General features: G+C 42.9%; 7 protein-coding genes across 13 annotated transcripts; 4 read left to right on the top strand and 3 right to left on the bottom strand.

The window, feature by feature from the left end:
• The first annotated feature begins 18,417 nt into the window (after positions 1-18,417).
• Positions 18,418-20,845, top strand: trh (thyrotropin-releasing hormone). The gene is made up of 3 exons (XM_010895261.3): positions 18,418-18,539; positions 18,766-18,968; positions 19,550-20,845. The coding sequence occupies exons 2-3, from the start codon at positions 18,776-18,778 to the stop codon at positions 20,134-20,136; spliced, it is 780 nt and encodes a 259-aa protein (XP_010893563.2). The 5' UTR covers positions 18,418-18,539; positions 18,766-18,775; the 3' UTR covers positions 20,137-20,845.
• A 7,293-nt stretch (positions 20,846-28,138) lies between these two features.
• LOC105024944 (rabenosyn-5) lies at positions 28,139-37,181 on the top strand. Of its 3 annotated transcripts, none has more exons than XM_010895257.4 (13): positions 28,139-28,232; positions 29,272-29,555; positions 30,129-30,263; positions 30,488-30,588; positions 30,767-30,812; positions 30,929-31,090; positions 31,259-31,515; positions 31,599-31,669; positions 32,430-32,516; positions 32,598-32,700; positions 33,321-33,425; positions 33,574-33,846; positions 34,240-37,181. In XM_010895257.4, the coding sequence occupies exons 2-13, from the start codon at positions 29,393-29,395 to the stop codon at positions 35,056-35,058; spliced, it is 2,322 nt and encodes a 773-aa protein (XP_010893559.2). In that variant the 5' UTR covers positions 28,139-28,232; positions 29,272-29,392; the 3' UTR covers positions 35,059-37,181. The 3 variants fall into 3 exon arrangements, with proteins under 3 accessions (XP_010893559.2, XP_010893557.2, XP_010893560.2); XM_010895255.3 differs by lacking the exon at positions 28,139-28,232 and adding an exon at positions 28,254-28,422; XM_010895258.3 differs by lacking the exon at positions 28,139-28,232 and adding an exon at positions 28,450-28,724.
• A 136-nt stretch (positions 37,182-37,317) lies between these two features.
• Positions 37,318-39,760, bottom strand: mrps25 (mitochondrial ribosomal protein S25). The gene is made up of 4 exons (XM_010895260.3): positions 39,546-39,760; positions 39,122-39,228; positions 38,186-38,273; positions 37,318-37,599 (listed from the first exon to the last, which is right to left on the bottom strand). The coding sequence occupies exons 1-4, from the start codon at positions 39,677-39,679 to the stop codon at positions 37,410-37,412; spliced, it is 519 nt and encodes a 172-aa protein (XP_010893562.1). The 5' UTR covers positions 39,680-39,760; the 3' UTR covers positions 37,318-37,409.
• An 8,526-nt stretch (positions 39,761-48,286) lies between these two features.
• nr2c2 (nuclear receptor subfamily 2, group C, member 2) lies at positions 48,287-76,847 on the top strand. Of its 3 annotated transcripts, none has more exons than XM_010895252.3 (15): positions 48,287-48,455; positions 50,171-50,344; positions 52,771-52,869; positions 53,124-53,324; positions 53,531-53,636; positions 53,720-53,899; positions 54,478-54,625; positions 54,782-54,872; positions 54,985-55,130; positions 55,628-55,805; positions 55,904-56,025; positions 72,960-73,099; positions 73,254-73,391; positions 73,679-73,784; positions 73,952-76,847. In XM_010895252.3, the coding sequence occupies exons 2-15, from the start codon at positions 50,285-50,287 to the stop codon at positions 74,124-74,126; spliced, it is 1,890 nt and encodes a 629-aa protein (XP_010893554.2). In that variant the 5' UTR covers positions 48,287-48,455; positions 50,171-50,284; the 3' UTR covers positions 74,127-76,847. The 3 variants fall into 3 exon arrangements, with proteins under 3 accessions (XP_010893554.2, XP_010893555.2, XP_010893556.2); XM_010895253.3 differs by having other exon boundaries at positions 73,688-73,784; XM_010895254.3 differs by lacking the exon at positions 48,287-48,455 and having other exon boundaries at positions 50,273-50,349.
• LOC109616451 lies at positions 61,678-64,178 on the bottom strand. Its single transcript, XM_020052103.2, has 2 exons — positions 63,105-64,178; positions 61,678-62,018 (listed from the first exon to the last, which is right to left on the bottom strand). Exons 1-2 carry the CDS (start codon positions 63,751-63,753, stop codon positions 61,756-61,758), a joined length of 912 nt encoding a protein of 303 aa, XP_019907662.1. The 5' UTR covers positions 63,754-64,178; the 3' UTR covers positions 61,678-61,755.
• Positions 76,848-91,568: 14,721 nt separating the features above from the next.
• Positions 91,569-95,407, top strand: b3galt4 (UDP-Gal:betaGlcNAc beta 1,3-galactosyltransferase, polypeptide 4). Of its 3 annotated transcripts, none has more exons than XM_010895249.4 (2): positions 91,569-91,746; positions 92,410-95,407. In XM_010895249.4, the coding sequence occupies exon 2, from the start codon at positions 92,655-92,657 to the stop codon at positions 93,759-93,761; it is 1,107 nt and encodes a 368-aa protein (XP_010893551.1). In that variant the 5' UTR covers positions 91,569-91,746; positions 92,410-92,654; the 3' UTR covers positions 93,762-95,407. The 3 variants fall into 3 exon arrangements, with proteins under 3 accessions (XP_010893551.1, XP_010893552.1, XP_010893553.1); XM_010895250.4 differs by having other exon boundaries at positions 91,569-91,733; XM_010895251.4 differs by lacking the exon at positions 91,569-91,746 and adding an exon at positions 91,753-92,037.
• Positions 95,408-98,579: 3,172 nt separating this feature from the next.
• On the bottom strand, positions 98,580-105,349 carry wdr46 (WD repeat domain 46). Its single transcript, XM_010895248.4, has 14 exons — positions 105,264-105,349; positions 104,602-104,760; positions 104,412-104,492; positions 104,173-104,285; positions 103,991-104,078; positions 102,530-102,591; positions 102,259-102,363; positions 102,018-102,168; positions 101,665-101,900; positions 101,314-101,467; positions 99,704-99,851; positions 99,383-99,573; positions 99,168-99,281; positions 98,580-99,056 (listed from the first exon to the last, which is right to left on the bottom strand). The coding sequence occupies exons 1-14, from the start codon at positions 105,318-105,320 to the stop codon at positions 98,937-98,939; spliced, it is 1,779 nt and encodes a 592-aa protein (XP_010893550.1). The 5' UTR covers positions 105,321-105,349; the 3' UTR covers positions 98,580-98,936.
• Between the last annotated feature and the right edge of the window lie 5,211 nt (positions 105,350-110,560).

The following is a 110,560-nucleotide window of genomic DNA, read 5'->3' on the forward strand; positions in this document are numbered from 1 at the left end:
ACATTCAAAGCAAATCTGGAAGAAGGTTCTTCAGATGCACCAATCAGAGTAAGATATGAGAACATTTCCAAGGCATTGAATATGTCCCGGAGCAGAGGGCACTAGACAGGGACACCACCAAGAGGCCTATGGCAACACTAAAGGAATGATAGTCTCCCATGGCTGAGTTGGCAGATACTGTGCATTCTGCAACAATAGCACGGGTGCTTCAAAGGAAAGTGTGGCAAAGGAAAGCCACCGTTAAAAAATAATTCACGTAAAATCTTGGTTAGAGTTTCCCAGAAGGAATGTGTTAGACTCTGAGATCAATTGTAAGATTATTCTATGGTCTGATGAGTCCAAAATAGAGCTTTTTGTCTCAACGCTAAGTGCTATGTTCGGCTCATGTCTAACACCAAGCATCATCCTGAGAACACCATCATTACCATGAAGCATGGTGGTGGAAGCGTCATGCTATGGGGAGGTTCCTCTTGAATCAAGGCCTGGATAACCTGTGAAGATAAATGGCAAAATGGATGAAGCAATGTACAGAGAAATCCTGGAAGAAAACCAACTGTCTGAAAGAGACCTGGGACTTAAGAGAAGATTCATAATCCAGCAGGAAATTGACCCCAACCATACAGCCAAAGCCACACCGAAGTTGCTTAAAAATAATGCCCTGGAGTGTCTTAGTCAAAGCCCGGGCCTCAATCAAATTGAGAATGTGTGGAAAGAGTTAAACTGCTGTTCACCTAACGTCCCCATCAAACTTGATAGAGCTTTGATGGGGACGTTTTGCAAAGACGTTTTGCAAAGAATGGGCAAACATACATTATTTTCTGTTTCATATTTGTAATTAGTTTAGAACAATTTGTAGACTTTATTTTTCACTTTTTTGTGTTGATCAGAGGCAAAACCCCCTAATTAAATTAGTCTTGACTTTGTGTTGTTAACAAAACATACTGTGGAGAAATCCAAGGGGGGTGAATACTTTGAGAGCCATTGTAGATAGTAATTGATGTAGACTGGAAGTAGTGGGAGAGGTTAAACATGTATGTGGAAGTTATTTGCATTGTAATATCTGGAAATTACCCTAATATATCTCCAGTATACTGGAATCATAGTGCTTTACAACATTTATGTACCATTTGGGGTGCAAAGAAAAGTGCATCATAAAATTTAGAATTTCTATTGGTCAGCAGAAAGTTGGAAAATCTATACCCTCTCTTTTCCATTGGCATAAAATGAACAATGACGGACGAGGGCAACCTAAATTTCCTGGGGAAATGCTACCCAAACATTTTACCCAGAAATTATATCCAGAGAAAAACAAGCAAAGTTGCATCTTTCTTTTTTAAATATCGTTTTTACAGCTTTTGTAAGGTGGTTGATCAAAAGTGAAAGTGGATGTAGCAATAGTGAAAGTGGATGTAGCAATAAGGGAAGAGCTAACTTAAATGCAAACTACTGTTGCTGTAATTTTCTAACTTCCACAAGGTTGGAGCAGGTAGGGTATCTTAAAAACACTTAACGTATCATGCCAAACAACTTATCCGCTATGCCATTTCATGCATGTATTATAAATGGCAAAAGCAGTTTTAAAATCTTTGAATTTGACTATTAACATTTATAGTTAGCCAGCTGTAATTATTTGGAAGTAAGCATGATGAATATCTATGAACAACAGATCAGATTTCTGAGTTCCCCGGTCCAGTAATCTAAACAACCTATAGTATGTGTATCATCTCCATGAAAGAAAGCATGGAGGCAGAACTTAACCAAAATCATCCCTATGAAAAATGTATTTGCTTTGTTGATACCTTTCAGATAGACCAAAAAAGTCTGCTATAATTCACTGCATGGTCAAATTGGCAGGCTTTATGTAAAGTATAAAAATCAAATGAAGTTGATTCTGGATGCTTATGTCATGTTTTAGCTTTCTCATTTCAATGCACTTCTATTAATCTGTTCAGTATTTGGGCTGAGCATTCGAAGTGTTTTCAGGGGCATGTACTGTATTTTAAGTGAGCGCTGGTTCCGATGCTGAGCCTCTTTGAGGATGGTGAGTCACGGGTACTGTCAGTTTCTTGGTTTCTCACTCCGTGGCCAGGAGGCAGGCGTCTCGTTGGCACAAGGCCTGTCCGTGTCAGGGACATCTGACAAGGGTCTGACAGGAAACAAGGGACACCGGAGCAGTGGACACTACCTCCCTCCCTCCCCAGCCACACATGGAATGTAGATAACCCAGGCAGGGAGTGGGTGGATGTGGCTCTCTCTTGAGTGGTTGCTAAAGTTAATTTAGCTTGTTGCTGTTCAATATAATGTCAAGGTCTACAGTACCGGCTACATTAATAGTGTGTCCACTTCACTTGATGCATACCTTTGCCTCTATGTTTTTACATACTATTTCTTTGACAAAACGATGAGGTCATTTACACTCTGACCCCTACACAAAACAATTGAAACCAAAATCAGCCATAGGGCCAAAAGACTCAAGAAAACTAACCTCTAGTGTTCTGTTAAGTCATGGTAATTCCCTCAGCGTTTCGGTTAGAACCAATGGAGCCAAACGTCACAACATTGAACGCCATCACACAACCAAGTGGCCTTTTAGAAAACTGGTTACTGAACTTCTCAGTCCAATGGGCCATGAACAAGGGCTGCTGTCTGAGTTTGACAGGTGACCGGCGGTCAGTCCCGCTTGGGACGCATGGGCAACACACTGGCAATTATGCGTGGAGCTCCATTTCTGACTGGAGGCTCTGGCCCTGAACACAAAGACCATTATCTCTCAGCTCCCTTTCCATACTCAGTACCTTCACCTACCCCATTAGACAGGCAAACTTTACAGAACACCATGACTCACACACAAACCTGATCACAAAAGAGATTAACCCGGAGAAAGGAGAGAGAGAGACAGAGAAGTCGGTGTGAAGAAATGACTCTGCAGGTGGAGTGAGAGTGAAATGTGAACAGTTTGGCCTTCCAGAACCTTCTCTCAATCCATTACACTGATCGGGTTTCCATTGTTTCTTGCATATTGGTCAACATTCTTAATAGGCTGTTCTGAAGGTCAAACTGTGGAGAGATGTAAGTAGGGACAACACAGATGATGGAGAAAGAAAGATGTTCAAGGGCCTCCATCAAGAAGAGCGCAGTCCTAAAGTGACATTTGAACTTTCTGGATTAGGGAATAAACTGTAGAAGGCCAAGACAGAAGTAATATGTCACTCTTGTTTAAATAAGTGTTGCCTTTTAGTAATTCAATAATTTTTCACCACTGAATTGATATGACTTTTGAGTGAATTACTGAAGAGAACATCATTTACTAGCATGTACATAATTAAAAAGCGGAAATTGCTGTTTGCGTGTGTTTGTGTGTATATATGTGTGTGTCTGTGTGTGTGTACGAGTCTTGCTTAGTTGACTTTATGTACAATTAAAAAGCTATAGATGAGGCTGCAATCTCTATCATATTATCCATCTCTGGTAGCCATTATACTGAAATCAACTTATATTCTCTCGGGCTCGACCCAGTCCAAACCACAACAAAAGGCTTGGTTACGCAGCGATGCTGTGATTCGGTTAGGCACACAACCACATTTGAAACCATCTGTCACACTCTTTTGTTTCTCCACTCCGTCTCCCCCCACAACCTTGCCATTGTAAGCCCCCAGAGGTCTCAGTTTCAGGGAACGGCATGCAATATAAAGGCCCTGGATGAATAGGTGACTCCGCCAAAACAATCTCAACAAGAGAGTAATTTAGTCTGAATTGAAATCACTAAGGAATTTGCAGAGGTATTCACTGGGGATTCACACATTAAAGCAGATGTTCAGCTCAGAATTGTGAACATCACATCCTCGAAGGCAACAATGACGACAGTCCGTCACATTAAAGAAGTGTTGTATTTTGTGTAAAGTGTTGAATTTAGCATAAAGTGTTGCGACAATGCTTTGAGATAATGTCTTTGAAATCAACTACCTACACACATGACCCCACAATGACAAAGTGAAGAACAGTTTTTTGAAATGTGTGCCAATTTACTAAAAAGAAAAAACTGAAATACGTAAGTATTCCGATTCTTTGCCATGACACTCCAAACTGAACTCAGATGCATCATCTGTCCTTTGATCATCCTTGAGATGTCTCTAGAACCAGGAGTGGCAATTTCAACTGAATGGGCATCAAAAGGCACACATCTGTCTATATGAGGTCCCACACTTTACAGTGCATGTCAGAATAAAACAAAGTCTTGAAGGCCAAAGAAATCTCAATAGACCTCAGAGGTAGAATTGTGTTGAGACATAGAACTGTTGAAGGTTATATAAAAAAACGCTGTAACATTGAAAGTTCCCAGGAACACAGTTGACCCATGGAGAAATGCAAGTTGAGGGGGTATTGTCATGGTGATACAGGAAAGGGCCTTCCCCAAACAAAGTTTGAAGCACAGAATCTTCTAGAATACTGTAATTGTATGCCGTAGCGTTAAGATTTCCCTTCACTGGAACTTAGGAGACTAACCCGAACCATGAAAAACTGTTGCACACCTTTATTGCTCCACAGTTGGTGTTATGCATCTGGGCAGGCAGTGTTGGCATCCGGTCATCCGTGTGACCAGATGGTGATGTACGTAGGAAAGGTGGCATCCTATGACAGTGCCACTTTGAAAGTCACTAAGGTCTTCAGTACGAGCCATTCTATTTCCAATGTTGGTCTATGAGGTTGAATGACGCTGTGCTTGATTTTATTCACCTGTCAGCAACGTATGTGGCTAAAATAGCCTAATCTGAAGGGGTGACCACATACTTCTGGCCATGTAACAGCAGACTTCCAATTTGGCTATAACCTTTGTGCCAACCAGAGAACTCAAAAAACAGCCAGAAACATGTGAACATAGATTATTCTCACTACTAAACGAGGGACCTGGTGTATTGTAATGCGACCATACAATTATATATTTAAGAATACCAAATAGCATTATACTATACATCACATGAACAGAATTCGGCAGCCAAGTCAGATGGGATGTAACTGATTGCTTCTAATACTGTGTCATTTGTCAGATCCAGTTGAAATCTTGTTCTGATTATCAGTTGATCTGGGACATTTATTCTAGTTAGAATAACTCTAGTTTTCCAATTTCACAATTTTGTTTGGATTTTAATCAACACCTTATGTGTATGTGTTAATTGTGAGGAGTGATTGAAGTGAGTACATGTAAAAGTACATATCTCGAGTTGACCACAAAATATTTTCCAGTACTAACAGAGTATTATACTTCGCTTTCCTTAATCCTAAAGAGATCTTTATTTCTTAGTAGTCGTCAAGTCAAAGTCAACTGATGTTTAGCTGAACATATCTCCACGTTGCTCCCAAGGCCAGAGTCCAATGCAAAATCCCACGGTTACTAACTTTTTTTGTCTGATCTTTTAAACCATTGTAAGCAGTATATCTTCTACACAGAAAAATCCGACTAGACAAAACAGTGTCCCTCCATGTAAACTATGACTGTGTTGTCATCCCAAGAGACAAACACACTGCTGCCAATTATGACAGACTTAGAATGGTTTCAATACATTACAACAGGTTTTTACTGAATGCAGCCTTCCCTGAAACAATAGTGGCGCCCTGGGACACGGCTTCATCTGAATATAATGAGAACAACTTTGTTAGTAGTGATAAAGTACAGACAACAGTGACTTGAGCCATTCACCACAGACTCACCATGATGACCAAGAACAAGTCACAGATCAGCCTAACTGTCTCTTCCTAAGTATAGAATGAGCCATGGACAAAAACATTTTGACTGTCTTTCCTACCCTGGAGCTGGTTATAAAGGACAACAGGGATTCTGCTTGGCATTTCATTTAAAACCTTTACTAACAAAACACACACTTTTTTGTGGGTTTGGTAACAATTCAGGGATTGGTAATGTGCATTCCCATTCAGAGTGTGTCATTTGAAACACGACTGGTTTTAAGACATCTTCCCGCTGATATTCATTTTCAGCTGTTACGATTTAATTCACCTGAGTTCCTCTGATGTTTACGGTTCTGAAGCAAGCCCAAACACGCACGCACACACACACACGCACACACAAACGGACTGCACCTGGTAACTGACTGTTTCTCTCACTACGAAGCTCAATGAGCCATTATGTGTTTTCTTCCCCCACCAGTGTCTGACATAAAGCAGGCTCACATCTTCCGGCGCAGTGTGGGGTTGAAGGAGTGCTTCCCTAGAAGGAGCTTGGAGCTCAGGCTGGTGTCCAGCTCATCAGTAGTTCTGTATCTCCCATCGATCACTGGGCCAGGCATAACTAGCCGCTCGTACTCCGGCCCACAAAGACACAATCAGAGAACGCTTAGCATAGCTCCCCTCGGACCGGCTTTTGATTGAGTAAACAACTAAAAGAGTTGCAGATAAAGGTGTGTGTGTGTGTGTGCACATAGACGTGTGCATGTCTGTGTTTCCGTGTGTGCATGTGCATGCGACGGAGAGGGAAGAGGGAATGTTTTTTTTAACGGTCAATTCATAAATCAATTCTAATGATGTTGGGGGTCCCTGCGGAGATTGGAGGGAAGGAGATGGTCAAACCTGAAAACAAAGACATTCATTTCAAAAGAGGAGATTTGAGGGAAGGAGGTGGTCAAAGCTGAAAACAAAGACATTCATTTCAAAAGAGGAGATTTGAGGGAAGGAGGTGGTCAAAGCTGAAAACAAAGACATTCATTTCAAAAGAGGAGATTGGAGGGAAGGAGGTGGTCAAACCTGAAAACAAAGACATTCATTTCAAAAGAGGAGACACCTGTAGTAGAAGACATACTGTAAGACCACAGGCTCCAAACCCTTTAGGCTAGCTCTACAACATGGCCTGGGCCTGGCCTCCTCAGTCACCTCTGCACAATGAAAGCCTGACTGAAGTCATCCTCGAATGTGAGGGACCACCAACGACGGCAATCTCCGTTTCCCATTACAGTAGTGTTGATCGGAAAATGAGAACTGAGAAAGACGAGACAAGAAGGGCACCATGCTCAGCTGTGAAACAAGATCTGGAAAGAGATGGAAACCCAGGCCGTGGTAGGTTTCTTCCAAAATGTGTCAGAGGGAGATGGGACATCAACACACCTGTATAACTTATTGTTTGCATGTGTATGTGGCCTGGAGGTGAGATATCTCCAGTATTTTAGCCCTCCCCAATAATCGACCTCTGCCGCCTGGTCATGACAGCGTGAAGAGAGAAAGGCTGGGGGCGAGTGTCTGTCATAGTGGGAACCCCTCAGGATTAAACCAAGGAGGAGATTGAATGGTCTTAACTGGGAGCCTCCGAATCCATCACACTCCTTACATTCCCGCTCACACACAAGGGCACAAACTCAGCCCAGACACACGTTGTCTTTCTGTGGAATCAATGCCTCCTCCCATTTTCCTGATTTTCACTAAGCCATGAATGACTACCAAATTCAAAACATTTAATCCTTTTGATTAGAAAAACTCACCTTTATAAGAAAGTGTTGGATTCATTGGAGTTTCATTACAGGGAAGTGGGAGAGATATTCCTGGAAATACTTTGAGTTAAAAAGATAAAAATACTAAATTCTACAAATAAGAATTTTTTCTTTGAGTTGATGTATGATGGTTCAATTGAATTCAATCTAAAATGTTTTCTATGGGCCAAGAGAAAATGTATTCTATTTGATTTCAGTTTTCTAACAGGCCTTAATCTAACTTTTGCCTCCACTAGCTACAGACGGAAGTCTTACAAATGAATGATATCACAATGCCAACTGACTAAAATGAGAAGATCTTGCTGACAGCACGCATTGTGCAAACAACAATTACCACCCCCCCCCACCCCCCAATTTAATCTAATGTGAAAGTCAGTCACAAAGTCCCAAAAATGCCCAGGCCTAAAATGAGCTTTGACTCACCTAGAGACAGGTACATTGACAGTAGTTTGGGGACCTATATCCTGAAGCTGAGACCGAGGAGGGAGTGGCACTGGGGATTCTGGGGAGACAGGTAGGGCTGAAGGGTTTGGAATGGTACCATGGGACCCCGGGGGTGCAGCGTGAACCGTCAGAGAGCTGGAACCTGGCTAGCCCAAGCCACTGACTGACCTGAACTGGCCTTGGCCAGAATGACTGGGGTTTGTTATCACGGTGGGACTTTTGGACCCTGACCCAGTCTGAAATGGATTTCCGGAGGCGCATCGCATCTGAGCCAGCTAGTGTCTAAACCCCAGGTTCAGTTTTCTTCAGCAGACGGCGCAGTGGAGCAGTAATGCGTCAGGAACTGGAGGTAGTATGACATCATACCCAGAGAGGATGCCACCTGGGAAGAAGAGGTGGACTCTGGGATGCGATGGATTGCCTCAGTGTTGGAAAGCAGCTGAGAAATGACATAAGAAAACACTTTTCTTCACTGAGGGGGATGTCATGTTTTGCCAGTGTGGCAAACACACTTTGAAGGCAACAATGTCATCAAGCTAGCACCCCGGGGGGCAGAGCTAAATCCCTGCCATGCACTTGTAGCGGAAAACCCCTTAGTGGGCAATGATAGCCGTGAGGTAATGGCGGCTGTGGTGTAGTGGCACCCATAGATATCCCCAGACGGATAAGGCACTGAGCTTCTCCATCGTGATATCGAATATTGTCCTATATGATGGCCAGGTACACAGGCCACCATTTTTCTTTTTTTACCAGCACCAGGTTTGAGATACAAATTGAGGTGATGATGGACTCAATGAGGCCCCCCCTCCAGCTGGCGCCGTAGCTCAGCATCGACTCCTGCGTGCAGGGCTGGCGGGACGTGGCGCAGGGGTTGAATGACAGGAGTCACAGAGGGTTCAGCTAGTGGATGGTGTGTAAGGGTGAGGCAGGCCGATCTGTTGAACCGTGCAGGGTGCTGTTACTGCCAGGAGGTGGCGACGGTGAGGATCTCTGAGCCCTGGGGTCTAACAGGGAAATGTAGTGGAGGCAGTGGAGGTAGCACCCATTGGCTGGTGGGAGAGTAATGTATCATATGTTTTAACAGGAAGAGACACAGGGAACGGACACAGAGGGTTTTATTTATAAAAACAGAACTGCTAGGGGAGGAGTTGAGGGAGAGATCAAAACGAATAATCAAACACCCTTTTTAAGAGAGGCAGCATAACTTCTGGGATGGCCTTCTGATTGGCCTCCTTGTGGGAGGAATGATTGTCGGTTGTCGTAGCTTTGGGGGTTGCTCCGGCACCCTTCATCTCCTGGCCATCTTATTCTTCCGCTATCTTGTTCATGTCTTGCCTGGTCCATCTTGTTTTTAGGCCTCCAAAACAAGAAGCTCCCTAGGAGCCCTTAAATGCCTCCCCTGACAAGGTCCCAAGGGGAGGCAGGTGTGTAAATGCAGGTTTGGCCCAGCTGCTAGCTTCTGGAATCTCGGAAGAATCAATGGAAGATTTTTTCTATTGATTTTTAACAACCTATGGCTGAAGTTTTCAGACATTTGCAAATGCTCTTTAAAGGCAACTCAATCATGCATTCAAATTTCTCCCACTGCATATTTTAAATCCAGGCAGAATAAACATCTACCATCGAAAAAGGGGGTGAAATTGTCCTTTAAGAAGACTCAGTGGCAATAGGTGCCGTCAACAATGGTCAAGTTAGACAGCTGACCATGCCACTCTGAAGGCTCTAAAGGACCTCTCTAGCAGTATGGAAACAAGGGAGGTCATCTCCATGACAACTGACAGGTCAAAGGGTCACAAGGTCTTGGCTGACGGACCTTTCCCTTTAGCCAAAACGATGCAATGCACTCCAGTTGGGAGTTGAAAGATCAAGGAACAGCATAATCATATTCAGACAATGTTCACTAGTGATGCTGGGAGACAACTGCTATATCCAGTGACGTCATGGCTTTGCATGCACGTACGTGTGTGGCTGCTAAACCACCTTTGTGCCCAAAAAATTGCAATTCTGATTAATTCTTAGAATTTCAGGACTCAAAAGAATCCTGTTACTAAGAAGCTATAATATTTTCCATGGTATTCAGTTGGTACAGAACCCCCAAAATGCTATTACTTTTCCCAAAACTGAAGCAGCTACCTAAAATTTCAGAAATACATAACTCGAACATCTACATTTAACTGAGGCATTGATAAGGAAAGATCACCTCAATCTTCCTCTATTAAGCAGGGTCTCTGACATTACCTGACAGAGCGAGGGAGAAAAGTGAGAGGGAGAATTGTATAGAGAGAGGGAAGATGATGATGTGGTAGCACAGCACTAATCACTGTCTCCCTCTGAAAACATACAGCCATCCCTCAGCTTATTGAGAGATAATGGCATTCTCAGAGTTGCACCATGCAGCAAAAGATGGCAAATGAAATCTGAAGATAAATAATGCAAACTTTGTTTTCACTCGCTCTTTCTGTGTGTTGGGATTCCAGCATACTCTTGGCTGCAAGGAATGATGGAGAGATATTCACTATGATAGAGGCAGCACAGCCACAACCGAGTAAAGCATGAAACACATTTTAAAGATACTTCACAAATAGTACTGTTGGGACATATGGAGAGATTTGGCCAGTCAATCGACAGCATATTAATACTCTGAGCATAAATAATTAGAATCTGATTCTATTCAACTGTATAGATCCATACTGGGTGCCATGCATATTATACAATAAATGTCATAGCACAGATATCTGATAGCCGGGGAACGGAAGAGGGCGGCAAGCAGAGACAGAAGGGAGGGGCTGAGGAAAGCAAAGGGTGGGAATCAGGAGCTAGAGTAGGAGTGGAGTTGCTAAGGGAAAGGTAACATGGCGGTCAAACAGATCTAAATGAAATGTAAAAGAAAGTGAAATAAATGAAGAGAACACCAAAGTAGGATGTTTACATCAACAACAATTTGCCTGGGGACATCATGCAGCATGATCGCACCTACACGCCCAGTTGCTGTTACGGCGTGCACATTAGGCGCGCACACATACACACACACCCACAAACACTGCAGGCTTAAGGATAAGTTGTTAAACCTCCTCCGTGTGACTCTTAGCAGTGGGGCCCCCCAAGGGTGTGTTTTCAACCCTCTGCTTTACTCCCTGTTCACCAATGAATGCATGGCACAGCACGACATCAACCGCATCATCAAGTTTGATGCGGGCAGTGAAGATGGCCCAGCACGTCACTTGGGGCTTTGCCCCCCCCCCCAATCCAGGACATCCTTCCGGAACGATGAATGACAAAAGTCTGCAGCATTACCAAAGTGTGTTCACACACTGTTCAGTAACTTACTTTATGTTCTATCCCATGTTCTGGTCTTGGTGACAGATGGCTATCCCATCCCACATGCATTCCAGTCTGTAACTTTTTTCTATTCCGGACCTCATTGCCACAGAAAGAATTTTTTTTGTACATATTGACAGTAAATATTAAAACATCTTTATTTTTACTACTTTTTTAACATGTTTATATCATAGTACCAGTATTTGTTACTAACCTACTTGCTTGGTAGCACAGAAATGTGCCAGAGAAGCCAGGCCCTACAAATCCTCTGAGAGATTTACCATCTCAGGGCTTCTCCACATGATTAGTGTGAGATATGTCCCTGAGTATAATTATCTGGGCATCTGGATGGAAAATAGGCTTACCTACAAAAAAACTGATGGGTTGGATAATTCTTGAATTATAATAGGCATCCGGTACCAGTCCAGATCATGCCTTTCATAAAAAAATCATGGATCAATGCACTGCACCCTTTTTGTTTATAAAGCACTCTTACACAAACACCCGCCTTACCTTACCCTGTTGACACACAGAAATTGGGGTTACCTCGGACCCTCAGGAATGACTAAAATAGGAACCAGTTACAGTGGGGCAAAGAAGTATTGTCAGCCACCAATTGTGCAAGTTCTCCCACTTAAAAAGATGAGAGAGGCCTGTAATTTTCATCATAGGTACACTTCAACTATGAGAGACAAAATGAGAAAGAAAATCCAGAAAATCACATTGTAGGATTTTATATGAATTTATTGGTAGAATATGGTGGAAAATAAGTATTTGGTCAATAACAAAAGTTAATCTCAATACTTTGTTATATACCCTTTGTTGGCAATGACAGAGGTCAAACGTTTTCTGTAAGTCTTCACAAGGTTTTCACACACTGTTGCTGGTATTTTGGCCCATTCCTCCATGCAGATCTCCTCTAGAGCAGTGATGTTTTGGGGCTGTCGCTGGGCAACATGGACTTTCAACTCCCTCCAAAGATTTCCTATGGGGTTGAGATCTGGTGACTGGCTAGGCCACTCCAGGACCTTGAAATGCTTCTTACGAAGCCACTCCTTCGTTGCCCGGGCGGTGTGTTTGGGATCATTGTCATGCTGAAAGACCCAGCAACGTTTCATCTTCAATGCCCTTGCTGATGGATGGAGGTTTTCACTCAAAATCTTTTGGTCCCAGCTCTCTGCAGGTCATTCACTAGGTCCCCCCATGTGGTTCTGGGATTTTTGCTCACCGTTCTTGTGATCATTTTGACCCCACGGGGTTAGATCTTGCGTGGAGCCCTGGATCGAGGGAGATTATCAGTGGTCTTGTATGACTTCCATTTTCTTATAATTGCTCCCGCAGTTGATTTCTTCACACCAAGCTGTTTCCCTATTGGAGATTCAGTCTTCCCAGCCTGGTGCAAGTCTACAATTTTTTTTCTGGTGTCCTTTGACAGCTCTTTGGTCTTGGCCATAGTGGAGTTTGGAGTGTGACTGATTGAGGTTGTGGACAGGTGTCTTTTATACTGATAACAAGTTCAAACAGGTTCTATTAATACAGGTAACAAGTGGAGGACAAAGGAGCCTCTTAAAGAAGAAGTTACAGGTCTGTGAGAGCCAGAAATCTTGCTTGTTTGTAGGTGACCAAATACTTACCGAGGAATTTACCAATAAATTCATAAGAAATCCTACAATTTGATTTTCTGGAATTTTTTTCCTTATTTTGTCTCTCATAGTTGAAGTGTACCTATGATGAACATTCTCATCTTTTTAAGTGGGAGAACTTACACAATTGGTGGCTGACTAAATACGTTTTTGCCCCACTGTAAATGTGTAGAGACCTGCCTTTACTTCTTCTGTGCCTTCCATGTGGAAAAATCTGAAGAACTGGTTCCTGTAGAACATTTTATGTAGTTATCGTAGAACCATTTTATTTCCTAATTTCTCATGATCGCATTGCGCAGGACTGTTTTGTGCGTGTGTGAATGTGCGGGTTTAGGGTTGTCGTTTGATTTTTCGAACGTAGGTAATGACTGCCTTTTGTGTTTTTGATTAAGCAGGCCTCATCTGCATAAGTGACCTTGGTATACTGTGACTTCCTGTGTAAAAAAAAATACTTAAAAATGTATAAGACTCATTGAATTCTATGCATCTTTTGGGTACATGTTGTCTCAAGTCCCCGTGGCATTGAGTAAGAGTGAGCTGCAACTGACGGACGAATCTACAGGCTGCATAGAAAAGTGTGGGGGAGTCAATGAGACTGGAGATGTGCTGACTGTAACTCACTCAGGCTTCACTAGGCACGACATGCACCCGAGAGAACACTACTTCAATGAACTAGTCTCTAATTGCATTTGCTTTTAAAACACAGCTCCATATTACGTGTCCAAAATCACATTGCATTAAACAGGTAACAAGAAAACATGCGGAAGAGTGAGTATATCCATCAAATCCCAAAGCCCAGCTTAATGTAAAACACAAAACATGTAGTTAAAACAACTTTAGCCCAGTGCGATAATAGCCCTTGGTTTTAACCAATAATGGTCATCATTCCTATAAACCGTCAGATTACAGTGAGTGTGCAGTGGGTGTCCAGGGTTGACTATGGAGCAACAGTCAACCAGAACCAGGAAAATAGTGAAGAACGGAACCTTCCAGACCTCCTGTAACCTCAGTGTCATGCGGCGCCGTCACGACCGGTCGGATCCGTGACCAGAGCCTGTACCCGTCACTCACAGTGACCTCCGTTGGGGCAGCACCGGTGACGGCCAGGGGGGGAGGTGGGTGTCACCATGTCACTCCATCCACACGCCAGTGATTTCATCACTTTGTTTACTTCCTCTCCATTTGAAACCGCCGGCTTCCATCCCGCCGGTCTCTCAGTGGCGGCTGGTACACCTAACAGGGAAGGAGTCTTTGGTCCCAGTCAGCTGTCTGGCCAGGTGTCTATTTCTATTACTCACACTACTGACAGTTAGATTTGACTTATTTTGTGACCCCACACTCTTCTCATGCTTTCTTTCTCTCTCGTGGTTGGGTGACCTTTGACTCACACCCACCTAAGTCAGATGTCCAGAACTTAGGGGATACTTGCCGACTCATTTTGGGTGACTCACCTATGGTTTGATGTGTGTTTCTCCCAACATAGGATTAATTTCCACTGAACTTCTCCTGAGAGCACAGCCATTCTATTTCTGTTTTTGGTTCTCAATGGAGGAAATCTCAGGAAAAAAGCTGAGAATCCACACATTACTGAAGCTGTGATCAGTCCGGGGACTGTAGAATTCAGCCTGGGGGGTTTAAAAAGTTTATAAGAAAGGTTATGGTGTCAAGAATAGTGCAGAATTGATAGCCGACACACAAAACACATTTTTGATTGAATGTGTTCAACTGTGGAATGCTTCAGATCTGAAAGAGGAAGCCATAAACTTATAAAATCCTCACGACTAAATAAAGAAAATAAAGGACAGTTAACAATGGATGTGGTGTAGGAGGGTGAGGATTATTACAGGGGGTATATTTAAGATGTCTCTTATTGTTCACTTTTAACTCCAGCCCACTTTGTATAGGGTCTTATTGACGAGAGGTTAAAGAAAGCCCTTGTCTTAATTACAGTGTAGGTCCTGTAAGTGTCACTCAAAGGAACTCGAGCACAACGACATAATCCAAAAAGTATGTTTCATTTAATTTAGACCTTCCCAACAGTATAATGAGGGAATGTGACATCTGTCTGTGAGAACTTGAGTATTTCTCTTAGCTGAATGCATCGATTGATACACAGGCCTATCCACATCACAGGAAAATAAATCAAACTCAATGGAAAATCTTTACGGGCCAGTTTTCATGGACACATATTAAGCCAAGTCCTGGATTAAAACATTCAGTAAGATAATGGTGAATGCCTTCAATATCTATGTTGGAACATGTTTTCTCCCAGTGGTGCCCTCTAAGCATCTCTATGAGTCTTTATGGCTGGAAATCTCAATGATGCTTAACGTTTGTAGTCCAGGCTTAACGTGTGTCTGCGAAACCACCCCTAGGTACCTCAGGAAGTACAACTACTAATCAATCATAGGGATGCTTAGAGGACCCCACTGGGAGAAACATGTTCTAACATGGATTTTGCCATTGAAGGCATCCGTCATTATGCTACCCCGCAGGTCTTTAAGTTCAGACAACTCACAGGTTGAGATATCTGAACACATACATGGAGAGGAACACATCCTCTCCATGTATGTTGCTAATTAGATGCTTCCTTCATTTTCTTTTCTCTCCACAGGTTTCAAATGTTTGAAGCCTTGCACACAACGAATCAAACCACAACATGCCACTTTCACCGTCAAGCAGGCTTAGTGAGCATCAGCCTCACGCAGGCTAGAAAAAATACCAACTCTGCTGAGTGCAGGGCGCATAATTAATTGGACCGCATTCAGCGTCTTTACATGCTATAATTACAGTTTGGGCAGCACGGAGACAACTGCAGCTGTGAAAGCCTCACGGGTCAGACATGCGCTGGTGTTAATTGTGCTTCTGTCTCTAGCCTGGTTCCTCTGCTGACGAGTACTGTACTGTTCCGTGTGGTGGAATTCCTCAGAACCGGACACCTGCTAAATTATTGTTCTCTGAGCGAAGACTGGAGTTATAAAACTCTGGTCCTTCAACTGCCACTGGTGTTTTACAGAAGGACCTTCATTTGGCAGAATGTCCTTGGTTTGCTTTTATATTGGGTGAAGTCTTATATGAGGTTTTGATGTCTGGGTGGAAATCAGCAATATCTAGTTCTGTGCATTCCTTTCTTCTATTTTCAACCCTCCCGGCCAAACCTTTTTTTCGACCCGTTTGTTTTTATTTCCGAAAACTTAGGTGGGCAGGTCTTTGAAAGTGGGCCAACGAAATACACAAGGATGAAGAAAATAAGGGTATGAAATAATGGTCTCAAGCAGGATGAAGAAAATAAACTTCCTGATTTAAATTAGAGGACTTACGTTTTATTTCAATGGAAAGAAAACATATGGAGTGCTCCTTTAACTGGATCATTTTAGTCTGTGACCCTCCTGCAGAACTAGGCTTCAACTAATCAGAGGCCAGAACACACTTAATTTGTTCCACTGCTTAAGTTTCAGTTCCACCCTTGGAATTTTAAAACAAAAGATATTGTGGATCTCTTGAAAAATAAACCTGAAATGTGTAGCCTGCACTTATTACAGCCCAAGCACTGCTTTGCTGTAGTTTATCACACTATAAATGTTACATTTATTAGTGGACACTCTTATCCTGAGTGACTAACAGTTAGGATAGCTGTCTGGATGGAAATGTAGGTCTGTCTGACCAGTGGATCAAAAGGGAGTGTGTCTGAATATCTGCTGAACATTATCAACACCATCATGGAAAAAGGTCAAATAAGATACAGATCACCACACTATCTCTCATCAAACAGGAGAGCAGTGGAATCTTATTTTATCTAGCTGTCAAAACATACATGATACCGTGCGTCTCAAAGGTCCAGTAAGAAACCACTCATTTGGTATTTAACTATGGGGATGATTAGGCTCAGCCGTCTTAAGTACTGGACGTGACTGCACATTTTAAACAGGTCATTATGGCATACACCCTCCATCATCTCTCTGTGACTGACTGTACAGGAGTGTCATCTCAAAAGAATTTCAAACGTCCTGGTGGAGTTGCTTCACAAATGATGAGAATATTGTTGCCGTTCCTCAGAGATTCCACCAGGCATATGCAGGGAAGCCCGTAATGGGCCGTCTGAGTCCCTATTGGTCTGGGTAATATTGACCCTGACAGCCATCTGCCTGCCACCTGCGACCACTATAGCCTTCTGGGCTAACAATTACATTTCTTTTTGCTAGCATTCTGTTCTTTAATTCACTTTTCCACTTATTGATTCTCACTGAACCTTAAGTGTCTTACCGTAGTCTATATTTAAGCAGTTAGGCAGGGTGTTATATTGTCAATACACTATGCTAAGGACACTGCGGAGTGCCTGGATACAGCCTTTGTACAGTTGACTCAAGAAGCATTAACACCCATCCTGAAATAGAGCAAGAGACACAAAAATAAACAACACAAACAAGGAGTAATTACAACAAAATGTTCTCAAATACTGATCTGGGTAGATTGAATCCTGAATAATCCTGAAAGCCATGGTATATGTAGGCAATAAGGCACAGGGGGGTGTGGTATATGACCAATATACCATGGCTAAGAGCTGTTCTTAGGCATGAAGCATTATGGATTGCCCGGACACAGCACTTAGCCGTGGTATATCGGCAATATATCGGCAACATATTGCAAACCCCTGATGTCTTACTGCTCTTTTAAACTAGTTACAAATACAATTAGATCAGTAAAAAGTGATAGGATGTCATATCCCTATGGCCTGATATACAATGGTTATTAGCCAATAAGCATTCAGGATTCAAACCACCAGGTTTATAAGAGATTGTATACAACTATGAAAAAACAATACTTGTAATTGTTTTGCTGATGTTGTTAACCGGTTTATAATATCAATGAGAAGCTTCAGGAGTTAGCTGTATGTGTTATAACTAGAGGCACTTTGCATTGCATCAAGAACAGCCATTAGCTATGGTATATCGGCCATACACCACAACCCTGCATTGCTTAAATGTACCAGGCGTTCAGCCATTCAGCTTTCAAGGCTAAAGCCATGCACCTGGTTTAATGGTATTTAAATGGGGAAAGAATTGCTATGGAGATGTCCCACAACATATCTCCAGAAATGATGCAACCGTGAAGGACTATGATTGGTTGACATTTAGTTTAATCTTAACAAACGACTTTGGAAATTGAAATAGCCCCAGTGGCAAAATAAGTGAATGAATTTAAATCGGCGTTCTGCCAAATTACGCACCACCACACTCAAATATGATTAGAACATTTATGAATGAATTCCCTCTCGAAGTCATCATAATCAAGTGTCATTTCATCCCCTTAGATTCGGCCGCGGGCCCAGATGGAGCCCAAGAGAAGAACCAGACAGTGTCCTCTAGAGTTTAGAATCGACTTTAATCCAATTGCGCACGAATTTGTGACATCAATGGAGACCAGGAATCCTATGAAATTACAGCGTGGTTGTTGTGACGGGGGTAACCGCTGACTATAAATGGCTGGACGCGTTGTATCTGCACATACCTCTAAACTTGGCATCGACGTCACTAACCGTGACCAACCGCTGTGAGAGGCTAAGAACCATTATTCTACCTTGCTTGCTGCAATTTAATAATACAAGGTTTTGCGAGATAATACAATAGCCAGAACACTTACTAAGGTAAGTTTGGATCACTTCACGTTTTACGATAGATAATATTTTTTTGAAATTGAGTTTCCGCTTTTGCAAATATTTTTTCAGTTTTACGCAACAACAGTGGAACGTAGTAGGCCTATATGTGCGTAAAACAACGAAAGAAAACAATGAAAATCTCTGCATGCATTTTATAAGTAGAACATCTTAATGTCAACTACGTTTGATATATTTTCTTGTTTTCAATGAATAGCAAAGTTACCATGAAGTCCGCCTGCCTTATCATTCTGGCATCTTTTGCGGTCTGCAACCTAACCTTGGCACGAGCACAGGGCATTCCCCCCGAAGAAGATACTGGAGACCAGCAGACTATAGACGATATCATCTTACAGCGAGCTGAGAGCCTGCTACTCCGCTCTATCCTCAAGAAGATAGAGGATGAAGATGGCGCGAACGGTGCGTAATGGTTGCTTTTGGGTGAACGTTTTGTTTTAAGCAATCTGGCCGTTTTGAAAAGAAAGTTATAAGGTTTTACATTGAATTGCTAACCACACTACTAAACACAAATGAGCACATGAATTGAACGTGTGCCTTTGTTTGCCTATTTTACAAACTAAATTGCACAAAGACAAATAATTTTAAAAAGACTGCATGATTTCTAGAAAAAAATAGTCCAGAATTTCTACATAATTTCATTAATGTTTTTGGAAGACAAACGTAATTAAAAAATACATTTATTAATTTGTTAAAATTATAATTTGGGTATGGCATTCAGAAAAGCGCGCGTAAAACGCATCCAGTATTCTCCAGCGCATTCAGTATTTTCCAGGAGTTAATCCTGGCACCAAAGCACATCATTCCTGTAACGTTGGAGGAGAGCGGAGTATGTCTTTCAAATACTACATTTCTACGTTTAAATTACACGACATTAAAAAGGTTGTCTGTTCAATAATACATAAATGCCATGCATAACTAGTGGCGGGTGGATTTACCTTTTTTCCTGTGCCTAAAATAATCATGATTTTCTTTTTGTACAGATGGACAGTTCTCTCAGTCTGTCTGGATGGTGAAACGGCAGCACCCCGGTAAGAGGTACCAGGATGAGCTGGAGAAAAGACAGCACCCCGGTAAACGAGAGGAGGATGAGGACGAAGACTATACGGAGGTCCAGAAACGACAGCACCCGGGAAAACGCGAGGACGAAATTGACTCTTTTGTGGAGCTCCAGAGAAGGCAGCATCCAGGCAAGCGCTCAATCTTGGAGCAGATTACAGAAAACCCCGCATTTCTAAGTGAACTCTCCAAACGTCAGCACCCAGGCAAGCGCAACGCAATCATGTACAGCAAGCGCCAGCATCCCGGCAGGCGTGATGTGGACGACGAGTCAGACCCAGTGGACCTCCAAGAGTTGGAGAAGCGCCAGCACCCTGGCAAACGCTACTGGGATAACATGAGCCAGGATTTCAGCGCCAACAGTCCTTGTGATGTGATGGACCCAGGCTGCAGTAAGGCCAACCTGTTGCTTGAGCTATTGGACAACGTGACCAAGAGTCGTGCAGAGGAGAAGAGACAGCACCCGGGTAAAAGGTCCACACCGGATGAGGATTTGACTGATCAAGAGTGACGAGTGGGGCTGGTGCGTGTGTGGTTAACTGTGATGTAAAAAATAACGTGTATAAATTGATATAATTAATATTTGTTTATTAACAAATTGCCTCTGGTATCCTGTAGTTTTGGCAAGCTGTTTTCATGAATGGTATCCAGAAAACGTCCACAGCCCTTGAGTGTGAGAAAGGTGCTACACCAATTAAAATAATAATAGGCACAACAATTATTTATTATAAAGTATCTAGCCAAAAACGTTCAAATTATATAGGGTATTATTATTAGAAACACGCACACGTTCTCAGAATCATTAAAGTTGGTTGTTGGACCAATATTTTTGTCATGAGACGCCCAGAAATGTATTCCTTTGCCAGATTAAGCCTATTGGGAGGAAAATAAAGCGAAGCATCTCGGGGAAATTGTTTGGCTTTGAGAGGACACTTGTAAAATTCTCGAATATAATGAGTTATATCGACAAAATGTATTAGACATAGAGCCAAACTGGCCTGTATTTTTTTTTTATTATTATTTAAGGTCCACATGTACAATACAAGGAAACATTCCCTGGAAAAAAATAGTGGGTCACTGGATTATTTTTCTAATTCAATATTCCTGCATGATATAAAAACGGATTAATTGTTGTACATCTTCTTTTACTTTTGCCTTAAAGCTTATTATGTATCTACAATTCTGTTATACAATAAAAATGCATCGGTAAGGATCACTGATATTTGGTCTACCACTGAATGCTTTTCCGCTTGAAATTCAGATTTATTCTGTTGGCTTCCATCCTTAGTAGTCCACAAACACTGAATGGGTTAATAACATGTTTTTACCGGCTCAATGGCGTTTAGTTTTAGCGAGCCTTAAGAGATGAACACGAATGTGTTAGCACTGACACCGCAATTACTGCAGCATAGCTCTTGCCACGCTAATTAATGCAAGTCATTTGGCTTCATAAGAGGCAGTCTGCATGTCAACTTACTCCCTCCTATTTAATTGGCCTCTTTCTGTCAATATAGTATATTGACAGACTAGCGGTGCATGTGAGTTTTGTCAAGCACATAGCTGCAAGATTATCATAATGTCTATTTACTGAAACAACGGGAGTATTGCTCAACAGACACGAGACCGCTTATGCTGACAGACAACTTCCACTCAGAAGATTCAGATCAGGAACCCAGGTCGATTGGTTGCAAGATTGCCCAAGAGCTAGCTGTTTCAAGTCACATAGACTTTAAACTGACAGCCTGTCAGTTTGAACTGTCAGGCAGAATTTCTGAATGAAAGCACTTTAGGCACAAAAACTTTGTGTCAGATGATATAAAACGTCAAAAGGAGGAAATCTCATATAGTCAGAGGTCATTCAGCAAGCAACAGGCTTCATTAATGAGAGAATGGAGAGAGAGAGAAAAGGCGAGGTGGGAGATGTTGGTGATGTGAAAATGCGTTGCATTGTAAACTGTCTTTTTCCTTAAACATTGCATATTATCTCTGGTTTCCTTCCTCATCATACCTCTATTGTCCCTGAAATGCCAACCCATCTGGAAACATGGTCAGTTTGTGTGTGTGAGACAGGGACGGTGTTTTAATTTTCAGGGCAATCATTCCTTTCCATTCAAACGACAGCAAATGTAGTCTCTGATGTAGCAACATTTTTGTGTGAACAATTTAATTGGTTAAATAAAGTCGCTAACTCAATTATAAAAAAAATTAAAGTCCACACTAGTAAATACGAAATCACTTGCAGGACGAAAAAACTGCGGAGTGAACCGTGTTGTAAGGAACAGAAGGGTGGACTGAATTCATGTTTGTTGGTCTGTGTGTGTGTGTGTGTGTGTACTTTGAGTGCACGAGTGTGAGTGAGAAAGAGTGTGTCCCTGGTTTGGATAGTGTGCATGATGGTGTGGATAGTGTGCTGCTCCAATTTGTTGTTTTCAAAACCCTTGATTGAAACAGTGGCTAAATAATAAATACCTAGAGCACACTCTCTCTTTCCGTCCATGTCAATCCGTCCATTAGCCAGCGCTTTAGAACACATTACAGTCATAGCATTAGCTTGAATACACTACTAGACAATGCCCATAAAGAAACAATGACACACATCACACGAGTCATCAAGAAGATATGCCCATTCAAAATCAAATCAAATGGCTACCCGGGTAAAACATTAAATAAATGTTTGAAAATTGTCATAATGTGACATGTCCATGAAAGTTGTTTCGGACGAAAATGTAAGTAACAGAATACAATGTTTCATTGAATCTATGAGCCAAATAGAATCTACATTTCTCTGCAGTTGTACTGTCAGGTACAGTGGAGAGAACAAGTATTTGATACACTGCCGATTTTGCAGGTTTTCCCTCTTACAAAGCATGTAGAAGTCTGTAATTTTTCATAGGTACTCTTCAACTGTGAGTGACGGAATCTAAAACAAAAATCCAGAAAATCACATTGTATGATTTTTAAGTAAATAATTTGCATTTTATTGCATGACATATGTTTTTGATACATCAGAAAAGCAGAACTTAATATTTGGTACAGAAACCTACACTCACCTAAAGGATTATTAAGAAGACCTGTTCAATTTCTCATTAATGCAATTATCTAATCAACCAATCACATGGCAGTTGCTTCAATGCATTTAGGTGTGTGGTCCTGGTCAAGACAATCTCCTGAACTCCAAACTGAATGTCAGAATGGGAAAGAAAGGTGATTTAAGTAATTTTGATCGTGGGTCGGTCTGAGTATTTCACAATCTGCTCAGTTACTGGGATTTTCACCCACAACCATTTCTAGGGTTTACAAAGAATGGTGTGAAAAGGGAAAAACATCCAGTATGCGGCAGTCCTGTGGGCAAAAATGCCTTGTTGATGCTAGAGGTCAGAGGAGAATGGGCCGACTGATTCAAGCTGATAGAAGAGCAACTTTGAATGAAATAACCACTCGTTACAACCAAGGTATGCAGCAAAGCATTTGTGAAGCCACAACACGCACAACCTTGAGGCGGATGGGCTACAACAGCAGAAGACCCCACCGGGTACCACTCATCTCCACTACAAATAGGAAAAAGAGGCTACAATTTGCACGAGCTCACCAAAATTGGACAGTTGAAGACTGGAAGAATGTTGCCTGCTCTGATGAGTCTCGATTTCTGTTGAGACATTCAGATGGTAGAGTCAGAATTTGGCGTAAACAGAATGAGAACATGGATCCATCATGCCTTGTTACCACTGTGCAGGCTGGTGGTGGTGGTGTAATGGTGTGGGGGATGATTTCTTGGCACACTTTAGGCCCCAATTTCAAATTGGTTCCTTGAACATGACAATGAGTTCACTGGACTGAAATGGCCCCCACAGTCACCAGATCTCAACCCAATAGAGCATCTTTGGGATGTGGTGGAACGGGAGCTTTGTGCCCTGGATGTGCATCCCACAAATCTCCATCAACTGCAAGATGCTCTCCTATCAATATGGGCCAACATTTCTAAAGAATGCTTTCAGCACCTTGTTGAATCAATGCCATGTAGAATTAAGGCAGTTCTGAAGGCGAAAGGGGGTCAAACAGAATATTAGTATGGTGTTCCTAATAATCATTTAGGTGAGTTTATTTTGTCAATTACAGAGATCATACGTTTCCTGTAGTTCTTGACCAGGTTTACACACACTGCAGCAGGGATTTTGGACCACTCCTCCATACAGACCTTCTCCAGATCCTTCCGGTTTCGGGGCTGTCGCTGGGCAATTCAGACTTTCAGCTCCCTCCAAAGATTTTCTATTGGGTTCAGGTCTGGAGACTGGCTAGGCCACTCCAGGACCTTGAGATGCTTCTTACGGAGCCACTCCTTAGTTGCCCTGGCTGTGTGTTTTGGGTCGTTGTCATGCTGGAAGACCTAGCCACGACCCATCTTCAATGCTCTTACTGAGGGAAGGAGGTTGTTGGCCAAGATCTCGCGATACGTGGCCCCATCCATCCTCCCCTCAATACGGTGCAGTAGTCCTGTCCCCTTTGCAGAAATGCATCCCCAAAGAATGTTTCCACCTCCATGCTTCACAGTTGGGATGGTGTTCTTGGGGTTGGTTTGGTTGGAGTCTGTTTGATTGAGTGTGTGGACAGGTGTCTTTTATACAGGTAATGAGTTTAAACAGGTGCAGTTAATACAGGTAATGAGTGGAGAACAGGAGGGCTTCTTAAAGAAAAACTAACAGGTCTGTGAGAACCGGAATTCTTACTGGTTGATAGGTGATCAAATACTTATGTCATGCAATAAAATGCAAATTAATTATTTAAAAATCATACAATGTGATTTTCTGGATTTTTGTTTTAAATTCCATCTCTCACAGTTTAAGTGTACCTATGATAAAAATCATACAGATCTCTACATGCTTTGTAAGTAGGAAAAGCTGCAAAATTGGCAGTGTATCAAATACGTGTTCTCCCCATTGTATACATTTAGTATGAGTTTTAGAAGAAAGTTCTTTGTTTTGTCATTTTGAGCCTGTAATCCAACACACAATTGCTGATGCTTCAGATACTCAACTAAAGAAGGCCAGTTTAATTGCTTCTTTAATCAGCACAACAGTTTTCAGCTGTGCTAACGTAATTGCAAAATAGATTTTCTAATGACCAATTACACTTTTAAAATGATGAACTTGGATTAGCAAAACACAACGTGCCATTGGAACACAGGACTGATGGTTGCTGATAATGGACCTTGGTATGCCTATGTAGATATTCCATAAAAAAGACCCATCATCAGATCTTATGCTGGTGCAGTGGGCCCTGGATTCCTCCTGGTGCAGGACAATTCCCAGCCTCACGTGGCCAGAGTGTGTAGCCAATTTCTGGATGACGAAGGCATTGATGCCATTGAGTGGCCATCACATTCCCCAAATCTGAATCCAATTGAGAACCTTTAGGATGTTATGTATCTGTGCATCCAACGCTGACAAGTAGCACCACAGGCTGTCCAGGAGCTCACTGATGCCCTGATCCATGTCTGGGAGGAGATCCCCCAGGACACCATTCGCCGTCTCATCAGGAGCATGCCCAGATGTTGTGGTGAATGCACACAGGTACTTGGGGACCATACACACTACTGAGACACATTATGAGTAGCCGTGATAAAATTCACACAAGTTGGAACAGCCTGTGATTGCAATTGTTTACTTAGATTTTCGGTGTGAATTTGAATCCAGTGCTCAATCAGTTGGTGATTATGGTTTCCATTGACCGTTCTTATGTCATTTTGTTCTCAACTAATGACACAACTAATTACAATGTACAGTAAAGATTTTGATCTTCAGTATATTTAACCCACCTGTTATCCTCAAATTTACTAACATCTGTTATCCTTGGGTTCAATTTGACCCCAGGATTTGAAACCTCCATAAAATGTTGGTAATTATAAAACTTTTACCAAATGTTGATAGCCTAAACTGGAAACTAGAAAATGTTGACAGCCTAAACTGGAAAAAATGCCCCCCATACATCCATAATACCCATACATCCAGAATACCCATACATCCAGAATACCCATACATCCGTGACTATTGAAACATATTAAAATCACTATAAAATAGCCCTGATTCGACTTAAATCTAAAATAAATATGTTTTTGTGTTTTAAGGTCTTAATACAGCTTAATTTACAACATTTGGAAAGAAAAACAATTTCTGTTATAAAGAATAGTAAGATGTATTAGGTTCAGGGTAAATTCAACCATAGAAGAACAACAACACAATTTCAAACTCTTCAAAGGATTTTATTTGTAAACAAAACATTACCAGAACATCAGTAAGGAACACAACAGTTCTTTATATGCAAAAACCACCAATAAATTATTATAATTTAATTATTCATTTTTAGATTATTCTATTTCTATGCTACTGTAAATGCTTTGTATGTGAATAATAAATGATGCAGTCAACAACATTTTACAGAATATGAACAGCATTGACAGAATACGAACAGAATATGAACAGATTACTATTTTTCCTACATTACATTCAACCACAAGTTACATTTGGTCTGTACTACTGTGCACATGATGTGCAGAGAGTGTATGTGCTCCTTGCAGACGTATTTCCTGCATTTCATACACATGTTGCTGATCTTGGAGTAATTTTTGTTGGGACAGACCTGACATCTACCACGTTTTCTGCCTGCAGTTTGAACTACTGGAGGGGTTGGGGTGTGTGTCTCCATTTGGATGTCCTTCACCACAGTTGCAGCAGCTGCTGATGCTCTTGGAAGACACCTTCTTCTTTCAATATGTGGTTTCACCAGCGCATAACCCAGCTCCTGCAGGAAAAGCCTCCTTCGATTCAGTTTTCCACTGTTCCAGTCCCCAAGGAACACCGATGAGTACAAAATGCATACAGGACATTGAAAATATATCATCATGTTAATTTTATGTTTACCCAGTTGTCCCCATTAAATTAGGAAAAGTAATTCAATTTGAAGCAAAATAAATTATGTCAAGCACTTTTTTAGAGATGTTAAACATAGAATGTGGTCAAATTGACCCCAAGGATAACAGGAGGGTTAATCGAGACCCAAAGTGTGATTTAAGTGTTCCCTTAATATTTTGGAGCAGTTTATATAAAAAACAGAAAATAACAAATTGCATGTCTTGCAAAGTGTGTCTTACATGTTCAGATTTTACATTTGTCTGTAACTGTCAGTAAACTTTGTGAATATATTTAAAAGTCTGTCTCTCTATCTAATCTACTGTTAGCCGCACCATTTTAGAAAGCAAAAGTAAAAACGTAGCATGTAAAAAAACTGAGTGACTGAAAACACGGTACCTGATCCATGCTCTCATCATCACTAATATCAATCACATCTGTCTCACTGGACGGCTGGATATGTTTGTGTTCCGGAGATGCTGGAAACACCATGTCTGGCACCAACAACGGTACCACGGTCAAAGTCACTTAGATCACATGTCTTCCCCATACATACTCAGAGTATGCTGGATGTGGGTCAAACTTTTGAGTATGCAGGGCCCTGTTAAAGGTTCTACATCTCTCTTATTGCACTACTGGCAGTGTCATTTACTTCAAGTGGTTGTGGGCCTACTGCAACTTTTTATAGGTTAGTGCACACTAATGGCTAACTAATGGATTTGATTTAAACAGTTTTTCTCCCTCCCTGCCTACCGTGTCCCTCCCTCACCCACTCTGTCTCTATAACCTCTCTCCCTCTTTCTGACTCCCTCCTTCTCTCTCTCTCCTTCTCCCTGTCTATTTTGGATCCTATATAGTGAAGTATGATCTGAAAGATGTGAGGAAACACTAGAAGTTGAACATGATGAACATCCTTTACTATTGTTCAGACATGCCCTGTTTATCTGTGAACTGTGCAGCCACTCCTTACCCCAGGTCCTTGCAAGTGCAAAGCTTAAAAAAGCCCTGGTCTGTGATAGGGTCAGACAGATAGGATTGAAGCACACTGAATCTGACACTTCTGGATGTCTTATTAGCCATATTCACCCCATGATGCATGTTGGTGACTGGTAACTGCTGACAGTAAGAAGGCAAGTAAGTTATCAAGTTACACAATGGATGATTTTATTGTATTGACCTAAACCCGAACACATACGATCTTGTCATGAGGTCTCCGTCAGTGATCAATCAGGGCTACTCCGATTAGCTACATTGGTGTCAGAATTGAGATGGTGGCTGTGAGGAAATCAGCAAGGTGGTTACATGAGGGACTTGATATAAAGTAGCGTGAAAGGGGATATAGTACCAACCCTAACATAACCCTTAGCTACCTTGACCTAACGACTAAGTCAAGTTTGAGTTCCAGGGCTATGACCTAAATTCAGCAAAATATTATTTTGTAGTTGCCCAGGCTTTATCCAGTGTTGTACTCTACCATGGGTGAGGAGTTGATGTTCGCCACATCCTGAAGTCTCGGCTGACGTCGTCGTAGATCTTCTCCAGCATGGATATTCTCACTTCTGTATTCAATTTTTTCCAGTCCATCATGAATATCACTGTGATGTTCAGTGTGTTTATGTGTGTCCGCCCAAGAACATATTTCTTCTCAAAGAAATACATTTACCTATTTCTGTTCTAAGACTGGACAGACAGGAACAAGTAAGAGGTCAGTGTGCCTTTTGATAGTCCCATTCACTTGCTTTTTGTCCGTTCTATTCTCCCGTCTCGGCTGTATGCTAATCATATGACTATGCAGGCTCTCTTACATTTCAATTGTTGAATGTAGCAGCTGATACAAAGAGCTGTCAACATTTTAATACATAAACTAGACGGTTATCAAGTGTACACTTCGACCTGTAAGTACATATTTAGTTACAAGTTGCCTTGGATTGTGTGTCATGGCAAAGGGTCTGTGCTTACACAGTATTGCACTACTGCCGAAACGTTAGCACTTTACTAGCTGCTGCTAGCAAACTAGCTATAGTAGCTGACGTTAGATATTTACTTAGCATTTAGCTTACGTTAGCCTTTTCTATCTGGTTTGCTTCATTGTGCGTGTGAATAGTTTAATAGTTAACTGGTTATCTTGCTGGGTATCTAGCTAGCTACCTGGACTGGCTTGATCGGCTGATGTCCATATTGACTGTACATATGCCAGGTAATGTGCCCCTAAACAGATCGTTTAACGACGTTACAATCTGACAAGGTTTGACAGATGACCACCACATTAATAATAGCTAATAATAAAATATATTGTAAAGTCGTTTTTGAGTTACTTGGCCAGCAACGTAAAAGCCATAACTAAATCGTGGTTAGCTGAATATACTCAACCAGTTTTCATTTGATCATACGTTGGGATTTGTAAACACAGACGACTGTTCTCGTTGTTAGCCAGTTCGCTAACCTGTTCATTCATATACGGTTCACATGAGTACTTAGCTAGTTAGCAAATGTTCAGTAAGTGTATTAGTTTGTTTTCCCCTCCAGAACAGGGAGTGGAATGTTAGCTTAAGATTCTGCTGATACCCAGGCTAGCCATAAACTGCCATTTTTGTGATCTCTAACTAGTCTCTGTTGCGGGACGTTTCAGCGTTGTCATTCAGCAGGCCATAAAATAGTCCGAATTGCATAGCTATACGTTATTGTCAGTCCCCTTAACCACTCATCCACTTGAAGCTGTTAGTCTCTGCCCATCTGCCTTTCAGGCCCTGTTCTGGCATAATGGAGCAGATGAAGGGTAGGCGCCACATTTGGTTGGGTGTGGCATGAGACAGACACATACCAGGGTGTCTCTTCTACCATCCTGCATCCCCAAACAGCATACCCATGGCCTCCAGCTACCCACCCCCCTTTGAGGGCACTGGAGAGGTGAAGGAGGGTTTCCTATGCCCACTGTGCCTGAAGGACCTACAGTCGTTTTACCAGCTCCAGGAACACTATGAGGAGGAGCACTCAGGGGATGACCGACACGTCAGGGGACAGCTCAAGAGTAAGGCTTATATCTGGTCTCCATCATATGTTCCACCAAGCTAAATCTATACAGTGTGGAGGAGTAAATACAGTTCAAAAGAAATAATAAAAAATTGTAGTAGTTGGTTTGGACGCCATCCTGCCTTGGGAACAGCGCAGCGTGAAAGTCACTGTCTCGCAGTACAGATGCATTATTGTGGCCAGGAGTTTCAGGACTACAATGCTGTGCAGAATGGCTCCACATTGGTTGGGGTTGGCATCGGATGAGAGTTGCCTTGCCTCGCCTCGTGGAGCACATAGCGTCTCCTTGTAGTGGATTGCGCGCCTGTGAGCTCAATCATGGTTGTTAGCTGGTAAATGCATTCTCCTTCAAGCGTGTAATGCTACTTCCAGGTTTAGCAGTGTGATATAAATTAGAATGGCTTGGTGAGATGTGATTCAAAAGACATATTTGTACATGTTTGTCCAGTAAGTGATGAAATTAGGCAAGGCTGTAAGCGTGAGTTGGACTTAACTAAAACTGGAAGAACAAAAACAACACAAAACAGTTTTAGAAGGAATACTGCTAAATAATCATCCATGTTGGTTGCAGATCTGGTACAGAAGGCCAAGAAAGCCAAAGACAAGTTGCTGAAGAGGGATGGTGAGGACAAACCAGACACGGGCAGCTATGAGTCCTTCTATTATGGAGGAGTGGACCCTTACATGTGGGAGCCTCAGGAACTGGGTGAGTCTGGGGGGGGGGGGGGGGGGGGGCTGAAAACACGGAACAGGAAATGGGTTAGGGACCTTGCATCTGTTATACATGTAAGACATCACAGAAGGTATTTACTAAATGCTAATAGTAATCCTAACTGAATAGTAAGTGATTGTACTGGTCTAGTTTAAGACTGCCTTTCATTCAGTATTCAGAACGTCTTACAGATCGTCTATCCCGCCTCTCCTGTATAGGGGCGACCAGGAGCCACTTAGACCTGTTCAAGAAGCACCGGGCCGCCAGGATCGACCACTACGTCATCGAGATCAACAAGCTGATAATCAGGCTGGAGAAGGTGAGGACTCTCTCGCAAAGCCCCAACATGTCACCAACTCACCGCTGGTTCATTAATGTGCCTCTGACGCATGAAATGGCAGACTGTTAGAGATCCTCTTCAGTTTTCAGCATGTTATGATTCTGTGGTTGCACCACCCTCGCTAGCAACTCACCTTATATCCTGTGTCCTGTTTCAGCTGACATCGTTTGACAGGATGAACATCGATGCAGGGAAGATTAGAGGTCAGTTAAGCTGGGGGTTTTCTTACGGTGTGCTTTGGTGTTCAAGCATTACATTACACCACACACAGCCTGTGCCAATGTGAATCATGAAATGCCTATTCACCCTCTCTTCCCAGCAATTGAGAAGTCTGTTGTTTCCTGGGTGAACGACTCGGACGTTCCCTTTTGTCCCGACTGCGGGAACAAGTTCAACCTCCGGAACAGGCGCCACCACTGTCGGCTGTGCGGCTCCATCATGTGTAGGAAGTGCATGGAGTTCGTGCCCCTGGCTCTGGCCTGTGAGTAGGATCCCACGCGCACGCACAAACTAATACACAGAAACCCAATGCATTACGAGCACACCACACAACGCGCGTTTGACATTCAATGGGGCGACGTTACGCAGAACCCCATCACTCCCCGGCGTCGCGACCGTGAACCCTCAACCCTGCTCTCGTCTCTCCTAGACAAGCTGACCAGCGGGACGCGGGAGGCCCTCAGCGTCCCAGGCAGCCCGGGCCAGTCCCGGTCCCCACCGGCGGGGGGTGGCGGGATGGGCTCGCGGCGGGGAAGCCTCAGCAGCCTGAGCAGCGTCACCTCCATGCTGGAGGAGAAGGACGACGAGAGGATCCGCTGCTGCCGCCACTGCATGGACACCCTGACGAAGAGACAGGAGAAGCTGGAGGAGAAGGACCACGTGCCGGACATCGTCAAGCTTTACGAGGTAACGCGCCTCCGCCCGTTGGTTTTCCCCCTGACGGGAGCCTGCTGTCACTCACCCTCCATCCCCCCCTGTCTTCCCGTCAGAGGCTGAGGCTGTGCATGGACAAGGTGGACGAGAGGGCTCCGGAGTACATACGAATGGCGGAGTCCCTCAAGTAAGACACAAGTTCAGAGGTTCAAGTGACACTGTGTTGCCTGCGGTGCTTTTGACTGGTGTTATGTCACAATCTGATTTTGCCAGCCTGATAATGGGGTTTCCCTGGCCACAGAAATTTGATTTAAAATGTCCTCCTATTCATCATCTTTGCAATTAGTTTCGGTGATGAATAGAAAGCTGGACATGGTCACGAAGCTGAAAAAATACATTCAGGTGAATGACCCTTTTTCCTTCAACCATTCTGGAGATTTGCTTTGTAGGGTAATAAATCTGTGTTAAAATGTGTAGCGCATAATGGGCCTGTATAAGACTGAATAATAGGTTGGATGTTTCTACAGAAGACTAATATTTAATTGTCATTGTAAAATGGATGATTACATTAGACATTGATTTAATTTACAACAGTACTAACTAACATTGGCGAAGAAGACAGAGTCTTTGAGGAGGAAGGCAGTAGGTTACCTCTCTGGGGCTGGACAGGAACAAAAGAGAGGGAACTATGGATTATTTTTATAACCTCTGATAACATGTAATGCTATCTTCCAATCAGATCTCAGACCTACAGGATGTTATCGCAATAGCACTTCTGCCTCATAGAGATGTGAATGGAGAGATGTGAATGGGGTTGATAAGAATTCACAACAAAATACTTGAACGCAGTGTTCAGAGAAAACTCTAACCTTTTTTTCTTCATTATGTTTGACACTCGTGCTGTATTTCTGGTTATGTCCCTAATGTTCAAACTGTCATTACCACAGCGCGGGAGAGACCACTTACAACCTGGACACTGCAGGTGGACTGAGAATGGAAGTCCAGAAGTACTACGAACTGATCGATGCACTAAGGTACGCTCTTAATGCATTTGCTGGTCGTTTTAAAGTGTCTGCTAAATGGCCATGTTACACCAGTCTATGTATTCACACCAGTAAGAGGATCTTAACGCTGGGAGCAAAAGAAGAGCCGCCACCACATCCTAAGAGTCTCCAACTACAGCGAATGGTCAGATACACAGCCACACTGTTCGTCCAGGTGAGACAAGCTACATGACTCCTGAAAACACACAAACTAAAGACCAAATGATGTCTGTCACCAGAGAAATATAAGCAAAAAAGCTATCTATACAGACAGTTGACAAATTAAAGGAAAAATCTGAAGAAATGAGTGAAGAAACATAACCTGTAGATGCTTCCATACAGGTGCACTGCATGATGTAATTAAGCAGCTATTGTCATATCGTGCTCTATGGCGTGTATAAAAATGCTGAGCAGAGCCAGTTGACCTTGATTTTAGATGAAGATGGCAAAAGGAAAATATCTAAATTACTTTAGAAAGAGGGTTCATTATTGGGGCAGGGATGGCAGGAGCTTCAGTCACAAAGACTGCTCAACTGGCTAATGTTTCAAAAGTTTCAAGGTAGAAAGGAAAAACAGAAGAGCAACTCCTTCCCAGGGGACTGGGAATGTCGATGCAGGATGTTATCAGATTGCATCAGCAAGAACAGTGAGTTTCTTGCTGACTTTAATACACAGAGATGGATATTATAGTAGGTTTGCAGTGCATAAACCCCTCATTACAAAGGTTTTTCCTTTCATTTGTGATCCGTCTGTATATAAAACCTCTGTATCCTTCTCTGTCCATCCATCCTGCAGGAGAAGCTCCTGGGCCTGATGTCCCTACCGACGAAGGACAAGTATGAACAGCTGAAGGAGAAGAGGAGACAAGAGCAGGAGAAGAGGGTGGCCCAGGAGAGACTGGTGAGTCCTTTGGTTTCAATCGAAGACCCAACCTTAATTCTCCACAGAGGATCTGCTAAGCTTACCATACCAGAAAAAGCAACCGCTTTTACCAGCATTAAAAAGCAAAGTTACCTCTTAAAAGCGTGCCTCCCCGTTATCCTGCCAGGCTGCCCAGGAGGCTCAGAAGCGGAGGCAGGATTCGGAGAAAAAACGCCCAGCCGCAAACACCAACGGGGAGACTCCCCTGGCTCCCAGGCCCCCCCGCATGACCAAGGCCGGGGGCTGGCTACCATCCGCCGACACCCTCCACACACGCGGGGAGCTTGAGGACCCCCTGCTGCAGCAGATTGACAACATCCAGTCGTTCCTGCGGCAGGCCAAGGCAGCCCGGAGGCATGACGAAGTGGCCATGTTGGAGGAGAATCTCAGACAGCTGCAAGTGAGGACTCTACATTATAACACACGTATCACAGCGGCCATTATGGATTATCAACCGGGTGGCTCGAATACCGTTTCCTGATTGGCTGTTAACTGTGGTACATGAGACCCTATACCATTGCGTCACTTTATACTGCTCTAATTTCTTTGGTAACTGGTTTATAAAAGCAACAGGGCTTCTCTGGGGTTTGTGGTACATTGCCAGTATAACAGCTAAGCGCTGTGTCCAGGCTGAGAACAGTTCTAAGCCATGGTATATTGGACCTTGCTTAATTATAGCAGGGGTTAGCAATGCAGAGGGCATGCCCCCAATAACAGTCCTTGATTTACAGTCCTAGACTCCTCCCTCCCCCCAAAATTGCAGGGTGTCATTTGTCAAATTTATTTTCCCCAGGATGAGTATGACCAGCAGCAGACCAGTCTGGCCATTGCTCTGTCCCAGAGGATGGCCCAGGAAGAGACCCTTCAGCAGGACCAGCTGCTGCGCCTGGAAGACCGGGAGATGCTGGAGAGGGAGAACAGGGCCCTGGGGTCCCAGGCTACGTACACCTGGCAGGGCTCACTGAATGTAACCAAGAGCCTCCAACCAGAGGACGACCAGGCAGAGGAGGAAGAAGAGTTGACCCCTAAGGCTGAGAGGAGCCCCCTGTCCACGAGGGCATTCCCCAACCTGACCGACCAGAATGAGGAGTCGCCGCCGCGCCTGAGGAGGCTAGGGGGAGAAGTAACGCCCCCTGGCGGCGAGGAACAGAACAGCGCCTCCCACAACCCCTTTGAGGAGGAAGACTCCACCCCAGCAGAGGAGGATCCGTCCAACCCATTCTTCGAGGAGCTCCGTAAGGAGCACAGGGACGTGGCTAACGGGAAGAAGGCGTACAACCCGTTTGAGGATGAAGAGGGGGGCGCGGAGGATCAGCAGGGGGAGGCCGCAGGCAACCCATTCGAAGGGGCCAACAACGAAGATGTCCCTTTCAAAAAGTCCCCCCGGTTTAACCCCCCGGGAGCCTCAAACAACCCCTTCGAGGAGGATGAGGAGGCGATGCCGGATGTGGATGTGATCGAGGAGGACCTGCTGCTGCAGCAGATCGATAACATACGGGCCTACATATTTGACGCCAAGCTAAACCGGAGGCTGGACGAGGTAGAGCTGCTGTCGGAGAATCTGAGGGAGTTACAGCGCACCCTGCAGGAACAGAAGAGCAAGACCCACTGACGGGACACCTTTTTCCTCAACGTCAGTGCCACCACATATGTCCAGCTGAGCGGGCCAACCAGGGTTTAAAGGCTATTGCCGAGACGCTACCATAGTTCCCTTATCAGACCAGCAATCAAGTTGATTCTGGGTCCAGTGAAGGGACCATCTCGATAGTCTGCGCTTCCTCTACATGTCCTGTCTGATGTGATCACCTAGCATTAGTTCCTTGCCGATCGGTTCAGATCTCTGTGTCAGTTAAGTGCAGATCAAGCCAAGGAAGCCACTCAAGACTTGAGGTTGTCATTGGGGTCGGGCAGCCTGACAGTGGACGGGTGTCTACCGCAAGATGCTTTTAGGTGTTTCCCTCGCTCCCGTACTTACTAATAACACTTACTTTATCAAGGTGTCCTTTTGGAGCCCAGGGCTATGGATTTTATTGTATTTCTATGGTAAGAAGCACAAAGGACATAGTATAAAAATTGTAGTCATCCGTTATAGACATTTGTCCGTAGTCAGCCACAGGAGGAAGCTTATTTGGGTATCAAAGGCAAGACATTGATCCGGAGTACTGCAACTGAATAGATACCTTATGTGGAATCAGGGTTGCATTCGAGATCATTGGTTTGGGAATGATTTGGTGTTCATCAATGACATTGACTCTAAATAGTTTACAATGAAAGCTTTGTCATCATGTGCCTCCTCTGCACTTTAAGCGCACCCCTGATTACTAAGCATAACTAACCAGTAACTGAAGCATTTTGGCTGTCAGATCTTCACATGCAGTTTTGGAGTGGAAGCCCATTGCGTTTAAATTTTAACTACGCCCTGTACAGCTGTACTTCCACGACGCAGAATGAACAGAGCCCTGTGTTTGAGTCGTCATTCCTCGGGGTCCAGTGACGGCCAGGAAGAGAATTTCAATTAACAAAACATTAAGCCATGATGAGCAAATGCAACAAAACCTTCTTTGCTTTAAAATTCTTTCAGTTTCTGTAAGCTTGTTTTGTGCGTTCACCGTCAGAGTTGATCAAGTGCAGGTTAGATGCATTTGCTTTCAGCACTAGTGATGTACGTGTTTAGGATCCCTGGGGCACTTCAGCATAGTTGTCCAAGTAGGTTTTCAATGCTGATATGGTCAGAGGCTTCGGTTCAGCCCAAAAGTGGGTTACTGGCAGTGCAGATTTTGAAGGCCATTTCCAATTTAGATGAGATCTGCAGAATCTACAGTTTATGGTAATCTCCAGCAACATTGCCTCTAAAAGCCACATTCCTTATAACCTTTGGATTGCATCCAGGACCTAGAGTTTCTCTTCACTATCCTACCCTGTGTTGACTCTTACACAGTGGAGATCCATCCTAGTTCTCTCTACGTGTTGTCTTTGAATGCATTCAAATGTGAAATATAAACACTTAATTTGTTTCTTACCCTGGACGCATATCGCTTTCTCTAATGCCAAGCCTGCTTCAGATGAGTCCTCAATGTAATTATTTTTCAATATCCATGTAGTCCTGTAAATTCCATTGGTATTTATGGCGTATTTATTATGCAACTGATTCAGCCAATTATTTCACAGCAGCATTTACCATTAATACAACATCATTGTTGCAGTGAAGATGTTTAGGTCCTACGCACAGACTGGTCCATTTATCCAGAATGCTTTGCTTAGGGGCCTATCTTCTCAACTGTCACAGCATCGGGCTTTAGATGTAAGATTAGCAGCATTTTATATTTCATTTGTCATCGTAGGTAAATTGAACAACACTAAACCAATCGCACGTAACCAAGTATTATCACATCTGCAGTTGTCAAGCTCCCATGTCTCCTGTCGAGTAAGTACTTTAATATTGTATCTAAGTACTGGTTTCCTTGTCTTGCAGGATAAAACAACAGCACTTGTTAGTTACTTTGTTGAACTAAAGCAGTATTGTGTTCGCTGTAGTCAAGCATGCAGTGTACCAGGAACTGAGCTGCATACAACAGAGCATTTTGAAACAACATTAATTACATTGCAAAATGTATTTGTGGCAAATGTCTATTGACTAGTTGAGTAGCTTTTTGATAATGTTGCCTGTTTACGTTCAGTTATCATCAAGGCTCTGCTGCTCGACACCAATTAAAGACATGGCGTATGTGAACAATGGGAAGTGTGGCCTTTTTTAGTCAACCTTGTCATAGACACTAGAACATGCAAGTATGTGGCAATTTGTTCTCACACAATTTGATTAAATTGATTGTAGTTTATGGGTCTCAAAGTTATTGTTTAGCAGACAACTGAATTGTAATTTGGTTTTCTTTTTTAATGTAAAAAAAAATATCCACAATATTTCCAGTGAAACGTGCCAATAACAGTTCATAATTCCTTCCATTTTCATTCCTGTGCGGCTGCCATTTTGGCACGGTATTTCCCAGTCATCTCTTTGGGCAAAGGTGTAGTACCAGGGCAGGGGACCTGGCCCTCCACCTCACAAATACACTCTCTCGGACAGTACTTCTTAGGTCCAAAATTGGCTGGGTTAGAGGCCTCCATCCGGGTTAGAGCCTCCGCCTGCAGAACCTCGCTGTGAAGGGAGACATGAACAAGAATGTGGAATCTCCACTTCCAAGTACAATAGCACTGAGCCTTTTCAGACAGTTTATGATTGTATATATGTTTGACATAGAGACCTTTAAATAGAAAAGGCTGTGCAAATGTCCTCGCAGTGGAAAGGGGGGGGGGGGGGTGTACTATATACCTCAATCCCTATGCTGATTATTTTGTACAGTTGTTTTGCCTTCTTTATCCCCTGGTGTCACTTGATTTGGAGGTGACTATGTAGTCCATCGCTAAAATGTCTATCTTTATTACAACAGGAAAATGTAATGTGCACTGTTGTAGCATCTTCCAGTGCAGCTGACTGCATCTGGTTATTTTTCTGCTGCACCATGGTTAAATACCTCACTTCTGTAATCATGCTGGTTCGGCGGTAAACCAGAAAGACCAGCTAATAAATACTTTCCTGTAAATATTTGTTTTCCCCCCCTAAAATTCATGCTACATAAGGACCAACTGCCGATGAAACTGTTAGAGTGTAATATGAGTTTATATTCTGTCTGGCAGAGGTTTTTCCCCCCACACGACTGCTTTTTTAGACTGTGACAACTTACTCAGTCTTGCCGAGAATTGTCTTGACGTGCTGTGTGATCTGTTTATGGTCTTTTCCCTCCACATCCATCAACACCTGCTCTCCATCTTCTGCGTAGAACAGATAGAAGCCTATCACGTTAGACCTCAAATCTCAAAATAGTTGATATAATCACAATCACTTTAAAGACGCAACCCAAGTATTCCAAGTCATCTCTCATCTTCATCTGCTTATCCGGTATCGGGTCGCGGGGGCAGCAGCTCCAGCAGGGGACCCCAAATGTCCCTTTCCCGAGCCACATTTGCCAGCTCTGACTGGGGGATCTCGAGGCGTTCCCAGGCCAGTGTCGAAATATAATCTCTCCACCTGGTCCTGGGCCTACCTCGAGGTCTCCTTCCAGCTGGACGTGCCTGGAACACCTCCCTAGGGAGACGTCCTGGGGGCATGCTTACCAGATGCCTGAACCACCTCAACTGGCTCCTTTTGACGCAAAGGAGCAGTGGCTCTACTCCAAGTTCCTCACAGATGGCTGAGCTTCTCACCCTATCCCTAAGGGAGAAGCCTGCCACCCTTCTGAGAAAACCCATTTCAGTTGCTTGTACTCACGATCTTGTTTTTTCGGTCATGACCCAGCCTTCATGACCATAGGTGAGGGTAGGAAGGAAAATTGACCGATATATCAAGAGCTTTGCCTTCCGGCTCAGCTCTCTTTTCGTCACAACGGTGCGTTAAAGCGAATGCAATACCGCCCCCGCTGCTCCGATTCTCTGGCCAATCACCCGCTCCATTGTCCCCTCACTCGCGAACAAGACCCCGAGATACTTGAACTCCTTTACTTGGGGTAATGCCTCATTCCCTACCTGGAGTTGGCAGTCCATCGGTTTCCAGCTGAGTATTACAAGTATAATAACAAATTACTGTATGCATGTATGTAACCAGTCTACAGAATAGGACTCACCTAGGTAAAACTTCAGGAATGGCGAAGGTGTCATGTTCTTGAACATCATAATTTGAACCCATGGATTTTTGTACTGAATTTGTGGAATATTGAAGAACACAAATTTTCTGTAAAGCAGGTTAAGAGCATTAGTATGTGGTTAGAAACACCCAGTCACACCTTCCTAGCCAGTAACTGTACAGTCAATATTGATGATATGGTGAAGTCTTCAGACTGACGCCAGATACTGTAATATCAATTGGTAGCCATTTCAACAGTATTTGTAGCTAAGCATACCCAAAACTGTGGGATGGGTCTGGTAAACTGGATTGCATATCTTGACAATGCGACAGACAATAAAAATGTTGACATTACCAGGCCAAGGTAATCCAAATATAACATCGGTTAGCTAAGCTAGCAGTAAGGTATGAGTACAATTTCTGACCTTGCGCCGTCGCTGAGCTCTCCATTTGTGTTGTAATTTACTGTCATAATCTTTACTCTATTTTTAAAGACGACATCTCCTTTCTTAAGATACTCCAGCGTTCGCCTGATAGGGAATCTTCCTTTCATAGGCATTTCAATGGTAATTACAATATATAGCTACACCTTATCATTTACTAGCGATCAGCGTCTTGTGAGCAACATTAAAGAAACACTTCCGGGTCACGAAAATTAGGAAATTTTCAAAATAAAAGATCAACGTATTACTTCAAAACTGACACATTTAGTTCAATTAAGAAAATGTACCTATCAAAACATTGACAACAATTCAAATATAATCATATTTAAGAGTAATTTCAATAAAAAGTGGGTATTAAAACACGCTCCAAGGGCAAAATTCAGACAATGACTGAATATGGAATACATATTGCCTCATTGCTCATAAACTATTGAAAATTCCACAGAGAAAGCAATGTAGGAAATGTTCAGAAGAGTCGACTCGTGGGGAATGGTGTGCTACATCTAGCAACACAATATTTCCACACTCTCTTTTTCCACAATGTAACTCAATGGATATGAAATACATATTGACTCATACAGAAAAAACTATTCTATGCGCCACAGTGAATGTATTGTAGGAAATGTTCAGGAGACTCTATTGTGATTATGTGCAAAAAAAAGCAAGGGGGACAGTGTATTTGCAATTGTTGCTGCCATTTTACTCCACCCATACTTAATTTGAGAAAAAAAACAGTATTCGTCATTATATTGAAAGATACATGTTTCAATTGTAGTAGGAATGCTTGTATTGTATTTGAGTATTCAGTATGGTTTGTGGACTCTAGAGAAAATAATAACACTTTAAAATCTTCTTACAGATATTGTCTCAGAGCCCCGGTGGTCCAGTACCTCCTACCAGACAGTAACAGAGCAAATGTCTTGGATGTCCTTATGTAAAATTTGTGTCAGGATATCAGCACCTGTAACAAACATTTTGAGAGCCATAGTACAAGTGCATATATTGCATTATCACATTATTGCAGACAAATCTTGTAACAATGTACATGGAATACTTTGTTCATGGTGTTCCCCATCTGCTGAATATGTTCTGACATTAATGCAATAACCTTTTTTTCTGATAATTCATATAAAATAGAACATCTCGTGTTGTTTTGAATTAATTAATTAATGTTATCTCCAAATAGGACTGCTTTAGTGAGCACACACACACATAGGGACCACAACTATTTCCATCTACCTGAGGTTTGAAATTCCCACAACAATGATAAAATTCATATTTCAGAACAATGTCCACAACCTTTGCATGTAAAGCCAAATACTGTAATGCCAAATACTTCTGTAGTGGGTGAATAATGCACTGCAGTTTATTCTCATGCTGCTTTAAGGAGTCAGTTCATTTAACATTCAGTGTTCTAAGCAGCCCCATTGAAGTCAATGAACGCTCGGCTTCAACAGGGAAATGCACTGTGACGCTGCTGATTCTGTACTAACTAGTTTTCGAGATGAACGTGTTTTAACGCATTTTCTGTACATATTTGACCATACATTTTTTTGACATTATAGGGGAAGCCAAGCTTCCCTTACAGTCTTAAAGAAATCCCCACTGATTGACAGGTATTATTACATTTTCAAAACCTCACCAATTGTGTGCTACTCTAGGTACCTTAGGCAGAACATCCATCCTTTCAGAAAATAGATTTTGTAGCTGTTGGCTAACGAAAGACGCAGGGCACATCAGCACAAAGTGATCCTCCAAATTAGATTGAATGAGATCAAGATACTCGTCAATTATCTTATAACTGAACCAATTTCCATTGCTTATTGTATCAAAATCTTCAGCAGGAATGTCTTTATTGTGAGAGGACTCACATTCAGATATTCACCAATGCTTTCTGCAGAAATCTCCCTTGGTTCTACTATGAGTTGTTTTGTGTTTAGACTGTGAAGGTCGAGCAGGTCATTTGCCAAGAAGTTAGCAGGTAGAAGTTAGCAGGTAGAAAACAAAATCTTCAACTATATCCTTTACATAACTATAATGAAGTTGTTGTTGAACCATGGATTGTGAAAACATGGTTGAATCCACTGCTTCTAACTGGGAAATTGCCTTTTTGAAGTGACAAGATGGTTTCACTTGATCAGCTCTAAGTAATCTCTTATGGCATTCTTGAAATGCTAATGTAGTTTTTAGAAAAATCTAAATGGGTTATGGTTCATCCACTGTATGGTTGGAGAAGTACTGTGGAATCACAGAAATATCTGATTCTGCATCATGTTGGTGTACATCACTATAATTGGTTTGTGTCTGAGGCTCAGTAGGTAACTTCATAGAAATATATAACCCCTCCTGTACCTATGCTAACCCCTTCCCTATTCCTGCCAACTGAAATGTGTACATCATCAGCCCAAATATTAAAAGTGTCAAAATCCAGCACTGACCAGAAATGCCTCCCTGTAGATTGTTTACCTGAATGGCATATCACAACTGTACTTCTTCTTGTTGCCAACAACTGGGATTTCAATGGTACGGGTGGGAAGAATTTAGTTTCTATTAACTGTATAGTTGTGTGCAACACGGGGCACAAAAAACACTAGAATATCTGTTGTGGTGTTCCAAACGGTTTGTCTAATCAGTACACCATCACACTGACTGCATTTCTTGGGTACTCCACCATTGGTGATTAGTTGTCTGAAGAGAATATCAAGGGATGATGTGTCTGTATTTAGTCTTAGTTGAAAATGCGAGTTGAAGTAATGCTCATTGTGTGAGATGCTGTTTTTGCACATTTCACATCTATCAGTACGCATAGCACTGACCGTTGTTTTGACACCCAGCTGTTGTAACCAGGGGAGTAATTGATATATAAAATCTAGTGGGTCATTATGCTGACCTAATTTCAATAATGGAATGGTGTGGTTTATCTCTATCAAAACTTGCTTTAATACACAACGCTTACATTTGAGTCCAGGCCTCTGAACTGCAGACAACAAGAGAGCAGCAAAGTTCTCTTTAATATCTGAACATTCTTTAATGGATTGTGAGTCTAGATTTTTAAGTCGTTTTACTATGCTGAGTTGTAACAAAGACTGCAAGGTTGAGTTGAACCAACAGTTTGAAGCTCTGTTTTCAAATCTACATATAGTTCTTTTTGGATCATTCATAATATCCTCCTGAGAATTTTACAATTTTGCCAGATTTGACTCATTACACAATGCATTCTGATCATTGGTCAACCCTATATTTTCTTTAAAACTAAATGAATTACAACTTATAGGTGGAGGAACCTGAAAAGATCTACGAAGATGCTTTAGTGATTTTCTCCTTTTCTCCCAGCCTTCCTCCGGTTACGGCAATATGTGTTGCCTTTTGGGATTTCAAACTTTGATTTTCTCACATTTGTCTCTCTGGCCAGCTTTATGCAGAGTATACAGTTTGCCAATACATTCATCAATTCTGTGTTTTTTTAATCATCAAGGAATATAACTTTTGTGTTTTTGAACGTTATCTCACTAATTGCTGTACTTTTCTTATTCTGTCTTGGTTTTGACTTGTATGATTCTGAAAACCTCTGTAAATCTCCTGTCATAAGGTCAGACCAAATTGGTATGACAGGAAGATAGTTTTTTAATAGTGTCCAACAGCCCTTTCTTAAAGTAAAGTTTCTGATCTGTGCATGGGACACTATTGCTAATGTCTATTTTTTATTGCTAAAGTTTTTTTCTCGCATCTGAATAAAACAAAAAATAAAAGGTGATCTATAGAGTCTCCTGAATATTTTCTACAATACATTAACTGCAGGCATATAGAATAGTTATTTTTTTTATAGGGCTATTTCATATACAGTAATTTGTATTGTGGCCAAAGGTACGGGTGGAGTAAAATGCCAGCAACAATTGCAAATACACAGTGGATAGGATATTCTAATTCATTCTGAGGGACCCGGATCAGATGCATAAACACTAAAATAATGTCTGACTATATCGTATCATCAGAGATGTTTATAGCATTAATGTATTTTGAAGTACTAAAAATGTAACCGTTGCGAGGCAGACTGATTTTCAGAGCGCTTTCACGAATACTATGGTATAGCCGCACACACGTTTATTCCGAGCGGCTAGTTTGACTGAGTATTTTCAAGAGTCGGCTAGGTTTACCGCAGTGTTAGCTAGCTAGGTACATTGCGCACATTGTTGTAGTTCACATTATTAGATAGAAACACAATTTGCTTACCTACGCATATAACTAAGCTAGCTAACTTGATTTCGAAAGTTTGTGTACCCACTTCATGTTCTATGAAATTTGTTTTGTAGCTAAAATGTCGCAGGATAAGGTCGGACCTTAGGTCAGGAAATAAATGGCCACTGAAAAGACAGTGCAGGATTGTACAAAGTAACCGCATAGAACCGCCCATCGCAGACCCATTTTCTCGCCACACATTTCTTTCGATCGATCACACGTACAGCCGACCTCCACTCTACGCTCTAAACCGCTTTCGATATTCCGATCTCATGCCGACATTGGCAAGACGTATGTGTGCTATCTGATGTTACTGTAGCTTGCTAGCAAATGTCACCGAATCGCTACCTAACATATAGAGTGACCTGTAATTCAATAGAGATAATGAAGGATGGTGACTGTTAGAAATGTTTTTATTGTACTGAGTGGTAGGAGTAAAGAAATGTCTAATATATCATTTGAACTACTTACTGAAAGTCAACCACCAACATCAGACTCAGACTGTCAGATTCCCACACATACACTGTACCTTCTTCTTCTCTTAAATTAATGGCTGATCTTATTATTCCATGGGGTTTAACGGCGGTTGGCATCCAACTCTATTGATAACGCCACCTACCATACCGGAGTGTGAGGCCGCTCACGGCCTGCCTTTCCTATATCCTCCCGCTCAAACCTGTACCCCTGAGAAATCGACATACAGCCGTAGCTACCATCCCACTCCCCTTCCTGTCCCCCAGCAACCCCTCTACATCCCACTTCCTACCCTCCCCTCTAACCTTTTCATACAACCTTTCCCTCTCAACATCATACTGTTCAATACATCAACACATGTTCAACTGTTTCCTCCACTCGACACCCTTCACAAAGCCCTGTTTCATGCTTACCTATCACCTTCAATGACACGTTCATTATTGTATGCCCTAACCGTAATCAACACCACATCACCTCTTCTCTCCTACACCCCATATTCCTCACCTTGACCCTCACTGTCCGCTGCACCCCATAATACCCTCTCCCCTTCCTGCTACCATCCCACTTCCTCTGCCAACAGTCAACACCTACCCCCTTTATCAACGTTTTAATTTCCCCCCGTCCTAACGGTACCTGTACACCCACCCCCTCCTTCCTACACGCACTCCTAGCCAATCTATCAGCCCCTTCGTTACCCTCCACTCCAACATGAGCCGGCACCCAGCAGAACCGAACCACCACATCCATCCTCTCCAATCCCAACAACAACACCATCATCTCCACCAACAGGTCACCTCTGTCTGATCTTCCAGTCTGTAAGCTGCCTAACACCGCCGCTGAGTCGGAACACACCACCACTCTCAAGGGTCTCACCTTCTCCACCTACTTCAACCCGAGAATCATCACCACCATCTCTGCCGTAAAGACAGACACCTGGTCTGTTAGTCTCTGAGCCATCTCTACATTAAATTCCGGCACATACACCCCAACCCTTCCACTCTCCAGATCCTTTGAGCCATCTGTATTTATCTGGAGAAACGTGTAGTACCTCTCACCAACATAACTTTCCACACATCGACCCATGCACCCCTCATCCCACTCCTTCCTTCCCTCTAACAAACTGACATCCACCTCTGGCTTTGGAAACAACCACTTAGGAACATTAAGCAGTGCGACAGTAGGCCCCACTTCCCTCTCACTTAACCCATACTCCTCCACCAACTTGCCAAACACCCACCCAAACATCTTTACCTTGCCCACTTCCCTCTCCCAGCAGTCAGCCACAGCCTTGGCTGCTGGATGCCCCTTCACACTCCCCTTTAATCTGGCCCAGTACGCCAGTTTATCTCGCCTCAGGACCAGCAGCATCTCTCCAACTTCCACTTGCAAGGCCTCAACCGATGTAGTCTTAAACGCACCTACACACAGCCGTAACGTAGTCGCCTGGACCACATCTAAACATTTCAACACTGATTTAGCTGCATACCCATATACAAAACACCCTTAGTCTAAAATGTACCTAATCAGCGTCTGATACATACACACCAGAGTACGTCTATCTGCTGCCCCATCATACCCTACCACCGCCCGCAAAAGGTTCATAGCCCTTCGACATCTCACATCAATATACTGCACGTGGGTCCTCCAAGTCAACTTCTCATTAAACCACATCCCAAGGTACTTGAATTCTGACACCCACACCAATTCCTGCCCATATAGACACAATCTCACCCCTTCAACCTTTCTCCTAGAATACAACATAAAGCATGACTTGGTCACTGACATTCTGCACCCCCAAGTCAATGACCACACCTCCACCCCATAACTGCTTCCTGTATTTTCTTCATTACCCAGTCCACATTCCTTCCTCTTTTCCACATTGCCCCATCTTCTGCATACAAGGCCACCCCCATCCCTGGACCCACTGACCCAAACATGTCATCGATCATCACCACAAACAACACTGTGGGCTGATCACACTCCCCTGCAGTAATTTTCCAAAGCCCTTTTTATATTGGTTGTCACAAAGTTTGCTCTTAGGGGTGTCAGTCACCCAGCCTAACACCCCTAAGAGCAATCAACAACAGTTGATGCACAGTGGCAAAGAAAAACTCTGTAGTAGGTTTAAAATGTAGGAAGATACCTAGAGAGGAATCAGATTCTGAGAGGTGGCCAGGCCTCATCCAGCTAGGCTGGGTGAAAAATATAAGAGTACACAACCTTTTGGGCCACATTAATGTTTTTGCATGTTCAGATGACAATCAGGTTAATACATGCATGTGGGAATCCTTCAACAGAAACCAAGTCAGCTGCATAACCAGGTGGTCAAGGATAGGGACAATCAGGTAAGGTGTGTGCATTGGCTGCCGGGTGTACTCACTTTTGTTGCCAGCGGTTTAGACATTAATGGCTGTGTGTTGTGTTATTTTGAGGGGACAGCAAATTTACACTGTTATACAAGCTGTACACTCACTACTTTACATTGTAGCAAAGTGTCATTTCTTCAGTGTTGTCAAATGAAAAATATAATCAAATATTTGCAAAGATGTTAGGGGTGTACTCACTTTTGTGAGATACTGTACATGTTAGGTAGAGACAATTTTCAGACTTACATGTTTGCATAACAGTTATTGTGTATTATGAATTCATAGATCTATCTTAAAACAGCTCATATGAAGCTTCACAGAAAAGCTTCATAGGAGTGCATCACAGAAAAACAGCTTCTGTGTTTATTAAAAATCCAATGAGTGTAACTAAGGTGTTAATTCATTTGTAAAGTAAGGTATCAAAAGCCAATTTTGTAAAAAGACAAATTCATGAGGACAATATGTGATGAAATCCATTCTTACAAAGTGATTTGAAGTCACAACTGAAAATTAACAAGGGAGGAAGCTATGAACATATAGATTTGACAATGTCAAATTCCAGTGGGATGATTATGCATCATTTGCTTAGTATCTCTATGCACTATCAGTGCATTTGTTTGTGGTTGACCCTATGGTACAGGATGAGAAGAATCTGAACATACTACTACCAGCTTTTGCTAATGGTACATAGTTCCCTTTTAGAAGACGCGTTTTGTTTCTTATTCTTTCCACCCAATCTACAGAATAAATACAACTGAATTATTAAAACCAAAACCAATTTTCAAATGTGAAGACATGAAGGGTCTAATTTGACATTAATTGACTGGACTAAGCAAATTACAATACCTAAGCCCAGCCACTGTGTTGTTTAAGGGAGTGACAGTTATACACGCCACACTCTGTGGGTTTAGATCAGGGCTGCCCAACCCCGTATCCTGGAGATCTTCTGTCCTGTAGATTCTCTCTCCAACCCCATTTGCCAGTAACCTGATTTAGCTTGATCTCCAGCTAATATTTACTCTAAATTAGGGTTGGAAAGAACATTTATAGGATGGTAGATCTCCAGTAACAGATGTGGGCAGTCCTGGTGTACACAGCAACACAACACCATACCCCCCGCTCGCTCCTTTATCTGCTGGACATGTTAATGCGCATCTAATTCATTTCAGATATTAGTACAGGTGAAGAGAAATCACTGTATACCAATATAATAACATTATGTCAGCAGAGATCACCTTGCAGTTCATTTTAGATTATAGTACATTTGAAGATAAATCATAACGTAAACATACAACAGCAGTATCTAATGGGTACCTCATGACTGAGAATACATATTCATAAAAACTACAGAAGCACAAAGTGCCATGTTGGTCTGCCAAATTCGTTTTACACAGACCTTTTTATTTAAATAGCATGAAGCAACTACATGAATTAATGTAAAGCAATCTGAAATATATTCACTATAAATAACAAGAACAGCTAGCATTATTTACATTTACATTAATTTCAATAATTTAATCAAATTCAATAAATATTTGCACACCAATCGATATCCTAATAACAATGACAATATATTGACAACAGAATCTACCAATCGGTTCCCGTTTGATGAAGGCAGACAGTCTGACGTCAGCGCTGTCTGGCTGGTTCTGGGTTGTGCGCTAGAGAGAAAAGCGCAGGGCGCGCTAGGAGAAGAAAAAACTCACAGCATGCTGGCGGAACGGGGTCACGAACTATGACCTTTCACAGAAGAAAAACAAAAACAAATGTTTTTTTAAAATACAAGACCGTAAATCTGCTATCTTTGACACCGGTGGTAAGTCGTCATCTGAAATATTTAAGCAATTGAAAGCTAATGAAGGCACAATCAAGAAAAACGGAGAGTTGTAGATGTAGCCTGCTGCAGCTGTGCTGTTTGGGAGATCTACTGTACCTACCCCGTCTCGCTAGGTTCAGTGTGGTTGTTAAAAATCGGTGGTTCTGTCATCTCGCATTATGTCAACGTTTGACCTATTACTTCAATAAGATATTAAGATAATCCACTCACCAGTGAGATTTTCAAAACCTTGTCAAGAAGTACTGTTAGAGATATAAACGTGCCAAAATCTAGCTAACGGAAGACATAAAGATAGCCGTCTGGCCGTATCTCTGTGCAGCGAGCAAAGTTAGCATGACAGCTAGCAAGCCAACGAGTACCGCGCAGATGAACCCGACCCTTTTACCTTTGCCATCTCAGGGGTTGTTTTTGGGTTGCATGAATAATACTATAAGGGTGCATAGATTTTTCTTGTCCCGATTTTCTTATTGAAATAATCGTATTAAATTACTGGCATTTCGTTGATAAGAATATGTTTGTATTTATTTATATACATACATTTAATGAATGGCTGCCTGCTGTATTGTTGGCTAATTGCCAGGTTCTCCATTTTGTTCCGTTTGAAAGTTGGTAAAATTCATTTTCGATAGACTCGTGGTTTGGCCAGTGAGTGAGCGAACGAACCTAAGGCCATCCCCCATCAATAAGCCAATGACAGCCCTAACCTCAGTTCAAATAAAATAATTGTCCTTAAACGACACACATACCTACAGATGTGTAGATCGGTTGACGTCAGAGAAAATCATAGGATTCTTTCAAACTATCTTAAACTCAATATGATTTATTAAATTCAGAACTGAGGAGTGTGAGATTTACTAAGGTGTAATTTAATTACTGAAGTATATACTTATGCCCTTCTATCTTTAGTAAAATCACTGCCCTCCACTGGATAGATTTGTACTCTGATAGCTTGTTCTCTCAGAGGACAGGGATCATTGATTGCTGCATTTCTGACAGAGAGGTGCTTGCATGCAGAGGTTATCACATATCACTACAAGAAAAGGGAACATAAAAATAGAATACCCGGGAAATGAGCAAGATGATACGAACTTTAGCTCTGGCAAGGTATAATTGTCTGGGATACTGAACAGTATGTGAGCTAAAATCAACCTGATGAAATCAAAGATGAAAATGGAGAATGAGGGAGCTTATAAAGCTGAATTGTGTGAAGACAAATGGAGAATTTAATAAAGCCACTGGTTCACTTTGAAGGAGAAGTTAATTGTTTTAAAACTTGATATTAGATGGTTCCGCTCACTGAAAGTAGGCTATGGGCCAAGAGAAACTGTCATACGTGGTTCTGTTTTCATTAGACTGCCTATCTAAAAATCTGTGGAAGTAATTGTGGGGTTTAGTTTTTTCCCCCTCCAAATTACATACATTAATCTCCAAATTACATACATTAACTTTGGAGAATGTTAGTTAAAGTTGTTTTGGCCCAAAAAACAAAACACGTTCATATATACTATTTTCAGGGCTCAAACACCTCACATCAAGTTGTAAAACAGTAAAGGTCTCCTTATATTTTGTGAATGTTGCCACCAGTACACTCTTGTTACAATGCAGAATATATACAAATTAATTCAGCAAAGATTCTACCTGATCTAGGTCAATGAAAAAGATTGTTTGTTTTCCCTTTCAAAACATTTCTTCAGGTTGGTTCCTGTTGAAGGTGACCCTGCCTACTGATTTGAAAGAGGTTTGCTTATCTCTGCCTTTGACTGTCTTTGGTTGCTCCAGACATTCTCGGCTAATGACCTTAAATCACCATGACGACCAACATGGAGGTGCTTGCTCAGCAGAAAGTGGCCTCTGAGCAGGTGGCAGAGGTGAGGTACAGTTATTTTGCTACTATTGAAGAAGATGTAGGGTAGTAGGTAGCCTAGTGTTTGAGCAACTGAACAGTAGCTTAAAGGTTGCTTGATCTAAAATGTCCTTGAACAAGGTTAATTCTAGCAATAATTGCCTCCAGGTTGCTCAAACTAAGAACACACATTAAATGTGTTCTTAGTCAATTTACTTAACATACACTGCTCAAAAACATTAAGGGAACACTTAAATCACACATCGGGTCTCAATGAACGAAATTTGTTAAAGATCAAAATCTTTACTGTACACTGTGTAATTTGTTGATAACAAAATTATGTAACCACAGTCAGTGGAAACCAAAATCACCAACCAATTGAAATTCAAACTCCCATCGAAAATCAAAGTAAACAGTTGAAATCACAGGCTGTTCAAACCTGTGTGAATTTCATCATGGCAACTCATAATGTGACTCAGTAGTGAGTATGGCCCCCACATGCCTGTAGGCACTCCCGACAACATCTGGGCATGCTCCTGATGAGACGGCCGATGGTGTCCTGGGGGTTCTCCTCCCAGACCTGGATCAGGGCATCAGTGAACTCCTGGACAGCATGTGGCACTACTTGGCGGCATCGGATGCACCAATACATAACACCCTAAAGGTTCTTAGTTGGATTCAGATTTGGGGAACGCTAGGGCCACTCAATGGCATCAATGCCTTCGTCATCCAGAAATTGCCTTCACACTCTGGCCACGTGAGGCTGGGAATTGTCCTGCACCAGGAGGAATCCAGGGCCCACTGCACCAGCGTAAGATCTGATGATGGGTCTGAGGATTTCATCCTGGTTCCCAACAGCAGTCAGGATACCGTTGGCAAGCACATGGAGGTCTGCACGACCCTACAAGGATATGTCTCCCCAGACCATCACTGAACCATCACCAAACTGGTCATGCTGGATGATGTTGCAGGCAGCACAACGTTCACCACGGTGTCTCCAGACTCTTTCACGTCTGTCATGTGCTCAGTGTGAACCTGCTCTCATCTGTGAAGCGAATTGATGACGGACCTGCCAATTCTGGTGTTCTCTGGCAAATGCCAATCGAGGTGCATGGTGCTGGGCTGTGAGCACAGGTCCCACTAGAGGATGTCCGGCCTTCATGCCACCCTCATGGAGTCTGTTTCTGACAGTTTGGTCAGAATCATGCACACCAGTAGCCCGCTGGAGGTCATTTTGTAGGGCTCTGGCAGTGCTCCTACTGTTCCTTCTCGCACAAACGAGCAGATACCGGTCCTGCTACTGGGTTGATACCTTTCTATGTCCCTGTCCAGCGCTCCTCGTGTAACGGCCCTTCTCCTGGTATCTCCTCCATGCTCTGGAGACTGTAGCAAACCCTTCAATGCCACGTATGGATGTGCCTTCCTGGAGGAGCTGGATTGCCTGTGCAACCTGAATGTGCTGCAGGTACCGCCTCATGCTACCAGTAGTGACAAGGAGACTAGCAAAACTAGAGAACAATCAGTCAGGAAGGATAAGGTGAGAGCAATTGTCTGTGGCCACCACCTGCAAAACCATTCCCTTTTTGGGGGTTGTCTTGCTGTTGCCTCTCCAGTGCACCTGTTGTCACTTTCATTTACACCAAAATAGGTGACACTGATTCACAATTGGTTACGCTTCCTAATTGGACAGATTAATATCCCTGAAGTTTAATTGACTTGGTGTTATACTGTGATGATTATGTGTTTCCCTTCATTTGTTTGAGCAGTGTATATGGGTTGTGTGTTCTGTTCGGAGGTGAATTGTTAAGGCCTGTTTACTATGTATGTAAAACACTGACCTAAAACCATCCCATGAATCCCATTCAAAGAAGATTCACTTTATGAGACAAAGGCAATACACAGCAGCTCTTTGTGGCCGGGTCGGTTGATTTTGTCTCTGGTTGCCGTGGAGACTGTGGGCACTCTTAACCTCCAGAGTAGAGGGGTCACTCCAGGGGCACAGGCAGTTCCCTCCTCTGTCTGGTGATTTGACATTCTGCTCCTTAATATTCTAGGTCAGTGAGCGTGTGATCCACGTCTATGTATGTATAGGGACCAGATGTCACCTGAAAGATAGTCAAACCTAATCAGCTGATCTCCACAAGGTTTCTGTCTGCTTCTCAATAGGAAAAACATTTAGGTTCAACAGAGTTTTATTTAGGGTACCACAATTGGGCGTAGTGTAAGAATTAGGGTTAGTTTTAGATATAGGAATTAGGGCTAGGTTAAGGCATAACACTTAGGATAAGGTTAGGGTTAACTTCAGAGCTTTGGAATACAGAATGTGGAATGTGGTTTCTGGTGCCCACAAGTATAGAAAACCAACTATCGTTGTGTGTTTGTGCGCATGTGTGTTGTGCACACATCATTTTTGTGACTTCGCTATTCATTCGTTGGTTTTGGGTGTTTCAGATGCAGTCGTCTCCCGCTGGCTTGTCAGTAACAAGCGTCTCTCCACAGCATTTCCAGGTCATCTCCACTGAGCCATCAGCCACACCACAGCATATACAGGTGACAGCACTCCACAATAATGACCTGTACGTTTGGACCTGAAGGAACTGCCCCATTGACAGCATATCGACAGCATGCACACTGCAGTAGGGGCAGTGTGCACCTTATAGTTTTGTTCTTTTTTTGGGAGGGGGGGGTAAGATATGAGAGCTTCAGAATAGTCAAGCCTGTTAGTGATAAAAGCGTGCATTAGTTTCTCTGTCTTGTTTCCCTCTCACAATCTCTCGGTCTCCCCTTCCCCCACTCCCTCTCAGATTGTACGGGACCAGCAGACTGGCCAGAGGATCCAGATCGTCACGACCATGGATCCCTCCAGTGGGCCCAAGCAGCAGTTTGTCCTGGTGGCATCCGATGGCTCAGGCTCGGGAAAAGTCATCCTGACATGTCCAGAGAACCAAAGCGGCAAACCGCTCATCTTCACCACAGCAGACAGCCTGGTACCAGGCAGAATACAGGTAGGCAGGCGAAACGTGACAACACTGCTCCGACGTGGCCGGCTACAGGTATGGAATGAAGCATAGCCCCGCTGTTTTAGCCCACAGCCAGAGACGGCTGCAGACCTCCCCGCATCGCTCATCGAAACCACAGCGATAAATGACAGCTGCGTGACCTCTGACCCCACAGTGACCCTCTGTGACCTCTACCCCTCCCGGTGTTCCAGATTGTAACAGACGCAGCGTCGGTGGAGAGGTTACTGGGTAATGCTGGAGAGGTTGGCCGTCCGCAGCCTGTAGAGTATTGCGTTGTGTGCGGCGACAAGGCTTCAGGTACGCAGCGCACGTGCGCACACGAACACACACACACACACACACTATTGTCCCATTCATGCCCATGATACTCCTCTGTCTAGGCCGTCACTACGGGGCCGTAAGCTGTGAGGGCTGTAAAGGCTTCTTCAAGAGGAGCGTGAGGAAGAACCTGACGTACAGTTGCCGTAGCAACCAGGAGTGTGTCGTCAACAAGCACCACCGCAACCGCTGTCAGTTCTGTCGACTGAGGAAATGCCTGGACATGGGCATGAAGATGGAGTGTGAGTCACGCGATCCTAAATGAAGACTGTTGGAATTTCTTGCCCCTTCCCAGCAGCTGAAGCTCATGGTGTTGCTGTTGTACATTCGTTTGTAAGCCGAGTGGTTGAAAATCCTGAAATGCTGGTTAAAACCTGAGGCCTGTCAGACCGTGTAATACGGGTGTAACAAAACCGTTCTGTACTGACTGCGTTTGTATATAATAGGCATGAGACATCGAATGGTTTGTGGTATGTTGGCCATATATAACACTTAGTTTTACTTCCACCATGGTATAGTCTGAATCATTCAAATGTATGATGTATTTTGCCTTGAAGTAAGGAGGTCCAACCATGCATCTAAGTAATACCAAGCTTTTACATCAGCAGCATGGATGTGAATCAATGCAATATCATTTGTCTATAACAATATTTGTTGTTTTTTCATTTTATAAAGGGATAGTGAGAGTGGAGAGGATGACAGTGAAGAGATGGTTGGGTCGGCTGCATTTGTTGGATTGTAAATGACTGCTTGTCAAAATAGTTTCCTGAAATCACAGGGCCTTTTCTGAGTTGCTTTGGATTCTGTTGTGTGTCCTTAGCCGTCCAGAGTGAGAGGAAGCCCGTTGACCTGCCTAGAGAGAGGCCTGCTAACTGTGCCGCGTCCACAGAGAAGATCTACATCAGGAAGAACCTGATGAGCCCGCTCATCGCCACACCAACCTTCATTGCAGACAGCGACGGCTCCAGGTCAGACACAGAAATGGCCGCTTTGTCTTCTTACTTGTCCTTGTGATTTAATCGGTCCCGTGGGTTAGGCTCTCTCCTCTGATTGGTGCTCTAGGTTTGCCTCCGGGGCTAGATCCCGTTGGTTAGATTAAGGTCTTTGACTGGTATTGTGTGCAGATCCAGTCTTCTAGACCCAGGGATGTTGGTGAACATCCAGCAGCCACTGATCCAGGCCGAGGGGACACTACTTCTGGCCACAGACCACAAGGTATCAGCCCCATTATTCATTCCTGACATTCTATCATTGTGACGCTCATTGTAGTACCCTACAGCGTGGTTCTCATCAATGGCTCAATGGTTGTGTCACCCGGCCTCTCCAGTCTGAGTCAGGGCAGGGGGACCTGGGGACGCTGGCCAGTGTGGTGACGTCTCTGGCCAACCTGAACGACTCCCTCAGCGAGTCACTGAACAACGGGGATACCTCAGATGACCCACAAGAGGAGCAGTCTGCCATCGAGATTACACGGTATGGGTGCAGTGGACATGTCCTTGAGAGTGTGCATGCGTGCATGCACGTGTGTGCATGCACATTTGTTTCCCTACCTTTAGGACACACAGTCACCAAAATCTCCTGACATTTTAGTCCTAGCCCTTTTCAGGTCCTAGCCCTTTTCAGGTCCTAGCCCTTTTCAGGTCCTAGCCTTTTTCAGGTCCTAGCCTTTTTCAGGTCCTAGCCTTTTTCAGGTCCTTGCCTTTTTCAGGTCCTTGCCTTTTTCAGGTCCTTGCCTTTTTCAGGTCCTTGCCTTTTTCAGGTCCTTGCTTTTTTGTCATTCCTGCTCTTTCAATGTATTGACTTGTTAAAATGCTTTTGCAGGGTTATGGTTTAGGGTTTGGGTTAGGTTAGGTTTAGGGGTTCAGGAAAATGGATTTCTGACTGAAGAAAATAAGGAACCAAAGTCTTGAATAGTCTCAGAAACAGTGTGTGCGTGTATCTGCTCCTGTATTACATGTATGTGTCTTCAGTGCCTTTGACACCTTGGCCAAAGCCCTGAATCCCTCCGAGTCGGGAGCGGGGCAGAACCTGGCGGAGGAAGGGGACTGCGTGGGCGGGGCCACCATCCAGTTAATCAGCCGAGGCCAGGTGACCCCCCTCATTGAGGTGGAGGGGCCGTTGCTCACAGACACACACGTTAGCTTCAAGGTGGGAGTCCGGAACTTCATGTTTCACCACAGAACAAAAGTTGCACATAACTCTGATGTATTCACTGACTGACCTGTTTTTCTACACATTCCCTCCAGCTGACCATGCCAAGCCCCATGCCAGAGTATCTAAATGTACACTACATATGTGAGTCAGCGTCCCGCCTCCTGTTCCTCTCCATGCACTGGGCGCGCTCCATCCCAGCATTCTCTGCACTCGGGTGAGATCAAGTGTATCTATATCTTCTGGGTTGGGTAGGTGACTTGCTAAATGTCATTTGTTACAGATATTCCAGTAATCCTTAACACAGCTGTTGTATTAGCCTAACTCAGTAACAATCTGTTTACTTTCTGGTTACTGCTTTAGAGGCATTACACAAATACTCAAAAGGCCCGGCCTAGCGCTGGAGGATCAAAGATAAAGCTGCACCTTTTCCAACCCCAATTTGAATGCTGTTGACCAAACACAAATGTGTAAATGAAAATTAATCCTACATCTACAGGTGCGTCTCAAAGAATTAGAATTAAAGTCAATTTTTTCCATAATTCTAATCAAAACGTGACACCTTCATATATTCTAGATTAATTAAACAAAGTGAAACATTTTTATATATTTTTTGCTTCAATCTTGATGATTAAGGCTTACAGCTCATGGAAATAAAAAATCCAGTATCTCAGAATATTACAATAAAATATGTATAATACAGAAATGTTGTGTAATTAACTCAACATCTGTAATTGTTTCCTAAATATGTTAATTTATGCACTCGATACTTGGTCCGGGCTCCTTTTGCACGAATTACTGCATCAGCCTGTGACACTTCGGTGGTGTTATGGAAGCCCAGGTTGCTTTGATAGCGGCCTTCAGCTCCTCTGTGTTGTTGGATCTGGTGTATCTCATTTTCCTCTTGAAAGTACCCCATATATTCTCCAGGGCAGGCGAGTTGGCCGGCCAATCAAGCAGGGTAATACCCAGGGGTGGGTAGTAACACGTTACAAGTAACGCAAATAAGTAAAAGAGTACAGTCAGAGGAACGAGTACCTTTCTAGTTACTGTCTGGGGGCTGTACTCTATACTCTTACTTTTTTTTTTTTTTATAAATCGTACTCTTAACTCTGTTACATTACATCAAATCTTTCGTAAAAAATATATCTTCAGTCGTTTGTCCAAAAATATTGAGTTTTTTCGTTTCGTGATTTGATTTGAGTTTGGGAGTGCGAGCAACGACGTAGCTAATTAAATGACAGACACCGACACGGAAAGTTCAATTGGAGGACGTTGACGAGGGAAATTCAAGTCCCTGGCCACAGTTGCACGACATGTTTCAATTTAAATTTAAAATAGGCAACACAGTCATCATGAAATTGTGTCCTTTTATTCCAAAAGACGCAACCATCTATGCTTTCAAAAACTCATCATCATTGCTCCGCAAGCACATAGAGGTAAGGTTAGAGAACCGGCTGGCGCTACTTTAGTTAGCAGCAACATACCTAGTCTAGCTATCTAGATTGTAGTTGAAAGCAATTGCTGCTAAACAGGTGGTTTAGTTGCAATGCAGTCAGCAATTCCACCCAGGACCTGACTTACTAACAACGAATATTTGATGTACTGAGCATTACTACACAATATTTTATATATATACAGTACAGGCCAAAAGTTTGGACACACCTTCTCATTCAATGCGTTTTCTTTATTTTCATGACTATTTACATTGTAGATTCTCACTGAAGGCATCAAAACTATGAATGAACACGTGGAATTATGTACTTAACAAAAAAGTGTGAAATAACTGAAAACATTTCTTATATTCTAGTTTCTTCAAAGTAGCCACCCTTTGCTCTGATTACTGCTTTGCACACTCTTGGCATTCTCTTGATGAGCTTCAAGAGGTAGTCACCTGAAATGGTTTTCCAACAGTCTTGAAGGAGTTCCCAGAGATGCAAATCTCTTCTGCTTGTTGCCTCTCCTTAGCAGTGGTTTCCTAGCAGCTACTTGACCATGAAGGCCTGATTTGCGTAGTCTCCTCTTAACAGTTGTTCTAGAGATGTCTGCTGCTAGAACTCTGTGTGGCATTCAGCTGGTCTCTAATCTGAGCTGCTGTTAACCTGCGATTTCTGAAGCTGGTGACTCGGATGAACTTATCCTCAGCAGCAGAGGTGACTCTTGATCTTCCTTTCCTGGTGTGGTCCTCATGTGAGCCAGTTTCGTCGTAGCGCTTGATGGTTTTTGCTACAGCACTTGGGGACGCATTCAAAGTTTTTGCAATTTTCCGGACTGACTGACCTTCATTTGTTAAAGTAATGATGGCCACTTGTTTCTCTTTACTTAGCTGTTTGGTTCTTGCCATAATATGAATTCTAACAGTTGTCCAATAGGGCTGTCGGCTGTGTATCAACCTGACTTCTGCACAACACAACTGATGGTCCCAACCCCATTAATAAGGGGAAAAAATCCATTAATTAACCCTGACAAGGCACACCTGTGAAGTGAAAACCATTTCAGGTGACTACTTCATGAAGCTCTTTGAAAGAACACCAAGGGTTTGCAGCGCTATCAAAAAAGCAAAGGGTGGCTACTTTGAAGAATCTAAAATATAAGACATGTTTTCAGTTATTTCACACTTTTTTGTTAAGTACATAATTCCATATGTGTTCATTCATAGTTTTGATGCCTTCAGTGAGAATCTACAATGTAAATAGTCATGAAAATAAAGAAAATGCATTGAATGAGAAGGTGTGTCCAAACTTTTGACCTGTACTATATATATATTTATTTACTTATTTTATTTACCAGTAACATGTATGATGGCATTAATTTGCAAGAATCTTATTTGCAACGTAGATTAATAATAGAAATACAGTATTATTTACTTTAGCAATTTATTTTGTTTTTCTATTCTGCATTGTTATGGGCTCTGGAAAACAAATGCCTATTCAAACATTAAAAATACAATTTGCGTTTGTACTTTCTTAGATAATTTTTCCTTGTTACTATGGCGTTATAATGTCTTGAACAAAATATGTAACTAGTACTCAAGTACTTTTTTGTCCAAGTACTCGTACTCTTACTGGAGTAGTTTTTCAGGTGGTATTTCAACTTTTACTTGAGTACATTTTAGGATGAGTAACATTACTTTTACTTGAGTATAGGATTTTCAGTACTCTACCCACCCCTGGTTATACCATGGGCAACAAACCAGTAACCAGTCGTTTTGACACTGTGGGGAGGTGCCAAGTCCTGCTAGAAAAGGAAATCAGCATCTCCATAAAGCTTGTCAGCAGATGGAAACAGGAAGTGCTCTAGAATCTCCTGGCTGCATTGACTCTGGACTAGATGACATGGCCCCCCAAATCATCACTGACTTTGAAGCTTCCCACTGGACTTCAACTTGGATTCTGTACCTCTCCACTCTTCTTCCAGACTCTTGGACCTTGATTTCCAAATGAAATACAGTTATTTTTCTCTTTCGCCCAGGTAAGTCCACTCCTTGTGGAGCTCCCCATGTTCTTGAATCGGCTTTGCTTGATAATCCTCTCAAGGCTGGGGTCATTCCTTTTGCTTGTGCACCTTTTCCTACCACATTTTCCCTTACTGTCAACTTTCCATGAATATGCTTTGATACGTGCAGCACTCTGCGAACAGCCAGCCCTTTCAGCAATGACCTTCTGTGGCCTCTTCATGGAAGGTTTCAATAAGTGTCTTCTGGACAACTGCCAAGTCAGCAGTCTTCCCCATGATTGTGGTTGTGTGTACTGAACCATTCTGAGGGATTGAAGGCTCAGGGAGTTAATTAGCTGATTGGACTGTTCTATGGTCGACATTTCTGTATTGTAAATTGTTTATTCTAATATTTTGAGGTACTGGATTTGTGATTTCCATGAGCTGTAGGCCGTAATCTTCAAGACTGAAACAAAAGTCTTGAAATGTTTCACTTTGTGTAATTCATCTAGAATATATGAAGATGTTCATTTCCCTCTGTAATTCAAATCAAAAAGTGACTTTTCCAATTTTTTCAGATGCACCTATAGTGTTTCAAAAGGAACATTACTCATGGAATGCAGTATGTGTAATCCCCGTTTCTAACCTCCCAACTCCGGTGTTTCCAGACTGTGTGTGTTTGTGTGTGTGTGTGTGTGTCTGACTGACCTGTATGTACAGTATCTCACAAAAGTGAGTACACCCCTCACATTTCTGCAAATGTTTGAATATATCTTTTCATGTGACACTGAAGAAATGACACTTGGCTACAATATAAAGAAGTGAATGTACAGCTTCTATAACAGTGTACATTTGATCAAAATAACTCAACACACAGGCATTAATGTCTTAACCGAGTACACCCCTAAGTGAAAATGGCCAAATCTATGCCCAATTAGCCATTTTCCCTCCCCGGTGTCATGTGACTCGTTAGTGTTACAAGGTCTCGGGTGTGAATGGGGAACAGGTGTGTTCAATTATCGCTCTCACACTCCCTCACTGGAAGTTCAACATAGCAAAGGACTCTCTGAGGATCTGAAAAAATGAATTGTTGCTCTACATAAAGATGGCCTAGCCTATAAGAACATTGCCAAGACCCTGAAACTGAGCTGCAGCACGGTGGCCAAGACCATACAGCGGTTTAACAGGACAGGTTACACTCAGAACAGGCCTCGCCATGGTCGACCAAATAAGTTGAGTGCACATGCTCTGTGTCATATCCAGAGGTTGTCTTTGGGAAATAGACGTATGAGTGCTGCCAGCATTGCTGCAGAGGTTGAAGGAGTGGGGGGTCAGCCTGTCAGTAGTTGTGGAATTTCACATAGAAATTGATAGATTAATAACACAAAGACACCTTAATTTACAAAGTATAGCTGAGTCATTTAATAAGTTTTAACATGCTGCATGGAGAGAGTCCGCATGCAAGGAATCTCTCCCAAATGACCTGATCCCTCCTGCTTGTATAGAATCTATCATTGTAATCTTAACCTTTGATAGTTAAGACAATTACTCTACCATTGAATTAGTTCCTGAGGCCCAAAAAAGGGCTTTAGACAACGAGGCACCGAATCGTAACAGACCGGGCAAGTGGTACAGCACAGGAGGTACAGGAGGTAACACATGGTCAGGATGAATATCCTTTGGGTATATACTGGGGAGCAGGTACAGGAAGGGAGTCGCAGAGTTACATGACAATGGGGACAGTAGAAACAATGGACCTCTAACACCTTGGCCTGATTGTCACATTATTCAAGAGGCTTCTATGCTATAAATGTAACATATGGAAAGGATTCGAATTGAAAGCTAGATAAGTACAATTTCTCCCTTACTGTTGGTAACAACAAACAAAATGCACTTATCTTTGGTCAAAATATTGCATTATGCAGTTCTGTCAGATGTCTGTAAACTGAATACAACTTGGAACATCTTTGTGAGGTGTACCCAATGAAGGATATGGAGAATCAGTGAATCCAAAGGAACATTCAAAATGATTATGGGTCATATCGGTACAAAACACATTAACACAAAATAATTACAAATATTTGTAGTCACATGCTTCTTAACAAAAGATAATAAATACACAAAGATATTTATATGTTGTCATCTCAAAGTCTTTGAACTGGAAGAGGGAACAGAGGAATGAACATGATGTCGGTTTCTTCTAGGACAGTGAAGTTAAAAAATGCCCAAAGTTTTGTTCATAAGTAGTGCCTTGCTTATATTTGGCAAGTGCCTTGCTCTGTTGATAAAGTTACAAGGCTGTGTTAGGACTCCAAATCATCACCTGGGGTATTTAGTTTGTGTTTGAAATGAACATGACACTTTGCTCAAAACAAACAGGTGGATCTGCAAAAGGAAAAACTGTATCCTGTCCTTTTGAGATCAGTTTATATAGTTGGTTTGGGCATGACATTATTGGTGAGAGAATTCAACTTCTGCTGTTCAGTTTAACATCAGGAACAGAAGCAAGTGGTCATCCATAAGAGGATGAAAAGGAATCATTGTGTTGGTCTCCCATAGATGCAGCATCCATGCTGTCAGGAACATGCAGGGAAATGCCAGCATGGCACCAAACTTGATCAGTTGAAAGATCTGCCCGTCTGATTGCATCACGGTCACTCGTCTCGTCGGTAGAATCCGCTGGAATCTCTGGAACCGCTGAAATGTCTGGAAGATGGTCCTCTCTCGATGGACTTCTGGACACCGACCCTCGATAGGCTGGATTCTCTGGAACCTCTGAAACGAAAGATGCCTTTCATTTAAATAGTTCAACCCTGACATAGTCCACCGGGACTATGTCTTGCCCTGAGGCCTGGGGAGGCCTTTTCCCGGGCAGCTTGTACACAGGTGTGTAAAACTATAGCCACTCTCAATGCAGGTAGTACTCTATCAGCTCCATGTTTCCAATAGTGACTCAAAGTCCATATGGAGAACGACACAATGGCCAGTGCGTCTGGCCATGTTACCCAACTTAATTTTTAGTACTGAATTGTTTTGTTCCACGATCGTGCTTGCTTGTGGTTTGTAGTGATAATGCAGGGCAACACCTAAAGCCTTTCCTAGGCATTGCACAATATCAGCTACGAAATGGGTACCCCTAGTTTATCTTAGCAGGAACACCAAACCTTTGAATCACTTGTGTTTGCAATGCCTTACCATCCATTTCCCAGTTGGAATACAACTACCAGTATTTATCTACACCCACCAGTTAAATGTGAATTTTTACAAATGCCCCCATGGGCAGGCAAGTGCACTCCAGGCACACTTCTCCCTATCTTATGTAACTGAAATGTTGCACACCTGTAAAATCTGGCTCATAAATTCTAAACCCTGGACATACCAATCTTTCTAATTCTGCCAATCTATCTTACTCGGTTTCACCATACCCCCCTTTTGCGATAGGGGCCATTCTATTGAACATAATTGCAAACAAAAGAAACAGAGAATGCAGTAAACCAAAACAACAATATTTCCAGGGAGTACAAAAGTCATGCACACAGCAAAATGCATATCTGAAATGTATTACCAAGAAACAGGCTTTGTTGAGGGCGAACTCAACAAGCTGACAAATGTGGGGACAATTAAGCAGACTCCACAATATCAAAATCATTGCAAATAGCATAGCCTTAATCCAACAAACGATCAAGATTACTTTTACTACTGCCATCTACATAATAAGTAAACTCGGTTATGTAAGGGTGCCTGCTGTAAATTGAGCCTAGGAATGAACACCATCCAGTGGTGTTAGCAACAGAATAGAAGGATTGAGGACCACAATGCTTGATTGCTACATTTGGAGTTGCAAACAGTGCAGTGTCATACCTTGTGAGACGAGAGTGAGGTAGATAGAATGTTGTCCAGAGAATGTGGGACTAACAGTGTAAGTGGACAACCCAGCACTATCGGTGAAGAGCCATCCAATACTCCAGTGGCCACTGCAACTGTATGCAGACAAGGAGGTAGTCCACGAGCCACAGAATCCAGCTGTAAGGAGTAATAAGGAGGTAGACCACAAGCCACAGCCTACAGCTGTGTAATAAGCCACTGGCCTTCGTTGTCCTCCATGATCCTGTAGTAATACTCCTTGTGCGAACCCCCCTTTCTCAGCCACTGCTAACATGAAAGGGAGGTTATAGTCAGGTAATCCCAATGCTGGAGCAGACATCAGTGCTGCTTTCAATCCATTGAAACAGTCAATTTTCTCCTCAGTCCACACAGTGTTGTTTGGGGCATCCTGAGTATATGAGTCAATGAGAAGGCGTGCCATGATATCAAAGTCTGGTATCCAGGGCCGGCAGTAGCCCGCCCTCCCAATGAATGACCGCATCCGTGCTTTGCTGTTTGGGTGGTCCTTGATGGCTACTACTCTGCTTGTAACACGTCCCAGATATTTCACAGTAGGAGAACACCACTGCAACTTTGATTTGGATAACTTGTGGCCCTTCACAGCCAGTGCTTGGAGCAGTACCATGGAGTCAGCAGTACAGACCTCTCTGTGGTCAGGTCAGCAGGTCATCGGCACACTGAATGAGAGTACTGCCTTGAGAGAAAACAACATCAGCCAAGTCTTTCTTTAAACATTGTCCATAGAAAGAGAGAATGTCACAAAATCCCTGTGGCAGTCTTGTGAAAGTGTACTGCTGACCCAATAAATGTAAATGCAAAAAGGTATTGCGAGTCTGGATGTATAGGCACAGAAAAATTATGAAAAATGTCAACCACTGTGTAGAACGTTGTGTTAGCCATGATTGACGACAGGATAGTAGCTGGGTTGGGCACCACTGGAAATTTAGCAATCATACACATTTATTGTCTGTAAGTCTAACACAAAACGGTATTTGTCTGTTCCTGGCTGTTTTTGGCAGGAAGAATACAGTGGGGAGAACAAGTATTTGATACACTGCTGATTTTGCAGGTTTTCCTACTTACAAAGAATGTAGAGGTCTGTACCTTTTTATCATAGGTACACTTCAACTGTGAGAGACGGAATCTAAAACAAAAATCCTGAAAATCACATTGTATGATTAAATAATTAATTTGCATTTTATTGCATGACAAGTATTTGATCACCTACCAACCATTAAGAATTCCGGCTCTCACAGACCTGTTAGTTTTTCTTTAAGAAGCCCTCCTGTTCTCCACTCATTACCTGTATTAACTGCACCTGTTTGAACTCGTTACCTGTATAAAAGACACCTGTCCACATACTCAAGACCAGAGAGCTGTGTAAGGACATCAGGGATAACATTGTAGACCTGCACAAGGCTGGGATGGGCTACAGGACAATAGGCAACAACTGTTGGCGCAATTCTTTAGAAAATGGAAGAAGTTCAAGATTACGGTCAATCTCCCTCGGTCTGGGGCTCCATGCAAGATTTCACCTTGATCATCAATGATCATGAGGAAGGTGAGGGATCAGCCCAGAACTACGCGGCAGGACCTGGTCAATGACCTGAAGAGAGCTGGGACTACAGTCTAAAAGAAAACCATTAGTAACACACTACGCCGTCATGGATTAAAATCCTGCAGCGCACGCAAGGTCCCCCTGCTCAAGCCAGCGCATATCCAGGCCCGTCTGAAGTTTGCCAATGACCATCTGGATGATCCAGAGGAGGAATGGGAGAAGTTAATGTGGTCTGATGAGACAAAAATAGAGCTTTTTGGTCTAAACTCCACTCGCTGGCCCTCATTTATCAAAAGTGCGTACACCAAATTTCCAGCGTACACCTGACGTACACCCAAAACCATGGTGACTTTGAGATTTATCAATATGGACGTTGGCGTACGGCACTCTCAAATCCTACGCCAGCTCAGGAGGTGGTGTACGCACGTTTTGAGTTAGTGCGGAAATGCGCAGAAAAAAAAATCCTAACGCACTGACAAACTAAAAGATATGATATATTATGACCCAATGTAAAAAAAACAACAACATAATTACAAACTTCAGTGTATATTTTTGTGCAACATGGACTTCAAGGTTTCATTTGTGTGACTTTACCAAAGCATTTGACTTATATGTATTCCTTCAGATGCGAGCCTGTGCGCTTTACATGACGTTTCAGGGTTAGGCCTGGCAGTTTCACATGGACTGGGTTCAGTAATAAAAGGCTTTAAATTACCAAAATATAATTCAGACTGACAAAATAATAAAAATGACAATCTTCTTCTTTTAAATAATAATAGAAATAATAATAATAACGACATTCTTCTTCTAAATAACAATAAACGTCATTAATAATAAATATCATGAAATAATAAGACGAATATTACAAATTGTCATGCAATTATTAATGTGAATGAATGGTACTCCACATCACATCATCATCTTTTATTCTGCTTTTTAAACTGCCAAATTAAACAATTTTATTTATTTCTACCTCCCTGGTGATCGTCTCAATCTCCACGTTTCTCTTTTTTGCTGTCTTCCGTGTGTCCATGGCGTAAAATGAGGGCGTGGGGGAAGCGGAGACTTGAATATATAGGGGCGTGTTATTCCAATGACGATCGTTTTCAGCCGCGGCATTTATCAAGGGCAGGTATTGCGTACACCTGGATTTTAAAGGTACGCACAGCTTCATAAATCAGGCGGTGAGAGGAGTGTAAGCAAAATCTTACGCCAACATATACGCCCGTTTCTACGCAAGAATGATAAATGAGGGCCGCTGTGTTTGGAGGAAGAAGGATGAGTACAATCCCAAGAACACCATCCCAACTGTGAAGCATGGAGGTGGAAACATGATTGTTTGAGGAAGCTTGTCTACAAAGGGGACAGGACGACTGCACCATATTGAGGGGAGGATGGAAGAGGCCATGTATCTTGGCCAACAACCTCCTTCCCTCAGTAAGAGCATTGTAGATGGGTCGTGGCTGGGTCTTCCAGCATGACAACGACCCGAAACACACAGCCAGGGCAACTAAGGAGTGGCTCCGTAAGAAGCATGTCAAGGTCCTGGAGTGGCCTAGTCAGTCTCCAGATCTGAAACCAATAGAACATCTTTGGATGGAGCTAAAAGTCCATATTGCCCAGCGTCAGCCCCGAAACCTGAAGGAAACCTGAAGTATGGAGGAGTGGGCCAATCCCTGCTGCAGTGTGTGCAAACCTGGTCAAGAACTACAGGAAACATATGATCTCTGTAATTGCAAACAAAGGTTTCAGTACCAAATATTAAGTTCTGCTTTTCTGATGTATCAAATACTTATGTCATGCAATAAAATGCAAATTAATTACTTAAAAATAATACAATGTGATTTTATGGATTTTTGTTTTAGATTTCGTCACTCACAGTTGAAGAGTACCAATGATAAAAATTACAAACTTCTACATGCTTTGTAAGTGGGAAAACCTGCAAAATCGGCAGTGTATCAAATACTTCTTCTCCCCACTGTATGTGTTACAAACACTGGTAACCTCAATTACAATTTTGTGTTGTAATAATGATTTCAATACAGGTTTGATACCTTTTATATCTTCTTTAGACAAAGGATATTGACTACGCCTAGGAAATGACTTATAAAAATGTATAGAACTCTTAATTGGTACAGCAGACATTACCTTACCCACGTCATTTGCATGTGTTGCCCATTTGGTAATCAGGCAGATTTGCTAGAATGGAAGCATGGAGATGAGCTCCATGGAGGGGTGGGTAGAGCTCAAACTCTCTGGTAGTGAGACAGGGTGACAGTGAAACAAAATACACTGGTAGACTGACAACCACCCTTCAGAGGAGATGAGGGTTTTAACGCCCCTCTCCAGGACATCAGTCGTTCCCCATCTCCTGAGGTTGAGATGAGGGTTTTAACACCCCTCTCCAGGACATCAGTCGTTCCCCATCTCCTGAGGTTGAGATGAGGGTTTTAACACCCCTCTCCAGGACATCAGTCGTTCCCCATCTCCTCAGGTTGATGGTCCAGATGAACAGCTAAAAATAAACTGGGATGGTGAAATTTTTTGACAGTCCTGTGGATGTAAAAATTAAATAGTAGCCCCTGTGTCAATAGAAATATGTACGAGCTTACTGTCAATCATAATAGTAAAATGCGGTTCTTCCTTTGAAAAAGAAACCAATAAGCATTTATAAAATGCTGCCAAGTAGGACTCATTTCCCACCTTGGCCTAACCATCTGCTGAGCACTTGAGTCAATGTTCAATTGGCCCTGTCCACTCTGCTGTGGGGATAATTACTCCACCCCTTTGAGGCACCTTGATGATGAGCACCAAACTTCTCCCTATTCCCAGAAAATCTGTTAGAACACTCCCGAGCCCAATGCCCAGGGACACCACACATAAAACAAACACCCTCTTCCTCAGAAATATTCTCTTTCTGACGATAACAGGTCTTACCATCTCTACCCTGGCCGTAACCATGCGATTGGTTACAATTAACATTATGATTACCACTGATATCTGTGACAAAATGTTCATATCATTCTTACTTTTCTTGCTTTGTGTATCTCTATAATGTTTCTCAAATTGTCGAGCACACACCAATACCAATTTTTTGCTTCCCAAGCAAGAACGCTATGTTTAATTGGTTGACAAAAAAGGTGATTAGCCGGAACAGTGATGCCTAGAAGGCTGGTGACATAGACCTCTGGAGCATGTGCAATGGAGGAGCACCTGCGCCGGAGGGATTCGTGACAGTTGTCTTTAAATCTAATCCTGAAATCCTCAGATGTCTGTTTAACCTCCATTATTTTAAACCAATCAAATTGTTTTATAAAATCTACTTTAGCATTGACCACATGGCACAATGGATTCACGACAACCTTTGTTTCATCCTTATTTCAACATTCTTAAACTTTTCACTTTCTAACTTAGCTTTCTCTCCTTCTAAACTTTCCATTCTCTCTTGCACTCTGTGTTTCTTTTATTCTCCTAGCATGAAAAGCTTGGAGATGCTCAGGCAGAGTGCTACAACTTACTTTTACTTTTCTCATCTCCATCCTCAAAACCATGAATAGGGAAAACATTATATCCTGCTCACTAGGGCTGTCAACGAATACTCTATATTCGAATAGTTTTTAAAAACGAATTTCGAAGGTGAAAATGTATATTCGAAAAAAAAAATGTGGGGAAAAAAACGCTTGCGGTAGCCCACTGCTTTGCAAGCGCGCCTAATTGCAGTCATTTTTTAATTTTTTTAATACAAGCGCCAAGATTGTAAGTAGCCTTTTTCGTTTTTAAGCAATTTCTTTTTTATGAACCTCAGCGTAAAAGTTCTTTGTTGTCACATTTCTCGGAATTGTGTGCCTCATTTTAATTAACGTTAAACAGAAACATTACTAAAGTGTATGCTACGACTGAATAGATATGCATGAATAAAGGTTAAATGCACTGCTTCCACTGGTTTGATTATTTAGCGTTTCATGTCAAGGAAAAGCTCCATGTTTACCACAGCACAGCTCGCTCAATGTCGGTTCTATATAGGCTACTGTGAAACCTCAATTAATGTTAATATTTGTTTCAATCACTGAATGAAGCCTGCTATATTTGGGACAATAGTCGCGACCTTATATTGCCGGCACAAAACTCTTGATCAGCACTCAAAATGTGTTTATTGTTGTTAATTTTAAACCGTTATGCGCACAGCCGCACATTGCGCAGAGAGTGTGAGGGCGAGAGAAAGTGCGAGCGTGAGCGAGCGAGCGTGAGGTCTGCGGTCTTGGTCATCATTTGATTTACTTGTTTTTGTGTAGGTTATACGTTGTCAAATATGTTTAAACTTAAATAGACTACCTATACATGTAGTTATGTCTCTTTGTATTAATTTGTCCTGTTATTGACGTAATGCGCGTCATTCACAAAATGCACATGCGCAACCAGAAGTTCGAATAGTTTGAATATTGTGTTTTTTTAGAGGGAATATTCGAACGTCATTTATGAGCAATTTTGACAGCCCATATATCAATTTTGACCGTATCATATATCGAACCAAATGTGGATGTTCTCAAAATATATATTAAGTGTATTAAATCATTACTTTCACTACCTATCTATCTATCAGATGAAAATCCTATCTTCTGAATTATATGAGTTGTTATTTCAAAATATTGTATTTACCAGAATCTAATAGGCCTATGTATGATACCACAATACTATATAACAACACACAATTAACAATTACATAACAAAACAATAGCTATTCTCTTGGCAGAGACAAGCAGAAACACAGAATTTGTCTAGAACACACAGAAATCACCAGGGTTTGAAGAGCAGACACAAAATGCAATAATGAACACACATACAATTTCGCCTGCGTTGGACGAGCAGAGAGACAAAAATACAAACAGCACGCGCACACTCATTTTCGCCAGAATTTAGGCTCTCATTCTAATTATGTGCAGAATGTATAGGGTATACATGCAACTTACACACATTTTAAACTTGATTTGACCAACGATCAAATTATGGCGTCACCTCATTTATAACGTTTATTCGCCCATTTGCTGCACATCAGTGTCAATTTATTTTCACAAAATGTATTCACTGATTGCGTTACCAAGTACATTTCCTAGCTCAAAAGAAGTTTAGTAAGTAAAATAAATACATAGGATTTTATTTATTTATTTATTTTGTTTAACTGTTGTGGAATTTCACATAGATATTGATTAATAACACAAAGACACCTTCATTTACAAAGTATAGCTGAGTCATTTAATAACTTATAACATGCTGCATGGAGAGAGTCCGCATGCAAGGAATCTCTCCCAAATGACCTGATCCCTCCTGCTTATATAGAATCTAATCTTAACCTATGATACAGCCAATTTCAAAAAAATTGGGACACTGTACAATTGTGAATAAAAACAGAATGCAATGATGTGGAAGTTTCAAATTTCAATATTTTATTCAGAATACAACTTTAGATAACATATCAAATGTTTAAACTGAGAAAATGTATCACTTCAAGGGAAAAATAAGTTGATTTAAAATTTCATGGCATCAACACATCTCAAAAAAGTTGGGACAAGGCCATGTTTACCACTGTGTGGCATCCCCTCTTCTTTTTATAACAGACTGCAAACATCTGGGGACTGAGGAGACAAGTTGCTCAAGTTTATGAATATGAATGTTGTCCCATTCTTGTCTAATACAGGCTTCTAGTTGCTCAACTGTCTTAGGTCTTCTTTGTCGCACCTTCCTCTTTATGATGCGCCAAATGTTTTCTATGGGTGAAAGATCTGGACTGCAGGCTGGCCATTTCAGTACCCGGATCCTTCTTCTATGCAGCGATGACATTGTAATTGATGCAGTATGTGGTCTGGCATTGTCATGTTGGAAAATGCAAGGTCTTCCCTGAAAGAGGACACGTCTGGATGGGAGCATATGTTGTTCTAGAACTTGGATATAACTGTCAGCATTGATGGTGCCTTTCCAGATGTGTAGGCTGCCCATGCCACACGCACTCATGCAACCCCATACCATCAGAGATGCAGGCTTCTGAACTGCGCACTGATAACAACTTGGGTTGTCCTTGTCCTCTTTAGTCCGGATGACATGGCGTCCCAGTTTTCCAAAATGAAATTCAAATTTTGATTAGTCTGACCACAGATCACTTTTCCACTTTGCCACATTTTAAATGATCCTTGGCCCAGAGAAAACGCCTGCACTTCTGGATCCTGTTTAGATACGGCTTCTTTTTTGACCTAAATAGTTTTAGCCGGCAACGGCGAATGGCACGGTGGATTGTGTTCACCGACAATGTTTTCTGGAAGTATTCCTGAGCCCATGTTGTGATTTCCATTACAGTATCATTCCTGTATTTGATGCAGTGCCGTCTGAGGGCCCGAAGATCACGGGCATCCAGTATGGTTTTCCGGCCTTGACCCTTACGCACAGAGATTGTTCCAGATTCTCTGAATCTTTGGATGATATTATGCACTGTAGATGATGATGACTTCAAACTCTTTGCAATTTGTCTCTGAGAAACTCCTTTCTGATATTGCTTCACTATTTTTCGCCGCAGCATTGTAGGAATTGGTGATCCTCTGCCCATCTTGACTTCTGAGAGACACTGCCACTCTGAGAGGCTCTTTTTATACCCAATCATGTTGCCAATTGACATAGTAAGTTGCAAATTGGTCCTCCAGCTGTTCCTTTCCGTCCTCTTAGTGCTACCTGTCCCAACTCTTTTGGAATGTGTAGCTCTCATGAAATCCAAAATGAGCCAATATTTGGCATGACATTACAAAATGTCTCACTTTCAACATTCGATATGTTATCTATATTCTATTGTGAATTAAATATACGTTTTTTTTACTCACAATTTGTACAGTGTCCCAACTTTTTTGGAATCAGGTTTGTAGTTAAGACAATTACTCTACCATTGAATTAGTTCCTTAGGCCCAAAGAAGGGCTTTAGACAACGAGGCACCAAATCTTGCCAGACCGGCAAGTGGTACACTACAAGAGGTAACACATGGTCAGGATGAATATCTTTTGGGTATATACTGGGGAGCAGGTACAGGAAGGGAGTCGCAGAGTTACCTGACAATCGGGACAGTAAAAACAGTGGACCTCTAACACCTTGGCCTGATTGTCGCATTATTCAAGAGGCTTCTATGCTAGAAATATAACATATGGAAAGGATTTGAATTGAAAGGCTAGATAAGTACAATTTCTCCCACACAGTGGTCAGACCATACGCCGCACACTGCATCAAACTGGTCTGCATGGCTGTCATCCCAGAAGGAAGCCTCTTCTAAAGATGATGCACAAGAAAGTCTGCAAACAGTTTGCTGAAGACAAGCAGACTAAGGACATGGATTACTGGAACCATGTCCTTAGTCTGATGAGACCAAGATAAACTTATTTGGTTCAGATGGTGTCAAGCGTGTGTGGCAGCAACCAGGTGAGGGGTACAAAGACAAGTGTGTCTTGCCTACAGTCAAGCATGGTGGTGGGAGTGTCATGGTCTGGGGCTGCATGAGTGCTGCCAGCACTGGGGAGTTACAGTTTCACTTAGGGGTGTACTCACTTTTTTTGCCAGCAGTCTAGACATTAATGGCTGTGTGTTGTGTTATTTTGAGGGGACAGCAAATGTACACTGTTATACAAGCTGTACACTCACCACTTTACATTGTCGCAAAGTGTAATTTCTTCAGCACTGTCACATGAAAAGATATAATCAAATATTTACAAAAATATGAGGGGTGTACTCACTTTTGTGAGATACTGTATATGGGTGTGTCTGACCTGTATGTATATGGGTGTGTCTGACCTGCATGTATATGGGTGTGTCTGACCTGTATGTATATGGGTGTGTCTGACCTGCATGTATATGGGTGTGTCTGACCTGCATGTATATGGGTGTGTCTGACCTGTATGTATATGGGTGTGTCTGACCTGTATGTATATGGGTGTGTCTGACCTGCATGTATGTGGGTGTGTCTGACCTGTATGTATATGGGTGTGTCTCTGACCTATGTGTGTGTCTCTGACCTGTGTGTGTGTGTGTCTGACCTGTGTGTGTGTGTGTCTGACCTGTGTGTGTGTGTGTGTGTGTGTGTGTGTGTGTGTGTGTGAGTGCGTGTGCATGTCTGACCTGTGTGTGTGCGCGTGTGTCTTACTTGAGTGTGTGTGTGTATCTGGCCTGTGTGTGTGTGTGAGAGAGAGTGTGTGTGTGTCTGTATGTATATCTTAATTCAGTACAGTAACTGACCGTGTTTCTGTCTCAGTCAGGAGAGCACCACCTGCTTGGTGCGCGCCTGTTGGAACGAGCTGTTCACCCTGGGGCTCGCTCAGTGTGCCCACATCATGAGCCTCTCCACAATCCTGGAAGCCATCATCAACCATCTGCAGAACAGCATTCAGGACGGTATGACGTCAGCCTCCAGATCTCCGCACAACACGTCAAGCGCCCTAGATTCGCAAAACCCTCCCTCCGACAACCAAAGACACAGAAACCACGTTCACGGAACTCTGCCGTTATGTTCTCAACTGTTTGTTTCTGTCCACCATTCCCCTGACAGACAAGGTGTCTGGAGAAAGAGTGAAGCTTGTGATGGAACACATCTGGAAGCTGCAGGAGTTCTGCAACAGCATGGCTAAGATGGAGACAGACAGCTATGAGTACGCCTACCTGAAAGCCATAGTTCTCTTCAGCCCCGGTGAGCATAGTCCTACAAAACCTCACACATTGGTCCAGAAACACATTACAGATTACAGGTTATAACAAGGGCCTTGCGCATTTTCCAGGTTAGGTCATGTAATCATGGAAACGTTAGGCCCTTAGGCAGCACTGATATCATCAGAAATGAGTTAACCCCCCCCCCCCCCCCCCCCCCCCGAGAAGTTTCTTTGAGATATTCCTTACAGATGTACAGTATATCACGACTACAGTACTTACCTCCTAGTGAATAGTTAGGAAACAGACATTGTGTGTCTCACTAATCAGACCATCCAGGCCTGAACAGTTGCAGCCAGATCGAGAAGTTCCAGGAGAAGGCCCAGATGGAGCTGCAGGACTACGTGCAGAAGACCTATCCCGACGACACCTACAGGTACATGAACCCCACCCCCGTCTCCCCGACATGAAACGTCTGTCTGTAGCTGAACAATACGCTGGTCTAATGATGAAACGTCTGTCTGTAGCTGAACAATACGCTGGTCTAATGATGAAAAGTCTGTCTGTAGCTGAACAACACGCTGGTCTGATGACTCTCCCCAGGTTGACCCGCACTCTGATGCGTCTCCCTGCGCTGCGCCTGATGAGCTCCAGCGTCACGGAGGAGCTCTTCTTCACGGGCCTCATCGGCAACGTGCCCATCGACAGCATCATCCCTTACATCCTTAAGATGGAGACGGCAGACTACAACACCCAGTTCGCGGGTTCCACCGCGTGACCCGTCCCACTGCGTCGCTAACCACGCCCAAAACCTTTCCGACCCCTCTTGAGACTCCGGCCGAATACCCCCAAAAGAGAGCTCGCGATCTGAATCCCCCAATCTCTTTCCCTGAAAACACTTATGGTTTTTGAAACCACTCTCCAAACGATGCAAAGTCACAGACGGATCAGAGAGTGTGCCTCTTGGACCGTGTTGCTCTCCAGGTTTGTGATAATGCCTAACTATGGAGTACCCTGGATGCATGAGGCTGTGAGTCCGTCTGTAGCCTGGGATTCTGAGCACTTATGTTGCCTTTAAGACAACTAAAAACTTGGATAACGACATAAGCTTATTGTTTCTGAACTGGAATTCTAATTTTGCTTAATGCAATTCAGAAATGTTGAGGCCCGTAGTTTCAAGTTGTCTTGAACGTATCATTAACATGCAGAGGGGGGAGGAGTCAGGGCTGGCTCATCTCTCTCTCATTAGCACTTTAGCAAAACGGCTCCAGTGTGTTGTACAGTATATGTTTTAGCTAAAGCCTTTTGATATGCTTTTATCTTATGCAAGCCTTTCTGTACATTCAACAAGTATATCAATCCAGTTATCGCCTGCGTCTTGTTCTAATCTCGATAAGCTATATTTAACACCTAGCCGACATTGACTAATGAATGAGCGACGCTTGCCTGAATGTCATTACATGGATACATTGAGATGCGAATTGGTGTAAAGGTTTGTTCTGTTTGGGTACTTTGAACCTTTCACCATATCGTACAATGTAACACAGAATCACTATCATGCTCATCCATGCCTCAAGCATTGTCTGTACCTAGAACCTTTTGGTTGAAGTCAACCTATTTTCCTAAATCAGGTACAATACTTTTCTCAGTCTAATAGCAGCTAACCTGGATCCTTAATCTATACGAAGGACGGACAAGCCATTTGAATACTGAGCCACTCCATTCAGGATTATATTACGTGTACTCTCCGCTTCACATAAAACATCAAAAGTCGTCTTTTGTTTCAAGCGGAACAAGGGAAAATGTGCAGGTGGTTTTGATGTTTTTTCATACATTTCGTATTCAAATGTTTCTTGTTCATTTCACTGCAAGTGTTTCCCTAAAACTTTCCCTGTGCCTGTCCATATGATGACAGTCTTTCAGGCATGGACGGACCTATTTCCATGTCTCTGCCTAAAGCAAGATGCACCTTCATTATTTGGCCATGATATGTGTGGAAAATGTAGTTTGTGCAATCACCACATTTCTACAGCTCCAGGTTAAAGTAGCCCTTAACCACTCATGGGAACAGATTGTCCTGCACCTAGTTAACTAACTTTTATTATTATAATTTTTATTATTATACTTTTATTATTATAATAATATATTTAGAGGGGTCCAAAAAGTCATACACTGTATCCATGGTTAGGGGCAAATTGATGTCCATCTAATTTTTTAGCCCTCATTTACAATCAAGCCTTGTGGGACATGATGTCCCGTATTGTTCGGCCTTTTACACATTACACAAAAGAAGTGACAAGGGTTCGTTTGTGTAGCTCTCCTCATAGTATTTTTGTGCGACAGCACTTTCTGCATGCGTGTGTGGGCTCCTTTACAGTAGCAGACTTACAGTGTTGATTGAAACATGTGAACCCCTTCCCTTCCAATTCTTAGTGTTCCTAAAATCTTTATTTAACCAGAACTTATTTTTATGTGACATAATGGGTTTATTAATGCTGCAGCTATTTATTATTTTAGTAATCGAGTATTCTGTTGATTATTCCATCGATTAATCGAGTAATCAGATAAGAATTACTTTTGCCTTCTTAAAGAGCAATAATAAATGTACAAAATAGATTTTTTGAAAAATCGCTTAAATTGCATATAATAATATTATCTATAAAAACGGAACCACGCTAGTGCATTTAAGTGCCATATTATATTAGGGGTTTTAAAGTAAACTTTTTTCTGAAATGCAAAAGCAAATAAAGAAATGAAGTAATTTCAAATTACTTTAACCTAAAACTAAGGCATCAATTTAAATAATAATAATACAAAGATTGCTTTAAAGCTTTGTGGCATTTAAAGGAGGCAAAAAAAGGAGTTCTGTCAAGATCTTTTCTCCTGGATGAGGTGTGTGTGTGTGTGTGTCATAATAACAATATGAATTGAGCTCAGGCACAAATTGACTGCAGCATTTTATTTTGAGCAAAACTTAATTTAGGGACATAAATAGACAACATACTGATTTATGTTCTTAACTAGCCATATAGCCATAATTAAGCACATCCTTCACTAGTCTTCATCTCAACTAGCAATTATATTGATGCTAACGTTACCTTGTTTCGGGTCTGTGGACTTGATGCGTAGAGTGGATGTTTTTCGTCTGAGATGTTGAAGCATTGACGTCGTTCTATTGTGGTAGGCAAATTTGGTTTTACAATAGACAGACTATACAGAGTTTTCGCCTAACATGATCACAAACTTTGGACACTTACTGTCGTTTTCTCTTGCCTGTCTCGTCGCCTCGCTCCTTGCTATTTTCCACCATCAAATCAAGTCTACCTCACGTATACACAGCGTAACCGCGTTGTAGTTGTTCTAGTTGCAACAGTAATAATAATTTGTGCAAAAGACAGTGTACACCAAGGGTGGGCAATATTTGTCACTGGGGGGCCACACTGAAAATGCCAGAGAGCATCGTGGGCCAGATTAAATTTTTTACCAACATGCCTAAAAAACACACAACATAGCTAACTCTGTTAACTTGCATATTATATTTATGCATATTTATTTTCCATGCAAAACCGTTTTCATAATTTTACTTAATTTAATTTATTATGTTCTGTTTACAACTGTTATTATGACAGGCAAAGGCTTAAAAAATCCCTTATTAGGGTTATCACTCAACAGACATGTTGCAACACATATTTGCCTTAAAACTTAACTTTCAACTCAACAGAGTAAGCTACATTACATAAGGTATAGTGTATATCTAACTTCATCTAACTTCATCCGGTATATTTTTTGTACTACGTGCTTTTAACGACAGCGATTCCAGCAGCCCAAAGACAAGAAATCAACTTTTAGGGCTACTCACTCAATATAAACAGGAGAGACTCGTATGGGCGTTGACAAGTGAGGTGAAGTCAGGAGTCATTTCTGTGGAAGCAGTGTGCGGTTTTGTTGAAGCAGTGTGCGGTACTGTTGCAAGATGTTCATCAGTGAGGCTGCATCTGCGCTTGGACTTGTTGAATTGTAGCATCGGGTGACAGTTTTTGTATTTCGCTGCGTGCTTGCTCTAGAAGTGCCTCTGCAAATTGTACTCTTTAAAAACGGTGACGTTAGCTTAACATATTAAGCAAGTTGCTTTACCTGCGACATCTAAAAATAAATATTTTCCTGTAAATAGTTTTTTTAAATACCCTGCTTTCGTTATCAACTTTTCTTAGGCTAATTTCGAGAGATCGCTTGCCATCAATTGTGTATAGTACGTACAAATGATAACTTCGCGCGTGGATTCTGGTGCTGGTCCCTACGTATCATAGCAACGCAAATACCTTGTTTCAACTTAAAAGTATTTTAAACAGACAGTATGATACTGCTGTGCTTAATACTGGGAGTGCCACGGGACTTTTAATTTGAAAAATAAATAAATATGCAACAGTAAATAAAGTAACGTAATTTGCGGACCTCGTCAGGTATTATTATTATTTTATTATTTTAAACGTTTTGGATGTATCGTGGGCGGGATATAATGACTCAAGGGGGCGGATCCGGACCGGGGGCCTTATCTTGCCCGGGGGCCTTATCTTGCCCAGGTCTGGTGTACACTGAGCAAAACGGATTAACCGAAGCTTCAATGCAATGCATCGAGGATTTTTAGTGATCAAGTTTCTCGAGGAATTGTTTCAGCCCTAGGGTTTATAGTTAACAATTCCATAGGTTGATTTAGAGCAAATCATGCATGTAGTAAAATACAAAAAGGGAATTAGTTCCGGTGCTAAAAAAGAGAATCAAAAATTGCGTTGGTTTAATCTAATAGGTAAGTAGAGTCAGGTGGGGCAATAATTGGGTACCAAGTGAAACAAAGGAGGGATCTTTAGGGAAAGAGTTTGGGCGGGATTGATGAATAGAGACAAGAAACCTGGTCAGCTTGGTGTTACCTATACAGATGAATGCAAAAGCCTGTCAAGAATTATGAAGATCTCAAAGGATAATTCAGAAGAGGGTAGTAAGAGCACAACAGTCTGCGGAAGGCTATATGACCTCACATCAGTCATCAGTCCAATGTGAGACAAATCATTTAGAAATGGAGAGCACCCCTGACACCCCTCACATTTTTGTAAATATTTGATTATATCTTTTCATGTGACGACACTAATGAATGACACTTTGCTACAATGTAAATTAGTGAGTGTACAGTTTGCATAACAGTGTACATTTGCTGTCCCCTCAAAATAACTCAACACACAGCCATTAATGTCTAAACAGCTGGCAACAAAAGTAAGTACACCCCTAAGTGAAATTGTCCAAATTGGGCCCAATTAGCCATTTTCCCTCCCGGTGTCATGTGACTCGTTAGTGTTACAAGGTCTCAGGAGTGAATGGGGAGCAGGTGTGTTAAATGATCTGAAAAAAATAATTGTTGCTCTACATAAAGATGGCCTAGGCTATAAGAAGATTGCCAAGACCCTGAAACTGAGCTGCAACACGGTGGCCGAGACTATACAGTGGTTCAACAGGACAGGTTCCACTCAGAACAGGCCTCGCCATGGTTGACCAAATAAGTTGAGTGCACATGCTCAGCGTCATATCCACAGGCGGTCTTTGGGAAATATGACATATGAGTGCTGCCAGCATTGGTGCAGAGGTTGAAGGGGTGGGGGGTCAGCATGTCAGTGCTCAGACCACACGCCGCACACTGCATCAAATTGGTCTGCATGGCTGTCGTCCCTGAAGGAAGCCTCTTTTAAAAATGATGCACAAGGAAGCTTGCAAAGTGTTTGCTGAAGACAAGCAGACTAAGGACATGGATTACTGGAACCATGTCCTGCGGTCTGATGAGCCCAAGATAAACTTATTTGGTTCAGATTGTGTCAAGCGTGTGTGGCAGCAACCAGGTGAGGGGTACAAAGACAAGTGTGTCTTGCCTACATTCAAGCAGGGTGGTGGGAGTGTCATGGGGCTGCATGAGTGCTGCCGGCACTGGGGAGCTACAGTTCATTGGGGTAACCGTGAATGCCAACATATACTGTGACATACTGAAGCAGAGCATGATCCCCTCCCTTTGGAGACTGGGCCACAGGGCAGTATTCCAACATGATAATGACCCCAAACACACCTCCAAGAGTACCTCTGCCTTGCTAATGAAGCTGAGGGTCAATGTGATGGACTGGCAAAGTATGTCTCCAGACCTAAACCCTATTGAGCATCTGTGGAGCATCCTCAAACGGAAGGTGGAGGAGCGCAAGGTCTCTAACATCCACCAGCTCTGTGATGTCGTCATTCCACTGGCAACCTGTGAAGCTCTGGTGAACTCCATGCCCAAGAGGGTTAAGGCAGTGCTGGAAACTAATGGTGGCAACACAAAATATTGACACTTAGGTCCAATTTGGACATTTTCACTTAGACATGTACTCACTTTTGTTGCCAGCGGTTTAGACATTAATGGCGGTATGTTGAGTTATTTTGAGGGGACAGCAAATGTATACTAGCTGTACACTCACTACTTTACATTGTAGCAAAGTGTCATTTCGTCAGCATTGTCACATGAAAATATATAATCAAATATTTACAAAAATGTGAGGGGTGTACTCACTTTTGTGATGTACTGTACATGGCAGCAACTTGGTCTAGTGGATGCCCTTCGAAAATATCCTCATGAGCCACAAGATAAATAATTAATCAGGTAAATGCCAACACAAACATAACAAATTAAGATTTCCAGACCAAAATGTTTTATTGGTAACCATAAACCTGTTATGTCAAATAAAATAGACTGGGGTTCACATACTTTCAAGCATCACCATTTTTATTCATTTAAGTATTTGGACAGTGACACAAGATTTGTGGTTTATTTCAATTTAGTTTGATTTTTGTTGTTAATTTGAGTGTACTTACATCCATTGATCATTAACCGTGTAAGAATTACAGCTCTTTTATACATAGTCCCCTCCACTTTAGAGGACCAAAAGTAATTGGACAAATTAACATAATCTTCAATTTGTCATATGTAGCACTTGGTTTCAAATCCTTTGCATTCAATGACTGCCTGAAGTCTGTGACCCATAGACATGACCAGACACCGGGTGTCTTCTCTGGTGACGCTCTGCCAGGCCTGTACTGCAGCCCTCTTCACCTCCTCTTTGTTTTGGTGCAGACATGAGCAACTGACACCAAATGCAATGCAAAATCTCGACTCTAGACACGAAATGTACAGCATTCATGCAAAACAAAATGAAGCTGATTGTCCAAATACCTTTGGCCCTCTTAAATGGGGGGACTTATTTCAAAATGGTTAATCAAATTAGTTAAAAAATACCTTGAAATTAAACTGTCAGTCTGTACTTTAACCAGATTAATCTTGAATCATTTTAAATTCAAAGTGCTGGAGTACAGAAAACAAAACACCACAATGTATTTCATGGTCCTAATACATAGGGCCTGCGCTCTACACAGGTATATACAGTTTACACCATGGCACTTGAAGGAATCAACCAATTCTAAGTTCTCAATATAAAAATGCTTTCTCCTAACATTAGCACTTTTTTCTATCATTGTTATCATTGTTACTTTCTCATTGAATGAGCATCAATCAGCTATATTCCTTTCCTATTCTTGCACAGTTATAATTATGAGACTTAATAGTTTCCTAAATGTACAAACTTTTTGTTGTGTAGAAATGTATTTGTCATGTGTTAAGGGTAACTAAAGTAACATTCTACACATATAGAGCAACACAAGAAAATGTGTATATCTTATCCAAGAGCAACAGAACCAATAACAGTGTGGTATGACATGTAAGGAAGTTATTATTATACATATAATTATAGGTCTAAATGTTTTAATATCTGGTTTCTTATGACTCTTCTGTGAACTGATATTTGTACTACATGTCATTTCATTAAAATGAATGCATGTCCTTTTTTATCCAAATTTTATAATGTTGACTGTATTTGCCCTTTAGACAAGGAGCATTGTTATTGTTTTTGTATAGTGCATTGCTGTGCATGCAACTGCTTATGCATTTTATTAAATGCTGTAAGAAATATGGTGGCGTTTAAATGTTGTGGATTAAAAATTTTACTAATCTGAGCAATTTCAATGTTTTAACTACTAAACCCAAAAATGTTTTTTATTGTTTACTATCATTGCTGTGTGGCAGTGGGGTTACACAATGTGTATTAATACTGAAAATAACTTCCTCTTGCATGTCTTTTCAGGTAAACATTCATGGCATGTGTGATTTTCGGTAATTTATAGGTACTTCAATCAATGCAAAGGCGGAAATCCCGGGGACGACAGGGGGGACATGACCCCTGCATCCTGGGGAAAACTATGATTTGTCCCCCCCAATATATAAATGTAAACATAACTATGTAATTTCAATAATAGTAATAAGACGCAATGAAGGCACGTGTGCTGATTATAGACACTTAATAGTGCATTTAAAAAAAAGAAAAATTGACACCCCGTCCTTTGCCTCACAGTGGGTAGGTACAGTGCATATGTGGGAATCTGACAGTCTGAGTCTCTTGTTGGTGGTTGACTTTCAGTAAGTAGTTCAAAGGATATGTTAGACCTTTCTTTACTCCTAGCACAAAAAAATCTAACCGTCACCAGCCTTCATTTTCTCTGCATTGAATTACAAGTCACTCGTTATGTAAGCTAGCGGTTAGCTGACGTTTGCTAGCAAGCTACAGTAACATCAGATAGCACACATACGTCTTGCCGATGTCGGCATGAAATCGGAATATCAATCAATCAATCAACTTTATTCAAGACACAAAACGGTTCTATGCATTTACTTCGTACTATCCTGTGCGGTCTTTTCAGTGGCCATTTATTTCCTAACCTATACAGACCTTATCCGGCGACAAGATATTTTTGCTACTAAACAATTTTCATAGAAAATAAGGTGAGTACACAAACTCTGGAAATCAAGCTAGGTAGCTTAGTTATATGCGTAGGTAAGCAAATTGTGTTTCTATCTAATATTGTGAACTACAACAATGTGCACAGGGGACCTAGCTAGCTAAGTACCTATCTATAAAAGTTTACGAGTTCCACATTGGCATACTGAATGTGAGACGATCGGTTTCGTATCTAGCTTCTTTAATGTTAATAACGCAAATTAGCCGAACTACAGTCATAGTCAATAAATGTGTCAGCTGGGATTGCCTAAACATGTGAAAAATAAGTTTGTTTTAGTTTTAAGGCTAAATAACACTTTGTAAATGAGGCTAATTATAATAGTCTATAGTTTATAAACGTTTAATAGAATTTCAATTTCAGTCGCCTTCCGTAGATGGTTCGTGCTTTGTCAAGTTTGACAGCTATTGGAATGTTTATCAAATAGCTACCCTTCATGGTTTAATTACTTTCTATGACATTTTGGTTTGACGTTTCAAGCGTAGGTTAGATTTGTAAATTTTATGAATAAACCATAATTAGTGTCTCCTGGAATCTGTTTATCATCATAAATATGATGTCTGGGTCTCACTATTCTAAATATCGATAGCTTTGAATTGCAATAGTAGTCATTTCCATTAATAGTTTAGTTGCGTCAGCTAAAATGGACCTACAGTATGGCAACGTTGCTTGCTGGTGGGGAGAAGTTATAGTTACAGGAATTACCATCCATCTTCTTCCGCTTATCCGGGGCCGGGTCGCGGGGGCAGCAGTCTAAGCAGGGATGCCCAGACTTCCCTCTCCCCAGACACTTCCTCCAGCTCTTCCGGGGGGACACCGAGGCGTTCCCAGGCCAGCCGGGAGACATAGTCCCTCCAGCGTGTCCTAGGTCTTCCCCGGGGTCTCCTCCCGGTCAGACGGGACCGGAACACCTTCCCAGGAAGGCGTTCCGGAGGCATCCGAAAAAGATGCCCAAGCCACCTCAGCTGACCCCTCTCGATGTGGAGGAGCAGTGGCTCTACTCTGAGCTCCTCCCGGGTGACCGAGCTTCTCACCCTATCTCTAAGGGATCGCCCAGCCACCCTGCGGAGAAAACTCATTTCGGCCGCCTGTATCCGGGATCTTGTCCTTTCGGTCATGACCCAAAGCTCATGACCATAGGTGAGAGTAGGAACGTAGATTGACTGGTAAATCGAGAGCTTCGCCTTGCGGCTCAGCTCTTTCTTCACCACGACAGACCGATACATCGACTGCATTACTGCAGAAGCTGCACCGATCCGTCTGTCAATCTCCCGTTCCATCCTTCCCTCACTCGTGAATAAGACCCCTAGATACTTAAACTCCTCCACTTGAGGCAGGAACTCTCCACCAACCTGAAGTGGGCAAGCCACCCTTTTCCGACTGAGGACCATGGATTGGTTGGGCAAACTCCCATGAACCCTCCAACACCCCGTAGAGGGTATAGAGCTGGTCCAGTGTTCCACGGCCCGGACGAAAACCACACTGTTCCTCCTGAATCCGAGGTTCTACTATCGGCCGTATTCTCCTCTCCAGAACCCTGGCATAGACTTTCCCGGGCAGGCTGAGAAGTGTGATCCCCCTATAGTTGGAACACACCCTCCGGTCCCCCTTCTTAAAAAGAGGGACCACCACCCCGGTCTGCCATCCCAGAGGCACTGTCCCCGACCGCCACGCGATGTTGCACAGGCGTGTCAACCAAGACAGCCCCACAACATCCAGAGACTTGAGGTACTCAGGGCGGATCTCATCCACCCCCGGTGCCTTACCACCGAGGAGTTTCTTGACCACCTCTGTGACTTCAGCCCGGGTGATGGACGAGCCCACCTCTGAGCCCTCATCCTCTGCTTCCTCAATGGAAGACAATGGAAGTCAGCGGGATTGAGGAGATCCTCGAAGTACTCCTTCCACCGCCCGACGACATCCTCAGTTGAGGTCAACAGCTGCCCACCTCTACTGTAAACAGCGTTGGTAGGGCACTGTTTCCCTCTCCTGAGGCGCCGGATGGTTTGCCAGAATCTCTTCGAGGCCAGCCGATAGTCCTTCTCCATGGCCTCACCGAACTCCTCCCAGGCCCGAGTTTTTGCCTCCACAACCACCCGGGCTGCAGCCCGCTTGGCCTGTCGGTACCCGTCAGCTGCCTCAGGAGTCCCACAAGCCAACCAGGCCTGATAGGACTCCTTCTTCAGCTTGACGGCATCCCTTACTTCCGGTGTCCACCACCGGGTTCGGGGATTGCCGCCTCGACAGGCACCGGAGACCTTACGGCCACAGCTCCGAGCGGCCGCTTCGACAATGGCGGTGGAGAACATGGTCCACTCGGACTCAATATCTCCAATCTCCCTCGGGATCCAGTCGAAGCTGTGCCGGAGGTGGGAGTTAAAGATCTCTCTGACAGGAGACTCGGCCAGACGTTCCCAGCAGACCCTTACAGTACGCTTGGGCCTGCCGAGTCTGTCCAGCTTCCTCGCCCGCCATCGGATCCCACTCACCACCAGGTGGTGATCAGTTGACAGCTCCGCCCCTCTCTTCACCCGAGTGTCCAAGACATACGGCCGCAGGTCAGATGAGACGACAACAAAGTCGATCATCGACCTGCGGCCTAGGGTGTCCTGGTGCCACGTGCACTGATGGACACCCTTATGTTTGAACATGGTGTTCGTTATGGACAAACTGTGACTAGCACAGAAGTCCAATAACTGAACACCACTCGGGTTCAGATCAGGGGGGCCGTTCCTCCCAATCACGCCCCTCCAGGTGTCACTGTCGTTGCCCACGTGGGCGTTGAAGTCCCCCAGTAGAACAATAGAGTCCCCAGTCGGAGCACTTTCCAGCACCCCTCCCAGAGACTCCAAGAAGGTCGGGTACTCTGCACTGCCGTTCGGCCCGTAGGCACAAACAACAGTGAGAGACCTATCCCCGACCCGTAGGCGCAGGGAAACGACCCTCTCGTTCACCGGGGTAAACTCCAACACATGGCGGCAGAGCTGGGGAGCTATGAGCAAACCCACACCAGCCCGCCGCCTCTCACCATGGGCAACTCCAGAGTGGTGAAGAGTCCATCCTCTCTCAAGGAGTGTGGTTCCAGAGCCCAAGCCGTGCGTAGAGGTGATCCCGACTACCTCTAATCGGAACCTCTCAACCTCACGCACTAACTCAGGCTCCTTCCCCGCCAGCGAGGTGACATTCCACGTCCCTAGAGCCAGTTTCCGTGTCCAGAGATCGGGTTGTCTAGGCCCCTGCCTTCGACTGCCGCCCGATCCTCTTTGCACCGGCCCCTTATGGTCCCTCCTGTGGGTGGTGAGCCCACGGGAGGGCGGCCCCACGTCACCCGTTCGGGCTGAGCCCGGCCGGGCCCCATGGGGGAAGGCCCGGCCACCAGGCGCTCGCATTCGAGCCCCAACCCCGGGCCTGGCTCCGGGGTGGGGCCCCGGCTGCGCCATACCGGGCGACGTCACGGTACTCAAAATTGAATTCTTCACAGGAATTACCCTATAGTTTAAGTCCTGCTAAGCAGTGGCATTTTTAGATTTCAACTTTTCCTTGTTTCCTAGAGGCCATAGTTTCACCACACAGTCAAGCTCAGATGTAGGGAATGACAGGACAAATTGTGGGAAGAGCGAGCTGTCAACCAGCTTGGCAGCGATCAGGTTGTCACTTTGTGAAAACCTCTGCTCCATCTGGGAGATGACTGTGTCATATGCCTCCATCATCACCGGTCATCACTGGTTACTCATCGGCCTGGCACATCTGTACCATCGTGAACGGTGGCAGCCCATTCATCAGTTTGCTTTGGCATATTCTGGACATTCTCCTTGAAACGGATGAGCACATTGCTAATCCCAGATTCACCGATGCTCCGTTCTGGCATAAGGAGGTAAAAACATTCCAGCAGCTGCAGAAAGGCTCGGTCCCACTGTTTTTTTGACAGGCCGTATGCCTCACTTATAGTGGCCTCAACCCATCCTGTTTGTGTGCGTATGTCCTCCATACACAGGAGCAGCGCAGCGCGGTTTTCCCAAACTGCATTGACAGTTCTACTTTTAAAGTTCCATCGTATAGCGGGTGGCCTTGGAATGCGTCTCTATGTTGCCTCAGCAAATGCCACAACATGTTTTGGAGCACCAGAGAAAGAGGTGGCAAAAGCAGTTACATTTGCAAAAAACATCTTCAGGATGCTCATCCTTGCTGAACAAAGTTGCTGCAAGGTCAGGTTCAGCTGGTGAGCATAGCAGTGAACAAACTGGGCATGTGGGTATGTTAATTTCATTAGCGTTTGTACCCCTCAGACGTTTCCATTCATTACAGCCACACCAAAAGTCTGAGTGATCAGCTTTTCTCCCAGCTTCAGTGGTTCCAGCACACCATTGATGCTATTAGAGAGTTCGAGTCCATTTTTACCACAAACTCCAAAAACGTATCTGTCACTGTATTGTCAGGTAACATGTATCGCAACACAACCACCATTTGTGATTTACAGGAGACATCAGTTGTCTCATCTGCCTGTATGGCAATAAATTATGTTTCGTCCACTTGCTTAGCTATCTCCTCCCTGTACACTTCATACATACAGTCTAACAGTTCATGTTGTACAGTGCTAGATGTCCCTTTGAAGATTGGCTGAGCGTCATAGAGCCTCTGAAGTCTCGAAGCACCTTAACACATAGTCTCGAAAATGCATCTGAATATTCTAGGATTCAGGGAGTCCACCGACTCGTTGTGCCCCCGCAGTGCGGTTTCACATTTTCCACACAGTTTAATACATTGGGGAGAACTGATTCTGATTTTGCAGGTTTTCCTACTTACAAAGAATGTAGAGATCTGCAAATTTGATCATAGGTACACTTCAATTGTGAGAGGCGGAATCTAAAACAAAAATGCAGTGTCACGTCCTGGCTGTGCCCCTAGCCATCTCTGCGCTGGGCTCGGGGCATAGCCAGGACAGGACAGGAGGTGGCATCTAGCCACACCTCTAATCCTTTTTTGTCTCCCCAATTGGAGGCAGGTGTTGGTCATTGCCTCCGATTGGGGACCCTATTTAAGTTCATTGAGTTGGCCATGCTGACGTAGCATTTAATAAAGTTGGCCATCTTCAACAGGGAAAAAAACAAAATGAATGGCTATGCCCAGAGCCCAGCGCAGAGATGGCTAGGGGCACAGCCAGGACGTGACATCCAGAAAATCACATTGTATAATTTTTTAATAATTAATTGCATTTTATTGCATGACATAAGTATTTGATCACCTACCAACCACTAAGAATTCCGGCTCTCACAGACCTGTTAGTTTTTCTTTAAGAAGCCCTCCTGTTCCCCACCCATTCCCTGTATTAACTGCACCTGTTTGAACTCGTTACCTGTATAACAGACACCTGTCCACACACTCAAACATACTCCAACCTCTCCACAATGGCCAAGACCAGAGAGCTGTGTAAGGACATCAGGGATAAAATTGTAGACCTGCACAAGGCTGGGATGGGCTACAGGATAATAGGCAAGCAACTTGGTGAGAAGACAACAACTGTTGGCGCAATCATTAGAAAATGGAAGAAGTTCAAGATGACAGTCAATCTCCCTCGGTCTGGGGCTCCATGCAATATCTCACCTCGTGGGGTATAAATGATCATGAGGAAGGTGAAGGATCAGCCCAGAACTACACAGCAGGACCTGGTCAATGACCTGAAGAGAGCTGGGACCACAGTCTCAAAGAAAACCATTAGTAACACATTACGCCGTCAGTGATTAAAATCCTGCAGCGCACGGGTCGTGGCTGGGTCTTCCAGCATGACAACGACCCAAAACACACAGCCAGGGCAACTAAGGAGTGGCTCGGTAAGAAGCATCTCAAGGTCCTGGAGTGGCCTAGTCAGTCTCCAGACCTGAACCCAATAGAAAATCTTTGGAGGGAGCTGAAAGTCTGTTTTACCCTGCGACAGCCCTGAAACCTGAAGGATCTGGAGAAGGTCTGTATGGAGGAGTGGATCAAAATCCCTGCTGCAGTGTGTGCAAACCTGGTCAAGAACTACAGGAAACGTACGATCTCTGAAATTGCGGGATCACCTCTACGCATGGCTTGGCTCTGGAACCACACTCCTTGAGAGAGGATGGACTCTTCACCACTCTGGAGTTGCCCATGGTGAGAGGCGGCGGGCTGGTGAGGGTTTGCTTATAGCTCCCCAGCTCTGCCGCCATGTGTTGGAGTTTACCCCGGTGAACGAGAGGGTCGTTTCTCTGCGCCTACGGGTCGGGGATAGGTCTCTCATTGTTGTTTGTGCCTATGGGCCGAACGGCAGTGCAGAGTACCCAACATTCTTGGAGTCTCTGGTAGGGGTGCTGTAAAGTGCCCCCGACTGGGGACTCTATCATTCTACTGGGGGACTTCAACGCCCACGTGGGCAACGACAGTGACACCTGGAGGGGCGTGATTGGGAGGAACGGCCCCCCTGATCTGAACCCGAGCGGTGTTCAGTTATTGGACTTCTGTGCTAGTCACAGTTTGTCCATAACAAACACCATGTTCTAGCATAAGGGTGTCAATCGGTGCAGGTGGCACCAGGACACCCTAGGCCGCAGGTCGATGATTGACTTTGTTGTAGTTTCATCTGACCTGCGGCCGTATGTCTTGGACACTTGGGTGAAGAGAGGGGCGGAGCTGTCAACTGATCACCACCTGGTGGTGAGTTGGATCCGATGGCGGGGGAGGAAGCTGGACAGACTCGGCAGGCCCAAGCGTACTGTAAGGGTCTGCTGGGAACGTCTGGCCGAGTCTCCTGTCAGAGAGATCTTTAACTCCCACCTCCGGCAGAGCTTCGACTGGATCCCGAGGGAGGCTGGAGATATTGAGTCCGAGTGGACCATGTTCTCCACCGCCATTTTCAAAGCGGCCGCTCTGAGCTGTGGCCGTAAGGTCTCCGGTGCCTGTCGAGGCGGCAATCCCCGAACCCGGTGGTGGACACCGGAAGTAAGGGATGACGTCAAGCTTAAGAAGGAGTCCTATCAGGCCTGGTTGGCTTGTGGGACTCCTGAGGCAGCTGACGGGTACCGGCAGGCCAAGCGGACTGCAGCCCGGGTGGTTGTGGAGGCAAAAACTCGGGCCTGGGAGGAGTTCAGTGTGGCCATGGAGAAAAACTATCGGCTTGCCTCGAAGAGATTCTGGCAAACCGTCCGGCGCCTCAGGAGAGGGAAACAGTGTCCCTCGCTGCATCCTGTGGAGGGTGCTTCGGGAGTATGGGGTCCTGGGCCCTTTGATAAGGGCTGTCAGGTCCCTGTACGGCAGAAGCAGGAGCTTGGTTCGCATTGCCGGCAGTAAGTCAGACTTGTTCCCGGTGCATGTTGGACTCCGGCAAGGCTGCCCTTTGTCGCTGGTTCTGTTCGTAATTCTTATGGACAGAATTTCTAGGTACAGCCAGGGGCCGGAGGTTGTCAGGTTTGGGGACTACACGATTTTGTCTCTGCTCTTTGCGTATGATGTTGTCATGTTGGCCCCTTCAAACCAGGACCTTCAGCATGCACTGGGATGGTTTGCAGCCGTGTGTGAAGCAGTGGGGATGAGAATCAGTACCTCCAAATCCGAGGCCTCAATTGGAAAAGGGTGGCTTGCCCACTTCAGGTTGGTGGAGAGTGCCTGCCTCAAGTGAAGGAGTTTAAGTATCTAGGGGTCTTGTTCACGAGTGAGGGAAGGATGGTACGGAAGATTGACAGACGGATCGGTGCAGCTTCTGCAGTAATACGGTCGATGTATCGGTCTGTCGTGGTGAAGAAAGAGCTGAGCCGCAAGGCGAAGCTCTCGATTTACCGGTCAATCTATGTTCCTACTCTCACCTATGGTCATGAGCTTTGGGTCATGACCGAAAGGACAAGATCCCGGATACAGGCGGCCAAAATGAGCTTTCTCCGCATGGGTGGCTGGGCGATCCCATAGAGATAGGGTGAGAAGCTCGGTAACCCGGGAGGAGCTCAGAGTAGAGCCGCTGCTCTTCCACATCAAGAGGGGTCAGCTGAGATGGCTTGGGCATCTGTTTCGGATGCCTCCGGAACGCCTTCCTGGGAAGGTGTTCCGGGCCCGTCCCACCGGGAGGAGACCCCAGGGAAGACCTAGGACACGCTGGAGGGACTATGTCTCCCGGCTGGCCTGGGAACGCCTCGGTGTCCCCCCGGAAGAGCTGGAGGAAGTGTCTAGGGAAAGGGAAGTCTGGGCATCTCTGCTTAGACTGCTGCCCCTGCGACCCGGGCCCGGATAAGCGGAAGATGATGATGATGAGGTATCTGTACCAAATATTAACTTCTGCTTTTCTGATATATCAAATACTTATATCACGTAATAAAATGCAAATTAATTACTTAAAAATCATACAATGTGATTTTCTGGATTATTGTTTTAGATTCCGTCACTCACAGTTGAAGAGTACCTATGATAAAAATTACAAACTTTTACATGCTTTGTAAGTGGGAAAACCTTCAAAATCGGCAGTGTATCAAATACTTGTTCTCTCCACTGTATTTAATTCAATATTGAAATATGCCATTAAATGATGAAATACACCAGGAAATTATGAAATAGGTGACAATATTATGAAAAAGGTCATGATATTATGAAATACTTCTCAATAATAAAAAGAAAGATTGGGAAATACAATGTATTATAATGAAATATCATGCCATCATTTTTTAAAGGGGCATTATAAAAAAAGATGTCATATTAATGTGTCACTTACAATTATTATTTATTTAAATCATTATTTAATTATTTATATATTTAATTATTTCATTTTGAACCCTTTGATCCTTCCTAACTACCCACATTCAATTCCGACAGTTTTTAATTGTATTTCCCATTAATGTGATCTACATGGTTTGCAGAAGATCCATGTTGGCATCCTACTCAATACAACACTATCCGCTCTACGATCAAACTGCATTTGACACATTTTTGTATCGGATTAGGCTAGCGAGACAATTTCACCAGTTCTCCCGACAAAATATAAACCATCAGTAGCGTAAAGTGAGGTCTGTGGCGGAATATGAACAGGCTAACATTAAGCCAGATTTACTCAAAACAAGCCTTGATGAAGCTCATATTCACCAGACTGTGAGACGAATGTTATGAGTCTCAATCAAAACTGTAAATAAAATGCAAAGCCAATGAGGTGTAGATAGATTCAATTATTAAATGACAAAACAAAGATATATGTTCACACTACACGCCAAACCAGGGAAATGACCGGATTATTTCAACAGGTTTGCAAGTGATTACTGAATTGTAATTGGGCGATATCTAACGCATGCGCAAAATTGGGACGTGACAAGTATCTGAAATTTCTAACGGTCTTGAACAGGAAAATAAACGCTGTGTGGACTGGAAAGTACCAGCCTGCAGCGGAGGCGGCGACGTTGTTTCCGCATTATACTCATTTGTGAGCCCCTCGTCGTAGAAGATAACGCACAATGAACAGGATATACAGACACAGTGACACAAGGTTTGGATTCAAGGTTTGGTGTCTTGCGTTTTTATTTTCTAGAATTGGTGGATGATATCAGCCGTGTAATGACCATGTGTCATAAGGATGACTCAGTTTCCTAAATCCAATCAGGATCGGAATGTCTTCTAATCGTACTAATTAATTGAATATGTAAAACAGTCAAATGCATGGTGTAGAAGTATATTTCAGTGTTCAATGCGTTTGGTGCCAAAACGCGCGCGACTGCAAGCATTTTGTGCGCTGTTATTGAATTTTGTGAATAGAATTTTCTGAACTGAATTGGTCTATAAGGGAAGATCAGGTAGACTGAATTTTTACTTGTAAGAAGTTTTGAATAATATTAATAATACCATACTGAACGTATTGCCCACTACAGCCTATACGTGAAGTGTGATATTGCATGATGTATGGCAAAGAATCAACTGCTATAGAAATGAGATATTTTGAACATTCAGTGAGTGTCAAACCATAAATGCAGGGTTGTTGCAAATTGATTATCCTTTGAAATCGCCCTGTATTTTGCTTTTATCTGTACGAAGAATAACACCCTCGGTTATGGAGCAAACAGGGTAGACTAGTAGGAAAATAAGGCCACTGACAGCTCCAGGCAATGTGTGTGTGTGTGTGTGCGCTTCCGTGTTAACCCTATGGTATTTCACTCTTTAACGCACAGCTTACCAGACTCGATCGGGATACAGGAATATGGCACTGAATGGAATACTTCCACCGTCCACTGAGTGACAGTGCTCCGCAACACCTACCAACAACCCTTTTAGTCACCCAAATGCAGACCAAGTGAGGTTGGAGAAATACACACAGGAGACAAGAAGACCGGATGATTGATAGAGAGAGAGGGAGAGAGAGAGAGTTGTGGAGCTGCTTGGGTGCTGCAGTGTCTGTGGAGGTTGGAGGTAGGTCATGGTTGGGCGGGGACTGTGGGTGTGTAAGCCCTGCATTGGGAAGCGTGGGGGTCGGTTCGGGGTGGTGCCTGCCCTCTATGTGCTGATTGTCAGCTCAGCCCTGCTAGCTCTGCTCTTCCTGGATTTCATAGAGTCTTGGGTCACCTCCATGAATATGAACACAGTGGTGGAGGCACAGGGCGGGGTCATACCCCTCCAGAGTGTCCCCCCAACAAGACCAGAGGAGTACCTCCTTATGCCAAGCCCTCTTGTCTGTCAGCGTGCTAAGCCCTACCTAATCACCATGGTGACCTCCGCCCCAGCCAATCAAAGGGCACGCCAGGCCATCCGGGACACGTGGGGTGGGGAGGTGGAGGTCAGGGGTCATAGGGTCATGACCCTGTTCATGGTCGGGGTGGCCTCTGACCCCGGGCTAGCCAAGCTGCTGATTGAGGAAGCCCGCGAACGAGGGGACCTGGTCCAGGGGCGCTTCCGGGACTCCTATTCCAACCTTACCCTGAAGACACTCTCCATGATGAGCTGGGCCCGACGCTTCTGCCCCCAAGCCCATTTCGTGGCCAAGGTGGATGACGATGTTCTCTTCAACCCTGGGGCTTTGCTACGCTACCTGAATCGAAGCACTGTGACCAACAGCTACGAGCGCGGGGACCTGTACCTGGGCCGGGTCCACCTCAGCGTGTCTCCGGACCGAGGACCAGGCAGTAAACACTACCTTCCTAGAGGGGCATACCCTGCCTCCATCTTCCCTGACTACTGCAGTGGCACCGCGTACGTCCTCTCCCGCTCCGCCCTGCTCAAGATTTCCCTGACTGCGGGAGCCTCGTCTCTGCCCACCCCTCTTCCCCCCGAGGATGTGTTTGTGGGTCTGTCAGCCCGCGCGGCCGGAGTGCTACCCTCCCACTGCCCGCTGTTCTCCGGGGGGCCTGCGGTGCCCTACAGTCGTTGTTGCTACCAGGCCATGGTGTCCATCCACCACATTGCCCCCAGAGAGATGCTCCGGTTCTGGGCTGACGTGCACTCCACTCCCCTCTGCTCCTGGCTTGGAATTCGCGCTTCCCTCGGGGTCTGTAAAGTCCGGGCCATGCTGGGGAGCTTTCTGGGTTAAAGAATTGACCCAGTGGATCGGAAAGACTTATTGATTAGGCTGCACCCCGGCCAGGATTTCAGTTCTGTGAATAGCACAAGCAATCTATTTCATTGGCTACGATGAGGAATCACTGTGCACTATGAAAGTGTGATTTCTTTTATAGCTTTTTAGGAATACTTGATTGTGTTTAATGTTGACCATTATTGCACTGGCATTTTGTCGAAGCTGAAGGAATATGAACTAAAGGGAATTAGTGGGATGATACAGTTAAAGGGTAGTTAAAAACACATACTGCACAGATAAGTATTAGCAACCAGAAAATGGCCCATGTGATATTTGCATGTCATCAGCATAGAAGTAGAATGATGTGTAATGCACAAGATCACAATATAATTTTAATGTACCAGATACACAAGATAAGCATACACTAGCCAGCATACTGTAAGAATGAAACAACCTGATAAGTGTGACCTGGTAGCTGTACCGGGGAGCCATTATATGCTTTGTAAGATGACTCCCTTTGTAAATACGACACAGATGTATTGGATTAAAACTAAAGCTGCATGAAGTCACCGATATGCAACTAACTCTTACTTTTAACTCTATGAACACACCTCACACACTCCGGTTCACAGTAACACATTAAAATATAAATGTAACAGTCACTAAACAGACTGTCTTATCCACAGCGACATACAATTAGTGCATTAGTCTTAAGATAGTAGGGAAAACCACATAATCCAACAATGAACACTCAACAGAGTAACCATTAGCTAAATTAATTGCCATATTCCCTGTTATATCCATTTTTTCACAACAGGAATGCCCCCTGAAACAAGATGTCAGGGAAGCTTATTACCCTGATGTGTGGTCGCCTGCAAAGACAGATACCCACTTATGCTTAGACCAGATTAAACGTGGGATCCATCTCAATGTTGTGAAGTGGACTCCTCTCCTTTACTTGCACTGACCTGAAGGACAGGCTGGGTGATGTCTTAAGTCCTGCTAGATGGATCATTTACTCTCAACTATGCAAATCTTTGGACAAAACTGAAAGAGGAAACAGATACAATGAGACGCCTCTAAACAACATTGATATTCCCTGCAGTTTTTAGTCAGCCTGTATGTCCTTGTGGTCAAGTCAGGTGCAGTCCAGAGGAGGACACCAGCATATCCATATCCCTGCTCAATTAACATACGTAACAGATGTTAAGCTAGCAGAGTGTGAATGATGGAAACTGCTGAAGAAGGCTTTTCTGAAATACTAGGACGTTGAATTCATTAAAGTGCATTTTACACAATTACCTAACAGTGTATATTGTAAACAAAGGGGCATATGTTTTTCATACCTAGAATCTGGCAGCACTGCTTTTAGCTCCTGTGTGAATAAAAGTGTCTGTAAATAATTGATGTATAATAACCTTTCTAATAATAATGTGAAATGTACGGGAATATTTTATGAACAAGCCAAGACCGAACCGGGATTCCATTTATCTTCTGAATGCTATGTACTGTACTAAGTTGTATTAGTGCGATGGATTTGTAAAGACACGAAGGAAATGTTTACGTGCAAGAAGTGATTGGTCACTAATAAACCAGTCAGCAACATACTTTGTCAGATGGAATACCATTGGAACTGTAATAAAAAGAAATGTCACCCTGTCTCCCAGTAGGCTGCTTATTCCTTTATCTGATGTACTCTCTAACATTGTGCCTATATATAGACTTTACACACCCACACCTAGTCCTCATTTTAAGAAAATAAAACATTTTTGACCAGCAGCCAGGGTACAGGTGAATCAGATTCACAACATTCTCTCGGCAAAAACCTCGACCCATTCTGTGATTTATTGCACTATATCTATGTGGCAACCTACACCCTGCTCTTTATGGGAAAGCATACACAGAGAGTTACAAGTACAAAGTAAAAGTACTTGGTTGTATTCACCAGTTTTGGGAGTTGCTAATTAAGGTTTAACAAGGTAAAATTAGATTAAAATAGTTTGCAACTAACTAGTGACATACATTTATATATTTACTTCCTTTATATTGTACTGGTTAATTTTTAACTCCCTTTACTTGGTAATTCAGGTCTTAATTACAAACTTCCCTCAAGCGGTGAACATAGCTGAATCCAGCCGAGTCCTTCAACTTTGCACTTTCTACGCCACTGAGCATATAATCCTCCTTCTCCTTTAACTTAATATTTTATACACCATTACTCTGAATTACTTTTTATGGCGATCGCAGGCAGCAAATCTGAAGTCAGAGATTCCTCTCACTCGGTATGTTTTAATAAAGGCTGTCTGGTTATAAACATTGTTGTTTCCAAAGACTATTGCAATGAGACGACGTTGGCCTATGAAACATTTACCAAAACATGCTTTCAGGTTAAACTCAGGCTTTAGCTGTAGACCAGTGTTTTCTCGTTTTATTCTGTACCTCTGTCCAAATTAATTATTTAAAAAATCACACAATGTGATTTTCTTGTACAGACCTGTACATGCTTTGTAAGTAGGAAAACCTGCAAAATCAGCAGTGTATCAAATACTTGTTCTCCCCACTGTATATCAATATTTTCACAACAGGAATGCCACCTGAAACAAGATATCAGGAAAGCTTCTTAACCTGTGTGGTCGCCTGCAAAGATGGGCCTGGACATGTGCTGATACAACAGGTACAATGAGACGCCTCTAAACAACACTGATGTTGTTTCCAAAGACTATTGCAATGAGACGATGTTGGCCTATGCAGCATTTACCAAAACATGCTTTCAGGTTAAACTCAGGCCTTCTTAGCTGTAGACCAGTGTTTTCTCGCTTTATTCTGTACCTCTGCTCCCTAAGCTAGATGATAGTACCATTTGTGCTCTTTGTTCTTCAGCTTATTTATCTAGGTCTTTATAGAGATCAGCCTGACTTTTAACCATGAATTCTTTCATTGGCTGTGACTTTTTAGTTCAAAGTTTGTTTTTTATTGATTTTCACAACATAAATCACATTCACAGTCCCCTACCCCTTAGAATAGCATCCATACTGCCCATTAAATCAAAATAGAATTGTAAAAAAACAAATAATACATACAAGCATAATGAAAAAAATGAATAAATAAAAAAAAATAAAAAATAAATAAAAAATATATATATATATTATATAAAAAAAAAAAAAATATATAAAAAAAAAAAAATTTGAAGTGTCCATAGTAGAGGCATTATTTAAACAGACTTATCAACATATTCAATAAAAGAGCGCCACAGCTTAAAAAATTGTTTTTCCGATCCTCTTAGTGAATACCTAATTTTCTCGAGGCAGAGACAAGACATCATATCTTTGATCCATTGGGTGTGAGTGGGCGGCAAGGGGTTTTTCCATTTCAGTAATATTGCTCTACGTGCAATCAGAGAAGAGAAAGCAAGGACTTTACACATTGAAGCCGATAACCGTATCTCCTCTGGACCGACTCCAAACAATGCCACCAGAGGTTCTGGCTCTAATCTATGCTGAAGGACCGCAGAGAGAGTGAGAAATATGGATCGCCAATACTGCTCTAATTTGGGGCATGTCCAGAATAAGTGAATTAACGTTCCCTCGGCACTTTGACATCTATTGCACATAGGGTTGGTACCAGGACTTTGGATATATGAGCCCTGTGTATTACTTTAAACTGTATAAGAGAGTGCCGAGCACATATTGACGAAGAGTGAACTTGTTTAAGAACACAATTCCAAGTGTCTTCGGAGAGTGTTCTATCAAGGTCTTCCTCCCAAGCTCTCTTAATGTTATCCAAGGATGAAGATGCCAGATTTATCATTAAATTATAAATAATAGCAATTGAGCCTTTAGTTACTACACTACATGAAAGAAAACTATCCAATGGATTTACAGAAGGCATCGCTGGGAAGTCTGGTATAAGTGACTTAACGTAATGTCTTACTTGCAAGAATCAAAAAAAGTTTGACTTGGGAAGACCAAAATGCAATACCAATTGCTCAAAAGAAGCAAATACATTATTTACAAATAAATCTTTGAAACACTTTATCCCCTTGTGGGACCAACACTTAAATGAACCATCCTGCATTGAAGGTGGGAAAAAATGATTATGGAATACAGAGCTAAGAAGAGAGGGATCCCTAAAACCAAATGAATTCCTGAATTGGATCCAAATCCTCAATGAGTGTTTTACTACTGGGCAATCGATAGAAGTATAAGTGGTCATCTGTAATTTAGATGCAAGAAGTGCAGGAAGGGAAATTTGCTTGTAAGCATTTATTTCCATGTCCACCCAAGACGGTCTATTGGGCAAAAGGTGATAATGCCACCAATAAAGTGTATTTCGTATGTTAGCTGCCCAATAATAAAACTTAAAATTAGGCAAAGACATACCACCATTGCATCTAGGCCTCTGAAGGTACGCTTTGCGTAGACGAGGGTGCTTACCATTCCAAATGTAAGAAGAGATAACAGAATCCAAAGATTTAAAAAAAGACAGGGGAAGAAATAAAGGCAAGCACTGAAAGAGATAAAGAAATTTAGGGGCTGTGACTTTTTTCCAAGACTTCAAGGAGCGATGGTATGAAATATTCTGAATATATACACTACTGCAAGTAGCTCTAGCAGTCACCGACTAGCAAAACCATACCCATTGCCAAATCCTGCTGTCAACAGGAACAGTCTGTTTAATTCACCCATAGAAGCTGAAATTGAAGAAACTATAAATCTCCTTTATTTTCCTTTTTTTGCCATGTCCAATTGTTTATTAAAAAACTATATTTCAGTCTCACAAATTAAAATACTATGATAAAGAATGGAAAACCTCAAATTAAAACACCAAAAACCCTTTCCCAATGACATCTTTATTATAAACACGTTTGGACAAGTAGCAGTATTAAACAGAGTTGAAAACACCCATCATAACACTTAATGAGAAATCTGTCATTTGCGTGACATTCCATACAACTGAATGGATTAGATGAGGGCACTGACAACTCAAATGCCACCAAGCGTGAGTTCAGGGCACCGATTATGAAAATGTTCCAAGTCATCGCATACATTTTGGTATGCACTCTCTTCCATGTGCCTGTGGTGGCAGATGGAGGCTTTGGAGGAACATGTCCGAGAACTGTCCTTCTGAAAGGTCTAAGTTCAGTCCCACAGAAGGCAGCTGGGCATCAACCAACACACTGGCCTCTTTGTCCTACTTCCTGAATCGGTCCAGCGCAGACTTCTGACCAGCTACAGCCGCCTCTTTGTTCTCTTTCTCCTTTCTCTCTTTCTCTATTTTCATCCTGTCTTCCACTGTTTGCCGGATCACATCCTGAGAGGAGGAAGTAGAAGTTAGAAGAGCAGGGGAGATTCACGTGTTAGTCACATATGAGGAGGGACAATTTTTAATGACACATTGTGTCTGACTAAATAAAGAACATACCCTCTGGTCCTCATGTGCAACTTGCTTCTTGCGCTTTTCGACTTTCCCACTCGAGCTCCGACCTTTGGTCTTTAACCTTGGTGTGAATTTCTCTTTGGCCAGGGGGTCGAAGCCCTAAAATGAAACCGCACAGTTCAGATTTGTCACCAGCTTTATTCTTAACACGTACAATGCGGGCCAACAAACTGCGCCCATCCCTCGGTTGTGGTACTAACCAGTGCTTGGACCTTGTCCTGGTGCCTCTGTTCCCAGGTGGAGTGGTCCACTTGGCTGAGCTGGCCAGGGTCCAGACAGATGAGCTCTGGCTGGATCTTATCCAGCAGAGCCTTGACCTCCCACTCCTGCCTCTGCTTGGAGCTGCGGTACGGGTTGGCATCCAGACCGTCAAAGTTGGGCTCACCAGCACCTGATGACAGAGGAACAGTGAGGAGTTAACGCCTGTCAGGTTCAGGTACATTTCAAATTGCCCAATATAATTTGAGGCACAAACTGGAATTCATGCAACACTGGAAGCCAAATTTAAATTTCACGGTGACCTGGTACAATCATGCTGGTGAAGCCCTCTGCGTGGCCCACCCCCAGGACATCTTCGAAGGGGCAGAAGTGCGCCCCCCACACAGTGCCTTTCGTCCTGTGGGCCATGTAGGGTTTGGTCACGGGGGAGCTCCAAACATCTCTGTACACCTACAGACAACATTGCACGTCAGTCATTTAGTGGTTAAATGTCTCACTTAAGAGCACAACGACAGACTGGTCAACTAGGCGGTTCAGAGATTCAAAATGGCGACCTTTGAGTGCCTGGCTCAACACTGGCCACTAGGCTGTAGAAAATGTATTTATAATTATATCCTTATTTATTCAATTTCCTGTTAGAAGGCCTCCGTAGTCTGTATGCTTGAAACATTACCTATACTCAACAACTTGTCTTTCCCTGTCAGCAACTCATAATGTCTCTCTGTGTTCAGGGGCAGTAATGAATGGAATGTTGGCAGAGTAATGCTCATTGTCTTCATCTATGTGTGGAAAACTACGCCTAGACCTCGGCAATGTAGAATGAGAACAACTGTCATGACACCCCTCTGTGTTGGTCTCTGTACTTGTACTCTTTTTGTCATGATGCTTGTTCCTGTATATATGATTGAACCTGAAATAATCAACTGTTATGCTAATGACTGAAGGAGTTTTTACTTGATAGAACATTTATCTTCCACAGCCCCACCAAATGACATACAGATCAATACACATTCTATGGAGGCTTATAATAAACGCAACCATTAGGCTATAGAATACCTATACGTTACAAGCATAGTTATGTCTGTGATGCACACAGTGCTTCAGTATTGAAGGTAATGTTTTTAATGGGCAGATAAAAGTAAATCAAGTGGATCCCTTATATATCTCACATAGGGTTTTAAAGCTGCCGCACTCTCTGCTTCCTCAAACACTCTGTCCCATCCGGTCACAGCGACATTGTATATTTTTTAAAGCAGTGTGGTCTGTTGAAAGGTTTAGCAGTAGGCTACTGCAGATATAAACAAGTCATGGGATATCCACGTCAGGCAGAGACAGCTGTTTAAGTGGCCTAAAAAGCCATGGAATGCTCTACTTGGCCGTCATTGTAAACACAGGAGGCAGACTGAACGTGTCGGCAGTAGAAGACTGGTTACCAAAGGCTAGGGAACATTTGACGTGTGGTGCTTTTTGCACCTATTGCTAAAGCAGATATTAGACAGGTAGAGTTCCAGCTTGATCACTGATTACGGCATCCTGGAGTCTGCCTGTTTTTACACAATGCAAACATACAGTGACCTGCTTCTGTCACAGCACATTTAGTTAAAATAGACTTGGTTATGTAGCCTAGATCCTGTATCAGCCTACAATACACACACAGACACCCACACACATTTTTGCTGATTCAAATAGCTGCATGAGGGCAGATAAGCAGGCTACATTATGTCATTTAAATCATGAGCCATGAGCTTTCTGAAGGGAGGGGAGGGTCAGCAGTACACATGTAAAAAATTTATATTAAACAAAGAGGAGAAAACAAAAGGAGGGAGATGTGGCACCACCTTGCTATGTAAAGAATGCTTAGACAAACATGCACAGAATGGATATTAAAAAGCTGTGTGTTAACACAAATGACCTGAACAACGTCCCCTGTGGCGGCAGACAGCAGGCCCCTCTGACTCAGAGCGAGACAGGAAGCTCCTGCCGGCAGGAAGTACGACTGCAGGGGCTTGTAGGATCTGATGTCATACACTTTGAGTTTCTTGTCCATTCCTGAGGTCACCATGTACCTGCACAAACAGGAGAGTGGAACATGTGAGCCCCCTGATGGACATGTGAGGAAGTACACCTACAAAGGAATACAATCCTTCACAAATCCCAATGTACATTTGTGGGTTACACACTGAACGCTGCTGCTGTATTTCATGACATGACTCCTGTTCAATGCCACCGACAGAAGAATATTGGGTGTTTTCAAGAAACTCACGTGCCAGTCTTGTCGACGGCGACGGAACGCACACCTCCGCTGTGGCAGAGCATCTTGACGAGGGGCTCCTTCTGGTTGGGTGACCAGAGGGTGACGGTGCCGTTGGCGTGGCCCAGGTGGATGATGGCGTTGTGGGGGTTCTGGGCCATCACGTCCAGCCGGCCGGCCTTGGTGCAGACGGCCGCCACCTCCTGACCCACCGACACATCCAGGTACTGGAGGAAGCCTGTGGCGCTCTGGAAGACAGGAGGAACACGTGGGGTTTACAGCTTACTACGGTGGGTCACTCCCGAGAAGAGTGTCCGCCGAGAAACTCAACCGCTTTAGCACAATGCCGGCGGAGGTTAACGCACCGCCGTGGCCAGGAGGAAGTGGTAGGGGAGAAACTGCATGCGGAGAACATCGTTGAACTTCCGGATGCAGTGGAGCTCAATGCCCCGGTTGTCGTAGATGTACAGCCACTTCTTCTGAGCCACCGCGAACATGGCTTCGGTGTGGAGCCACCTAGAGGACACGGATGTAAGGACGGGGGCCGAGTCAGCGGGAGGAAAGCGGGTCAAAAATGGAGACGCGCGTGCGGGTGTGTCCACTCACTTGACGTCGTTGACAGTCTCCATCACGTTCATCTCACACATCAGCTGTTTGGACTGCCAGTCCAGGCAGGTGACATGGCCTCTCCTCCCGCCAAGCAGCAAGTGGCTGTAAAGTGTGTATATGTTATAATTTTTTTTAAATGTACAGGACTGAAACATGCAGTGAACTGATTTGGCGAACGCAGGTCAAACAGTAAATGTTGCAGCAACACGTGACCTTGCTTGCCTAGTTTAAACATACAACACTGCCAATGAGTGAAGATGAAACTGACCGTCCATTCTTGCTGTAATCCAGTCGGTAGGGCCCAAACTGAGACAGGACCAGGTTGAAGTACTGTAGAGGAAGAGAGCAAGGTAGAGGCCACCCATCGCGGCGTACAACGCAACATTTACGTCAGCAAGTGAACCCAGTGAAACAACTGGTTCCTCGTCACAAGTCACAACTGTTACAAACCGTCAAATAGATTTTGTCCAAAGCCGACTTGTCTGCACTTAGAGGAGCAAAAAGTTGAGACATTTTTACAGGGGGACAATCCACTTGTTTACCACCAATTTATTTTATGCATCTTCTGCATCATTTGTAACTATTCAATAATTGTTTTCGTTGGTTAGTATTAAAGATGTTTTATATACCCTAAAATTGCACAAAACGAGTGTGTTGTAGAACCCACCTATCCCAAAGCCCATAGATAAATGGTATGTACTTCAGAAGTGCAGGATACATTTCATGTTTGTTTTGGTGTCCAGCGCATGAAGCTTCAGCTTACTGACCATTCTACTGGCCCTTAAGCCACCTTTCAGCCCTGAACTTCTTAGGGTGGACATTTTGGCATAGATCTTTTATTTAAGGACAGTGATCATATGAAGCCATTTATTATCACATAGTTGTGTGGCTCCTTTTTAAATCATGATGACAGAAAGCACCCAAATGGCCCTGATACAAAGTGTACATACCTTTGAATCTTTGGCCTTGTTACAGACACACAAAGTGACACACACTGGCAAAAATGACAATTAAAGGTGAATATCCCACAGCTGTGGCATTTTAATTTGCAATTAGTGCCTGTGTATAAATAGTCAATGAGTTTGTTAGCTCCCACGTGGATGCACTGAGCAGGCTAGATACTGAGCCATGGGGAGCAGAAAAGAACTGTCTAAAGACCTGCATGAAAGCTGCGCATGGGACGCTCTTGAAATTTCCAGCACGGCAACCCTAAGTACAAGGCCAAGTTGACCCTCCAGTGGTTACAGCAGAAAAAAGTGAATGTTCTGGAGTGGCCATCCGTCTCCTGACCTTAATATCATCGAGCCACTCTGGGGAGATCTCAAATGTGCGGTTCATGCAAGAAGACTTTGCATAACCTGGAGGCATTTTGCCAAGTCAAATGGGCAGCTATACCACCTGCAAGAATTCGGGGCCTCATAGACAACTATTACAAAAGACTGTCATTGATGCTAATGAGGGCAATACACAGTATTAAGAAATAAGGGTATGCAGACTTTTGAACAGGGGAAGAAACGTATTTTTTTGTTGCCATGTTTTGTTTTATGATTGTGCCATACTGTTATTATCTACAGTTGAATCCCATAAGAAATAATACATGTTTTGCCTGCTCAATAATTTTTTCTTTACAAATGGTACATATATTATCAATTCTCTGAGGGTATGCAAACTTTTGAGCACAACTGTAAATTACACATTGTTCTGAGTGTCTCTCTTTAAAGGATCTCACCTTTGCCCCGGAAGTAATGTCCACAGCATCCGCAATGTCATCCTGTGAGATGGTGCAAGTGTCCTCATCCTCATCTCCTTCCAAGAACCTAAAACCAGTGAGAAGTTTTTTTCTCTTTTTTTGTAGGAGCATATGCCAAAATATTTAACTGTAAATTTATAATTGGGCCTGCAAATAATTACCCAGCATCCTCTGGGAGCAGGAGGTCGTATCGTGCATTCTGCTTCTGGGCCAATTCTGTGGCAGCCTCTGAACGAACAACCGCATCTCTGAGTTTGTGATGCGGCCGAGGGGGCTGTACAGAAAGGGATAACAGAAAACAGTGCAACTTATTACTGTACAAAACATGGGTACAATTTCATAATATGTAAATTACATTCAGGCAGACTTTCAAAAGGAATCTGTATTTAAGCAGTCTTACCAGTTTTCCTTTCTCTCCTCTCTTGAACTTTTTCAGCTTCTCATTTGGGATAGGTGCAGAGCCTGGGAATTGATCTGATTTCTGAGTGATTGAAGGTTAAATAAAATATTAACAGACCATCAACTGTCAAAAGGTTAGGGCTAATTCAATTGGAAGGATTCTCAGTGCTGTAGACTGAATAGCTGCCCACCCCTGATATGACATTTCCTCCTCCTGTTCGTGGTCCTCTTGTATTTTTTTGCTTAATCTTTGGATCAGTCAGCTTTGGAGTCTGTACATGATCTTCTTTCTGTTTCTTTCCATCGGTCTTCCCTTCCTCGTCTGTGACCTCCCAGTATCTCTTTGGAAGCTGATTGTGGAACAAAAAATAGCAACATGTTGAATGACAACACATTCATTTGGCCAGGTTGTATTTCATGATTAATAAAATTGAAATCTTTACATGCCACCGATAATTAGCTAATTATTTCAGGGTTCATTACAGTTAGCGATCACTAGATGGTGGCGCATAACGTACAGCATCGGCGAAAGTTACGTTTTGTAGTAACTACAGTAGACTAAGTAGCATTTCAACTTCCTATCTCAATCAAATGAAAGCAGACAGCCGTTTATCGAGACACTGAAAAGCAAACAACTAGCTGAAAAACTATTGATACTCGGTGACTCCACGGCGTGTAATCACAGTATGTGCGTTTAGAATTTTTTTTAGGGGGAGTAGGCAGGGCTAATAAGTATAGCCTTTCCCCGGTTATAGGCTCTAATAAGTAGTACCAATTATATATTACATATTCGCTGATCCGGTAACTGTATTACATGTTTTTCTACTAATCATGGAGAATTTATTATCTTTACCCTTTTCTTTTTCCCCACGTGTGTATTCTCCAACGATGTCTCCCCGGACGCCGCCATCTTTGTTGTGTTCTTTTTTTAACTTCCGGTAAGAGGTGGTACGTCAGACCATAGACATAATAAAGAGTAGACGCCGCATTGGCTGCTGGGGCGCGAGAAATACGGCCGCCATCTTTGACCGGTCATACTCCTATTTGCGTAGCAGCAAAAGCAACGATTCCAGAGCAAGTCATATTCTATAACACTGACTTAGATTACAACTGACTCAAGAATGCTATTGTAGAAATACAGCAAATATTACTGGTATAACATTGGCCAGCTAATTTTATACAAGTGGCACAGACTATCATATATATTTATATAAATAAAAGACGGTATTATTGTTGGGCAGTACTAGCTTAGCTAGTAACTTCGTATTTTGGTGGTAGCTTCACTATTTCCAGAATTAAGTAACTTTTCAGTATTAGTAACTCCTTTATTTACCAAGTAGCTTGGCCACACAAGCTACTTTTCTTGTCATGTGAAATTAGCACAACTTAAAGTAGCTTCCTATGTAATGAACTAGCCTACTGCTGTGTTTGTGTTACTTAGCTTGCTACATTTGACTGGGTGGTAGCTTTTGTGTAGTGAAGCTTTATTCATGGCAGAGTAACTAATAGCTTAGCTCACTGCAATTTCCGAGTAACTTGCCCAACACTGTGTATTATTCACATGTAATTCACCCTAACAAAAGTAAGTTACCTCTCATCACACATAGTATCTTTGTCATATCTGTCATCATTCTGACAAGATTAACACCGAAACTGAAAGCAATGGCTTAAAACTGCCTGAAAACAGTGGTCTGTCACATTTTATGTGAATACTGCTGTAAGTGTTGGTGGGTCTGTAAATACCTGTTTGTTTGTGTTTCATGAACTCTAGCCTCATGGTGTGTGTCTTTTGCACTGGGTTTGTGAGCTTGTGTATAATGAAGTTTGTCTTTACATTATGTCCTTGTGTTTGTGATTGTCTAAGCCCTGATCTCTTTCCCTCTGGGTTCTGAAAAGCACTTGTAACTGTGTTTTGAAAATTGCTACATTAATTAAGTTTGCAGACTTTTCAAGGGAGTTTCAACAAAGTAAATGTGCAGTTTAAATAAAAACTGTCACTTTTCATTTCATCCTGCTATTTTAGACTGGGACCCATGTGTGTATATTGGGATGGGGACTGCGAAATGAGAGAGAAATATATATTTCTGACTTTACTGCCACTATTTACACATTAGGTGTTTCAATCAGAATGATAGTCAAACTGGAAATGTTCCTGTTTTTCTCCCTTTTTGGGGATTATGTTCACAGTTTTGATCTCGGACGTCTGGTCCCTTTATATCATATATCAGAATATTCTATTACTGTTAAGCCCACTATGAATATTAAAATACGCTGAACCATGTGGCCTGTATCATAGCTACATGTATGACTTTTGCAGCAAAAAAAACGGTGTGAAAATCAGTACGGTATTCACTGAGGTATGATTAATTAAATGTGCTGACAGCTCGTTTCACCTGCCAAAATAATTACATTGAGTGGAGTGGCGGACCGGTCCAAGATGGTGGCCCCACGGCTCATCAGCATCAGTAGGCAGTAGCGGTCGATGCGGTGTCTACTCTTTATTATGTCTATGCGTCAGTTAAACCGTTTGAAGATGGTTGTTTCATAGATATAAAGCTTTTTTTTTACTTACTTTTAGAACTGATCTATTGTCTATGGATTTTTTATTGAATAACAGTACAACTGGTAATCAGAAGATACGATCTGTCTTATTAAGGAATTCGATCTCAAAAATGTCAGTTTGGAATAGGGTTGCCACCTTCAATGTGGAAAAATAAGGGCCACCTTGCCAGTGGCCCAAAGCCTGGGGGACACAAACGTCTGGTGGTCCTACCCGATGAGATTTTGAGTGTTAGAAAAGTCATTTCCTGCATTCTGGTGAATTTCTATGTACCAATGTGTTTTTATGCATCAATTTCAGTCTTCTGTTACTCTCAACATGAATTTAATGGAAATATCAATTATATTAAGGATAAAAACATAATATCATGGGCAAGAAGTTTGGTCTTTCAAAATAAACTATTTGTTATATTTCAAAGAAGCAAGAACCCATCCTCCAGGAAGGATGGGGTAGCCTAGCCTTTTTATGTTGCTGCTCCCATGCTCTGAAATAGTCTCCCATCCCACATTAATTTCCATTCCACCATTGACAACTTTACATCAGATTTAAAGACCCACCTTTTTTCTCTTGCTTTTAGTTCAGTCTGAGGTTGTCCCTTGGTTTTTGTCAAGTCCACTCTTTACTTATTAACATCCTCTTATTGTGTTTTAATCAGTTGTTAGTTTTATTCAATTTCTCTTATTATATTAATTTGATCTGGATTTTATTGATTTTTTTAGTCATGTCCTCTTATATGTACTATTGTATTTATTATTTTAGTTGTCTTCAGTGTTTTCTATTTTAGTCCTGTCCTCAATGTATTATAAGTACTGTACTATTATATTATGTATTGTTGCCTATTATGTATTATTCCTTTAATCATGTATACAGACCCGGGGTCACGGGGGCATTGCTCCCCACCGAGAATGCTTGGCCCCCCAAGACAGTTTGGGTAAGATGCTTATTTGCTTTGCGTCCCTCGTGCTGAAGTTACAATTCTATGTTGGTAAGTAGGATAAATGTGCCCGCCCATGGGCAAAAGCACGTCCAACACGTTTGTTCTAACGCCTGCACTTACAGCCTACCGGCCCCTCGACAGTCAAGCACTTTGGGTCATCCGCTGTTGTTTTTAAATGTATTACATAAATAAAAGTGACTTGACTTTCCACCAAGTGGGATATAACTAGAAATGCCGGATTTCCTGAACTGTGTGTTGTGGAGAAAACGGGATTTTTTTCCAGGAAAAAACAGATACACACCTCGCGCGCGTAGATTGGGTGGGTCTTCTGCCCTAGGTGAACAGCACTGCTACCGCGCGTCTGTCTGCGTAACCAGGGCAACGATGACGCTGAGTACACTCGCCTGTCATTCTGATTTAATACTTCTCCATTATGTCTCATGAAATTCTTTAGGTTTTATTATTTCTCAATCCAAGCCTGTGAAAACGTAGCGCATGCATTAGAGTTGGGTGCACAAAAATACAGGATAAATCGTGACCGGTGGCAACCCTAGTTTGGAACAACAACCATTATGACACTGCTTTGGGAAAAAACATGGACTTCATATAAGAAATTCTTTTTATTGTGACGGTTCAGTGGAATGCACGGTCCTTGGACACTGGGAGGTAGGCCTAAGGACACTTGAGAATGATACCTGATTATGTAACGGGTGGGAGTGAAGGTGTGAGGAATTACTTTGATTATGTTTCCCTGAAAAAGGTCCAGATTAGGAGGACGCGAGTGTCTCCAGGAGAGCAGGTACGGAGTTCTCGACCTACCACAGATCGGTGTATTGCCTGACCTTCCTTTAGGTCAGAGGTGTCAAACCGGTTCCACGGAGGGCCGAGTGTCTGCAGGTTTTTGCTCTCTCCTTGTACTTGATTGGTTAATTAGGTCACTGATTGGTTAGTTTCTACCCTCACCTGGTTGTGTAGGTATGAACTAGGAACCAATTTATAGGAAAAACCAAAGACCTGCAGACACTCGGCCCTTTGTGGAACCGGTTTGACACCTGTGCTTCAGGTGTTGGTTTTGATAAATGTTCTTTGATGTTTTGAGATGCCTCGTAAAGGGCGCGTGCCTTTGTCTTGTCACCATATGGTAACATGTTAAAAAGAAAATATACAACCACAATTCACCTGTTACTTACTAAATTACTACATTTAATTTGTCAATTGTTATAATAAGTTAACCCGTTCATTCTTAACAATTCCATGGTACGTATGATACATGCAGAGAAAATGCTAAACTGCAAAAAAAAAAAAAAAATTATAACTGTATCATGTTATACAACTTGGTGCTAAAGGAACGCTTTAGACAGTTGGGCAAGATGATAGAATGATATTCCCATTCTATCAATCAGATTATATTGAATCACGTCACTATATATTGCACTCTTACTCTTTTCCTACTCTATCGATAGGTGGCTGTGTGCGAAAGCCAGTTTAGTTGGGTTAGAATTAATTAGTTACTTGTCCTAGTGCAATAGTCGTCATCCATCTGTTATGGTTGTACATAATTATTTATATTTTCTGTGTAGATGACTGGAATCAGTCTCAAAACTCAAGCGCACACAAGATAGAGTCGACAGAGCATAACATGGAACGCCAAAGGGGTCAGAATTAATGTGTTCAGAACGCTATTGTTTATATTCGCGCCTGTTACGCCTACGCTATGGAAGGCCAAGTGAGTCAAAAACATATGGACTAGGTAAAGCTGGCTTTAGCTAGCTTGATATGTTATGCCTGTAGTTGTGAAGTGAAGTACTTCATAATTGCTTTTCTGTTGGTTTACTGTCTTGATTGCAATAGTACCCATGTTAAATGGTTTTAGGGAACATAGTTGTGTGTATGACCCAGTAACTAAACATCCAGAAAAAAGCAGCTGTTTTAGAATTCCGTGAAACCATTTACCCCTCACCCCTGACAGTCATGTGACCTCTCTCCCCTACTTTTTCCTCTATCTGTACTCTCTTGCTATCAGTTTGTGCCAGAGGTGGGGGACTCGAGTCACATGACTTGACTCGAGTCTGACTCCAGTCACAATTTTCAGGACTTGTGACTTGCTTGATTAAAGTATGGAAATGACTTGACTTGACTTTGACTTGAGAACAAGTTACTTGAGACTTGACTTGACTTGAAGTGGAAGACTCCACAATGACTTATAATAAACAAACAGCAATACAATTATTTTATATGTTGTGACATCAGCACCACTAATCCGCGTTTAACGTTGCACAATTCAAACCGCGCCAAACATGGCAGACAGTAACGTTAGTCGAGCTCCACAAATAGTATCGTTTGGATACAAGGACTTTGAACTGGACTGTGTGAATAAAAAAAGATTTGCCAGATGCAAAATATGCAACAACCTCAAATTTCATTTGTCATTTTAAGAACCACAAGGAAAGGTAAGAAAGTAATCTCTCTATATTCAGTTTCACTAAGATCTATAACGATTAAGTTACTAATGTAATGAATTAATCTTTTTCTGTGTCATAATTTGGCCTTGGTTGCATATTATGTGTTTTTTTTAAATCTCATGACGGTGTATTTAATGACACACACAACTACTTCTGATTTTTAGCAGGATGCATTGGCCACACAGAATCAA

The sequence above is a fragment of the Esox lucius genome, chromosome 12 (genome assembly GCF_011004845.1).
Source record: "Esox lucius isolate fEsoLuc1 chromosome 12, fEsoLuc1.pri, whole genome shotgun sequence".
In the NCBI taxonomy this organism is placed as follows: Eukaryota; Metazoa; Chordata; class Actinopteri; order Esociformes; family Esocidae; genus Esox; species Esox lucius.

Coding starts and splice junctions, on each gene's coding strand:
- trh (XM_010895261.3), top strand. CDS start 18,776: ATGAAGTCCGCCTGCCTTATCATTCTGGCATCTTTTGCGGTCTGCAAC. Junction 18,969..19,549: donor GGATGAAGATGGCGCGAACG/GTGCGTAATGGT, acceptor CTTTTTGTACAG/ATGGACAGTTCTCTCAGTCT.
- LOC105024944 (XM_010895257.4), top strand. CDS start 29,393: ATGGCCTCCAGCTACCCACCCCCCTTTGAGGGCACTGGAGAGGTGAAG. Junction 30,264..30,487: donor GTGGGAGCCTCAGGAACTGG/GTGAGTCTGGGG, acceptor TCTCCTGTATAG/GGGCGACCAGGAGCCACTTA. Junction 30,813..30,928: donor CGATGCAGGGAAGATTAGAG/GTCAGTTAAGCT, acceptor CTCTCTTCCCAG/CAATTGAGAAGTCTGTTGTT.
- mrps25 (XM_010895260.3), bottom strand. CDS start 39,679: ATGCCTATGAAAGGAAGATTCCCTATCAGGCGAACGCTGGAGTATCTT. Junction 39,229..39,545: donor GAGCTCAGCGACGGCGCAAG/GTCAGAAATTGT, acceptor CCTGCTTTACAG/AAAATTTGTGTTCTTCAATA. Junction 37,600..38,185: donor ACAATTCTCGGCAAGACTGA/GTAAGTTGTCAC, acceptor CTCCCTTCACAG/CGAGGTTCTGCAGGCGGAGG.
- nr2c2 (XM_010895252.3), top strand. CDS start 50,285: ATGACGACCAACATGGAGGTGCTTGCTCAGCAGAAAGTGGCCTCTGAG. Junction 54,626..54,781: donor GCAGACAGCGACGGCTCCAG/GTCAGACACAGA, acceptor TATTGTGTGCAG/ATCCAGTCTTCTAGACCCAG. Junction 73,785..73,951: donor TATCCCGACGACACCTACAG/GTACATGAACCC, acceptor GACTCTCCCCAG/GTTGACCCGCACTCTGATGC.
- LOC109616451 (XM_020052103.2), bottom strand. CDS start 63,753: ATGGTACTGCTCCAAGCACTGGCTGTGAAGGGCCACAAGTTATCCAAA. Junction 62,019..63,104: donor CCTCACTCTCGTCTCACAAG/GTATGACACTGC, acceptor CTTTCGTTTCAG/AGGTTCCAGAGAATCCAGCC.
- b3galt4 (XM_010895249.4), top strand. CDS start 92,655: ATGGTTGGGCGGGGACTGTGGGTGTGTAAGCCCTGCATTGGGAAGCGT.
- wdr46 (XM_010895248.4), bottom strand. CDS start 105,320: ATGGCGGCGTCCGGGGAGACATCGTTGGAGAATACACACGTGGGGAAA. Junction 101,901..102,017: donor ACTTCCTCCTGGCCACGGCG/GTGCGTTAACCT, acceptor CCTGTCTTCCAG/AGCGCCACAGGCTTCCTCCA. Junction 99,057..99,167: donor TTGCACATGAGGACCAGAGG/GTATGTTCTTTA, acceptor TCCTCCTCTCAG/GATGTGATCCGGCAAACAGT.